Genomic DNA, 109987 nt, shown 5'->3' on the forward strand with positions numbered 1-109987 from the left:
GAACTTCCACTGGACGTTCCCAGGCAGAAAAAGGAGTCCCTCCTTTTGGACCCACCCCATATGATCTTCTTGAAAACCCTCCCTCTTAGCTTTAAGAGTCTCACCTTCAGTATATGAAGGAGTTTCTGGCAAATTATTCTGTGGAACTAGGGTGGCAACCCCTGTTAGGTCATGATTCTGTAATGCTGCTCTCTTAGCTGCCTGATCAGCTGCTTGGTTCCCTTGTGCCACTTCCGTGCTCCCTTTTTGGTGTCCTTTACAATGGGAGACTGGAACCTCAGTGGGCAGATGGACTGCCTCCAAGACTCTAAGGATTTGATCACCATACTTGATTGGGGACCCTCAGGTAGTCAAGTGGCCTCTTTCTTTCCAAATAGCAGCATGTGTGTGAGGCACCAGAAAGGCATGCTTGGAGTCAGTGTAAATGGCTACTCTTTTTCCTTTTTCCAGCTCTAAATCTCGAGTCAGGGCTATGAGCTCAGCTAATTGGGCTGACGTAGCTGGTGGCAAAGGTTTAGCCTCTATGGTCTCAAAATTGGAGACTACTGCATATCTTCCTCTCCTTTTTCCATCCAAGACAAAGCTGTTTCCATCAGTGTACCAAATTTCCTCAGGATTGGTCAGAGGATCTTCTGACAATCCCTCTCAGGGTTTTGTCCAATGGTCCAAAGTTTCTAGGCCAGAGTGAAAGGGGAGAGAGCTCTCAAATGTAGGCAGGAGGGCGATTGGGTTAAGAACCTCACAAGGGGGTATAGTCAAGCCTGGATTTTCCATCAACACTACTTGATATCTGAGGATCCTTTGATCAGACATCTATAAATGGCCTCTCCCATTCAGGAGTTGTTTCACTTGGTGGCTGGTAAAAATAGTTTGCAAAGAGTTGGACACGACTGAGAGACTGAACTGAACTGAAGAGAAACTTTTAAAGCATCTTCTATCAGGACTGCAGTAGCTGCAAGTTTTTGAAGGCAGGGAGGCCAGCCTTGGGTGGTTGGGTTGAGCCTCTCGAGTAAGGAAGCTACTGGTTGGGGCTCAGGCCCCAACCTTTGAGTAAACATTCCCAAGGCTATTCTTTCTTTTTCATGGCCATATAGATGGATTGCTTTCTCTGGGTCTGGCAGCATCAAGGCGGGTGCTTGGATTAAGGCCTGTTTTAGTATAGCCCCTGCCTCCTTTTGAGGAACCGTCTTGTCCCTTTAAGCATTCATATAAGGGTTGGACGATTAGGCCATAGTTGAGTATCCAGATTCTACAATGTTGGCTTCCCTGGTGGCCCAGAGGGTAAAGCGTCTGCCTGCAGTGTGGGAGACCCGGGTTCAATCCCTACATCAGGAAGATCCCCTGGAGAAGGAAATGGCAACCCACTCCAGTACTCTTGCCTGGAAAATTCCATGGACAGAGGAACCTGGTAGGATATAGTCCATGGGGTCGCGAAGAGTCAGACACGACTGAGCGACTTCACTTCACTTTTTTCTACAATACCTGGTTAGCACCAGGAAAGCTAGCAATTGCTTTCAAGTCGTGGGGGAGGGCAACTGGAGGATTCCTTGTACTCGATCGAAGGACAGCCTCCTGGACCCATGTGTAATCTGAACTCCCAGGTCTTTGACTGGACCATCTGTGTCTTAGCATGAGACTTTATATCCCCTCTCAGCCAAAAAGTTTAGAATCTGAGTCACATGTTGATGAGCATTTTCCTCATCTGAGAAGCAGATTAGTAGGTCATCTACATATTGCAATATTTTCCCATTAGGTCCCAGGTCCAGATCTAGAAGATTCCAACTAAAAGCCTGTCCAAAGAGGTGGGGGCTATCTCTGAACCCCTGAGGTAATACTGTCCAAGTCATTTGTTGGTGCTTTTCTCCTGGAGTTTTTAGTCCCTCCTTATTGGAGAGACCATCATGGGCTTCTCAGTAGTAACCAGGAGCTGTAGGGCGCTAGGGGCTGAGAAGCTTCCCATCACAAGGGTGGTCCCCAGCTTAGCGAGTATGTCTCTTTCCAATAAAGGAGTAGGACTCTCAGAGACCACCAGAAACTGGTGGGAAAATAGCTGTCCATCCCAGCGACAAAGAAGTGTTCAGGTGCTTTTTTTATAATTGCTTTTCCTGTAGCACCCAAAATGCTTCAGGCCTGAAGGAAGAAGTTTCCAGAGTAGGAGGTAAGGACAGAGTAGGAAGTCTCTGTGTCAACCAAGAGATTCTCAGAACTCCCTGCCGCATCCAGTTGCACCCTTGACTCCAGCCCTGTTACGGTTATCTGTGACAGGTGGGCTGGCTGGAGTGGGCCGCTTCAGTCCTGTGGAACCATCATGAGGGAAGGCTTGGCACTTGACCTTGAGGCTCTTGGGTCCTGAGGACAGAGAGCCACCCATGTCCCAAATGATGGCCTTTGTAGTAAGCCATTTTAGGAGACTTGCCATGATTTGGACATTCTTTGATGCAATGTCCCTTCTGTCTACAGATCAGGCATTTGTCTCATGCCTTGTCCTTCAAGGACTCAGGGTTTGCCACAGGGCTTCCCTGGAGGGCAGCCAGCACCTCGTCATGCCTTGTCTTTCCTTTTCTCCCTTTCCTGGCCCTTGGCCTCTCTCTCTTGTTCTCTGTTATAAAAGGTATTGGTGGCTGTCTGGACTATCTCATCTGGAGGCAGCAGGGTCCTGCTGCTGCAGCTATTGTAACTTTATCATTATGTCTGATGTACACTGGGACAGAAATTAGTCCTTTAAAATCACCTGTCCCCTTGTAAGAGTCTAAGTCCAGATTGGTAAACTTTTGGAGGGCCTCTCAGCCTTTTGAGAAAGGCAATGGGGTTCTTGTTGGACTCCTGAGTTACTGCTGAGACTGGGCACAGCACCACCACTAATAGGCTTCCTCCAATTTCCATGGGTGGACTTCCTTAGGGGTGAGTCTTTCTGAAGCTTATCCCACCCAGTACTATTGCAGCCTGAGAGCCAGGCGTCCCCAGGTCAGGGTGCAGATCCCCAGGCGGGTTGAGGCGTGACAGCCTCCTGGAGATGGAATCCCCAGGCAGGTCAAGGCTGGTTGCCTCCCTGGAATTGGGTCCCTGGGCAGGTTGAGGCATTTTGACCTCTTGGGACCCCCGGACTGGCTGATCCCCAAGCAGGCTGAGGCATGTCAGCCTCCCGAGGACCAGATCCCTGGACAGGTCGAGGCAGGTCAACCTCCAGGGATCCCCAGGCTGGAGTTGGGTGTCCCCAAGGTCTCCAGCATGACTAGTGCTGGGTAGGATTAAGGGGTTGTGATCATAACTCATTGCTGGTTTGCCCACCCCAGAAGGAAATAGATAGCATGATGTAAAGCAGTCCAAGCCTGTGCCCTGAAACTGTGAACCTGGTAAAATAGCCACACGCCTAATCCTCTTATTGGAGGGAATGTTAAGTCACTGACTTCCTGATTTCCTTCCCTAGTCTTCCATAAGAGCATTATAGGGTGCCTCCAGTGGTAGACGTTTCATTGTCACAGACCCATTCTAGGTAATAACGGAAGTAATGATAAAGGAGTAGGTTATCTGGTCCTGCTAAGAGTATTTAAACAATGGGCTGAGTGGAATGATGTTGCCTACACAGGGGGCTTCCCTGGTGGCTCAGAAGGCAGAGCGTCTGCCGGCAATGCGGGAGACCCGGGTTCAATCATTGGGTCAGGAGGATCCCCTGGAGAAGGAAATGGCAACCCACTCCAGTACTCTTGCCTGGAAAATCCCATGGACAGAAGAGCCAGGTAGGTTATGGTCCATGGGGTCGCAAAGACTCGGACAAGACTGAGTAACTTCACTTTCATTTTCACAGAGGGGGCAGGCTTGTGGTTGTAGGAGTTGAGGCAAAGTGGCTTAGGGACAAAAGGATAAGACACAACAGACCAGATGTTCCATGAAGTGGAGTGGAGATTTGATCCAGGGGATATGTTTGTAGCTTTAGGAGAAGGATGGTAAGGGTTTGAGCTCAAGTGGTCTGCAGGGCTAACCCCCAAAGTGGCAAACATTGTACCTGGAAACCCAATCACCCTTGAAGGTTTGCCACCAACTGATGGACTTCTAGCAGGCATTGTGTGCCTGTCACCCACCCTAGTGGGTCAACAGAAAGGTGCTGTTGTCACACATGTTGTAGGAAACATAGAAGATGAAGGCCTGAATCTCTAGAGGGATTGGGAACTATACAGTATTTCCTTCCCAAGGGCAAGCCATTTTCTAGTTTTCCCACCAGAAAATTGCAGAGGCAACGCTGTGTGCCCGGACAAGGCTCACGAAAAGAGCATCCTTTCTAGAAATAGAAAGCTGATGACCTACCCAATACTTTGCCAACAATGGCATAGATGGAGGGAGGAGCTAAAGGACAGGAGGAAAAACAACGGGAAGAACGTGCTGAGGAATCAATCCCCTTCATAAATGCCTGACCTGTGCCCACAGTTTTCATTGGCCTGATCCTGACACAAGGGAGATTAAGGACAGAACCCTCACCCACTTGGGCAACAGCTACCAAGACACAGTGGATAGTGGTGTAACCATCTGCAGTGATTTTGGAGCCCCCCAAAATAATGTCTGACACTGTTTCCACTGTTTCCCCATTTATTTCCCATGAAATGATGGGACCAGATGCCATGATCTTCGTTTTCTGAATGTTGAGGTTTAAGCCAATTTTTTCACTCTTCACTTTCACTTTCATCAAGAAGCTTTTTAGTTCCTCTTCACCTTCTGCCATAAGGGTGGTGTCATCTGCATATCTGAGGTTGTTGATATTTCTCCTGGCAATCTTGATTCCAGCTTGTGTTTCTTCCCATTCAGTGTTTCTCATGATGACTCTGCATATAAGTTAAATAAGCAGGGTGACAATATACAGCCTTGATGTACTCCTTTTCCTATTTGAAACCAGTCTGTTGTTCCATGTCTAGTTCTAACTGTTTCTTCCTGACCTGGATTTCTAGCGTATGACATTACCCAGCCCATAAAAATAACCAGGCCACATTTCATAGCCACTGCACTCACCCTTTGCAATAGCCCACACTCTGTGGAGTGTGCCTCTCTCTGAATCTGAACAAATCCACTTCTTACCTATCACTTTGTCTCTCATTGAATTCTCTTGGCAATGAGACATCAAGAACCTGAGTTTCACTAGATCCTGAAACCAGGTACCAAGGGTTTTGGCTGGGTTTGAGTCCCAGCCACGTGGGTTCAAGTCCCTGAAAGGTTGTTGCAGAGCCGTGAAAGATGCCAGGATTCTTGGCCTTCAGAGAAGAAGAATTCGATCTGGGGCCAGCGGTGAGGCTTGATCACTCAGAGCTTTTGCGTAATAAAGTTTTATTAAAGTATAGAAGAGATAGAGAAAGCTTCTGACATAGACATCAGAAGGGAGCAGAAAGAGTGCCCCCCTGCTAGCCTTTAGCCAGATGCTATATAGCTACTAGCAGTCCACTAATTAGAGAAAGGAAATGTTTCAGAATTCAAAGAATGGCACCAGGCCCCTCAACCACAACATGCCTGCTTACAGGTTGTTCAAGGAAACAAGAAAAGAGAGATTGTAAAGGAATTAACATTTTGTTAGCCATATGTCCTTCCAGCCGTAGGGGCAAAGACCTCCTACCTTAAATGGAAGTTTTCTGGATTCTGAGACTGAGCCGTGTAAGCTTTCTGCCGCGTTTGTTTTGCTGTGCCAGTTTCCAGCACGCTGGGCTTCTTGTCACTTCCATGCACTGGGTTTCTGTCGCATTCTCCTTCCACCTTGACAGATTTTGCCGAGTCGGGCTTCTGCTGTGCTTGGCCTCTGCCTCACTGGGGCCAAGCTGAGGTAGCTTCAGCCAAGTTAGACCTGAGTCACAGCACCAGCTATGTTGGGAGGGTGTGTAATTTCCTCGGTCCTGTCTCTCCACAACAAAGATTTGAAATGGTGGACCAGTGTTACAGCTGGTTACAGCTCAGAATTTTATTTGGTAAACAGAGGACAGTACACCCTCAAGGCATGAGGGTGGGCCAACCCCAAAGGAGAGGCCTCAACCCATCTTGTGTCCCTCTTTTTATACATTTTGTCTCCACACCAACTCCCCCCCCGCCCCCCCCCAACCCTGAGCCTGCCCTATGCAAATTAGGGCTAGCCAGGAAGGGGGCACGTTTGTTTCACCTGAGGTTCTTGCTTTGGTCCTCAGATATATCCTTTATTCCCTTTTTGTGGGCTTTCCCCTTTCTTTGTCTTTTAGCTACTGCCATTTTGGACTCTTTTCTCTATTCTAACTGCCTAATAAAAGGACTTTATGTCTTTAAAAAATGAAATCACAGTTAATGCAGATATTTGTTGCAGCATTTACTGGTGTTTGTAACTCAGGTTAGATGGTGCATTTAGTGAGGTCAAGGACTTCAGAATTATCTTAAGTAGGTCAGATAGTCACCAAGAAAATAATTTTTGCTCAAGGCCACAGTCTGTACTCGTACACTAGATGTCTATTTAGCAATGTATACTATCTATCACAAAAACACCAGACCAAGCAGAGTCACAAAATTACAGAATTGAAGAGTTGGGAAGGGTCACAGAAATTATAAAATCAAAATGCCCCCAATTCTCACAGCCTGCCATTGGACTTCTACATTCTTTCTTGCTAAACTGTAACCCCCATGAGGACAGAGACTGTCTTTTTCACCATCATAGCCCCCTGAATAATATGTGGTCAGTAAATATTTTTGAGCAAGTAAATGGGTGTTCTTGTGGGGGAAATTGTGCCAGCTATATCCAGTAGTGGCGCTAGTAGAAAAGAATCTGCCTGGCAATGCAGAAGACATAAGAGACATGAGTTCCACCCCTGGGTTGGGAAGAACCCTGGAGAAGGGAATGGCAACCACTTTAGCATTTTTGCCTGGAGAATCTCATGGACAGAGGAACCTGGTAGGCTATACTCCATAGGATCTCAAAGAGATGGACACTACTGAAGCAATTTAGCAAGCCTGCAAACTGTCATTAGAAGTGGGAAGCCCAGAGTCTTCCCATGGCAGTGAATTGGAGCCACTGTAGCTGAGTATGAAAGGAGATATGGTAATTTAGTCCCATGAAATGGAAATGCATTTTAATTACCCCAGGCATTTTCTTTTTGCAAACGAATTGCTTCTGTTTTATGACAATATGAGATCATGAACCCATTCGCCTTAACGGGGGTTAATAAGGCCTAGAAAGCAAGTCGTAAAAATGCTTTGTTTGCAGTCCTGTTTTTACAAACTCCTACCTTATGGAAAAATCATCTCATTATTGAAAGCTTTTTAGTTATTTAAGAATCCTGGAAATGAAAGGATTCCCATGAACTTAAGAACATCCTTCATACCTTAATTAAGGAATCAAAGTATTTGAAGACAGTGATAAGAATTATTTATAAATTTACTCCAAATCTATATTAACTATACATTTTTTTGTTGGTACCATAAAGTAGAATTTAATTTGGAAATGGCTGAAAATAGCCTGAAAAAAGACACTGTATGTACAATGAGGTAACAGTCTGAGACAATAGACCAATAATAATTTCAAGGAAAAATATTTTCTATTGAATATTTCTTCCATCAAATATATATATACATGAAGTCACTCAGTCATGTCTGACTCTTTGCAACCCCATGGACTGTAGCCTACCAGGCTCCTCAGTCCATGGAATCTTTCAGGCAAGAGTACTGGAGTGGGTTGCCATTTCCTTCTCCAGGGGATCTTCCCAACCCAGAGGTTGAACCTGGGTCTCCCGCATTGCAGACAGACGCTTTACCGTCTGAGCCACCAGGGAAGCCCATTAAATACATATATATGATTTTTTAAAAACTCACCTTAGAAAATGAAAAGGTAAAATTTAAGAATAGTGAATGCAAATTAAGGGAAGACTAATAACTTAGTTTTACAATTAGATTAGAACAAAATTTAAAGGCAATGCTTTTGCATTTAAAGGCAATGCAATAGCTAGTGAGGCTAAGTATGAGTTGCTACAAGTTGAGAAAAATAATCTGGAAATATGTATTAAAATTTAAAGTATATACACTTCTGAACTAGCAGTACTACTTTTTGGGACTCTGTCCTCCTGTAATAAAAAATACATGTATTGGAAATTCTCTGGCAGTCCAGTGGTTAGACCTTGGAGCTTTCACTGTGGGAAAGCAAGTTCAATCCCTGGTACCCTGGTTGAGAAACTAAGATCCCACAAAGTGAAAAATGTCAGTTGCTCAGTGGTGTCCCACTCTTTGTGACCCCCGTGGACTGTAGCCAGCCAGGCTCCTCTGTCCATGGAATTCCTGACCCAAGAATTGAACCCAGCTATCCCACACTGCAGACAGATTTTCTTTTTTTACCATTTGAGCCACCTGCAAGCTGAGGGCCAAAATACAAACAAAACAACAACAAAAAAATACATGTACCTAAGATAAATGGATAAAGGTGTATGTTACATTGTTATAGCATTGTTTGATGCTGCAAAAGAAAAGAAAAAAGGAAAAAAAACTAGAAATAAATTGAATGTCTATAATTATAGTTAATCAAAAAAAATTTGACTATAAAAAATTATGTTAAGTTTTGACTTAATACTGGAGGGGTGCTTTGATTTAATAATTAAAAGTTATGGAGTAATATGAAGAATATAGTCTCTTTTCTATGAAACCAATTTTTAAATAAAAACCATATGTGCATATTTGTGTGTTTATAAAAGCATGGAGCTTTTAATATTGATTGCCCGAGGTAGTGGCAGTACTAAGAGGTGATTTAAAAGGGAGCTTTAGAGCTCCATAATCTACATTACTTCCTCAAAAGCCACTCTACATACATCTAAAAAGAAGGAAAGTGCTTCCCTGTTAGTTCAGTGGTAAATAATCTGCCTGCCAATGTAGGAGACATGGGCTCCAACCCTGACTCAGGAAGATCCCACGTGCTGAGGAGCAGCTAAGCCTGGGCACCACAACTGCGTAGCCACGGGCTGCAGCTACTGAAACCCAGCGCCCAGGAAGCCAAGCTCTTCAATAGAGAAGCCACTGCAAGGAGGACCCCACGCTCAGCATGCAGAGGGCAGCCTGTGGGGCAATGAAGACCCAGCACGGTCAAAAATTTAAAAAAAAATTAATGTATTTTAAAAAGAAAAAGAACTAAAAAGAGTGTTCCTGGTATTTGCACACAGCTCCAAGGAAAGTCACCTGTTCCTTTCTGCTGCTGCTGTTAAGTCACTTCAGTCGTGTCCGACTCTTAGCAACCCCATGGACTGTAGCCTACCAGGCTCCTCCATCTATGGGATTTTCCAGGCAAGAGTACTGGAGTGGGGTGCCACTGCCTTCTCCAAATCTGTGTGACTTGAAGAAAATCAGTCCTTTTGTTATGTAATTTCTGAACCTAATGAAATCACTACACCTAAACAATGCTGCATGGAAATTCTGAAGTCTTCTTAGCTTCGACAAAGTGAAATCGAAAAGAGACAGTTTTTTCATATACACCTTGAAAAAAAAAATTAAGTTACCATGTAATATTTTCAAAACTTAAAATGATACTCTAAAAATGTTGTGGTGAAACTAATTAGGAATTTATACCACGGTGTGTTGAGCAGGGGAAGTAGGGAAGGAGTGTTCAGGAGGAAACTGTTCAGTGTTCAGGAGGAGTATTCAGTTGTTAACTACCAAAAGTAATAGAAATGTTAGTGGTCTTTTAATTGGTTTGTTCATGTTCCTTCGTTTTTTTCCCCAGTATTTTTTTTCCTTCTCTCTGAACTGTACCCAAAGTCTCGACATTCTTAGCTGTCAGGACTAGAAAAGGTCAAAGTTCTTCCTCAAATCATTCTATAGTCAATTGTTTTTCACGTTCTCTTTGAAGTTTATCCTCCAGCATTGGTTTCCAAATTCACATACTATACTTCTTCATATAAAGTACCTGTTGCTAATATAGTGGCAAACTAGATTTAGGATTAGCTTCCAGAAATTATGACTTTGCCCAAGCTATTGGTCCTTCATTTCCATGACCATTTCTCCTTACAACCAAAGTGCCCACCATGGAACAAAGTTTTCTCTGTGCCTATTATCTAAGAAAAGTTACAAAATTTAAGCTTCAACTCTCATGCAAGCAAATTGGGAAGATTATGCATACATCGTATCTTGTGAATAACCCCAGTATATCTATTATATCATGTGTGTGTGCATGTGACTGTATCCCCATAAATGTAAGCTTCAATAAGTCAGGGATCATGGATTTTATTTCATCTTTTTCCAGTGTCTAGCACAGTGCTTGACGTAAGTACTAATAAATGTTCATTGGATACATAAAAGTATAAACAAATGAACATTTAATGACTGCCTACTTAGTCTAAGAATACTGATAGCTCAGTTGGTAAAGAATCTGCCTGCAAAGCAGGAGACCCCAGTTCAGTTGCTTGGTTGGGCAGATCTGCTGGAGAAGGGATAAGCTACCCATTCCAGTATTCTTGGGCTTCCTTTGTGGATCAGCTGGTAAAGAATCCACCTGCAATGTGGGAGACCTGGATTCGATCCCTGGGTTGGGAAGATCCCCTGGAGAAGGGAAAGGCTACCCACTCCATTATTGTGGCCTGGAGAATTCCATGGACTGTATAGTCCATGGAGTTGCAAAGAGTCGGACACAACTGAGTGACTGAACTGAACTGAACTGAATCAGACACTTATAAGACACGTCTTCAGTGGATCTCAACTTTTAAAATATTCAAAACCAAATACTTTAGAAGTCTTTCAGTTCTGTTCAGTTGCTCAGCTGTGTCCAACTCTTTGAGATCCCATGGACTGCAGCACTCCAGGCCTCCCTGTCCATCACCAACTCCAGGAGTTCACCCAAACTCATGTCCATTTAGTCAGTGATGCCATCCAACCTTCTCATCCTCTGTCATCCTCTTCTCCTCCCACCTTCAATCTTTCCCAGCATCAGGGTCTTTTCAAAAGAGTCAGTTCTTTGTATCAGGTGGCCAAAGTATTGGAGTTTCAGCTTTCACATCACTCCTTCCAATGAATGTTCAGGACTGATTTCTTTCAGGATGGACTGGTTGGATCTCCCTGCAGTTCAAGGAACTCTTCAAGAGTCTTCTCCAACACCACAGTTCAAAAACATCAATTCTAAAGCACTCAGCTTTCTTTATAGTCCAACTCTCACATCGATACATGACCACAGGAAAAACCAGAGCTTTGACTAGACGGACCTTTCTGGGCAAAGTAATGTCTCTGCTTTTTAATAAGCTGTTTAGGTTATTCATAACTTTTCTTCCAAGGAGCAAGTGTTTTTTAATTTCATGGCTGCAATCACCATCTGCAGTGATTTTGGACCCCACAAAAATAAAGTCTGACACTGTTTCCACTGTTTCCCCATCTATTTGTCATGAAGTGATGGGACCAGATGCCATGATCTTCGTTTTCTGAATGTTGAGCTTTAAGCCAACTTTTTCACTCTCCTCTTTCACTTTTATCAAGAGGCTTTTTAGTTCCTCTTCACTTTCTGCCATAAGGGTGGTATTATCTGCATATCTGAGGTTATTGATATTCCTCCTGGCAATCTTGATTCCAGCTTGTGCTTCTTCCAGCCCAGCATTTCTCATGATGTACTCTGCATACAAGTTAAATAAGCAGGGTGACAATATACAGCCTTGACGTACTCCTTTTCCTATTTGGAACCAGTCTGTTGTTCCATATCCAGTTCTAACTGTTGTTTTTGACCTGCATACAGTCTGTAAGTAAATAATAAATCATCATTTATTATATTAAAATACATAACATGTTCAGTTAGATTTTTTTCCCCCAATTCTCATGGTAACTTCCAAAAATGTTTGAAAATTTCTTTAACAGAACTTGCTTGGCATAGCAAAAAGGAGAGGTGTGTGTTCCAGCCACTGAGCAGGGCCTTGGCTCTTTAGCTCACCTAGGTATGGTTTCTATTTCTTTAGTTTGCTAAGTCTTTCTACACCCAAAGGAGGTAAACCACAGTATCTCTAAAGATCACTTCCTTCTCTTTACATTTTATGATTTTATAGTTTAAATTCTGTCACTTTTCAATTATAATTCTACTTCAAGTTGAAAAAAAAAATCATCCTACTTTCTCATGTTGGCAAGGCTTGTTTATATAAACGATCAGATGGTGATTACAGCCATGAAATTAAAAGATGCTTACTCCTTGGAAGTAAAGTTATGACCAACTTAGATAGCATATTGAAAAGCAGAGACATTACTTTGCCAACAAAGTCCATCTAGTCAAGGCTATGGTTTTTCCAGTAGTCATGTATGGATGTGAGAGTTGGACTGTGAAGAAAGCTGAGCGCCAAAGAATTGATGCTTTTGAATTGTGGTGTTGGAGAAGACTCTTGAGAGTCCCTTGGACTGCAAGGAGATCCAACCAGTCCATTCTAAAGATCAGTCCTGGGTGTTCTTTGGAAGGACTGATGCTAAAGCTGAAACTCCAGTACTTTGGCTACCTTATTCGAAGAGTTGACTCATTGGAAAAGACTCTGATGCTGGGAGGGATTGGGGGCAGGAGGAGAAGGGGGTGACAGAGGATGAGATGGCTGGATGGCATCACTGACTCAATGGACATGAGTTTGAGTGAACTCCAGGAGTTGGTGATGGACAGGGAGGCCTGGCGTGCTGCGATTCATGGGTCGCAAGGAGTCGGACACTACTGAGCGACTGAACTGAACTGAACTGAACCTAACTGAACAAATACTCATGTGATGGTCCTCAACAAGCACAAAATAGAGTAGCTATTGATACCAATAGCTCATTGCATATGTTCATCACATTAATCTAATATTTGCTAAACTTTCACCTGACTTTGTTCAAACAAATACTCAAATGTCTTAGAGAAATCACACACACACAGAGGCACACGCACAATATAAGCATCCGTTATGTGGTTCTACCCTTCATTAACTTTCCTTTTCCATCTGCAAATCAAAACCTCTTCACCCGCGATATTTCACTATACTCTTCAGAAATAAGATCCCTTTCGGATATGAGAATGTGGAAGGAAATGAGTGTTTCCCGCAACCTGTCTCTAAGCGAAGGATTTCCCACCACCTGCTGCTTTCTGCACTTCACAACTAGTGCTCCAGCTCGCTTTCCTGGGAGGAGAGGAGGAGACGGGAAGGGCGGGGTGGAAGGTTGCGGCGAGCAAGAGGCGGGATTGAGGGATGGGAGGCAGGGGCAGGCGTGGCCCGGCCCGACTGCGAGATAAATACGGAGAGCGGGAGCCCCTGCGCAGAGAGGACTCCCGGGGACGCCTGAGCCGAGCAGCACCGAGGACAGCGACTGCGCCCTGCGTTTCCTTCTCCTGCAGCCCGGGATTTCTTCTTACACACACACACAGACGTCCACACTCGCGCACGTGCACAGACACACGCGCACCTATACCCTGCGGTTCTCACCCCACTTCAGCGCTGACACGCGCATACTCCACGCAGACCACCCACTCCGCTCTACGATGGCAGAATCCCACCTGCAATCATCTCTGATCACAGCCTCACAGTTTTTTGAGATCTGGCTTCATTTCGACGCTGACGGTGATTATCTTTTATCTTTTTAACTGCTTGAAGAGCCTTGTCCCACCCTTTTCCCTTCCTTGAGCCTCCAGATTATCCTTCATTTCTTTTCTTTGCTTCTTCCCGCATCTCCCTAATCTCTCTCCAGTTGGCTGCCAACCATGAACTTTAAAGTTTATGTGTTGTTTCTATGTTATCCCAAAACCTTGAAATGTTTTTTTTTCTCTCTCTCTCTCCAAGGATGATACAAATAGAAGGTGGGGGGTTGGGGTGGAGGGTAGCGACAGCGAGAGAGACCCTACCCTGCAAAGTTTCTATGGCTACACTCATCAACCCAACCATCCTCCTTTGCCCTTAGTGGGTCTCTCCCAGGAGGGGACCACTGCCCTGTCGTGTATCTTTTGCGGGTTAATCAATAATCGATATTAAGGCCAACATGGGACCTCTCCAGTGGCCGGAAAATAGCCATTGTGGAAATTGAACGGGGAAGAAACTTGAGTGAAATGTCTGACAACTGGGTGCTTCTTTGTCTTTACAGGAAGTGGTTACCTGGAAGGAAGGGAGCTTCAGAACTTGATTCAGGAGCTCCAGCAGGCGCGCAAGAAGGCTGGTTTGGTAGGTTGAAGTTTGCAAGGGAGGAAAGAGACCTTTGTCTTTGAATAACTATTCTAGCGTTCTCATAAAGAGCTAGTGAAATCAAATGGTTTCCGGGAACGTAAACATTTATTTATTGAGAAGGGAAGAAAGAGTGCCTTTTGAAATTGCATAGGGATAAAGAGAGGGAGAAGGAGGGGGAGACGCAGAGACAAAGGAGAGAGAGAAAGAGAAATTCCTTAAAGGGAAAAAGCCTTACAATATGAAATCAGAGCTTTTAAAAGATTGTATACTTGTATTTTAATAGTACTTAAAAGGAAAGTGTGGGTGAGACCTGTTAGCAGATCACCACCTCTTCTATTGAGTTCAGTTAGGTAATTTTTAACCTCTCTTTAATAGCCTGAAAAGTAAACGAGTAGAAATACATTTCTACCCCTTGGAGGTCAGGAAACCAATCTGTAGATTATGGATCTCTCATTATTATTCTTGTAATGTTGATGTGGTTGGAGTGAGGAGAAAATGTCCTTCCTCACTGGGGGAAATTTGTACAACTTTACCACATAATAATGAGCAGGAAATTTAGCAAAAAGGTGGTTCATTTCTGTTGTGAGGAAGAAAATCAAAAGTTAGAGATGTAAAAAGTAATTTTAAGAACTTCACACATTTTAAACAAGCAAAGTGATTCTCTAATGGGAAGCAATTAGTGGTACTTTGAAAATTAGCTATATTTGTAATTTAAGCTATCAGTTAATTTTTACTAATTATGAATAGCTTCCTTTTGGCATAAATTAGCCTGTTAAGAATATATATTGTTAGCATAGAGATTTTACATTGTATATGTATACATATATATATGAAGATACAAAGATATATCTTTAGAGGAAAATATAATTGTGTGAGCTTTTAGCAAATCACCACCTCCAGCACTGAGTTATATACATAGTAGTATACATAAATGGGCTTCTCTGGTGGCTCAGATGGTAAAGAATCTGCGTGCAATGCAGGAGACCTGGTTTCGATACCTGGGTCAGAAAAATCCCCTGGAGAAGGGGATGGCAACCCACTCCAGTATTCTTGCCTGGAGAAACCCTTGGACAGAGGAGCCTGGCGGGCTGTGGTCCACAGGATCACAAAAAATTGGACAAGCCTGAGAAGTATGGCCATACATATATATATATATACATATAATTCACTAATAATCACTTTTTGTTCTATCTAAATTGAAAATTGTGTGGCACACATCTCTGTACAACATATCAAAAGAACGCCTAGCCCTCCAGGCTCTGCAGTCAGATTCTTTACCATCTGAGCCACCAGGGAAGCCCAAGAATACTGGAGTGGATCGCCTATCCCTTCTCCAGGGGATCTTCCCAACCCAGGAATTGAACAGGGGTCTTCTGCATTGCTGCAGGTGGATTCTTTACCAGCTGAGCTATCAGGGAAGCTCCAAAAGAACACCAGAGGACACTAAAATGATTTATAATGCATTAAAAGCTATCAGTTGCTAAAATCCAATGATTTAAATCAAATTGATTCAAAACCAGAGAGCACTCTGGGACCCTGGGTCAGGATTATACCCTGGAGAAGGAAATAGCAACCCACTCCAGTATTCTTGCCTGGAGAATCCCACAGACAGAGGAGCCTGGCGGGCTACAGTCCATAGGGTCTCAAACAGTCAGACACAACTGAGCATGCACACGACACTCTGGAAATTGGTTTATCCAGATTTGATATTACGTAAATTTGAAAGTGTAATAGGACGGGATCAAATAAAATTGAAAATGTTTTATATAATCTCTCCATACCATCTTATACATTACCATGTATATAAATTCATGCAATACTATCATTATAGATCTATGTATCTTTGACTAATAATACAAAACATTTTCTTCTACAGTTAAAATATATATATTTAAAATATCTGGTTGGGAAATCTTACTTACCATAAAACTTCTAATTAAAACCTTTAAAGATGTTTCCAGCAGCTAAATGATTATATTTTAATTCTCTTAGAGGTAATTTAAATATTTATTTTCAGCTTAGAAATTCAGATATTTAGAAACTCTGTACATGTTTTCAGATATTTCTTTTCCTCTTCTCATTTTAATATATATACTTTTTGTAAACAATGACTTCATCTTAGTCTTTTTAAAAGTTTAGATCTTAATTATTTTTTTCTACTGCTATGTTTCCAATCTTAGAATATTGGAAGATGTTATTGTTGGATTATAATCCAATAATACCAAATCTGAGCACAGGTTCAGGATTATATCAAGTTGCTTAACAGCTTGATTATTGTAATATAGGTTTAAATAGTTAAAATCTAAATCAAGATATGAATTGAAACATTCATGTACTAGACAAATATTTCACTACTGGCCTCACTGTATTAAATCAATTTTTATCTTTTTTTTCTTCTCTTTTTTTTTAGAACTTAAAGGTTGAACTTATAAACCAGGTTTCTTTGCATTTCTAGCAATAGGATAACAGATTTTACTGTATTAATGGAAAAATTATTTGGCTTAGCATATTAATAATGTGAAATTTCAAAAATTTCACTAATATTAACTTTAGGTGAATATGACATTAATGAAATATCATAACTTAATATGCTTTCAGAACTAGCATTTTTCACTAGTCTCTAAATTTACATTTATTTTTTATAAAGCTTTAACTTATTATCATTATCATTGTAATTATGTTTTGCACTGTTTAAGGTAATAAAAGTTGAAATTAATCCATATTGGAAGAGGTTTTTTAAGCCTGCTTAATTACTATTTGTTACCTTCTATTAAAGAAATTTACCTTTAGCCAAAGTAGGATTTTTTAACACCAGTAATAATATTCAGCCTCAGTACAGTCCTCAAACTCTATTAAGCTATTTATCCCTAGAGAAAATGTGTGTGATAGATAACTATCACCATCTTCTTAGTTATGATAAAAACTGAAACCTTAATTTACTTTTCCAAGGACACAGAATAGGACATTCATAAAGGCTGACCTATTTTACATCAGCTTCAGTTAATGCAATAGGGCTATTTTAAATGGGCTATGTTGAAGACCCAAGGGTATAAAATCCAACTTCCTGAATACTAGTTCTATCTATGTTCAGGTCATTAGTTTACAGTTCAGAGCTATCTATTCTGTCAATATGTGAAGAGGTTATGTAAGCAATAAAATAGATTGAAAAAGATAAGTCAAACGAGATGAAAGCTTTCACTTTGTCCCTCTTCAATATATCTTCTGTACGTAACTAAATGGAAATGAGAACATCCTCTTGGTAGAAAATGGAAACAAGGAAACACTGGAGAACTACTCCCTAAATTACTCTTGGAGACAAAGATCTTCAGCACATACAATCAGTAATCCAAACTGAGGTCATCAGTATTGCGTATTTTTAATGAAAGTACAAATTGGTCAAGTCATTTTTGTTAATTTGACACAAATTTTTGTTGACACAAATTTTTCTGACTTTTAATTTGTAAAAACATTTCCAGCTTCATCCACGCTGGAAACTTTTTTTGTTTAGAAATGAGTTGCTTTTGAACATTCACATTTGCTTGTCCAAATTGAAAACACAATATTAACTTCCATGGATAAAGCATGTTATAATAAGGAAAATGTTATAGGATAATTAGTGCAGCAATATAAAATAATCTTCCCTGAAGCAAGTAATGTTAAGGTGCATTCGTGAGGATCACTATATTTAAATTCACTAAAGGTTATGAACAGAATAATTCTGACTACATTTTTAAAGGATAACATATTCTCAAAACTAATAATAGAAGATAAATCATAGTGACTGGTTCAGAAATTATGTCTTTCATTTCAAACCAGTAAAACTGGTACATCAGTTATATCCTAATTTTCATGAAAAAGTTAATCAATATGCATAATTCTAAATGGTTCTAATTCCAGTTTTTCTTTGTAACAAGTTATTAACATGATAACAAGCATACTGTTTGTTTGTTTTTTAAAAAAACCTTCTTCTTACCTGGCTTGTTATAATTTTAGGAGTTATCACCTGAGATGAAAACTTTTGTGGATCAGTATGGACAAAGAGACGATGGAAAAATAGGCATTGTAGAGGTAAGGAATTTATGCATTGTTCTCATATGGTTTTAATAAGTGAGCTTTTTGGAGTTGTATTCAACTCAAACATGATAGGCAAAACCTGTTCTAAGAGGCTTATTTTACTTAAGTAACAGGCTATCTTTTGTTCAGAGATATAAAATCAAAAACTGCTCAGAAGTGCAACAGACCTAAGAATTTTCATAATCCGAGCCAAAATTTAATATATTATGAAACTAAGACCTAAAGAAGTCAAAGGATTTGTCTCTGGCTATGCAACTGTCTGCTGGCCTTGGTGCAGTTAGAGACTCAAGTTAGCAACTTCTGGATGAGTACTCATCCCATTACCTTACCAGCCTCAGTTCAATAAAATGCCAACTAAGAACACGGTTCACTGGTATTTCTTATTAATAGTGTAGACTTTTCTGTTAGAAAATAAAATGAACTATTTGCAGGCCCTAAAGATGATATCATGGCAAAAAGTTGCATCTTGTTTTCTGAAGTTCCATTTTAAATTGCCAGTTGGCAGAACTTAAAGTGAGTATTTTACGATGTGTAGGTGTTTCTTTTGACTCTTTAAAAGCTGAAACTTCAGTGTCAAATCTTATCTTTTCCTAGTGAGGACAACTTTTTTGTCTGTGAATCAAGGAAGCAAAACTTTGACTATACATTAACTCTTTTGCATTCTTCAGATATGTGAAACAGTACTTTTACTTTTATAAAATCTAATGTCTTAGCTACTTTCTTTATCTCTGCAACCAATTAGAGAAATTGAGTGGATAACTTTGTCCAGAAAAATTAATAAGGTCATAGTTTAAAATATATCAAATAATAGACATAATTATGTTCTTTATATAATGTTCTTAGTGTATTAGATTGTGAAGTATTCTTAGTCATAATTTACCTTTGATTCAGAGAACTAACCTGGTTTTCAAAAATTGATGTTATAGGACACCAGTGATGTCAATGTGAAATATACTTATTTTTAAACAGCTACTACAAATAGAGTTAAAGAAGGACATACTATTATTATCTTTGTAATTAAAATATTTCCCTGGAGTATACACTTTTCCCTTTTCCTATGCATAACTCATTACTATATAAATAGATAAATTAATAGTAATGGGACTTATAGATTGAAATAGAAGCAAACTAATCAAAATGTGAATCATCAAGGATAAAAAAATAACATTGAAATGAACATAAATGACATGACATAAATCTAATTATTCAAAACTAGTCAGAAATTCTGAAATCAGTGAAATTATAGATGTGGCTATTTGGGAGTTTGGCATACTTTATAATTCTAGTACAGGAAAGACTGTCATCTTGTATTTAATGTATTTAACCTTAAGGACTCCAATGGGCCCTAGGTTGTTAACAATAGCACAAAAAGCATGGATCTGATTCACATAGATTCTATATTTTTAAAAGGATAAGATGAAAAAAGCTATTTTGAATCTATATTTTACTGTATATTATATGGGATGATCATTTATGAAGTATTATTTGAGGTCTAATTTGAATGAGAAGCTAGGAGTTATTACCAGATACATTTTCCTAGAGATTTGATGTAAGGAATTTCCACAGAAGTTTGGGAAAGAAACTGTTACATGAAAGAAAAGGATTTCTGTGTGAGGAAAGATAGAAATAGTTAACAGAAGAGAATGAAGAGGTTAATGAAGACTGAAATGAAGACTTGAGGAACTTTTATAGCAATAACAGTAAGAAAGAGAATTTTCATTTATTTGTATGACATTACACAATCATGGAACCCACTCCAGTATTCTTGCCTGGAGAATCCCATGGACAGAGGACCCTGGAGGGCTATAGTCCAGGGCTAAGGGTTGGACGCGACTGAGGGGACTGAGCACGCACACAATTATGGAGTGTTTTCAAACACGTGATCTCATTTGATCCTCATAATAACAAAATAAAATAAATTTATAGTTGAGGAAAGCTGTAGCTTAAGTAGAATTTCAGCCACTTTCTTATAAACGACTCAGGCTTTTTTTTTTTTTTGCAATTAATAATCCACATGTTTTCTGCATTAAAAGAAAATATTTTCAAGCTTCAGTTCATTGGTTACTTATGGCAAGGCTTACATTTAGCCTGGTTGAACAAGGATGCACAAAGTATAGAGAAGTTATTTGACCCAGTCACTAGAAACATAATTTGGGAAGAACTTTCAATCAGTGAAAGGACTTCCCTGGTGGCTTAGAGGGTAAAGCATCTGCCTGCAATGCAGGAGACTTGGGTTCGATCCCTGGGTTGGGAAGATCCCCTGGAGAAGGAATGGCAACCCACTCCAGTTCTCTTGCCTGGAAAATCCCGTGGATGGAGGATCCTGGTAGGCTACATTCCAGGAGGCCACAAAGAGTCAGACACGACTGAGAGACTTCACTCACTCACTCATTCAATCAGTGAAAGCAGAAAGAGTTTAAAAGAAGAGAAGTGAAACACATAAGACTTAATTAGAAAATTTAATTATTCCAGGACATGGAACTTTTTGTTGCATGGGACCCAGAGGAAAAGCTAGCCAAGATTCCTCACTTTAAGGGTAAAGAAATTAAAGCTCAGAAAGGTTGAATGATGTGTCTAAGGTCCCACTGGCAAGGAGTGACAGAACATTTATACAGGTCTAGATCTGACTCTGATTCTAGAATTCTTTTTGTTAATCAGAGTTATCAGCCAAGACACAGAAGGAAGTGAGGAGGGTCTGTACTTGGAGAAACGAGGAAAGAATGGGGGGACAGGGAAGAGATTGCTGCTGTCGTTCGCATGCAGGTTGATTGTACTTAACCTGGTTAAGGAGGAGGGATAAGAAAAAAGGAGAGATTCCGAAAAACCATTGGAAAAAAAGGAACTGAAAGCTACAGATCACATGTACAAAGTGGAGGAGAGTGGGGAGCGCCTGAATTTACAATGTGCCCTCTAGTGTCACCAGTAAGTTGTATTAAATCAAGTTCATCCTTTCTGTTTTCCAATCTGACATGTATCGCTTGCTAAGAAATCCTATGTATAACATGGAACATAAATACATGAATTTCAGCCAGCTTTGAAGGAATTAAAAAAAAAAAAACAGGTTTTCCAAAATTTATAATAGTTTTCAGACTCCCATCAGCTCACATCAAGTAGACATAACTTTCATGTTCAAAGGGAAAAGAGATTTGATTTGCTTATGTATTGCCCCTTAGTAGGTGTATTCAGGGGCTGCTCAACATCTCATCAAAGTAAACCAAATGGTATTTATATGGTAGTCTGCTTTCCAGGTCAAATTGACTTGGCTCTAATTGAAATGTGTTGTTCAAAAAGTCAGAAAATATAGTGGGTAACTTTCAAACTTCTGTTTTAACGAAGTTGGCTGACACTTTGCAACAACATGCTGTTACTACCTAGACATGTGAAAACATGTAAAAAGAAGGGTAATGTACAAATATGCTTTCTTGTGAAATTTTAGGTTTCATGTCTTTTAAATAGATTTTCAAATTCACACAAATACAGCCTGATAATAAAGAGATTGTTGATACAAACTCAAAACAGGAACTCTGAAATTCTGAGATAATTTAACAAATACCATGACAGTCAAATGTTCTAAATTTATTCAGACTAATAGCTCTATTTCAGAGAAGATTGATTAAAATAGTCAAAGAGGGAGACTGAATGATTTAGCAGATAATAGAAATTCCTTCTCTGGTGCTCACATTAAGTATAGATGTTTCCCTTAGCTGGATGTCAAATCTGCAAACTTTTCACCTGATTGCTTGGGCACTCTGTGAGAAAATAGCGTCCTCTCGAGTTTTACTGTGTCTATTTGTCCAGGTCAGTGCATCCACTGGAAAAAATAGATCTGAAAGCTATTTCAGTTGTAAAATTGTAATAACTCTCCCAGGGAAGCAGGCATTTTTCTAGACTTTCCTTCTTTTCTTGATAGTGGGATTTGAGCATATAAATTTAACCACAATAAATGTAATTTTTTAGATAGTAAACTAGTTTTCTACCTCAGGCTTTCCTGGTGATTCAGTGGTAAAAAATTCACCTGCAATGCAGGAGGCTTGCCGGAGATGAGGGTTCAATCCCTGGGTCAGGAATATACCCTGGAGGAGGAAATGGCAACCCACTCCAGTATTCTTGCCTGGAAAATTCCAAGGACAGAGGAGCCTGGAGGGCTACAGTCCATGGAGTTGTGAAGAATTGGACATGCCTGAGCGACTAAGCATACACAGTTTCCTACCTCAGAGTTTGGGGAAATGACTGACAATAAAATCTGATTTATAATTTCATTCTTGATAGATTTTTAAAATAGTTTATTAAGACTGAAGATTTTAATGGAGGGTGATATTTAAAGGACAAGTGTCTCAAAATCAAAAAGTCAGACTGATTTCAAATCTGGCTCCATCTGTAAGCTATGTGATAGCAGGTCATTTCCCGTCTTTAAGCCTCTGTTTCCTTGGTTGTGAACACAGATGACATATGAACATCAACATCAGATAACACATGTCAAAAATAGATAAGACCTGGTACACTATAAAAACTAAGTAAATGTACTTGCTATTATTATTAAAAATAAAAATATTTCATTAGAAAATCTATGCCATTTTTCTTAATGTCAATCTTTTTCCCATTCTTATAACTTGTCAAATTCAAATTATTAAATTCAACTAGCCTTTAATTTGTGTGAAAAGATTATTTGCCTTTTAAATTTCCTAATTTCCTGGACTCACCTCTCATTGGCTAGAAAAATATTTCTTTGGCTTCCAAACCAAGAAAGTGAATGTTTTACTAATACGTGTTGAAAGAATCTAACATGCACCAAGATTGTCTTCAAAAACTGAGCTTTGTGTGTGTGGTTTAAAAGATATACCTCAGTCATTTATATTTCTTGTAAAGTTGTCCTTCACGTGTCCTCTCCTGGCACCTAGCATGTAGCTTTACCACTGTAGTTATCTCTTGCTTTGAAATTGTCTGAAACAAAATTTTTAATTATCTGCCTCCCTGTAAAGTTCTTACTGTCAGTGACTATGAATCCCCAGCATGCAGTCCAGTGCCTCATAGGTTCTGAATCACGGCCACGTGAGCCACAGCAAGGGATTTCAACCTGATCCAAAACATAATCAAGAGCTCCATATTATGGCTAGTAATAGAAGAGAGGTGGTAAAGATCCCTGTCCTGGGATAGGTTGGTTCCTTTGGGGACCATATCTGAGTTGAAGAGAAGCAATGAGGAAATTTATTAGGAAGTGCTCTTGGAGTCAGTGCCTGTCCGAGGGAAATAAAAGAACAAAGCTGGGCAGAGCAAGATGTGGGGCTGTGAAAGTCTCAACTGTGGCTGACCCTACAGTGAGCTCTGAACTGGGACAACCCTTGGGAGATGCCCCAAGTTTTGAGTGAGAGAGCTAGGTTTTATATCCCTATGTGCATCTTGGGAACATAGCTCTCGTCAGCCCAGGTAATCTCCCGAAGAGACCTGACGTTTGAGACCACGACAACGCTCCTAGCACCTAAAGAGAACTCAGGATGGCAGTCACAGCGGCCACTCCAACCCCTGTCCACAGCTTAGTAGCAAGCTATTTGAATTCTCGCAGCCTGCGCTGACCCTGGATAGTCAACTGCCTCCATTCATTGGTTGAGTAAAATATCTATGGAAGTTCTTGCAGGTGCCAGGCAAAGAAACATTAATTAAGTCACAGACCCTTTCCTCAAGATGTGCAGAGGCTGAAACAGAAGGCAGGCAAGTAGAGAGAAATTTTTGCCTCCCCACTCTCAGGGACAAGCAAGCGATTTTCATAAATGAAGCTTTGAAAGATTCTCCTAGTAGCCACAGTTATCTGCCTTCCATTCATTTCTCTGCTTTTCTTAACTCTCTTCTCCAACTCATAATAAAGTTTTGAGAGTTTATAAAAAAGCAGGCTGGTGGACTGAAAATTAAGAAATCACCAATAATCTTGGAACAAGTAATACAGGCTACTACTGTTGACAAGAGTGACTTAGCAAAAGAGAGGCAACAACAGCCCTACTTAACAGCTTCTATAAAAGACCTCAGTCACATTGTAGATATGGTCTTAGAGTCAACAGCTGGAGAGTTTCAGCACCCAGCTCTGAAATTTGAATATTGATTCATATGCTTTCCCTAGTGGTCCATTGATTAGGACTAGGTGCTTTCACTGCCAAGGGTCTGGGTTCAGTCCCTGGTCCAGGAACTAAGAACCCACAAACCACATGACGTGGCAAAAAATATGTAAAAAAAAAAAAGATGATTTGTTATGTTATTTGTTTGTTGTGAAGGGGCTTCCCTCATAGCTCAGTCAGTAAAGAGTCTGCCTGCAATGTGGGAGACCAGGGTTCAATCCCTGGGTTGGGAAGATCCCCTGAAGAAGGAAATGGCAACCCACTCCAGTATTCTTGCCTGGAGACTCCCATGAGGAGCCGGGCGGGCAACAGTCCATGGGATTGCAGAGCGTCAGACACAACGTAGCAACTGACCACATAGCCACATCCTATCCACACATACTTACTTCTTTCTTAGTGGCTGGTTTGTCTTATGACAATGTTTTACGTGTTTAAGACTCATTGCTAATGTCTATAAAATATGATGGTACTGTATTGAATTTAATATTAACAGTTCAATTAAATTAAAAGATTGACTATGTTGCATGTAGATATAATATGTATTTTATTATAATTAAACCAAGTAGGATCAAAATAGCAGGGGTGAATAAATATACATTTATACTAAACATGAAGAGCAATTTTACCATCTCTGTATTTGACATTCTTAGAGACCTGTGAACTTCATGCAAGTTATGTAAAGTTTAATTTTTGAAACAAAAGAGATTAAAATTTCCCTAATTTTACATGTGGTCATTGCTTGCTAGTTCAGTATTTTAGTTTTTCTGTTTTTATCTATTTGGTGGGTTTTGATAAGTAGATTTTTAAGGAAAAATTATTATTTTGTTCAAAACAATGTACAGTAATTTTGAAAATCCAAGCAATATAGAAAATCACAATGAAGATAAAAAATATGCTCATTACAAATCATGTTAAGTAGGAACTTTTAATGAAGTAAAATTATTAACCAAATCCAAACATTTATGTCAAGCACCTAACATGTTGAGTACCACACTAAGTATTCAGGAGATGCAGACAAAGAATAGTCTTTGCCTCCTGAAATGGGTGGGCTATGGGGAGGTCTACCAAAAGCTTACAAAGGGGTAACTGACAATTTACACACCAATAAAGAAAGAGTTGGCATTGGCTATTTCCTGTTTCCTAAATTAATGCTTGCATTAATGCATAACCATACTATTGACCTTTGGAAAGAAGAAAATGTTTTCTGATAGTCATACTAAACATCCTAATAAGATATCTGGCTCTGCCCCTTCGTTTCATCCCATTATTAGTGCCTGAATGATTCTAATTTGAAATATTATTTCAAAGATCTAAAAACAAGATAAATTAAAGGACATATATAGCATAAAGAAGCTGAGGTTACTTGCATATAAGATAGAATGATACATTTTATATTTAAAATTTTTTAATGGACCTAAAAGGACAATATTTTTTTTTTAAGTGTGAGAGTCTATTCTATAATTTGGTAGACTTTTGGCATTTATGCTGACCTAGAGGTTAATCTAGACCATGGGTTTTTAGTTTAAAATTCACAGATGAGGGTCCATGCCTGTACTTCAGGGGATTCATCAACTTCTGGAAATTAGGTGAAATATAGTATTGTAGGTTCATTCTTTAATGGTGAAGATGCAGTAATTCTAACAGATTCTCAAAGTCATTTTGAACCCAATACATTTAAGAGACACTGGTTTCTATTTCCACTCCTCATTTTAAGTGATGAGCATGCTAAGTTCCAGAAACGGCTGAGGGAGTTGCTGGGGACCACAGCTAATTAGCAGCTGCCCAGGAATAGAGCACACACCTTCATTAGGCCATCAGTCCAGCTCCCGCCCTCCCTGCACACAATAGATAGATTGTATTCGTCATAAAATGGGATCTGGAGTCCTTCTTTCCACCAAAAAAAAAAAAAAAAAGGAGCATTGAAGTTACAAAATGAGATCTTAGGAGAAATGTCATCGGGTCACTCAAGGGAGATCATCAAATAAAATTTAAGCTCTGGACTCAAGCACCAGATGTCCTTTTAGCAGACACCAAACATTTGAGAACTGATATTCCCTATTACCATTCAGTTTCCACTGTTCGCTGTAAAGTGTCTTTTTCCATCTCTCTTTCTCTTGCTTTACAATTGTCCTGAGTTTATATTCCATTGCATCTCTTAATAAGCTTTCTCCTCCGACTTTCAGAATTCATTTTTTGCCTTCTGTCCTCTCTGCTACATTCATATCTCTCAGCTTCTTCTTTTATGAAATGCATGGCCCCACGTGTGCCATCTTCTGGGCCCTCACAGGAAAGATGCCGGGGTCGAGCCACCGGCGTGAGTCTGCCTGTGTGTCTAGCAGACGAGAAGTGTCAGTCACCCTTCCCTGCGCTCCCTAGGCATGCTTGCTGCAGCCTCCTCCCTGACCTGAGAACCGGTCCCTCAAAGGGCAGCAAGCGCTGCAAAACACGATGGCACTTTGTAGGGACAAAGTATCCGAAAGGGAAAATCGATTGCCACGTTTCTCCTCTCCTAGTTTTCTGGGTAATAAAATCATGGCCAAGCACAACTAAGAGCAGGAAACGAGAGAGACTTGCTTTCAAGCTCCTCACACCAGCTTCTTCGATCTTTTCCAGCTGGCTCATGTGTTACCCACGGAAGAGAACTTCCTGCTGCTTTTCCGATGCCAGCAGCTAAAGTCCTGTGAGGAATTCATGAAGGTATAGGAAACCTCTGTCACCGAGTGATATTCTTCAGATATCTAACAGTAGGGGAATTATGACCTTTTCTAACGTGTTTGGTCTTCCTTATCCAAAATTATTTACAGACATGGAGAAAATATGATACTGATCACAGTGGCTTCATAGAAACTGAGGAGCTTAAGGTAAGCAAAGAAAAATGTGTACATTTTCCCCTTTCAAATACAACTATGAATTTTGTGTGTGTTTCTTTTTAAAAACTTCCCACAAAAGAAACTAACGTTAAGCAATGGCACATTTTCAACCACTCTTCCACATGGTTAATAAAGTACCCCATCAAAAAAGAGACTTCAAGTACCTTTTGAAATTCTGTTCAGCAGTTGACATTTTCTGTGGTGTGTACGAATTGTTAATAACGGATAGATAGATGATAAAGAGATAGATTTATAATGGTATACTAAGCCAAATAAGTCAGATTATTTTCATTAAAATTTGACATTTTATCTTATAAATTAAACAACTATATAGATTTCCCTTTAAAGATAAAAAAGCAACTGCTGGACACCAGTTGTATGCCAGGCACTTTATCCACGTCTTATTTAATCTTTATGTGAGTTCTGTGGGATTAATGTTACTGCAGTAAGGAAAAAAGAGAAGAGAAGTTAAGTGATGAACTGAAGTCTACACAGAAAAAGGACATAGAGCTGTGATCTCTGAACTAGTTTGCTTCCACGGCCCCGGGCTTACAAAGTCCTAATATAATCAAACTTCTGAAAAACTATAACTTTGGAAATGAATTTATCAATTCGTATCTCAGAAACGTACATAGGAGCTGGTAGGAGAGGAGGAAGATAGGAAGGAAAAGGTAAAGAGATCTGAAATCAAGTCTTGTCTCTGGACAAATGTCTTTATCATTCTGCCTCACTTTTTCATCCTTTATATGAGGGTAATAACACTTACCTTTCAATTTATTGTGAGGCTCAAGTAAGATGTTGCATCTGAGAGGTTTTGTGAAATACAGGTACAATATAAATTATATTATTCATGAACTCAATAATTTACTAGCCTTTCAGAAATACAAAACCATCTTTCCCTCATTTTTTTAAATTGACCTCAACACTTCTCAGTCTGAAAGACTCTATTTTCTCTGTCTTTAGGATATAGAGTAACTAGAAGGGAAACAAATTAATAATTATTGAGCACCTGCTATGTGGCAGGCATAATACTAGGTTTAACGTGTATTTTAACATTTAATCCTCAAAGAAAATTTGCAGAGGAGGTATTATAATTCCCATTATACAAACAAACAAACTGAAATTCAGAGAAATTAGATAATTTTTCAAGAGTACTCAGCTGCTTGGGAAAAGAACCTGGCTTTGGCCACAGAATATCTGATAATAGCAATAATTTTCTTTCCCACAATATCAAGTTTTCAGCTTTAGTCACCAAGAGTTACCTCTTCTGCTCTTCTGTAGGGAAACAGGAATATCAAACATGGTTTCCCGGTCATAGCTGAACATTGTTTGAGTTACACGTATTTGTATAATCGAGGGCTTCCCAGGTGGCACTAGTGGTAAGAAACCTGCCTGCCAATGCAGGAGATTCAGATGTGGGTTCAATCCCTGGGTCGGGAAGACCCCTGGAGGAGGCCACCGCAACCCACTCCAGTATTCTTGCCTGGAGAATCCCATGGACGGAGGAGCCTGGCAGGTGACAGCCCACAGGGTCACAAAGATTGAAGCTACTTAGCACACATGTGTAACTGCAAAATCGTTAAAGCACGTGGACTAACAACACTTAGAAATGTAAACAGTTTTCACGTGAAATCACCAAAAACTATATTTTTCACAAATTTGTAATTCAGCAACCCACAAGGTGACAGTTAAGTTATTGTGTTTTTATTCTACTGGACCCAAAATTTCTTTTAAAAATCATTTCAAGTTTATAAAGAAACTTTAGCTCATTTCCAATACTGACCTTCTTTGTTCTAAATTTTATTCTCAGAAGAGATTCTAAATAGAAGTACTTCTCTCTGGGGAATTTTGAAGATAAGTTGGCATTCTTTTTTAATGGATCTTTCAAGAAAGCTAATTTTAAGATTCCATAATGGAGTAAAACATTGCTTGCTCTCAGACATGACTTTGAATCTCAGCGTCCTGAAGTTTCTCCCAGGCTATTTTTGTGACCACCATTTTAGTCTCTGATGAGGATTTTTAACCCAATTAGTCTCTGACAAAAACCTCATATGGTTCAAAAATAAAATTCATCCCCAACAGATAACTTTGAATTTTCCATGCTTCACTTTGAATTTTAAGTGGAATGTTTGAAGTGAAAATAAAATTATGAAACCAAGAAAAAAGTCTCCTTCATTGAAAACAATGAAGTTAAATCATCCCAGCAGAATTAGAAAATTTGGGAGGGAGATATATGACAGCAAAGCTGAAGAAAGCCGATCCTTCGGTATTGTCTTAACATATCAGCTCAGTTTTCCCTAATTGCGGTAATTCATTTTTCTGAACAAATAAAGAAATAACAAATGAACAGCACTAGACAAAGTGAAAAACTATTATATTCTTAAGTACTTACATTGTCATTTATATGGCAAGCTTTTGAAAGCTTTTATTTGATTTATTTCTCTGGTAAAAAAATTAAAATCACTCCTAAACGTCAACTGTCAAATTAATAATCATCTTTTTTTTCATCCTTCCCATATTAATTTCTACTTTGGTGTGATTCATATCCTTCAAGAATTAGGTAACGCCTGCAGCCAACTATTTTAGTTTGAACAGTCAGGTGAAACATTCTAACCAAGGTGCTTTGGACTGCGTCAAACCTAAAAGCTAATCCAGCCTCTAGTGAAATGTGTTTCATCCTGGCTGTACACTGATAGGGAAATACAGATTGCAAGGGCAGAAAATGCACTTGAGATTAAGGGTAGATCTCCACCTTGTATACTAAGAATCATTCACATACTTCAAAAAGGTCTAAGGGGGTCCATTCTGTTTCTTGGGCTTCCCAAGTGGCTCATAAGCAAAGAACCTGCCTGCCAATGCGGGAGACATGAGAGACGCAGGATCAACCCCTGGAGGAGGGCATGGCAACCCACTCCAGTATTCTTGCCTGGAGAATCAATCCCATGGACAGAGGAGCCTGGCGGGCTACAGTCCATGGGCTTGCAAAAGAGTCGGACACGACTGAAATGACTTAGCACGCACACACGCACAGTGTTTCTTATTTCTTGGAGAAGAATCGCATGAGTATCTGTGAAGATACCATTAGGAAGAAATGCATCCATTGGGCTGGCTGGCTTTATAAGTTTTTACTCTGATTCCTACATGGTGCACAATCTAACTTCTCTTTTAATTGAAATCATAAAAGCATAGCATACCATAGCATGGTCTGACAGATCAGTTCTCAGTAAAAGGCAGATATCACGCCTGTCAAAGGCAGCATCCCTGCTGGAAAACCAAGAGGACCTCTCTTCTAATGTCCTCCTTTTATCCAGTCCTAGTCTCAAAAAGAGACTTTCTTTGTATTCCCGGTGTGTTCCATTTCAAGGCAGGCTGTAAAGAAAGCAGATTGTTATTGATGAAATTTATCTGTTTTTTTGTCTTAACAGAACTTTCTAAAGGACTTGCTGGAAAAAGCAAACAAGACTGTTGATGATACAAAACTAGCTGAATATACAGACCTAATGGTAGGACTGATCTTGAAAAGATTATAGCCAAGAGCCTATGAAATATTACTGTGTTCTGGCTAATTCCCAAGACTACACAGGATGAAATGAATAAACCATGGTGTGGGCATCATATGCACACATGTATCATTTCACTTGAAAAGTGAAATACCTACAAAGCTTCTGCCTTGTAAGGCTAGCTTCAAGGCTCCATGTATGAGCATTTCCTTTTTTGTGGAGTTAGGTAATTTTCAGCTATCAAAAGATCACTTACTCAAAAATTTATTCTGTAAGGATTTATCCATATTATCTGCTTTACTCTTTGATGCTCTAAAAGAGGAAAACAAATTAAATATTTATTTTCCTACTATTATTTGGAAAGTTTCAGGATGTGTACTGCCAGACACCATATCTCCCACATCTTGATCATATAAACATACATATTTGCAGGTTTATATGCAAATATAAACATATACATATTTGCAAGATATTGCAAATACAATACATACATATATTGCAAGAAAAATAAACAATGATGTTCCAGAAGTCTAGGGTAAGATCACTCTTACTCTATTGTATATTGTTGTGATAAACTTTGGTAATTGACAAGTCACAGAATTGAAAATTTTCACCGAAAGTTTAATAAATGCTAGTTTCTAGAATTTTACCATCTATATAGGTAATTGATTACTCAAACTTCTTTATTTTGAATTTCCTTCTCTATGCAATAGGTATTTTTTCAATACAAAATAATGCCTTCTGTATTTCAGCTGAAATTGTTTGATTCAAATAATGATGGAAAGCTGGAATTAACTGAGATGGCCAGGTGAGTTTAGGAGCTATGCAAATATAACCATTATAAGCTGACCTTTGTAGAAAATCTAATGCAGTTATATAATGTTTTTCTCTCAAAAGATTACTACCCGTGCAGGAGAACTTTCTTCTTAAATTTCAGGTATTTCTCTTTTTCTCTACCATACATAATATTTCTCAAAAGGTTAAATTGTGAGATATCTGCCAAGGGAAGCACAATGAAATGTAATTGTAGCATTTTAATCTTTGCCCTCTTCTCTATCATCTAGGGAGTCAAAATGTGTGGGAAAGAGTTCAATAAAGCTTTTGAGTTATACGATCAGGTAAAAAAAAAAAAGTGTTTCTTATCTGTAATTTGATTTTTTAGAAAAATTTGGAAAATGCTCAGAAAGGGAAAAACAGCCTCAAACTCAAGGTTATATTTAAAGAAACATGAGCTATTAAAATTACTCAGCCAATTTATTCTTGTCATAGGAAATGAATTACGTTATATCCCAAATTAGACGAATTTTATTCAAATCCCATGCTACAATTTATCTCCTGTGAACTGTGAATAAGATACCAAACTCCTCTGACCCTTAATTTCCTCATTTGTAACCAAGAGATAATAATAGTCACTCTGCAGGGTGGCTAGATGAAAATATCCAGCGGGGATTCTCCCACGTAGGGGATAGTGAGATCACGTGTGTGAGGAAAGGTTGTGTATGACGTCAGTAGTTAACATGCTCTGTCTCTTCTCATTTCTTTCCTCCTGGATCAAGCCAGTCCTCTGGAGGCCCTAGTACAGCTCTCCCATTGCGTGATGTGATAACAGCCCGCCTCTATTACAGGCCGGGAATATACTTCCCCCATGCCTATGTCCTCTCTCCAGCAAAACATTTGTGATTAATTTCTTACTTCAACGAGAGGTAGTGATATTGTTAACATATAGGGAAATAGTAAATGTAAAATCGCTTTGAAAATTTCGAAGCATTTTACAAATGTAAGGTGCTGAATGAGAGGAAGTTCGTATCTGTTTTGGAACTTTGGAGCAGTTCAAAATTTGAGGGTCTGACCTACAGGGTTAGTTTATATCTGCCAAATTTGCAGTAGGTAGATTTTCTGAGGATTTCAATTATTTCCATTTTACTACCTTTGCCTTTTTGGTGGATGAGGTTGCTTATATATTGTTTTATTACCCCTCTCGTAGGATGGCAATGGATACATAGATGAAAATGAACTGGATGCTTTACTGAAGGATCTGTGTGAGAAAAATAAACAGGTAATCTAGTTACCTCACCATTTCCTTCTTCAGCAGACTTGATGGATTCATCCAGATGCAACCACACATCTACTTTGGAGAATCTACTTTAAAACTTTATAGAGGAGAAGTAGATTTCAGTTCTTAACTTGATTTCATACTGGTCTGAATCAGTGTTTAACTGTGATAAATAGATTTAAAAACAACCTTGTGATTTATTCACATTTGTATAAGAATTTAATCCAACTCTTCTTAATGGATTGGTATAACAAGCAGTTTTGTCTCATATTTTATTACTTGACAGTGGTTAATTCACTTCCATGTTTAACTGGATTGTAATACCATCTATGTCCTATTTAGGATCTGGATATTAATAATATTCCAACATACAAGAAAAGTATAATGGCTTTATCGGATGGAGGGAAGCTATACCGAACGGATCTCGCTCTCATTCTCTCTGCTGGTGACAACTAGGGTTGATGACCATGATACTTATTAGTGATACATTGTATCTAAAAAGTAATTGTGCACCATAAGGATGTAGGCTGTATTTTCTTTTCTATCTGTAAATTTAACTGCATATAGGTAATTATCCAAGATCTGTGGCACACTCTTTTCAGTTTGTTTCTATACTCTTTGTAATGTACAGTTTTTGTAACCATATGACTGAAAAGGAGGATGTCTATGCTTAGGCCAGTCAATACACCCAATTAAAAGAAAAAAATAACCTAACAAATTCTTCCTTCCATACATGTCATTGGACAAGATTTCCCTCAAAAATCCACCAGGATTAGTCTCTAAAATCCTAGTCTCTGATGTTTGTCACTATTGAATAGAAGGATTATACGTAACAAGCTAAGCATTCTTATTTCAGACAATCTGAAGTCTGCCCAACAAAATAGTTCTAAGCTGTATTTCCAATTAGAAGAAATGTGCTTTTGCATCTAAAATACCAAACTATCAATCCATAGTTAATCGCAGCTCTGTGAGGTTAATAGTCTCACTTCACTGGGCAAGATATAGTGAATCAGCAATACATCTACTGCTTGAATTCTTATCAGTCTACTGGTTCACGTTGATTTGATGACAAGGAAAAGCAGACAGTGCATAGATCTACCTAATTCTACATTTGTATTTATAAGTCTACTGTCAAAGAGTAGGACCTCAACCCGTTTTCTAACTGGTTTCATGTCTTGCAGCCTATAATTATTCTAGGAAACTGCTGTTTTATGTCATAGTCTATGTACTATCTGATTAAATTATATATATCAAGTATCCTGGTGTTTACTTTGCATACTTCTTGGATTTTCTTTCTATGTAGAACTGTTCTTTTCCACCCAGGGTAACTGCTGTCTCTGAAAATAATTTTTTCTAGCTACGACAGCTCTATTTTTACTACATAAGTGAATTTTAATGTAAAATTCATAGCACCCTGATTATTGAATGCTACATCAACAGTTTTGTCTATTCTGTGACTTCTGTATTTCATATTGAGATCAGCATTCAAACTAGTTCTATTTCTATCTGCAGATAGTTCCAAAGGAGTTAAAAAGAACATCTGAAAAGAAATGCTAATGCAGCCATTTATCTTATTTAGAAGGGTAATTCTAAAACATTGTCTTGACACACATTCAAGCCACAGTTTCATATATTTGTAGCTAGAATATACTATACTGGTTATAGTTGACATGTACTGCTTTGTGATTTCTCAGTTTTTGATTGTGAAGCAGGGAACTATAAGAGATGTGTCTCTGAAATTTATAGTTACTACCAAAGAGTTAATGGTTCTGGGTCACTTTGAATGTTGCCATTCTATAAATTCAGCACTGATCTCCTCAATTCATATAAATAACAAAAAGTGAGGTATTTCTTTCCCTCAAGAATGAACAGAAAAGAGATTGCCAAAAAATAAAATTTATCATGTGATTTCAGTGGTAGACTGGCTTTGCTTTTAGTGTGTAAATGGAAGCACTGGTCTTAGGCTGAATTTAACTACTATGAATAAATAAAAACAGAAATAACTTTAATAATTTCTTGTATTTTTCTTTTCTTCCTCGAGTCAGTGAACACGTGACCCATGATCAATCCATGGGAAATGTAGGTTACCAAAATTATTACGCCCTAAGACATCTAATGGGCTTCCCTGGTGGCTCAGATGGTAAAAAATCTGCCTGCAGTGGGGGAGACCTGAGTTTGATCCCTGGGTTGGGAAGATCCCTTGGAGAAGAATGGCAACCCACTCCAGTATTCTTGCCTGGAGAATCCCCATGGACAGAGGAGCCTGGTGGGATACAGTCCATGGGGTTGCAAAGAGTTGGACACGACTGAGCGACTAAGCACAGCACAAGACATTTAAATAAATGTAAACCTGTTTAACTCATTATTGTCGAATTATGGGATGCCTCATTGAATTAATAGGTGTCTCTGACATTAAGATTTACAAAGAAATCTCAGCAAACATAATCAAATATTTCTTTATGAAAGATGTTCTCCAGAGGCATAGGAATAATATACAGAATTTCCCTACATTTCATCTGTGGGTGAACAGCTGTTTATAACAAAGTATACACCATAACTAGACCAGGTTTGGTACTCTTACAATAATAGCAAGGAAAAAGAAAGAAAAGCAACAGCAAAAATTCTGATGGGAGGATATCTGAGGGAACTTCCTAGAGTGCTGACAGTAATAAGGGCCACAAACTGAGCACCTGTGCAATCAGGGTGGACTTTAACTCCTAAAGACTCCCAGGGAAAATTCTTACAACTCAGCTAAATCAGTCACAATTACATATAGGTGCAAGGCCAGCCTCCTGGAGCAGAGAACAGAATGAAGAATGGAAAATGAATCTGAAAGAATAAATGTAAGATAGCTCGTATAACACCTTCCTCATATCACAAAATCCATTCCAAGTATGTTACCAGTCTGAAGTGTATGCAGACAGCAAGAGAATATCTCTAATACTTCAAGCATGGAAAAATTCCTTAACCAATTATGAAAAAGCAGACTGAAAATTGGACTCTATTAAAATTAAGAACTCTGTTCCCAAAAATATGCTATTAAGAGAACAAAGTTGCTTGTAGCCTGAAAACCAAACACCAGCGTGTGAAAAGGTATTTGTGTTGACTCAAAATCTTGAGAGTTTCCCAGGTGAAACTGAAACTGACCCCAGTACACAGAGGGCGTGGAGAGACCTAGGAAAGAGGCAGGCCACTCCAGACTGGTAGGTGGCAGTTTTAGTAAGTAAGGAAATTTGCATACAAGGTTTGGCTTGGATGTTAAGTGAGTAGACCTCCACACTCACCCACCTGAATCTGAGAGTTTCTATAGAGCCTTGACCCTGGGTTCAGTCATACATTCAATCCAGGTGGTCTCACAGTACCTTACCTACTCATGGCTGAAATAGCTCTCTCTGGTTGTAGGAAGGGTAGGTCAAATGGACATTCTAGGAAGGAGAGAGTGAGGAGCCTGGACTCAACTCTTGGGTCAACCTGTACTCAAGTCCACTTGATGACCTCCTTCAACGATTTATAACACTGACAAAAGTACAAATATATAAACATTGTTTCTGAAAACAATGTTTATATTTAACACAACATAAAAATGTGTAAGAAGGCTGAACAGGCATTTCACAAATAAAAGGATATCTAACTATCCAAAATAAAAATAACATAATCAGTGTTATTAGTAATCAGGAGAAATCAAATTAAAATAAGTGGAATACTATCATGCACTCACCAGAGAGGCTAAAGTTAAAGAGATTTTTGAATGCCAAGTATTGGTGATGTTGTGGCACAGTGAACATGTTTACACACTGCTTGGTGGGAAGTTAAGTTGTGAAGACCTTGAAAAGCCATTTGGCAGTATCTACTGAATTTGAATGCATGTACAGTTCATGGGCTTCCCAGGTGGCTCAGTGGTAAAGAATTTGCCTGATGATGCAAGAGATCCATCAGGAAGATCCCCTGGAGTAGGAAATGGCAACAGGCTCCAGCTCCAGTATTCTTGCCTGGAAAATTCCATGAACAGAGCCTGGCAGGTTAGAGTTTATTGGGTTGCAAAGAGACACGACTGAGTGACAAAGCACACGCACACAACGCTTCACAATCCAGAAATTTCATTTTTAGGCTTAGCAACCTAACAGAGGAAGGTCTATGTATCTTCAAAAAAAAAAAAAAAAAAAGGATGCTTAAAGCAAGCAGCATTGTATTTGACATAACCCAAACTAGAAATAATCCAACGTATACCAACAGCAGGGCAAATAAACTGGTATATTTGTACAGTGAAATGTTACATAACTATGAGAATGAACACAGGAGACAAGCCTACACACGGTCACCACCAGATGGTCAATAACAAAATCAAACTGATCATACTATTTGCAGACAAAGATGGAGAAGCTCTATAGAGTCAGCAAAAATAAGACCGAGAACTGACGGTGGCTCCACCATCAGCTCATTATTGCAAAATTCAGGCTCAAATTGAAGAAAGTAGGGAAAAACACTAGGCCATTCAGGTATGACCTAAATCAAATCCCTCATGACTATATAGTGGAAGTGAGATATAGATTCAAGGGATTAGATATGACAGACAGAACGCCTGAAGAACTGTGGACAGAGGTTCACAACATTATACGGGAGGTGGTGTCCAAAACCATTCTCAAGAAAAGGAAATATAAGAAGCCAAAGTGATTGTCTGAGGAGGCCTTACAAAGAGCTGAGAAAAGACAAGAAATGAAAGGCAAAGAAGAAAAGGAAAGATATAGCCATATGAATGCAGTGTTCTAGATAATAGCAAAGAGAGATAAGGAAGCCTTCCTCAGTGATCAGTACAAAGAAATAGAGGAAAACAATAGAATTGGAAAGACTAGAGATCTCTTCAAGAAAATTAGAGATACCAAGGGAACATTTCATGCAAAGATGGGCTCAATAAAGGACAGAAACGGTATGGACTTAACAGAAACAAAAGATATTAAGAAAAGGTGGCAAGAATACACAGAACTATACAAAAAAGATCTTCATGACCCAGATAACCATGATGGTTCAATCACTCACTAGTCAGACATCCTGGGGTGCGAAGTCAAGTGGGCCTTAGGAAGCATCACTAGGAACAAAGCTAGTGGAGGGGATGGAATCCAGCTGAGCTGTTTCTAATCCTAAAAGATGATGCTATTGAAGTGCAGCACTCAATATGTCAGCAAATTTGGAAAACTCAGCAGTGGCCACAAGACTGGAAAAGTCAGTTTCCTTCCCAAAGAAAGGCAATGCCACAGAATGTTCAAACCACTGCACAATTGCACTCATCTCACATGCTAGTAAAGTAATGCTTAAAATTCTCCAAGTGAGGTTTCAACAGTGCATGCACCAAGAACCTCTAGATGCTCAAGCTGGCTTTAGAAAAGGCAGAGGAACCAGAGATCAAATTGTCAACATCCATTGGATTATAGAAAAAGCAAGAGAGTTCCAGAAAAACATCTATTTCTGCTTCATTGGCTATGCCAAATCTTTTGACTGTGTGGATCACAACAAACTGTGGAAAATTCTTAAAAGAGATAGGAATATCAGACCACCTTACCTGACTCATGAGAAATTTGTTTGCAGGTCAGGAAGCAACAGTTAGAACTGGACATGGAACAACAGACTGGTTTCAAATTAGGAAAAGAATATCAAGGCTGTATATTGTCACCCTGGTTATTTAACTTTTATGCAGAGTACATCATGAGAAATGCTGGGCTGGATGAAGCACAAGTTAGAATCAAGATTGCTGGGAGAAATATCAATAACCTCAGACATGCAGATGACACCACCCTTATGGCAGAAAGGAAGAAGAACTGAAGAGCCTCTTGAGGAAAGTGAAAGAGGAGAGTGAAAAAGCTGGCTTAAAACTCAACATTCAAAAAATGAAGATCATGGCATCCAATCCCATCACTTCATGGCAAAGAGATGGGGAAACAGTGGAAACAGTGACAGACTTTATTTTCTTGTGCTCCAAAGTCACTTCAGATGGTGACTGCAGCTGTGAAATTAAAAGGCACTTGCTCCTTGGAAGAAAAGTTATGACAAACCTAGAGAGCATATTAAAAAGCAGAGACATTACTTTACCAACAAAATCCATCTAGTCAAAGCTATGGTTTTTCCAGTAGTCATGTATGGATGTGGGAGTTGGACTATAAAGAAAGCTGAGCACTGAAGAATTGATGCTTTTGAACTGTGTGGTGTAGGAGAAGACTCTTGAGAGTCCCTTGGACTGCAAGGAGATCCAACCAGTCCATCCTAAAGGAAATCAGTCCTGAATATTCACTGGAAAGACTAATGCTGAAGCTGAAGCTCCAATACTTTGGCCACCTGATGGGAAGAACTGACTCATTGGAAAAGACTCTGATGCTGGGAAAGACTGAGGGCAAGATAAGAAAAGGGTGACAGAGGATGAGACGGTTGGATGGCATCACTGACTCAATGGACATGAGTTTGAGCAAACTCAGGGAGATGGTGAAAGGTAGGGGAAACTGGCGTGCTATAGTTGATGGGGTTGCAGAGAATTGGGCACAACTTGGCAACTGAACAATGACAAAGCAATTGCTATGTAGATAAAATCCAAAAATATAAGAATACGTGTTTTATAATTCTAAATAGAAACTTCAAAAGCAGCTTAACTTAGATGTTAGAAGTCGAAATATCGGTTAGTTTTAGGGAGAAAAATGGAGTCACAGCAGGGAACACAAGCAAGGCTTCTGAACGCCTGGTGATATTTTGTTTCTTACCTGCTTAGTTGTTATACAACCAAATTCTCTTTGTGAAAATTCATGATTTGAGTATTTTTAGCAATCATAGATCAATTAAAATTATTTTTGAAAAATTAATGGTGTCCAAAGCATCCCTGAAAAAGCCAGCTATATAAAGATAAGGAAAAGCACATTCATAGGATGAATAAACTGCTAGTGCAAAGGCCCTAGGCTGAATAATTCTGAGGAATAGAAAGAAAGCTGCTGTGAGCCTGGGTGAGGGGAGAGGGTGTGTAAGATAGAGCAGGCAAGATCACCTCTACCAGCGTAAGGAGTTGAGATTTTGTATTAAGCACCATGTTTTCTGTCTCCAGACCCAAGGGTTATATTACTGTACATTTGAGAACTGCAAGACCTTGGAAGGAAATTGAAGTTAAAGGGATTGAGGCTGTGCATGAATTTATGAAAATACAACAAATATTTTATGTACAGTTACAACAAAATAAAATTGATCAAGAGACAATCCCCCCATGCCGAAAAATTAATGGGCCTTTTTCTTTTCAGGCTTTTGTAATAGAACTGTATCTCTTAAAGACCTTATTGTTGTCTCTTGGTTTAAATGATGATCCCAAGAAACTGGTCCAATTGAGCAGGAAACATAAGCTTAGCTTAATCATGAGACCTTGGTCAAGTCCTAACTTCCTTGAGCATCAGCTCTCTTTATGAAATGAAGGGGTGGAAGGGGTGGAGTCCGGATGGAGGAGACGGAGCACATGGAATCCACATCTCTGCACAGCCAAGACACGGCCAGATGCCTGTGGGGACTTCAACACCCAGGTGGATGGGAGAAATCCCTGAGCAACAGGACAGGACTTTGGGGGAGGGAGGGGGAAGAAGGGGAGGCCGCAGGTGGTCAGGGCCCCTGGGGGAAGCTGGAGGAGGGGAAGTATCCATACACCTGAAGAGGCACACTTACATTGAGGGGCCGGTGGGGGCAGGAAGGGACCTGGGGGTTGGAGGATCAGAGGGGAATGTGGCTCACATCCCCGCACCAACTCGGCCTGGGGGACCTGCTGAGGCCCTGCACCTGATCCACCACCTTCCAAGTCTCCCTCTGCTCACAGAGGAGGAAGAGACAAGCTGGATGGGGAGGGACCCTCAGGGAATAGATATCAGGAGAAGTTACTGGCAGTCCCCCAAGCATTCAGCCCAGGGCAGCCTGTGGAGACCCCAAGCCTGATACTCAAAGGACAGAAGCACTTTTTTGTTTTTGTTATTGGGGTTCTGTTTTACCTTCCAGTTGCTTCATATATATATTCTCTAATATTTGTTAATATTCTCAACTTATTTGGTATTCTTTGTTACTCTTATTTATTTATTATTTATTTTCTTTTTGCCACACTGCACAACCTGCAGGATCTTGGTTCTTGGGCCAGAGGTCAGGCCTGAGTTCCTGTACTGGGAGTGCCAAGTCCAAACTACTGGACTAACAGAAAAACATCAGAACCCAGGGGATATTAATCAAAGTAAGGTCTCCTGGAGGTCCACGTCTCACACTAAGACCCAGCTCCACCCAACTGCCTGCAATTTCCAGTGCTAGAAACTTCAGGCCAAACAACCAGAAGACAGGAATCTATTAAAAAAAAAAAAAAGGAAATGACAAAAAAATATGTTACAGATGAAAGACCAAGGTAAAAATCTATATGACTAAATACATGAAGAGGAAATAGGCAACCCGCCTGAAAAGGAATTTAGACTGATAATAGTAATGATTGAAAATCTTAGAAATAGAATGGAGGCATAGATTGAGAAAATACAACAAATGTTTAACAAAGACCTAGAAGAACTAAAGAACAAACAGAGATGAATATCAAATGAAATGAAAAATACAGTAGAAGTGTTGGGGTCCTTTAATGGATTGGAACCTGGTGGTCCAGAGTCGATGATAAGAAAGTGAGAGAGAGCCAGAGGGTGGGAGAGAGAGAGAGAAAAAAAGAAAGACATGGGGACCCAAGCTCTGATGGAGCAAAGGTGCTTTAATGATCTTTCTGTGAGTATATATAGGCTGTGGTACAAGAAATTTCTTTCGACAATGATAAAGATCAGAAAACCAAACGTACAGCAACTGTTACCAAGGGAACAAGGGATCAATAACGGCCACAAGGTCAGGAGACAATCCACATCTCAAGAAAGGATCGAGACTAAGCAGTTTTGTCATAAGGAGAATGTTTACTGAAGGAGATTCAAGCCTGTCTCATCCTATGATTTCAGTCCTGGGAGCGGCTTGCTGTTCTACTAGTTTCCGACAACAGAAACTGATAAGAAACAGAGGATTTATGAGAAACAGCACATAGGAATCCTCCTGTTAAACATTCCCTGACATAGAAGGAATTAATAGCAGAATAAATGAGACAGAGGAAGAGATAAATGAGTTGGAAAATAGAATGGTGGAAATAACTGCCAAGGAGTGGAATTTAAAAAAAAAAATAGAGGGAAAAAAATCGAAGACTGTCTTAGAGAATTCTGGGGCAACACTAAACACAGTAACATTCGAATTAGAGGAATCCCGGAAGAAGAGAAAAGGAAAGGGTATGAGAAACTATTTGAAGATGTCATAGAAAAAAATTTCCTAGCATGGGAAAGAAAATAGCAACCCAAGTCCAGGAAGACCAATGAGTCCCATAAAGGATAAACATCAAGACATATATTAATCAAACTAACAAAAATTAATTCAAAATTAAATTCAAAGAAAAAATGCAGCAAGGGAAAAGCAAAAATAATATACAAGGAAATCCCCATAAGCTTTTGCAGAAGCTCTGCAGGAGAGAAGGGGGTAGCAGGCTATATTAAAAGCGATGAAAAGGAAAAACATACAACCAAGATTACTCTACCCAGCAAGGATCTCATTCCGATTTGATAGGGAAATTGAAAGCTTTACAGATAAGCAAAAGCTAAGAGAATTCAACCCAAGCAAACCAGCCTGAAAAAACAATGCTAAAGGAACTTCCTTAGGTAGGAAACACAAAAGAAAAAGAATCACATAAACAAAACAATTAACAAAACGGAAGTAAGTACATATTAATAATTACCTTATATGTAAACAGATTAAATGCTCCAACCAAAAGAGACACACTCACTGAATGGATTAAGAAACAAGATCTGTGTATAGGCTGCCTACAAAAGACCTGCTTCAGATCTAGGGACACATACAGACTGAAAGTATAGTGATGGAAAACGCTGTTCCATGCAAGTGGAAATCAAAAGAAAGCTGGAGTTGTTGTTCAGTTGCTAAGTTGTGTCCAAGTCCTTGTGACCCCGTGGACGGCAGGACACAAGGCTTCTCTGTCTTCTACTGTCTCCCGTAGTTTGTTCAGATTCACGTCCATCGAGTTGATGATGCTATCTAACTATCTCATCCTCTGCCCCCGCTTCTCCTTTTGCCTTCTATCTTTCCCAGCATCGGGGTCTTTTCCAGTGAGTCAGCTCTTTGCATCAGGTGCCCAAAGTATTGGAGCTTCAGCTTCAGTATCAGTCCTTCCAATGAAAACTCAGGATTGATTTCCTTTAGGATTGTTTTACTGGTTTGATCTCTTTGCTGTCCAAGGGACTGCAATCCAGAAGACGTTCCAGCACCATAATTTGAAAGTATCAATTCATCTGCACTCAGCCTTCTTTATGGTCCCACTCTCACATCCATACATGACTAGTGGGAAAACCATAGCTTTGACTATGCAGACTGTTGTTGGCAAATTGATGTGTCTGCTTTTTAATACACAGTCTATGTTTGTCATAGCCTTCCTTCCAAGGAGCAAGCATCTTTCGGTTTCATGGCTCCAGTCCCTGTCCACAGTGATTTTGGAGTCCAAGACAATAAAATCTGTCACTGTTCCCACTCTTTTCCCTTCTATTTTCCATTTTTTTTTTGAATGTAGAGTTTCAAGCCAGCTTTTTTACTCTCCTCTTTCACCTTCACAAGAGGTGATGTTCCTCTTCCCTTTCTGCCATTAAAGTGGTATCATCTGCATATCTGAGGTTGTTGATATTTCTCCTGAGAATCGTGATTCCAGCTTGTCTTCATCTAGTCTAGCATTTTGCATGATGTACTCTGTGTATAAGTTAAAAAGACTGACAATATACAGCCTTGACATACTCCTTTCCCAATGTGGAACCAGTCTGTTGTCCTACGGCCAGTTCTAACTGTTGCTTCTTGACCTGCACACAGGTTTCTCAGCAGGCATGTAAGGTGGTCTGGTATTCCCATCTCTTGAAGAATTTTCCAGTTTGTGATCCCCACATTGAAAGGCTTTAGCATAGTCAAGGAAGCAGAAGTGAAATTCGCTCAGTCATGTCCAACTCTTTGTGTCCCCATGGACTATACAATCCATGGAATTCTCCAGGCCAGAATACTGGAGTGGGTAGCCTTTCCCTTCTCCAGGAGATCTTCCCAAACCAGGAATTGAACTGGGGTCTCCTGCATTGCAGGTGGATTCTTTACCAGCTCAGCCACAAGGGAAGCCCAAAACATGTTAGCCATTCAGTCATGTCCAACCCTTTGCAAGCTCATGTAATTCCAGAAAAAAAAAATTAAAAGAACTGAAGATAATTACATAGGAAGACAGCTCTGGAGTGGGGATTTCAGTGAACTCTTTCCTATATAAATTATATAAACAAATTACTTTCATAAAAAATAAAGATTAAATGAAAAAAGGCAAAAAGTTGAAAATAAATATACCAAAATGTTAACAGAAGTTTGCTTTAGGAAGTTAACTTTCAAATTTTTTATTCTTTTGTATTCTCACATTTTCTATGATAATAATTTCTTAAAAATCAAAGAGTAGAAAAACAGAAGGGCCTTTTCTTTCATTTGTGTGCTTGATGCTTAACATGGTGTTTTTAGTTCTCTCACTTAATCCTCATAACAACCCTGTGAAGCAGATATTGCAATTTTGAATTTTATCATGAAGAAAATAAGAGTGATGAAACTTATAAAAGTCATTTATGTAACTACTGTCACTTTTTTTCCCTACACCATAATAAGTATTGATAATTTAAAAATAAAGAAGAAAGATGTGGACAGAAGAGAGGAAATGGTTATTTTTAAAGGTAAATGGAGATAGGTATGGGGCCCCAATAAAAGGCAAAATTATCATACATGTAAAGGATACAAATTCTAAACCATTTATGTACACAATTTAATGTAATTAATGCATATAATTAACATCAATGTAATAAGGATTTGTATATCAGGTTTAAAGTATATGAGTTCAAACAGAAAAACTAGATTCTTTTGCAGGAGGTAAGATGGAAGCTGCTGGTGCCCTCTCTTAGTAACTTAGGCAATGGGGAAAGTCAGTCTGCTGAGCATATAATGAATGATTCCTAAATGGCAAGCCACTCCAATATTCTTGCCTGGGAAATCTCGTGGACAGGGAGCCTGGAGAGCTATACAGTCCATGGAGTCATGAAAGAGTCAGTCATGACTTAATGACTGAACAACAATAATGAAAGCAAAATACTTTTTAAAAATATAAACCCAAAATTATATCTATATCAACTTGAAACTGTGGATTTTTTGTTATTTGATTCTTAGGATGACAAATTAGTCAAATTAAATATGGAATAAAATGAAATTATACACGAAAAGTTTTTATAAGCTTTGTTCATCTTTTCTACACAGAGAATACACACTTAATTTTTTTAGCATTTCCTATTCTAGTAATTTTATTTTTTTCAAAACAAGCATTTTATTTAAAAAGGTTTTTTCTCTATTCTTTTCCAAATTCTTTTCCCATTTAGGTTATTATAGAATATTGAGCAGAGTTCCCTGTGCTATCCATCCTAAATATTGCAGTATACATGTCAATCCCAAACTCCCCGTCTATTCCTCCCCACCCCATCCTTTCCTTCTGATAATTGTAAGTCATAGAGAACATATACTTTAAATGCTGAGATGAAATGCTACTAGGTGTCACTTTCTTTAAACTCTAGAAACAGAATGAATTACTTCCCCCTCCATAACCCTGCTGGACTATTTATCACAATGAATCATAAATAATTATTTACAAGTTCATCTATCCTGTTAGATAATGAGTTTTAAGAGTACAAATGCTGTATACTCTTCATGTTTTATTCTTACTGCCAAATAAAACTTCTAGTTACAAAATAGGTCCTGGCAAAAACTTGTTTGAATTAATACTAAGTTAACTGAGTTAATACCGAGTTAAAACTGAATTATTATCCCTATCAAGCTTCCAGAGATATTTTTCACAGAACCAGAACAAATAATTTCAAGATTTGTATGGAAATACAAAAAACCACGAATAGCCAAAGCAATCTTGAGAAAGAAGAATGGAACTGGAGGAATCAACCTGCCTGACTTCAGGCTCTACTACAAAGCCACAGTCATCAAGACAGTATGGTATTGGCACAAAGACAGAAATATAGATCAATGGAACAAAATAGAAAGCCCAGAGATAAATCCACACACATATGGACACCTTATCTTTGACAAAGGAGGCAAGAATATACAATGGAGTAAAGACAATCTCTTTAACAAGTGGTGCTGGGAAAACTGGTCAACCACTTGTAAAAGAATGAAACTAGATCACTTTCTAACACCGCACACAAAGATAAACTCAAAATGGATTAAAGATCTAAATGTAAGACCAGAAACTATAAAACTCCTAGAGGAAAACATAGGCAAAACACTCTCCGACATAAACCACAGCAGGATCCTCTATGATCCACCTCCCAGAATTCTGGAAATAAAAGCAAAAATAAACCAATGGGACCTAATTAAAATTAAAAGCTTCTGCACAACAAAGGAAAATATAAGCAAAGTGAAAAGACAGCCTTCCGAATGGGAGAAAATAATAGCAAATGAAGCAACTGACAAACAACTAATCTCAAAAATATACAAGCAACTCCTGCAGCTCAATTCCAGAAAAATAAACGACCCAATCAAAAAATGGGCCAAAGAACTAAATAGACATTTCTCCAAAGAAGACATACGGATGGCTAACAAACACATGAAAAGATGCTCAACATCACGCATTATTAGAGAAATGCAAATCAAAACCACGATGAGGTACCACTTCACACCAGTCAGAATGTCTGCGATCCAAAAATCTGCAAGCAATAAATGCTGGAGAGGGTGTGGAGAGAAGGGAACCCTCCTACACTGTTGGTGGGAATGCAAACTAGTACAGCTACTATGGAGAACAGTGTGGAGATTCCTTAAAAAATTGCAAATAGAACTACATTATGACCCAGCAATCCCACTACTGGGCATACACACAGAGGAAACCAGAATTGAAAGAGACACATGTACCTCAATGTTCATCGCAGCATTGTTTATAATAGCCAGGACATGGAAACAACCTAGATGTCCATCAGCAGATGAATGGATAAGAAAGCTGTGGTACATATACACAATGGAGTATTACTCAGTCGTTAAAAAGAATACATTTGAATCAGTTCTGATGAGATGGATGAAACTGGAGCCGATTATACAGAGTGAAGTAAGCCAGAAAGAAAAACACCAATACAGTATACTAACACATATATATGGAATTTAGAAAGATGGCAATGATGACCCTGTATGCAGGACAACAAAAAAGACACAGATGTGTATAACGGACTTTTGGACTCAGTGGGAGAGGGAGAGGGTGAGATGACTTGGAAGAATGGTATTGAAACATGTATAATATCATGTAAGAATTGAATTGCCAGTCTATGTCCGATGCAGGATATGGCACGCTTGGGGCTGGTACGCGGGGATGACCCAGAGAGATGTTGTGGGGAGGGGGGGTGGGAGGGGGGTTCAGGTTTGGGAATGCATGTACACCCGTGGTGGATTCATGTCAATGTATGGCAAAACCAATACAGAATTGTAAAGTAAAATAAATAATAAATAAATTTAAAAGAAAAAAAAACAATTATTACTGAGTTAAAGAAGACAATTCATAAGTACAATGAAAAGGAAATACACTGAAAAGACAGAGTCCATTATTAGATTTATTGTAAATCCTCTGTTTTCTTTTAGACACCATCACCAAAGACATAGTTTTAACATGTAACTTAAATGCTACTTCCACCATTAAGTTTCTCCTGATTTTCTCCAGTTACAAATATCTGTCCCTTTCTCTGCATTTCTAAGCACCTTTTAGTTCTGTTAATAGCCTTTCACTTTCCTGTTTTTATTGTTTAAAAATTCTTTGAAGAGACAATATCCCATCTTATTCATCTTTTAATGTACAAGATCTACCTACCATTGGCCTAGCATATAATACACATTCCAGGAATGCGTGCTAATTAACAATTTATTAGACCTGAAAATATTCAAATCACTATAGATAGTCTGCATAATTTCCATTATAACCAAGATGAGACCAGAGTAGTTTTAGGAGCCTTTGGTCTTCCTGATAAGTCCTTCTATTATGTCCCACTGATCCTTGGTGACCTACCACAAAAAGAAAAAAGTCAATTTAATGAGGTTCTTGAGTGTTTTTAAAGCTTAGTATCCTCACTGTTAATATTGTATTATATTCACAAAATGGCATTACCTTCCTCAGACTGTTGAATTCCCCTGAAATAAGTACTTCCTCTCCACCATCAAATCTAATTACCTAAAAAATGATAATAAAAGCTGTGAAATTAACTTCTTTTAAAAAGTTTTCTGAGCCATTAGCCACTTCTCCCTCCTAACTGATCAGAATATCTCTGACACTTTCAATCCAAGCACAAGTTTTAAAGAAAAAACTGACAATTAAACCTAAATTGATTTACTCTCTTAAAAATCCTCTTTCCATCATTTCTATGATTTCAAATTCTACCCAATCTTAAAGATCAGCTTAAAGGCATGTCTACCAGAGTTACTTGCATTTAATAAAATTAATTTATTAATGAATCAACTCCGTAAGCTTAAACTATATTAGTATTTCTATATTATAAATAACATACTAAATACAGCTAATTAAATAATTTAAATCATATTTACATTCAACATCATCAGGGTTGGTTCTACAATCCACCTCCACACCCCAAATCCACCTCCCCACCCCAAATCTACCTCCCAAAAGTGTTGAGAGAGAAAACTATGCTTACAGCTCCATTAATCCAAGAAGCATAATCACTACAAAGGAAAGCAGCAAGATTTGCAAGTTCTTCCACAGTTCCCAGACGACCACAGGGAATTCTGTCAATCATTTCTTTTTCAAATGCTCCGGTTGGGTCAAGACGGCTAAAGGCACCCTTAGAAGTTAAGAAAATAGTTAGGTTGCTTTTAAAAAACAAAAACAAAAACAAACATCCTATTTAAGAAATAAATTTGCAATAAATGGAATGTTACTAAGGCAGCCTGTTCATATCTTACTCCCTATAAGCAAAAGTTTTGCCAAATTCTTCCACATTCATTTTGCCTAATATTGACCCTTAAAAAACCACTAGAACATATAACCTTTCTACATTAGTTTCTTCATAAGTAAAATGAGGGTGTCTGTCTGAGCTATCTCACAAAATTGTTGCCTGAGAAATGAGAAAATGTATACAAAAATACTCTGAAATATGTACAAGTTTAGTGTGATGGAAGTAAGGGGGCTACTGTCATTTGATTTAACACAGAAAAATGACCCAAGTAGAAAATATTTAAGAGGAAAGTCCTTTTCCTTCTCCTTTTTTTCTCAAAATCATAGGAAAGGAAGAAAACCAGTATGTAGTAATATCAAATTCAAGTAGGTCCCAGAGAGAGAAAAACCATAACCATCTGTGAAACAATTTCTGCCTTCTGTTAATGATGAAAAGGAGCAGACCAAGATAAAGTATGCACGCGTGTGCTCATGAGTGTGGGACAGTTTGCTCATTCGTGTCTGACTCTCTGTGACCCCATGGACTGTAGCCTGCCTGGCTCCTCTGTCCATGAGGATTCTCCAGGAAAGAATGCTGGAGTGGGGTACCATGTCTCTTCCAGGGGATCTTGCCAACCTAGGGATCGAACCCTCACCTCTTATGTGTCCTGCATTGGCAGGTGGGTTTTTTTTTTTTTTAACCAGTGGTGCCAGCTGGGAAGCCCAAAGTATGCATGCACATTGATTAATAAAAATCATTGACTTTTCCTCTACTAGTGCCTGGAAGTCTGGGTGACAATTCTTTTCAGTAACACAAACATGAGAGAACAAGCACACATAGGCTCCTTGTGAGTCCTTCAGCTTTTCCTAGACAGGTATAAAGAAAATCATAGACAAAGGTCTCAAACCTGGTTCTATCAGTGCTGGCTACAGAGTTTCCATACTTTAATTTTCTTTTAATTTCTTTAAAATTATATGCTTGTCATTTGCATAAAACTCATACCTAGATTGCTAGACTAAAGCTCCTTGATGGCAAGCATTTTGTCATAACTGTTTTTATATTTTTCTCAGCACCTTTGCACACAGAAGGCACTCAGTAAATATATGTTAAATAAATAATAAAATGCAGGTGACCTTTCCTAGATATTGAGGTCCTAGAATGAAGTTTTGATGACTGTTTAGTCCTTTTCAGACAGTGCTTAACACAGTGATACTCTGAATCAAGTATTTTAATATGTGGATTTGAATCCTTTTTCCATTAATTTTATCATATTTTATAATTTAAGTGCCAAACAAATAAGATATTCAGTCAAGTTTCACTTAGGCAGTTTTTCTGTTTTCCACCCTTCAAACTACTTAATTAATACAACCATCTTCATGTTAATATTTAACAACCCAGAACCACCATAAGGCAAATGTTCCTTAGCATTATTTTCCATTTATATAACAATACTGGAGTGGGTAACCACTCCATTCTCCAGGGGATCTTCCTGATCCAGGGACCAAACCCAGGTGTCCTGCATCGCAGGTGGATCCTTTACCATTTGAGGCACCAAGGAAGCCCCCTCAGTTTATTAAGTTAAAGTTAGCAAATTTCACCTGGGCCTTCAAAGCAACATTCCAAGTGGGATTAAAAATTCCTGCTTTACATGAAAACAAAAAGATATGAGAATGAAGTTATTTGGGATAATGTGAGAGAACAGAGAACCTGTGAACTTTTTGAGCAATGTCTGTAATAGCATAAGTGATAATATGAATTGCAATGAATATCTGAACAGGTAAAATGCATGTCATCAGAAGAATTTTTAATCCCAGAGACATGGGAATTAGATGACATGCATAACTGAGTGTTTAAAGTGAAAAGGCACAGATATGACTCAAAGAAAATGCTACCTATTTTCTACATATAAGACCAAGCTTATATAATAAATTTAGAAAGCATCTCTTAAATTTAAAATATAGTTAAATTTCCATGATTTAAAAAAAAAAGGACGTCAAAGTAAGAACCTGTAAAATATAGTAAAAAATAAGAAATATAATAACAGATCATTAAAGCAAATCAGACAAAATGCCAAAATTCAAGGCATAGAAGATCCCAAAAATATTATATTAAGACACTGAAATAGACCTTATGAAGGAGTTGTGTAACTACTATTTTCTTTCCCAGCTCCTTCTTTCTTTCTTTTTTTTTAAAATTCTTATTTATTTATTTATTTATTTTACTTTACAATTCTGTATTGGTTTTGCCATACATTGACATGAATCCATCACAGGTGTACATGAGTTCCCAAACATGAACCCCCCTCTCACCCCACTCCCCACAACATCTCTCTGGGTCATCCCCGTGTACCAGCCCCAAGCGTGCCGTATCCTGCATCAGACATAGACTGGCAATTCGATTCTTACATGATTTTATACATGTTTCAATGCCATTCTCCCAAATCATCTCACCCTCTCCCTCTTCCTGAGTCCAAAAGTCCGCTATACACATCTGTGTCTTTTTTGCTGTCCTGCATACAGGGTCATCATTGCCATCTTTCTAAATTCCATATATATGTGTTAGTATACTGTATTGGTGTTTTTCTTTCTGGCTTACTTCACTCTGTATAATCGGCTCCAGTTTCATCCATCTCATCAGAACTGATTCAAATGTATTCTTTTTAACGGCTGAGTAATATGTTACTGCTACTGCTGCTACTGCTAAGTTGCTTCAGTCTTGTCTGACTCTGTGCGACCCAAGAGATGGCAGCCCACCAGGCTCCCCCGTCCCTGGGATTCTCCAGGCAAGAACACTGGAGTGCGTTGCCATTTCCTTTTCCAATGCATGAAAGTGAACAGTGAAAGTGAAGTCACTCAGTCGTGTCCGACTCTTCACCACCCCATGGCACCCACCAGGCTCCTCCATTCATGGGATTTTCCAGGTAAGAGTACTAGAGTGGGGTGCCATCACCTTCTCCGATTTCTTATGTTGGATAATACCAAAACCCTCTTCCCTTCTACCAGGGCTCCAAACTCCGGTATCCTTGGAAAATGCTGCATATTTCAGAATATATCTGTTAATCGTCCACTTCTTAATCACTCAAAATGTGATCATAAGCAAACCAAAACTTACTTTGGTTTTTATAGGCCCTGGTTGAATCACATTGAATCTCATTCCATATTTACCCCATTCAGCTGCAAGAGACCTAAAAATTAAAACAAACAGTAGATTTCTAAAATACTATACTATGAATTACAAATACTATTAACCAAGACTTACGACATGCTTACTACATGCCAGAGACTACAACTCCAGTAGGTAAGTACTGCTATTATTCCCTATGTTACAGACAAGGAAACTGAGGCACAGAGAAAATAAATCATTTGCTCTGGGTCATATGGCTAGTGAGTCAACTTCTAGCAGACTAGCACAAGAGTTTGTGCCCTTAATCACACTCTTCTGTACTATATAATATTTACATTTTAGTGACCTAAGCACTATGCTAGACTACCTACCATTCACATTTTAGTATGAAGACCAATATCAGTATACATATTTAAAGAGGCTATCATTATTTAGCATAAAGAACTGAGAGAATCATGTCTCTTCCTCGCATTTTCTGGAGTTCAGTCCTGCACTTATAAAGTTCAATGCAACTTTACTTATAGTACATTAGATCACAGTGTCTGCAACATTACAAGTGCCTTCATCGAGTAAAAGATGGAAACTGTGTAATACGTGCCAATATTACTCAGAGGAAGAAGTACCCGTCTCTACCAGGAGTAAGAGGGAAGGCTTCCTTCAGGAGGTGATAAGTGAGCTGACACTTGAAGAAGGATTAGGAGGTTTTTTGTGGGAGTAAGGGGGAAAGAGAAGAGGATGAAAGATATTGGAAGTGAGGGTGGAGAAGAGAAGACTGTCCAGGAACGTGGGTCAGTGGGTATAAAGGACAAAGGCATAACAACACGCAGTCTCCAGGACCTAAAAGACCTCATGTGGTATGACTGTGTGCTACAAGGTACAGAAGAGGGCTGATGGGAACTCAGGCTGGGGAAGAACATACACAGTTACTGAGCAGCTACTATGTGCAATTCACCGTGTAGTAATATAATATCAAAAAAGCAGCACAGGATCATGGCCCTTAGAGAACATGAAATTGAAATATCTAATAAGATCTCGACAAAACAAATATAGATATTGTACAAATGGTGTCAAAATAGTCACACTCTAAGCTCTTATTTCCAATATCATTTGACCTTAAAAATGGTAATTATCTCTATTCAGACTAAGTTTAAACTGCTGAGTAAAGTACAATTTTGTCTCCCAAAGAAATGTGTATTATTAGTTTACATGTTAAAAAGTACCTTAAAACTACTCAAAAGAGAGAATTGTGTAGTTCAGTAGGAACTGAGCATTGGTTATGTACCAGATCTTGCTGAGCAATGAGCAAGATGAATAAGATCTGCTTTCTTCTCTCACAGTACCCAGATCCTAGTGGGGAAGTTATATAACTTTATTAAAAATGGTCTACCATGCCCTTCTCTGTGCACCTTCATTTTAGAATCTACAACACAAGATGGCATTTATTAATGTGTTACTCTTCTCATTAGATTCGAATAAACAAAATTTTAAAGCTGCAAAGGGTTATTGTTCAGTCACTAAGTCCTGTCTGACTCCTTGTGACCCCATGGACTGCAGAACGCCAGGCTTTCCTGTCCTTCACTATCTCTCAGAGTTTGCTCAAATTTATGTCCATTGAGTTGGTGATGCCATCCAACCATCTCATCCTCTGCCACCCTCTTCTCCTTTTTTGCCTTCAATCTTCCCCAGCATCAGAGTCTCTTCCAATGAGTCAGCTCTTCCCATCAGGTGGCCAAAGTATTGGAGTTTCAGCTTCAAAATTAGTCCTCCCAATGAATAGGTGATTATCTTCAGGACTTACTGGTTTGATCTCCACACAATCCAAGGGACTCTCATGAGTCTTCTTCAGCACCACAGTTTGAAAGCAACAATTCTTTAGTGCTCAGCCTTCTTTATGGTCCAACTCTCCCATCTGTACATGACTACTGGAAAAACCATAGCTTTTCTATATGGACCTAAGTCAGCAAAGTGATGTCTTTGCTTTTTAATACACTGTCTAGGTCTGTCATAGCTTTCCTTTCAAGGAGCAAGTGTCTTTTAATTTTGTGCCTGCAGTCACTGTCTGCAATGATTTTGGAGCCCAAGAAAATAAAGTCTGTCACAGCTTCCAATTTTCCCTATTTGTCATGAAGTGATGGGACCGGATGCCATGATCTTTGTTTACTGAATGTTGAATTTCAAGACGGCTTTTTAATTTTCCTCTTTCACCCTCATCAAGAGGTTCCTTAGTTCCTTTTCACTTTCTACCATTAGAGTGGGATCATCTGCATATCCGAGGCTGTTGTTATTTCTTCCAGCAATCTTGATTCCAGCTTCTGATTCATCCAGTCTGGCATTTTGCAGATGAGTACTCTGCATCGAAGTTAAATAAACAGGGTGACAATATATAGCCTTGTCGTACTCCTTTTCCAACTGTAAACCAGTTACTTGTTCCATGTAAGATTCTAACTGTTGGTTCTTGATCCTCATACAGGTTTCTCAGGAGACGAGTAAGGCGGTCTGGTATCCCCACCTCTTTAAGAATTTTCCACAGTTTGTTGTGATCCATAGTCAAAGGCTTTAACACAGACAATGAAGCAGAAGTAGATGTTTTTCTGGAATTCCCTTGCTTTCTCTATGATCCATCAAATGCTGTCAATTCGATCTCTGGTTGCTCTGCCTTTTCTAAACCCAGCTTTACCTCTGGAAGTTCTCAGTTCATGCACTGCTGAAGCCTAGCTTGGAGAATTTTGAGCATCACTTACTACCACGTGAAATGAGTGCAACTGTGCAGTAGTTTGAGCATTCATTGGTATCACCCTTCTTTGGGTTTGGAGTGAAAACTGACATTTTCCAGTCCTGTGGCCACTGCGAAGTTTTCCATATTTGCTGATATATTGAGCGCGGTACTTTAACAACATCAACTTCAAGGATTTGAAATAGTTCAGCTGGAATTCCATTGCTTCCACCAGCTTCGTTCGTAGGAATACTTCCTAAGGCCCATTTGACTTCACACTGCAGGATGTCGAGCTCTGCATGAGTGACACCATCATGGTTATCCCGGCCATTAAGATTTTTTTGTATAGTTCTTCTGTGTATTCTTTCTCCCTCTTCTTAATCTCTCCTGCTACTGTTAGGTCCTTACTGTTTCCATCATTTGTCATGCCCAACCTAACATGAATGTTCCCTTGATACTCCAATTTTCTTGAAGAGATCTCTAGTCACTTCCATTCTATTGTTTTCCTCATCTACTTCTTTGCATTGTTCATTTAAGAAGACCTTCTTATCTCTCCTTGCTCTTCTCTAAAACTCTGTATTCAGTTGGGTGTATCCTTCCCCTTCTCACTTGCTTTTTGCTTCTCTTCTTTCCTCAGCTATTTATAAGCCCTCCTCAGACAACCATTTTGCCTTCTTGCATTTCTTTTCTTGGGGGATGGTTTTGGTCACTTCATCATGTACAATGTTACAAACCTCTGTCCATAGTTCTTCAGACACTCTGTCTACCAGATCTAGTCCCTCGAATCCATTTGTCACCTCCACTGTATAATCATAAATGATTTGATTTAGGTCATACCTGAATGGCCTAGTGGTTTTCCCAACTTTCTTCAATATAAGTTTGAATTTTGCAATAAGGAGCTGATGATCTGAGCCACAGTCAGCTCCAGATCTTGTTTTTGCTAACTGCATAGAGCTTCTCCATCTTTGGCTGCAAAGGATATAATCAATCTGATTTTGGTATTGACCATTTGGTGGCATCCATGTGTAGAGTGGTCTCTTGTGTTGTTGGAAGAGGGTGTTTGCTGTGACCAGTGTGTTCTCTTGACAAAAATTATGTTAGCCTTTGCCCTGCTTCCTTTTGTACTCCAAGGCCAAGCTTGCCTGTTACTCCAAGAAATGAGAAAAAATATCTCAGAAGAGGTGATATGAGAGCCCTGAAGGGAGGTGAAATCTATTATAACAAATTCTAACAGGAGCACAATCTAGGCATAGATATATGAAAGTGCATGATGTGTTTAAGTAAGCATAGAGCACAGAAATAACAGTGAGTAAAGCAGAGGAAAAATGGTAAAAGAATACAAGCTCAGCTGAGAATGAGGATTGTTCTATTTCCATTACTACCATATCCCTCTACCTTGTAGAAGTGCCACATACACAAAAGGTACACAATAAATATTGATCTAACAAGCCAATGAGTACAGAAAGGCCAAAGGCAAGTCCATTTAGAATATTATACTGAGTTTTGGCTTTTATTCCAAAGATGAATAGAAAATGATATAAGGTTTTTTACCTAGGGAATTATAATAAGCAGGCATATATTGTTAGAAAGATGAGTCTGGTGGGAACATGAAAAAAAAATTGGCAGCAGAGAAGCATATTATGGGGCTATTGTAATAAGAAAGAAAAGCAATAAGAACTTACATTAAAACAAAGTCATTGGGGAAGTCCAATGGGGAATAAACTCAAAAAGCAATCATATACTGCTGAGAAAAAGCCAGAAGACCTGATAAGTGGTCACTGTCTATGCTAGTTCTATTAATCCTGTATAATAGTGTAGCAAGTACAATAAAAGGATGAAAGTATATTTAAGGGAGGTCAGAGGAGGTACTGGTAGAGATACATGGACACTCCAGTCTAAGTTCCTATCAGCCCTTTCCTCAAACTTTATAATACAGTCGTACTGGATAAGTGATTAAAATTAAGTAATAATTAGTTTCTCAGTCGCAGTAACCACAATGCAAGGGTTCAATGGCCGCTTGTAGCTCCTGGATAGTACAGATCTGCAGAATAGTTTAATCACTACAGAGAATTCTAATGGACAGTGCAGCTATAGAAAAATAAGACCTATTCACGAGACACGATGTCTCCCGGCAAATCCAAATTAGTCATTGTTTTAGTTTTCTCTGGAAAGAAACAAGAAAGCAGGAACTTAGTTACACAGGCTGTCCAAGCACATCATCTTCAGGGACAAGATTAACCTGAGAGTACTTATTAGATTACTATATACACAGTAATATAAGATTAACAAGATAGTACTCACTTGTTCAAGGCCTCCACTCCTGCCTTGGCAGAAGCACTTGGTACCACAAAACCTGATCCAGTCTCAGCATAGATGGTTGTAATAGCAAGAAATGATGCTCCTAATATTTTAAAATGATACAGTAATTAACAATAGAGCTAAACCGATTCACATCAGGAAAACATTTAAAATAACGGGATCTGATTCAAAAGGGTATAACAAAAACTGAAGAATTTTTTAAAACTTTACTAAGGCTAAATTAATGAAACAGTAATCTAATAAAAGTGCCTCATCTTTCTTTGCTAGTAATCTTGCTGTCATTCAGGATGGCCCAATCTTAATCAAAATTCTATAACAGGTGAGTCAATACCTAGGCTCAAATCTCAGAGGCCCTGCATAATCAGCTGGATAGAATTTCCATTAGCTATCCACCCATTTAAACAAGAATAAATCAGAACTAAAACTAAATTAGCAGGGACTTCTGCCTTCAGCACCATGGACTTGCCTTCCTCCTATAAACATAAAGAAACTGCAGAAATATATGATACAACTATTTTCAGATACTGTTTAGCAGGGAGGGAAGACAGCAATTTCTGAGAGAAGAAAAACAAATGAAATGAGCCCTAAGATCACATTTTACATAAAGGTACTATACATATACTACAGTATGTACTCCATATATATATATATACATATTATAGTGTATATTACAGTCTATATAGTATATATCCTATATACATATGTCATATAGACTGTGGCATGCTGCTGTTGCTTAGTCACTTCAGTCGTGTCCGACTCTGTGCGACCCCATAGACAGCAGCCCACCAGGCTCCCCCGTCCCTGGGATTCTCCAGGCAAGAACACTGGAGTGGGTTGCCATTTCCTTCTCCAGTGCATGAAAGTGAAAAGTGAAAGTGAAGTCTCTTAGTTGTGTCCGACTCTTCCTGACCCCATGGACAGCAGCCCACCAGACTCCTCCATCCATGGGCTTAGCCAGGCAAGAGTACTGGAGTGAGGTGCCATTGCCTTCTCCAGACTGTGGCATACGGAGTGGGAAAACAGTAAAATATAGCATTATCACTGTGTTTAGGAGACAGAATGGGATTTGGGGAGAATAAGGAAGTTTGAATTTGTGAGGAGATTTATGTCAAAGAGAAAAGTATGTAAAGATAGAGCCTCATAAATCTGCATAGTCTATCTTTGAGTCTGGTCAGACACCAAAATGTACTTGTTAGGATAAGAGTCCATAAAGCCAGGCAAAGAGTAGCTTCCTGGGAGTCATAAGCTGAACAATTCCCATAGTACACATAGGGCTGGGAGATAAGTCTGTTCAAGTAGGCTTGTTGAGTATCGGGCCTTTCAGTGGAAAGTTCAGAAGGGCTGTGCATCAGTAGGAGGGTGTTTGTCGTTCAGCTGCTAAGTTGTGTCCAACTCTTTGCAACCCCATGGACTACAGCACTCCAGGCTTCCCTGTCCTTTACAAACTCCTACAGTCTGCTCAAATTCATGTCCATTGAGTCAGTGACACCATCCAACCATCTCATTCTCTGTTGCCCTCTTCTCCTCCTGCCTGCAATTCTTCCCACCATCAGGATCTTTTCCAATGAGTTGCCTCTTCATATCAGGTGGCCAAAGTAGGAGGATTTAATTAACCCAAAATAAAGTCCACTCTAGACTCACCCAAATAAAGCTTAAAAGTGAACCTAAACTAATGGACCTGATCCACAAGCTTTTAATTCAAATGGAAATGAAAATGCATACACATATGGGGACATACCACATACATACCCACACAGGCATACACCTCAATGACATAAAATTTATAGCAGGCAACCAAAAATTACTACTCATGAAAAGATACAGAAACAACCAGGGAAAAAATTAGATAATAGAAAGTCTCTCAGAAATGACACAAAAGATAGAATCAGCAGATGAAGACCTTTCAGATGATATTGTACACTGGACAGCTACATGCAAGAAAAGATTAGAACATATCCTCATAAAAATAAACCAAAAATGAACTAAAGGCCTAAATGTAAGACCTAAAACTATAACAATCCTAGAAGAGAATAAGGCAGAACACTCTCTGACATAAATCATAGCAATATTTTTGTAGATCTGTTTCCTTAGACAAAAGAATAAAGGCAAAAATTAGCAAATGGGACATAATTAAACTTAAAAGCTTTTGTACAACAAAGAAAACCATGAACAAATTGAAAAAAAGAAAAAGCCTACTAAATGGGAAAAAATACTGACAAATAAGATAAGCAATAAGGGGCTAATAACAAAAATATATAAATAACACATACAACTCATATAAAATAAACCAAACAGCTCAATTAAAGAATGAGCAAAAGACCTGAATAATCTATCTCCAAAGAAGATATACAGACATCCAGCAGACATAAGAAAAATGCTCAACATTACTAATCATCAGTTCAGTTCAGTTCAGTCGCTCAGTCGTGTCCGACTCTTTGCAACCCCATGAATCGCAGCACGCCAGGCCTCCCTGTCCAGCACCATCTCCCGGAGTTCACTCAGACTCACGTCCATCGAGTCCATGATGCCATCCAGCCATCTCATCCTGGGTCGTCCCCTTCTCCTCCTGCCCCCAATCCCTCCCAACATCAGAGTCTTTTCCAATGAGTCAACTCTTCGCATGAGGTGGCCAAAGTATTGGATTTTCAGCTTTAGCATCATTCCTTCCAAAGAAATCCCAGGGTTGATCTCCTTCAGAATGGACTGGTTGGATCTGCTTGCAGTCCAAGGGACTCTCAAGAGTCTTCTCCAACACCACAGTTCAAAAGCATCAATTCTTCGGCACTCAACCTTCTTCACAGTCCAACTCTCACATCTATACATGACCACAGGAAAAACCATAGCCTTGACTAGACGGACCTTAGTCAGCAAAGTAATGTCTCTACTTTTGAATATACTATCTAGGTTGGTCATAACTTTTCTTCCAAGGAGTAAGCGTCTTTAATTTCATGGCTGCAGTCACCAAAAAATAAAGTCTGACACTGTTTCCACTGTTTCCCCATCTATTTCCTGCTGGGGGCCAGTGTGAGGAATCCCGCCCATGACAAAGTCATGCAGAAGGAAGCCTGACAAAATACAAGGACGTGATCAGGCTTCAGGGGTTCCCCCTGGAATTTCCTGAGCATCCACCTGTCAAGACCAGAGTCTGCCTGCTTTACTGTGTTATGCTTTCCACCTACTCTTCTGTCATTAACAGGGGGCTGTCCCCCCACCACCTTTTTCTGGAAAAAATTAGAGCTTTTAGATAATAAATCTCCTGGGCATAATATGAGTGTTTCAATCCAAAAACCCCTCTGATGGCTTTCTAGCCTGCCTGCAGGACTTGTACAGCTGTGCATGTGATTGTTTGAGGCCTCCTGACCACGGGAGGCACAGGAAGCTTAAAACATCCTAAGAATGTAGGGGCTTCCGAGGAGTCAAAATCATTAGAATAGGACTGATTAAAGGTTTCATTTGTTGAGCCAATACTGCTGCCAAATTTTCATATCTTTTATTTGTAGAGATAGTTGGTATATAGAAAAACAGGTAGTAGACCTGGTATTAGCAACATTAGATCTTTGAATTAAGTACTTTCTTTGTTATAACCCACTGCACCTTTGTTCTACAGGAATGTAACTTTATTTAGTACATTGAGGGTGATGCAGAGTAAAGAAAAAACACTTCTAGGGAAAAGGAGTTTTCTTGTTGATAGACAATTATCCAGGAAGAGAGCCATAAAAATGTTAACAGGCCTCTTGGCCAGAAGATAATGTAAACCACCTGAGACCTTTTGTATACGAGACGGTATGCAAAAAGCAAGCCTGGTCTCAATGAGGGTCAGGACTGCTGCCCCTGCATAACTCTGCATATTCCACTATTTCTTTATGTACAACTTGGGGTATATAACCTGATTTTGAAAAATAGTTTTTGAAGTCTTGCACCAATGCTGGGCTTCCCCATGTCGTTCTTTTCTTCCCTTTTTCGGCTGAATTCCCATCTGGAGCGTGGAGGCTCACCACATCTACTTACTTGCCCTGGCTGCTAAGATCCACGCGAAAGGGAGCCTAAGGTGGGGCACCCTTCGATATTCAAGTGGACGCTCGTGGCCTAACGTAGATGGTGCAAACCTCTTATCTCGACGTTTTATTGGTTTTCCCTGTAAACCAAGTTATTCAGCCTCTTTTTCTCCACCTAAATTCCCTACTATACAATTTCTTCCTAATCTAATCTTATATCTCTAAATAAATAAGTTTTCCTCGCCTATCCATCTCCCCCTTGAATCACCCTGGATCCACCGGGGCTGGACCCTGGCAATTTCCCATGAAGTGATGGGACCGGATGCCATGATCTTCGTTTTCTGAATGTTGAGCTTTAAGCCAACTTTTTCACTCTCCTCTTTCACTTTCATCAAGAGGCTTTTTAGTTCCTCTTCACTTTCTGCCATAAGGGTGGTGTCATCTGCATATCTGAGGTTACTGATATTTCTCCCAGCAATCTTGATTCCAGCTTGTGCTTCTTCCAGCCCAGCGTTTCTCATGATGTACTCTGCATAGAAGTTAAATAAGCAGGGTGACAATATACAGCCTTGATGTACTCCTTTTCCTATTTGGAACCAGTCTGTAGTTCCATGTCCAGTTCTAACTGTTGCTTCCTGACCTGCATATAGGTTTCTCAAGAGGCAGGTCAGGTGGTCCGGTATCCCCATCTCTCTCAGAATTTTCCACAGCTTATTGTGATCTACACAGTCAAAGGCTTTGGCATAGTCAATAAAGCAGAAATAGATGTTTTTCTGGAACTCTCTTGCTTTTTTGATGATTCAGCAGATGTTGGTAATTTGATCTCTGGTTCCTCTGCCTTTTCTAAAACCAGCTTGAATGTCTGGAAGTTCACGGTTCACGTATTGCTGAAGCCTGGCTTGGAGAATTTTGAGCATTACTTTTCTAGCATTTGAGATGAGTGCAATTGTGTGGTAGTTTGAGCATTCTTTGGCATTGCCTTTCTTTGGGATTGGAATGAAAACTGACCTTTTCCAGTCCTGTGGCCACTGCTGAGTTTTCCAAATTTGCTGGCATGTTGAATGCAGCACTTTCACAGCATCATCTTTCAGGATTTGAAATAGTTCAACTGGAATGCCATCACCTCCACTAGCTTTGTTCGTAGTGATGCTTTCTAAGGCCCACTTGACTTCACATCCCAGGATGTCTGGGTCTAGGTGAGTGATCACACCATCGTGATTATCTTGGTCTTGAAGATGGAGAAAAGGAAAGATATAAGCATCTGAATGCAGAGTTCCAAAGAATAGCGAGAAGAGATAAGAAAGCCTTCCTCAGCAATCAATGCAAAGAAATAGAGGAAAACAACAGACTGGGAAAGACTCAAGATCTCTTCAAGAAAATTAGAGATACCAAGGGAACATTTCATGCAAAGATGGGCTCAAAAAAGGACAGAAATGGTATGGACCTAACAGATACCAAGGGAACATTTCACACAAAGATGGGCTCAAAAAAGGACAGAAATGGTATGGACCTAACAGAAGCAGAAGATATTAAGAAGAGGTGGCAAGAATACACAGAAGAACTGTACAAAAAAGATCTTCAAGACCAAAAAAAGAGACCTTAGGACAACATTAAGCACATCAACATTCGCATTACAGGAGTCCCAGAAGACGAGAGAGAGAAAGGATCTAAGAAAATATTTGAAGAGCTAATAGCTGAAAACTTCTCTAACATGGGAAAAGAAATAGCCAACCAAGTCCAGGAAGCACAGAAAATCCCAGGCGGGATAAACCCCAGGAGAAACACACCAAGACACATAGTAATCAAACTGACAAAAATTAAAAGACAGATAAAATGTTAAAAGCAACAAGGGGGAAATGACAAGTAACTTACAAGGGAACTCCCATTAGGCTATCAGCTGATTTCTTAACTAAACTTGTAAATCAGAAGAGAGTGGCATGATATATTTAAAGTGATGAAAGGGAAGCAACTACAATCACGAATACTCTACCAAGCAAAACTCTCTTTGGGTTTGACGGAGAAATCAAAAGCTTTCCAGACAAGCAAAAGTTAAGAGAACTCAGCATCACCAAATCAACTTTACAACAAACGCTAAAGGAACTTGTCTAGGCAGAAAACAAGAGAAAGAAAATATCTACTTATAGAAAATAACCGCCAAACAAGAAAACAGTAATAGGATCATATATATTGATAATTACTTAAATGTAAATGGATTAAATGTATCAACCAAAAGACTGGCTGAGCAGATGAAAACACCTGCATGTTTGCACTTCCACTTATCACATCACCCGGCTTGATCCCCCAAACTGTATGTAATTATTTTCTATTGTGAGGTTAATCACGTTCCCATTATGGCTTGCAACAGTAATTATCTTTCATTTTTTGTCTGGCTATTGATTGTGAAAACTGATCAACATCTTTTACTGTTGTGACTATGTAACCATTACTCACTTAGTACCATGGTATCATGACTGGTCAACAGAAAATAGAAATCTGTATCACCAAAAGTAGCATTTAATAGAAAAACCTGTAATCATTTTTAAAAATCCAGATGCATATCAGTATTACCTTGGAATTCTTTGAAAAATACAAATGTCCAGGTGGTGTTTTTTTTTTTTTGTCAGAGTTTCAGATACGTTCCTAATGAGCAGCCATGTTTAAAAACACTGGACTCTGTGAGGGTCTCTTACTTTCATCTAGCTTGTTTCACATTTTCTATTTTACCTTCAGTGCTCCCATCTCATTTAGTTTATGTTTTCCAATTTCTCCACCTTCTCTTTTTTTTTTCCTAATGTTCTTTCTCAAGCCTTTAACAAGCATAGTAGAAAATCTTTTGTATACATATATATAAATCATATAGGGCTTCCCTGATAGCTCAGTTGGTAAAGAATCCACCTGCAATGCAGGAGACCCTGGTTCAATTCCTGGGTCAGGAAGATCCCCTGGAGAAGGGAAAGGCTACCCACTCCAGTATTCTGACCTGGAGAATTCCATGGATTATATAGTCCATGGGGTAGCAGAGTCAGACACAACTGAGTGACTTTCACTTTCACATATAAATAATATGTATAATATATATATTTGAAGATTTACCAATTTTTGCCTAACTAAAAAATTTATGACATTTTGATTTCACCTGATTGACTTAGTATGAATAGAACGCTAGATTTCTAACTTTAAAAATAGATATGCAACAAGCAATAAAGGTTTACTATGTAGCACAGGGAACAAAGTCAATATCTTATTATAACCTATAACAGAAAATAATTTCCAAAATAATATATGTGTATATGTATAACTGAACCACACAAGAAAAGAATTCTACTTCTTGAAATTTAGTAATGTTTAGTAATGTTTTTGTCAGTTTTCCTAAATGTCCTATGGAAACCAAATAACAAATGAGATACAAAATTTTAAATATAGTTCTGTAGGATATAAGATTAATATAAATATAAAACTATTATATTTAAATTATTAATGACATCATTCAAGACACATCTATTCTTATTTTTTCTGCAATTGAAAAAATATTCTTAGAGAAGTACTAATATGTCTCACTATGATTATATATTTTTTCCTTTTCCCTTACATTTCTTCTCATCTTTGCTTTATGTATCTTTGTTTCTCTGCTCTTAGGTGTGTAATGGTTTATGATGTCTATCTCCTTTGTGAATTGTACCTTTTATCACTAAAAATATCATCTTTGTTTATAAAAACAAAAGATGGAAGAAAAAAGATATTGTAAGTATTCTAAAATATTTCAAGGAAAACATGAGTATAATTAGAAATACAAAAGTAAAACCAAATAGAACTTCTAATGCTAAAAAAACATCTGAAATGAAAAATCAAAAGAAATGGTCTTAGTTGCAGAAGAAAAGATCCACACTCTTGAAGACATCACAAATATCAAGCATGGAAAATAAAGGACAAAGAAGGGATAAAAATTGAGGGGGAAAAAAAGGCAGAAAGTCAATAAGCTGTGGAAGTATCTAGCATGTTAACATATATATAATTGAAGTCCCAGAATAAAGGAACAGAAAAATCATTTGGAGAAATAAAGACTGCAAATGTACTATATTTGATAAAAACTACAACCTCTAGAGACCAAACAGAGAAGGCAATGGCATCCCACTCCAGTACTCTTGCCTGGAAAATCCCATGGACGGGGGAGCCTGGTGGGCTGCAGCCCATGGGGTCGCAAAGAGTCGGACACGACTGAGCGACTTCACTTTCACTTTTCACTTTCATGCATTGGAGAAGGAAATGGCAACCCACTCCAGTGTTCTTGCCTGGAGAATCCCAGGGACGGGGGAGCCTGGTGGGCTGCTGTCTATGGGGTCGCACAGAGTCGGACATGACTGAAGCAACTTAGCAGCGGCAGCAGCAGCAGCTAGAGACCAGATAACCTACTCCTTTATCGTTACTTCTGTTATTACCTAGAAAGGGTCTATAATCCTCTGGATCATAGAAAAAGCCAGAAAATTCCAAAAAACATCTACTTCTGCTTCACTGACTATGCTAACACCTGTGACTGTGGATCATGACAAACTGGAAAATTCTGAAATTCTGAAAGAGATAGAAATACCAGACCATCTTAACTGTCTCCTGAGAAACCTGTATGCGGGGCCAGAAGCAGCAGTTAGAACAAGACATGGAACAATGGACTGGCTTGAAATTGAGAACGGAGTACATCAAGACCATATATTGTCACCCTGCTTATTTAACCTCTATGCTGGGTTCATCATGCCAAATGCTGGGCTGTATACTCACAAGCTGGAATCAAGATTGCTGGGCCAAATAGCAACAACCTCAGATAAGAAGATGATACCACTTTAATGGTAGAAAGTGAAGAGGAACTAAAGTGTTTCTTCATGAAGGTGAAACAGGAGAGTGATAAAGCTGGCTTAAAAACTCAACTTTTAAAAAATGAAGACCATGGCATCTGGTCCCATCACATCATGGCAAATAGATGGGGGAAAATTGGAAACAGTGAAATATTTTATTTTCTTGAGCTTCAAAATCACCGTGGACAGTGACTGCAGCCACAAAATCAAAAGATGCTTGCTGCTTGGAATAAAACCTATTAAAAAAACCTAGACAGCATATTAAAAAGCAGAGACACTACTTTGCCAACAAAGGTCGCTATTGTCAAAGCTATGGTTTTTCCAGTAGTCATGTACAAATATAAGAGGTGGACCATAAAGAAGGCTGAGAGCCACAGAACTGATGTTTTTGAACTGGTGTTGGAGAAGACTCTTGAGAGTCCCTTGGACTGCAAGGAGATCAAACCAATCAATCCTAAAGGAGATCAACCTTGAATATTCATTGGAAGGACTGATGCTGAAGCTGAAGCTCCAGTACTTTGGTCACCTAATGTGAAGAGTGACTCATTGGAAAAGACCCTGATGCAGAGAAAGATTGAGGGCAAAAGGAGAAGGGGGTGACAGAGGATGAGACGGTTGGACGGTATCACTGACTCAATGGACATGACTTTGAGAAAACTCCAGGAGATAGTGAAGGACAGGGAAGCCTGGCATTCTGCTGTTCATGGGGTTGCAAAGTGTGAGACACAATTCAGTGACTGAACGACAGCAGACTAGGAGGAGATATTCTAAATACACACTATATCTCACAAAGCACTCAGCTCAGAGTCTATGAAAAATCTCTATAAATCAACAATAAAAACGTAGAGCAAAATGGAACAACAGACTGGTTCCAAATAGGAAAAGGAGCATGTCAAGGCTGTATATTGTCACCCTGCTTATTTAACTTCTATGCAGAGTACATCATGAGAAACGCTGGGCTGGAGGAAGCACAAGCTGGAATCAAGATTGCCAGGAGAAATATCAATAACCTCAGATATGCAGATGACACCACCCTTATGGCAGAAAGTGAAGAAGAACTAAAGAGCCTCTGGATGAAAGTGAAAGAGGAGAGTGAAAAAGTTGGCTTAAAGCTCAACATTCAGAAAACGAAGATCATGGCATCCAGTCCCATCAGTTCAATTCAGTTCAGTTGCTCAGTCGTGTCTGACTCTTTGCAACCCCATGAATCGCAGCACACCAGGCCTCCCTGTCCATCATCAACTCCCAGAGTTCACTCAAACTCACATCCATCAAGTCAGTGATGCCATCCAGCCATCTCATCCTCTGTCGTCCCCTTCTCCTCTTGCCCCCAACCCCTCCCAACTTTTCCAATGAGTCAACTCTTTGCATGAGGTGGCCAAAGTACTGGAGTTTCAGCTTTAGCATCATTCCTTCCAAAGAACACCCAGGGCTGATCTCCTTTAGAATAGACCAGTTGGATCTCCTTGCAGTCCAAGGGACTCTCAAGAGTCTTCTCCAACACCACAGTTCAAAAGCATCAATCCTTTGGCGCTCAGCTTCCTTTATAGTGCAACTCTCACATCCATACTTGACCACTGGAAAAACCATAGCCTTGACTAGACGGACCGGTCCCGTCACTTCATGGCAAATAGATGGGGAAACAGTGGAAACAGTGTCACACTTTATTATTTTGGGCTCCAAAATCACTGCAGATGGTGACTGCAGCCATGAAATTAAAAGATGCTTACTCCTTGGAAGGAAAGTTATGACCAACCTAGACAGCAGGATTGGGAACACGTGTACACCCATGGAGGATTCATGGTGATGTATGGCAAAACCAATACAGTATTGTAAAGTAAAATAAAGTAAAAAAAAAAAAAAAAACAGCAGACATTACTTTGTCAACAAAGGTCCATCTAGTCAAGGCTATGGTTCTTCCAGTAGTCATGTATGGATGTGAGAGTTGGACTATAAAGAAAGCTGAGTGCAGAAGAATTGATGCTTTTGAACTGTGGTATTGGAGAAGACTCTTGAGAGTCCCTTGGACTACAAGGAGATCCAACCAATCCATCCTAAAGGAGATCAGTCCTGGATGTTCATTGGAAGGACTGAAGCTGAAGCTGAAACTCCAATACTTTGGCCACCTCATCAGTGTACAGTTAGTCACTTAACACTTACTGATGACTTTTGAACTGTGGTGTTGACTCATTGGAAAAGACTCTGATGCTGGGAAAGATTGAGGGCAGGAGGAGAATGGGGTGACAGAGGATGAGATGGTTGGATGGCATCACTGACTCGATGGACATGAGTTTGAGTGAACTCCGGGAGTTGGTGATGGACAGGGAGGCCTGGCGTGCTGCAGTCCATGGGGTCACAAAGAGTAGGACACGACTGAGCGACTGAACTGAACTGAACTGAAAACTGTCAGGTTACAGCATCTATAACTGACAGGAATTTTGGCAGAAAAAAAAACTGGCTCCATCTTTTAAGAAGCCTGAGCTAATATAATTTTAATGAAGTCCATAGAATTTTAATTTTAATCCAATGTGATGAGTAAAAATAGATCAAAGTCTATATTACAGTGAAAGACAATAATGAGAAAAGGAAGGAGAGTCAGATAGAAATCAAGAATAACAAAGACGGGCAGGGGATGAAATAAAACAGACAAGACAGGGAAATACCAAGTGATGAGAGAGACCAAGATGAAGAAATAAACAGAGAAACAAAAGTGAAGAGTTGATAGAGAGTGAGAGTGAGACAGACATACGGAGAGCAACAGAGAAATGAGTAAGAGGTGTGGAGAGAGAAAATCAGACACAGTGTGGATAATTCTCAAATACACTTGAAAAAGGATATAGTAAGAAGAGATACAGAAGAGATACAAGGATCCTGGGAGAGAGAACAGAGAGAAGTCAGCCCACATGCGAAGAGTTGACTCATTGGAAAAGACTCCAAAGCTGGGAAAGATTGAAGGCAGGAGGAGAATTGGGTGACAGAGGATGAGATGATTGGATGGCATCACTGACTCGATGGACATGAGTTTGAGTGAACTCCGGGAGTTGGTGATGCACAGGGAGGCAACTCTTCTCTATCTCCCCACTCATTCATCCCTCTTAAAAACTTTTTTAAAAAAAGCAAATTCCCTATCTCAATCATATTCGCTTTGCTATAATAGGAATTGAAACATAGGATTTCAACTTCAATAAGAGAATGGGGAAAAGATGGAAATTGTTAGCACATGTGTAGAAAAAAGCTAATGCCCCTCTAGAATCCTTCTGTCTGTCCCTATATCCTTTCTCAAGCTGATTTGAGAATTATCCACACTGTACAGAAGAAGAAATTGAGTCTAATGAGACCAAAGCTTTGAACCAATGGAAGGAAACTGATCAGCTCCATGCCACTCCCCTCAAGCCCCATACCACTCCCCTCAAGCCCCATGCCACTCCCCTCAAGCCCCAAAGGACATCCTTCAAGTAACACAAGGCTACTTCCTCCTTGTCCTGGTTCAGAATACTCTATCACCTCTCTGAGAAAATACCTGCACCCTTCAAGTCCCAACCACAGCCTGATCAGGGACAGTGTCTTATTCACCTCTGTCATTCGGGCATGCAGCACACAGTATGGTACACAAGTCATCAGTAAGTGTTAAGTGAGTAACTGTACACTGATCCTAGACATACTGGTTTTTCCTGTAGTCATGTATGGATGTGAGAGGTGGACTATAAAGAAAGCTGAGCGCTGAAGAATTGATGCTTTTGAACTGTGGTGTTGGAGAAGAATCTTGAGAGTCCCTTGGACTGCAAGGAGATCCAACCAGTTCGTCAAGGAAATCAGTCCTGAATGTTCATTGGAAGGACTGATGCTTAAGCTGAAACTCCAATACTCTGGCCACCTGAGGCAAAGAACTGACTCATTGGAAAAGACTCTGATGCTGGGAGGGATTGGAGGCAGGAGGAGAAGGGGACGACAGAGGATGAGATGGCATCACCAACTCGATGGACATGAGTTTGAGTGAACTCCGGGAGTTGGTGATGGACAGGGAGGCCTGGTGTGCTGCGATTCACGGGGTCAGACATGACTGGACTGAACTGAACTGACTCACTTGGTAACACTGTATCATGACTGGTCAACAGAAAATAGAAATCTATATCACCAAAAGTAGCATTTAATAGAAAAACCTGTAATCAGGTTTTTCTGAGTGACTGAACTGACTATTCCTTGGACTGCAAGGAGATCCAACCAGTCCATTCTGAAGGAGATCAACCCTGGGATTTCTTTGGAAGGAATGGTGCTAAAGCTGAAACTCCAGTACTTTGGCCACCTCATGAGAAGAGTTGACTCATTGGAAAAAACTCTGATGCTGGGAGGGATTGGGGGCAGGAGGAGAAGGGGACGACTGAGGATGAGATGGCTGGATGGCATCACGGACTCGATGGACGTGAGTCTGAGTGAACTCTGGGAGTTGCTGATGAACAGGGAGGCCTGGCGTGCTGCGATTCATGGGGTTGCAAAGAGTTGGACACGACTGAGCGACTGAACTGAACTGAACTGAACTGACTGTACAAGTACAGACATTGCATCATTAAGTATCCCAGGGCTTAGCACAGAACCTGCACACAGTAGGGATCCAATTAATATGTGAAGAATAAATACACATACCTTTCTGTGCTTTGATTAGTTCCTTCCCAATTGCTAGAGTCACAAAGGCTGTGCCGTTCAGAACTATGTCAGTTATCGTCTTCCAAGCATTAGGAGAGAGTCTTTCAGAGGGAGAAATAAAATTCCCTGCTGCATTGTTTATCACAATCTAATAAGTGAATAGGCAAGTTATAGAAACTTAGATGAGGAAGAATATTTTTCCTAAAGGGCTTTTATTTCTGAAACTTATCCAAATAATATAGTAAAACTAAAGTTCATAGTCTGTTATGAAACAATACCATGAGATTTGGTTCAGTTTTACCTTCTGTGAGCCTTTGAAAATTTCCTATTATTGTTTACCAAATTTTGGAATTCTAATCCCTGTCTCAAAATTAGGGTAGAGTCTATTACTAAATTATACATATAGATTAAGCATGTCTAGGATGTGATTATTAATTTCAAGGAATCTCAATTAAAGTACCTTTAATTTCTGGTATCATTTTGGCTTAATTTAGCTAATGAAATTCTTGGTTGATGACCTGCTTCTTCAATAACAATAAAAATTCCACTTAGTTCTCTAGTAGATACTGATTTGTCCAAAAATATCTTTAACATAGAAAAGTGCTATCTTTGAGACTACTGGAGAAATGGCTTCTTTCCAATATGTGAACCAAACAAAAGCAAAACATCCATGTATATCTCAAGTCTTACAAGGAGAAATGTGGAGCTATTTTGTAGGTTTCCTTGTTTGTATTATTTTCCTCCATGGACAGAGATAATCCAAAATTATAAAGAAAAGCAAAGAGCATGAATCATTTAAACTAAATATTGTGCTCTTGGATAGCTTACTCTTATTTATTTATTCTTATTAAATAAAGTGAAATAAAGTTTGTTCTATATGATTATAAATGTATTTTTAAATTATTCCTGAAAGGAAATAGTATAGCAGTCTACCTACTCTACTCCCTGGCAAAAAGAGCTGGCTTTTTGCTAGCAGAGGAAAATAGGGGCTTCTTAACACAGCGCTTGCTCAGCATCAATATTTTATTTCATTAATACACCTTGGTAGGTGCTATCAACATCAAACCCCTCATACTGTCGCCTGATCACCATCACACTTACATCAGGATGTCCGAGGACTTTGATCGTTTCTGACACAGCGTTTTGCACCATGTCAGGGTCCCTCACATCACACTGAATTGCATGGACCTGCAAAACAACAAAAAGAAAAAAAGAATTCTACATTTTTTCAGACTTCTTAATCTTAATGAGTTACTTAAGCATGTTATAATTCCTAAATCTGATTTAAATAACTTTTTAATGTACCTTATTTCCAGTTTGAGAAGATATCTGCTCTGCAGTTGCTTTCAAAACATCAATTTTTCTAGAAATAAACACATGGTACTTTGCATGAGTTCTGAAATAACTTCATGTTGTATTTTTCTTTTTAATTTCATAAATTAAGAAAGAATTTACAGCTTAAAAACATGTATTTTGAGGACAATAGAAAAGCTAAATCTATAAACAAGTTAGTTTGAGTATATTTATTTTCCAGAAGTTAAATTTAAGCAATTTTCATATATCTGACATTACTTGATAGAATTACTTTTAAGCCAGTTAAATTTTAAATTATTTCCTTAATTATATTCTTTTCTATGTGTTTGCTTGCCCAGGCATGCTTTAGAAGGAAAATACATTCCTGGAATGATGTAAACTTAGGTTAAACTATTTTTTTAAAATCTATGTTATATATAAAATCTATGTTACCAGATTTTATACCAAATTGATGGGTTTGGACAACCTAGATGTATTCAGAATCTTACACTCTTCAGAAAAAACACACACACAAAAAAATCAATGTAAATCACATAGTATTACAAAGAAAATAATATATTAACACACTTAAAAACATTGCAACATAAAAAAAATGTTCTGGCCAATTTGCATTAAAAGAAACATCTGAAAGAAATTCCTTTGGGCCCTTATAAATTACATAGTGACTTATCATTCAGACTATTACTTATCCTATCTAAAAATTTTACAGTATTCCAAACTGAAAGAAGGGATAGATTTTTTTGGCCAGTCTCTACAGCTCTAACTTGAATAGCTATAAGATACCAGGACATGCCTAAATAAATTCTTTCCACAAAGCCTCCCCCTTCCTATATTCATCACAATAGATGTTTTGAAATATTTGCCCATCTTATAGGAAATGGAAGCATTCTATCCATTATCCTGGTGCAAGGTTAACTATCTACTGAATCAGTAATTATAATCACTCTCACTGAAAACAAAGGAGCCTCAATATAGTACTTTATCACTTCATACACAGAAAAACTTTTGTTACTGAATTTGTGTATGTTATTGAATTTAAGTATATTATCAGTTCCATCATCAATCATTACTTCTATCATCACAAATAATAACTGACTTTTTTCAAGGAAAAGTTATTATTATTATTTTTAAATAATCTAAAGACTATTTCATAGAGATTAAGATGCAAATCAAACAAATCTGGCAAAAAGTGTTTTCAACATTGTAGCACAGACTTATTCCATCAATAGACTCTTGCCAGGCAACTTACGAAGACTCACTTACCGGCTGGCTATCACACACTGTGCACCCAGGCTGGACAGATAAGTTGTCATTCCTTTTCCAAGGCCAGTGCCTCCCCCGGTAATAAATGCTACTTTTCCTTGAAAACTATTGGGTGGTAGCATCACTTTTGGAAAAGGTGGAAAGAATTTAGACTGCAAAGCTTCATTGTTTTGATATAATATTTTTGTTCCATAACTGAAAAACTAATAGAAGAAAAATGAATTGAAATATGCATACTTGTATTCCCACAAAAGATATGAGTTTTTAAACTTATTCTTTAATATTAAGTCAAATTCTTGGATTAACACAAACACTGTAAACAGGTTAGTACTATATTTTATCAATTTTTATACTTTTTCTGTTGGAATGTTAAGTAACACAGTAGAATGGTTTAAAGCATTGGCTTTGGAGCTAGACTACACAGGAGAGAACTTTCTCCCTAGTCATACAATGAATTACTTAATCTCTATTTGCCTCAATTTCTTCTGTAGTTGGAAATAATGACAGAACCTTCCTCACAGGTCATTATAAGGGTTTCATGAGACAATATAAACAATAAACTTAGAAAATTGGATAGCACTTTGAAAACATTCTATAAATGCTGGCATTGTTAGTTTATGTGTTTAGCTTAAATTTAACTTTAAAAAAGCTTAAAGCATGTTTCTCTTTTAACAAGAACAACTTGGAAGAAAATCACATTCCATCTTTTGAATCACTTAAGAACATTATAAAAGTCCTTTATAAGGTTTATCAAATCAAATGCCTCTTCTCATGTTGTCTTTGAATAATAAATTTAGAACCGGGAAAAACTCAGTTCAGTTCAGTCGCTCAGTCGTGTCCGACTCTTTGCGACCCCATGAATCGCAGGATGCCAGGCCTCCCTGTACATCACCAACTCCCGGAGTTCACTCAGACTCACATCCATCGAGTCCGTGATGCCATCCAGCCATCTCATCCTGGGTCGTCCCCTTCTCCTCCTGCCCCCAATCTCTCCGAGCATCAGAGTCTTTTCCAATGAGTCAACTCTTCGCATGAGGTGGCCAAAGTACTGGAGCTTCAGCTTCAGCATCATTCCTTCCAAGGAAATCCCAGGGTTGATCTCCTTCAGAATGGACTGGTTGGATCTCCTTGCAGTCCAAGGGACCTTCAAGAGTCTTCTCCAACACCACAGTTCAAACGCATCAATTCTTCGGCGCTCAGCCTTCTTCACAGTCCAATTCTCACATCCATACGTGACCACAGGAGAAACCATAGCCTTGACTAGGCGTACCTTAGTCGGCAAAGTAATGTCTCTGCTTTTGATTATACTGTCTAGGTTGGTCATAACTTTCCTTCCAAGGAGTAAGCGTCTTTTAATTTCATGGCTGCAGTCAACATCTGCAGTGATTTTGGAGCCCCCCAAAAATAAAGTCTGACACTGTTTCTACTGTTTCCCCATCTATTTCCCATGAAGTGATGGGACCAAATGCCATGATCTTCGTTTTCTGAATGTTGAGCTTTAAGCCAACTTTTTCACTCTCCTCTTTTACTTTCATCAAGAGGCTTTTTAGCTCCTCTTAATTTTCTGCCATAAGGGTGGTGTCATCTGCATATCTGAGGTTATTGATATTTCTCCCAGCAATCTTGATTCCAGCTTGGGTTTCTTCCAGTCCAGCATTTCTCATGATGTACTCTGCATAGAAGTTAAATAAGCAGGCTGACAATATACAGCCTTGATGTACTCCTTTTCCTATTTGGAACCAGTCTGTTGTTCCATGTCCAGGTCTAACTGTTGCTTCCTGACCTGCATACAGATTTCTCAAGAGGCAGGTTAGGTGGTCTGGTATTCCCATCTCTTTCAGAATTTTCCACAGTTTCTTGTGATCCACACAGTCAAAGGCTTTGGCATAGGCAATAAAGCAGAAATAGATGTTTTTCTGGAACTCTCTTGCTTTTTCAATGATCCAGCAAATGTTGGCAATTTGATCTCTGGCTCCTCTGCCTTTTCTAAAACCAGCTTGAACATCAGGGAGTTCACGGTTCACGTATTGCTGAAGCCTGGCTTGGAGAATTTTGAGCATTACTTTACTAGCATGTGAGATGAGTGCAATTGTGCGGTAGTTTGAGCATTCTTTTGCATTGCCTTTCTTTGGGATTAGAATGAAAACTGACCTTTTCCACTCCTGTGGCCACTGCTGAGTTTTCCAAACTTGCTAGCATATTGAGTGCAGCACTTTCACAGCATCATCTTTCAGGATTTGAAACAGCTCAACTGGAATGCCATCACCTCCACTAGCTTTGTTCGTAGTGATGCTTTCTAAGGCCCACTTCACTTCACATTCCAAGATGTCTGGCTCTAGATCAGTGATCACATCATCATGATTATCTGGGTCGTGAAGATCTTTTTTGTACAGTTCTTCTGTGTATTCTTGCCACCTCTTCTTAATATCTTCTGCTTCTGTTAGATCCAGACCATTTCTGTCCTTTATCGAGCCCATCTTTGCATGAAATGTTCCCTTGGTATCTCTAATTTTCTTGAAGAGATCTCTAGTCTTTCCCACTCTGTTGACAGAATGTGGTCCACTGGAGAAGGGAATGGCAACCACTTCAGTATTCTTGCCTTGAGAACCCCATGAACAGTAGGAAAAGGCAAAATGATAGGATACCAAAAGAGAAACTCCCCAGGTCATTAGGTGCCCAATATGCTACTGGAGATCAGTGGAGAAATAACTCCAGAAAGAATGAAGGGATGGAGCCAAAGCAAAAACAATACCCAGTTGTGGATGTGACGGGTGATAGAAGCAAAATCCAATGGTGTAAAGAGCAATATTGCATAGGAACTTGGAATGTCAGGTCCATGAATCAAGGCAAATTGGAAGTGGTCAAACAAGAGATGGCAAGGGTGAACGTCGACATTCTAGGAATCAGCGAACTAAAATGGACTGGAATGGGTGAATTTAACTCAGATGACCATTATATCTACTACTGCGGGCAGGAATCCCTCAGAAGAAATGGAGTAGCTATCACGGTCAAAAAACAGTCTGAAATGCAGTACTTGGATGCAATCTCAAAAACAACAGAATGATTTCCGTTCATCTCCAAGGCAAACCATTCAATATCACAGTTATCCAAGTCTATGCCCCAAACAGTAACGCTGAAGAAGCTGAAGCTGAACGGTTTTATGAAGACCTACAAGACCTTTTAGAACTAACACCCAAAAAAGATGTCCTTTTCATTATAGGGGACTGGAATGCAAAAGTAGGAAGTCAAGAAACATCTGGAGTAACAGGCAAATTTGGCCTTGGAATGCGGAATGAAGCAGGGCAAAGACTAATAGAGTTTTGCCAAGAAAATGCACTGGTCATAGCAAACACCCTCTTCCAACAACACAAGAGAAGACTCTACACATGGACATCACCAGATGGTCAACACCAAAATCAGATTGATTATATTCTTTGCAGCCAAAGATGGAGAAACTCTATACAGTCAACAAAAACAAGACCAGGAGCTGACTGTGGCTCAGATTATGAACTCCTTATTGCCAAATTCAGACTTAAATTGAAGAAAGTAGGGAAAACCACTAGACCATTCAGGTATGACCTAAATCAAACCCCTTATGATTATACAGTGGAAGTGAGAAATAGATTTAAGGGACTAGATCTGATAGATAGAGTGCCTGATGAACTAGGGACTGAGGTTCGTGACATTGTACAAGAGACAGGGATCAAGACCATCCCCATGGAAAAGAAATGCAAAAAAGCAAAATGGCTGTCTGAGGAGGCCTTACAAATAACTGTGAAAAGAAGAGAGGTGAAAAGCAAAGGAGAAAAGGAAAGATATAAGCATCTGAATGCAGAGTTCCAAAGAATAGCAAGAAGAGATAAGAAAGCCTTCTTCAGTGATCAATGCAAAGAAATAGAGGAAAATAACAGAATGGGGAAAAAATACTTGTTATAATTAAAATGGGGGAAACTATAAAACCATTTTCAACTAAAAAAGTATTTGGACTGCCCTATCTTGTACTTTACAGCTTACCCTCATATTACTTATCTAAAACACTGCCATTCTCTCATTTTTAATTATGAAAACAAACTTTTAAGTGTTAAACACAGTAACAAATAAAGAGCTAACAATATTCATTAAGTGTTTACCACGTATCAGGATTAAAAACTAATTGTCACCACCCCATGAAATAGGTACTAATTTTACCCCATTGTACAGGAGGGGCCCAGAGAAGTTAAATATGTTGCCCAGGTTCCAAAACCAAGATAATAAAACCTTGCATGTTGTCTCTCTATCTTCACTGAGATCCTACTGAGCTAATGATCATACTATTTGGGTATCTGATATTCCCCATCAGGTCATGGCTGTAAGATTAAAACTTCAGAATATATAATTTCCCACTAGAGCATTCTTATACATTAAATGGGCTGTCATTATTTGTCTTGAGATATCTAGAAATTTACTGTAAGGAAATAGAAATGTAGTCAATAACTTAGGATAAGGCTATTCACAAGTAGAAATTGAACAAGAAAATGCTTATAATATGATGTAAAAAAAAAAGAGAGAGAGAAATATACAGGATGGCCTGAACTATAAATAAAAATACATGTTTAGAAAAATGACTAGAAGGAAATAACAACAGTAAGTAGTGGATTTGATATTTGCCAAGTGCCAGGTCTACTCAGGACTTTCTACAACCCTATAAGGTAAACTGTATTGTTACAATAGAGTGGGAACGACTAGAGATCTCTTCAAGAAAATTGCAGATATTAAAGGTACATTTCATGCGTGGATGATCACGATAAAGGACAGAAACAGCAAGGACCTAACAGAAGCAGAAGAGATTAAGAAGTGGGAAGAATACAGAAAAAAGAATTATACTAAAAAGGTCTTAATGACCCAGATAACCATGATGGTGTGGTCATTCACCTAGAGTCATACATCCTAGAATGTGAAGTCAAGTTGGCCTCAGGAAGCATTACTATGAACAAAGCTAGTGGAGGTAATGGAATTCCAGCTGAGCGATTTCAAATCCTAAAAGATGATGCAGTTAAAGTGCTGCATTCAGTATGTCAGCGAACTTGGAAAACTCAGCACTAGCCACACAGCTGGAAAAGGTCAGTTCTCATTGCAATCGCAAAGAAGGGCAATGCCAAAGAATGTTCAAACTATTGTACAATTTCACATGTTAGTAAGGTTAAGGTCAAAATCCTTCAAGCTAGGCGTCAGCAGTACATGAACCAAGAACTTCCAGATGTACAAGCTGGTTTAGAAAGGCAGAAGAACCAGAGATCAAATTGACAATATTTGCTGGATTATGGAGAAAGCAAGGGAATTCCAGAAAAACATCTACTTCTGCTTCATTGACTATGCCAAAGGACGGACTGGATCACAACAAACTGTAGAAAATTCTTAAAGAGATGGGAGTACCAACTACCTTACCTGACCCCTGAGAAAACTGTATGTGGGTCAAGAAGCTATGGTTAGAACTGGGCATGAAACAACTGACTAGTTCATGGAGTTCTCCACTGGTTCAATGCAGAAAGGAGTATGACAAGGCTGTATATTGTCACTCTACTTATTTAAATCTATGCAGAGTACATCATGAGAAATGCCAGGCTGGATGAATCACAAGCTGGAATCAAGATCTCCAGGAGAAATTACAACAACCTGAGATATGCAGACCATAACACTCTAAAAAGAGGAACTAAAGAGCCTCTTGATAAGGGTGAAAGAGGAGTGAAAAAGCTGGCTTGAAACTCAACATTCAAAAAACTAAGATCATGGCATCCAGTCCCACCACTTCACGGCAAATACAAGGAGAAAAAGTGGACGCAATTACAGATTTTATTTTCTTGGGCTCCAAATCACCAGAGATAGTGACTGCAACCATGAAATTAAAAGACACTTGCTCCTTGGAATGGAAGTTATGCCAAACCTAGACAGTGTATTAAAAAGCAGAGACATTACTTTGCTGACAAAGGTTCATATAGTCAAAGCTACGGTTTTTCCAGTAGTCATTTATGAATGTGACAGTTGGACCATAAAGAAAGCTGAGAGTCAAAGAACTGATGCTTTTGAATTGTGGTCCTAGAGAAGGCTCTTGAGAATCTTTTGGACTGCAAGGAGATCAAATTAGTCAATCCTAAAGGAGATCAACCATGAATATTTGTTGGAAGGACTGATACTTAAGCTGAAGCTCCAATACTTTGGCCACCTGATGTAAAGAGATTGGAAAAGATCTTGATCCTGGGAAAGGACTGAAGGCAAAAGGAGATGTGGGCAACCGAGGATGAGATGGTTAGATAGCATCACCAACTCAATGGCCATGAATTTGAGCAAATTCCAAGGGATAGTTGAGGACAGAGAACCTTGGCATGCTGCAGTCCATGGGGTCACAAAGAGTTGGAGACCACTTAGGGGCCAAAAACAACAACAACACTGTTACTCCAATTTTATAGATGAGAAAACTGAAGGACACAGGTAGGTCAAGTAACTAACTTTTAGAGGCAAATAATGAAAGTAGTAAAGATTCAAATCTAAGATCTGACTTCATTCATTACCTTTCAAAGTCATTATGTATGACTAGGTGAAGGGATAATAGAAGATTATTTGTTCTTTTTGTTAGGTTGGTTGATTTAGAGTAATTTCAAATTTTATTCAATACATATTAATATGATTTGATTTTTAAACCCGGGGGGAAAAGTTACTTAAGTATAAAATTTGAAAATGTGTATAAATGATAAAGAAAAATTTGCAGATCTGGCCATCTTCCAAGCTGGTCATTATATTCCCTTTAGTCTCATGTTGACAAAGCCTTGAAGGACTTCTTATCTCTCCTTGTTATTCTCTGGAACTCTGCATTCACTTCGATATATATTTCCCTTTCTCCTTTGCCTCTCGCTTCTCTTTTTCTCTCAGCTATTTGTTAAGGCCTCCTCAGACAACCACTTTGCCTTCTTGTATTTCTTTTTCTTGGGGATGGTTTTGGTCATCACCTCCTGTACAATGTTACAAACCTCTGTCCATAGTTCTTCAGCCACTCTGTCTACCAGATCTAGTCCCCTGAATCTATTCGTCACCTCCACTGTATAATCATAAGGAATTTGAATGTCCTGATGGCTTTCCCTACTTTCTTCAAATTGAGTCTGAATTTTACAATAAGGAGCTGATGACCTGAGCCACAGTCAGCTCCAGGTCTTGTTTTGCTGACTCTATAGAGCTTCTCCATCTTTGGCTATAAAGAATATAATCAATCTGATTTTGGTATTGACCATCTGGTGATGTCTATGTGAAGAGTCATCTCTTGTGTCATTGGAAAAGGGTGTTTACTATGACAAACATGTTTTCTTGGTAAAACTCTGTTAGCCTATGCCCTGCTTCATTTTGTACTCCAAGGCCAAACTTGCCTGTTATTCCAGGTATCTCTTAACTTTTTTCTATCTTTTTCTACTTTTGTATCCCAGTCCCCTATGATGAAAAGGACTTTTTTGTTTGTTTGTTTGGTGTTAGTTCTAGGAGATCTTGTAGGTCGTCAAAGAACCATTCAACTTCAGCTTCTTCAGCATTAGTGGTTGGGGCATAGACTTGGATTACCGTGATGTTGAATGGTTTGCCCTGGAAACAAACTGAGATCATTCTGTCATTTTTGAGATTGCATCCAAGTACTGCATTTTGAACTCTTTTGTTGACTATGATGGCTACTCCATTCCTACTAAGATTCTTGCCCATAGTAGTAGATATAATGGTCACCTGAATTAAATTCTCCCATTCCTGTCCATTTTGTTCACTGATTTCCTAAAATACTGATGTTCACTCTTGCCATCTCCTATTTGACCACATCCAGTTTATTTTGATTAGCATGCATGCAAACAAAAGGTGGAGTAAGGTAACACCTGAGTCTGAGTTGACTCAACACTGCCCACAACAGGTCCAAAGGCCTTGCTACAAATATTGGATGACTTTCTGAGCAGGCAGATAGACTGAAGCAAACTGTGTGGAGAGGAAAATGGAGGAATCACAAGGATATTCTTCATACTGCCACTGTCTCTATATTTTTCTCTTTTTTCTCATATGTTCTTATGTTGTCCTTTCTTTACTATTCCCTTAACTTTCACTTTTTGACCTACTTTTTCCAGTTTTAAAACATCTTATTTTTTAAGAAGTTCATTTCCGTTTTTCCCTGTTTTTAGGGTACTATGTAGTTATATTGCATTTTCCCCGATGCTTTCATTTTGCATTTTTGCTAGTCATGTTTTTACTATACATTTTCACTTAGGCGCTTGTTTATTGGCTTGAGTGCTCTCTTCTGTTTTGACTCTAGTTTTTATCCTTTTCTCTGTTTTCTCTCTTCTTTTTATAAGTGTGTGTGAGTTTTTTTGGGTGTTATTGGCTACTGAGTGTTGCTTTCACCATTAGTCTTGGAGTTTTGTCTTTGTCTGGAGAAGGAAATGGCAATGCACTCCAGTATTCTTGCCTGGAAAATCCCATGGACGGTGGAACCTGGTAGGCTATAGTCCATGGGGTCACAAAGAGTCAGACACGACTGGGCAACTTCACTTTTACTTTTTCACTTTGTCTTTTGTGCTGCATGGCCTATGAAGTCTTGCTGCTACAGTTAGGGGTCAAGTCTGAGCCCCCTAGATGGGAGACCCAAGTCTAGGACTTGGGACCACCAAAGAACTCCCAGCTTCATGGAACATTAATTGATGAGAGCTCTCCCAAAGGCCTCCCATCTCAACACCAAGACCAAGCCCACCGAAAAGCCAGCAAGTTCCAGTGTCATGCCAGCACTTCAGCAAAACAGAAACACAACTTTTTTCATTAGCAGAAAGGCTGCCCAAAGCCTCACCAAGGCACAGACACCCAAAAACACATGACTGGAAATGGCACTACCCTTCAGAGAGACAAGATCCAGCTCCATGCACCAGAACACAGACACACATTCCCCCAACCAACAGACTTTCACAAGGTACTGCTCCAACTCCACCCACGAGGGGCAGACTTCACAACTGAGATGAACTATGACCTACCACCAGGCAGAAAGGAGACTCCAAACTCAGTAAGTTAAATAAAATGACAGAGAAACATGCAGCAAATTTAAGGGCCATGGTAAAAACAACAACAACAACAACAAAAAAGAAAAACAAGGCCAAACAAATGAGGAGGAAATAAACAGCTTACCTGAAAAAGAATTCAGAGTAGTGAAAGTAAAGATGATCCAAAATCTTGGAAATAAAATGAAAGCACAGATAAATAGACTGGAGGCATGGATCAAGCAGATACAAGAAAAAGTTAACGAGGACCTAGAAAAATTAAAGAATAGACAATCAGCAATGAACAACACAATAACTGAGATTAAAAATACACTAGCAGGAACCAACAGCAGAATAACAGTCAGAGGCAGAAGAACAGACAAGTGAATCAGAAAGCAGAATGGTAAAAATAGGTGAAGCGAAGCAGAATAAAGGGAAAAGAATAAAAAGAAATGAAGAAGTGTCAGAGATACTGAGACAACATTAAGTGGACCAACATTCGAATTATAGGGGTCCTAGAAGAAGAAGAAGAAAGAAAAGGAAAGGCATGAAAAAAATATTTGAGATTAGAGTTGAAAACTTCCCTAACATTGGAAAGGAACTAGCCTACCAAGACCAGGAAGCCCAGGCAGTCCACACAGGTTAAACCCAAGACACATATTAATTGAACTAACGAAAATTAAATACAAAGAACAAGTATTAAAAGCAGCAAGGGAGAAGCAACAAATAACGTACAAGGGGATCCTCCTAAGGCTAACAGTTGATTTTTCAACAGAAACTCTGCAGGCTAGTAGGGAATGGGAGGCTATACTTAAAGTGATAAAAGGGAAAAAACCCTGCAACCTAGACTACTCTTTTTAGCAAAGATCTCATTCAGATTTGAAGGAAAAGCTTTACAGCCAAGCCAAAGTTAAGAAAATACAGCACCACCAAACCAACGTTACAACAAATGCTCAAGGAACTTTTCTAGACAGGAAATACAAGAGAAAGAAAAGGTCTACAAAAGCAAATAATACAATACAGTAAGTGTATGTAATAGGATCACGGATGTGCATGCCCAGTCACTTCAGTCATGTCTGACTCTTTGCAACCCTGTGGACTGTAGCCCGCCAGGCTTCTCTATCTGTGGGATTTTCCAGGCAAGAATACTGGAGTGGGTACCCCATGCCCTCCTACAGGGGATCCTCCCGACCCAGGGACCAAACCCATGTCTCCTGCATCTCTTGCTCTGCAGGCAGATTCTTTACTGCTCATTCACCAGGGGAGCACAGACATAACAATAATTATCTTAAATGTAAATGGACTAAATGCTCCAACCAAAAGACACAGACTGGCTAAATGGATACAAAAAACAAGACCCCTATATATGCTATCTACAAGAGATCCACATTAGACCTAAGCACAAATACAGACTGAAAGCAAAGGGCTAGAGAAAGATATTTCATGCAAACAGAAATCAAAAGAAAGCAGGTGCAGCAACACTCATATCATAAAATAGATTCATGTTGATGTATGGCAGAAACCAACACAATACAGTAGAGCAATTATCCTCCAATTAAAAATAAATAATTCTTTAAATGTCAATTTGGTGAAGACGAAACAATCTTATTTTTCAAGCAACTTTGAAAAGTTCACACTTTTGCATCTCTAAAGGAATTCATATAGCGCATGAACAGAGTAAGCCTGCAATAACTACTTTGGAATTTATTTTATCCAGTTGCTAGAAGGCATAAGTCTGTGACATGCATGGATTCTTTTCAGTGCCCAGACCCTACTGTCACTTCCACAGAACTGACATGGTTCATAGTGTCTGGAAATATAAGGAGCAGACAGGACATTATTCCCTGCAGAATAAAAAGATCATCTCACCTGCTAATGCCAATAGTGTCAGTATACTACAAACTTTAACAAAATTGAAGAGCCCAAATTCTACCCATTCCATTCTTGCCACTGCTGCTGCTGCTAAGTCACTTCAGTCGTGTTCGACTCTGTGTGACCCCATAGACGGTAGCCCAGCAGGCTCCCCCGTCCCTGGGATTCTCCAGGCAAGAACACTGGAGTGGGTCGCCATTTCCTTCTCCAGTGCATGAAAATGAAAAGTGAAAGTGAAGTTGCTCAGTCGTGTCCGACTCTTTGCGACCCCATGGACTGCAGCCTACCAGGCTCCCCCGTCCATGGGATTTTCCAGGCAAGAGTACTGGAGTGGGGTGCCATCGCCTTCTCCGATTCTTGCCACAGGCTTTATTAAACTCAAACTCCACACCTGTGTGGTTTGCTTGAGCACCTCTACCTGCTCCTTCACTTAAAGCAGGCACTGCACAGAGGACTCTGATATTCTAAGCTTCTGCAGAACACAGATCTCATTGTCACAGCAACATGAAGGTAAGGCTAAGCAAATATAAAAAAGTTAGCTGACTCCAAGCTTCAGAGGCTAGGCTGAATTATGTGGTTGTTACCAGTAACAAAACAAAAATTACACTTTTGAGTGATGATACGTTTCACAGCAATGAACATCAGTCCTTGAAAAAGTAGTTGCTCTGTGTTACAGGGTGTACTTGCTAATTTTTATTACAGTTCTTATCTGTATGCAATTAGATGTAGACTAAATAGATGCTTCACCAAAACTACGCAATCAAGGAAGATGAAATCAAAGAGATAAATTAATAGGCAATTTGAAATTTTCAAGTGGAGTTTTCACTCCTGCTTGCCTCTCATTCAAGCCATCTCCTCTTGGTCCCTATCACATTAGCCAAAACTAATATGACTAACTTTTTTGAACCAAGAAATAGAAACCCTGTGCTTGAAAGAGATTTGATTTGGGAATTTGCTTCTGTGAAAAAGTACTAGAGACAAATATGATATTATAATTAGGTATACTGTTAACTCATTTTATTTTTAGCAAGTTTTTACTGAGCATATGCTATGCCCAAGACACTCTTCCAACCAATGGCAATATAGTGGTGAGCAAAACAGATACGATATTCCACCCACAGAGAGATTATCTTTGGGATGAGGGCAGATAAATTAAGTGAAATATATAGTACAGTAAAAGCTAATGTGTTGCTGTGAGGGAAAATAAGGCATAGAATATGGGTAGAGTGTTGCTATTTTAAATAGAGTGGTCAGCAAAGGTCTCACTGAGGTGACATCTGAACAAAAACCCAAGGGGAGTGAGGGGATGAGTTACGTGGTTCTTTCAGGCAGAGGAAAAGCTAAAAGCAAAGCCCCTGAGAAGGAAGCCTACCGAGCACATGAAGGGTCAGAGGGCCAGCATGGCTGAAGAAGACGGAGGAAGCAGAAAGAAGGACGGAGGAAGCGGAAAGAAGGACGGAGGAAGCGGAAAGAAGGACGGAGGAAGCAGAAAGAAGGACGGAGGCGAAGTCAGTGAGGCTTAGAGGCCGGGATCGCAAAGGCTGAGTCAGCCACGACATGGACTGACATTCTTACTCAAGTTGTGTGGGAAACTCTCCAAAGTTTTGAGCACAGGAGTGTCATGATCTGCCTTAGGTTTGTAGAGACTTGTTCTGGTTACTAAATTGAGAAGAAAATGTAGCAGGCAAAATTGACAGCAGGGAGAGTAGGTATAATGTTTTGTAGCAGGCCAGGCAAGAGCTGATGACCTTGACTGAACGCCATCATAGAAGGAGTGTGAAGTTGGCAAATTACTTGCAGGTGAGAAGGCCCCAGAAAAAGATGCAGTGAATTACTATTTCCTCTTGCCTTAAAGTCCAACCTCAGCACACCTTGACCTATATCACTAAAAGAAGACAAAGAGGTCTCTCTCTTTAATCAAGGCTGTTTGGGAGACCGAAACTTTTCACTTCTCTCACCTTCGTCTCAGCATCTGAAGCTACTCTGTGCAGTGCCTTCGTGTTTTAGAAAGAATAAGATTTAACGGTGAACTAGAAGGAAATGGAGATGAGTCAGACAAAAGTCATTAGTCTGGGTGAGAAATAATGAGGACAGCAGAAATCAAGGCAAGACAATACTTTCCACACGTTTAACACGTTGGTTAGCCTGAACTCAGAAGCCAGCCAACTGGAAATGGTAAGCAAGAAGGGGAGAGCTGAGGATGACAGTTTAAATAGTATAAATAGCAGTAACTAAATGACTCGGTTGATCTGAGAAAACTCAAGTTGGAGAATTGAAAATAACCAGTTCTGTATCAGAAATGTTTCACCTGGAATGCCTGTGGAATATTCAGCTGGAGATATCTAATCTGGAGTTAAAAATATAATTTTAAGGCATAAGCAAAATAAATCAGGGCTAAAGGTGAATGGCAACATCATTTCACAAATTGTGAAATCCTACAGTTCTATCACAGGTTTCGATGCAAGATAGCATGGGAGTTTTCCCATTCTGGAAGGGATCCCAGTATAGTTGTCCCCTTACTCTTAACTTACTTAACTTACCCAGGCATTTCTACTGTCAAAGTAAGTTATCATTTTAGGAAGAGAATATAGGACAGTTAAGTTTGCTGATTATTTTCCACCTGGAATTTTCTTTATAAACTAAGGGCTGGGTTTCCCTGGTGGCTCAGTGGTAAAGAGTCTGCCTGCCAATGCAGGAGACACAGCTTCGATCCCTGGCCCAGGAAGATCCCACATGCCAGGGAGCAGCTGAACCCATGTGCCACGACTATTGAGCCTGTGCTCTGGAGCCCAGGAGCCACGAGTCCTGAGTCCATGTGCCGCAGCTACTGGCTCCCATGCACCCTAGAACTGGTGCTCTGTAACAAGAGAAGCCACTGCAAGGAGAAGCCTGAGCACCTTAACAAGGAGTAGCCTCTGCTCTCTGCAACTAGAGAAAGCCTGCATTCAGCAATGAAGATTCAGTGCAGCCAAAAGCAAATAAATAAAACTAAAAGAAAACAAAAAAAAACTAAGGGTTGCCAAGTATTAATGAAATGCCTTCTAATATGGGCACCTAATATATTCCATCCCTGTCCAAACTGCCCGTATTCTCTACCTGCCTAGTCAGTATCTTTCCTCTGTGCCTACTGTCCGACTTCAAAGATTCCCATCTTCCACCATTCGCAAATACTGCGGGTCTGGGCTACCTCGTCTCTTACGTGGTCTCTGTCCTCCAGTCTCCCTTTACCCCAGCACATCTGCAATACTGCTCTCCAGAGTACTGCAAACCTGCCTGTAGCACTTCTCTCTTTGACCTCCTTCAGGGATTCCTGCATAAAGTTCAAATTCCTTAGCTTCACCCAGCACAGCCAGTCCTCATGATCTGGCTCTTCTCCATCTATCCAGCCTTATCTCCCTTTGCTTTCCCGTTCTTAAAATTTATACTCAGATAAACAAAACATTCAGGGTTCCCCAAATACCAACTGTGTCCACCTCCCTATCTTTATACAAATGGATCTCCACCAACACTCAACATGCACCATTCAAAGGCTAAGGTCTTCGTTAACACTCCCGACAGACTTATCGTTCTCCCCACCACCTCTACAACTTAGGCAAATCACCTGTATACCAGTTTATACGTCCTAGAGGCCACCCTTAGAGCAGAAAGTGAAGAAGAACTAAAAAGCCTCTTCATGAAAGTGAAAGAGGAGAGTGAAAAAGTTGGCTTAAAGCTCAACATTCAGAAAACTAAGACCATGGCATCCGGTCCCATCACTTCATGGGAAATAGATGGGGAAACAATGGAAACAGTGGCAGACTTTACTTTTTTAGGCTCCAAAATCACTGCAGATGGTGATTGCAGCCATGAAATTAAAAGACGCTTCTCCTTGGAAGGAAAGTTATGATCAAACTAGACAGCATATTAAAAAGCAGAGACATTACTTTGCCAACAAAGGTCCGTCTAGTCAAGGCTATGGCTTTTCCAGTAGTCATGTATGGATGTGGACTATAAAGAAAGCTGAGCACCGAAGAATTGATGCTTTTGAACTGTGGTGTTGGAGAAGACTCTTGAGAGTCCCTGGGACTGCAAGGAGATCCAACCAGTCCATCCAAAAAGAGATCAGTCCTGGTTGTTCATTGGAAGGACTGATGCTGAAGCTGACACTCCAATACTCTGGCCACCTGATGCAAAGCGCTGACTCATTTGAAAAGACCCTGATGATGGGAAAGATTGAGGGTGGGAGGAGAAGGGGACGACAGAAGATGAGATGGTTGAATGGCATCACCGACTCAGTGGACATGGGTTTGGGTGAACTCCTGGAGTTGGTGATGGACAGGGAGGCCTGGCGTGCTGTGGTTCATGGGGTCGTAAAGAGTCAAACACCACTGAGCAACTGAAATGAACTGAGAGGTCATTTAACATTTTCAAGATACATCATTTACCCCCCTCTCTTCTCTCTGGCTCCCTCTTGTAAATTCTCTCAGAGAGGAACATTTTCCTTAGCTCAGGGGCCAACGATAGAAATCTGGACTTCATCTCACACCATGTACCCAATCCACTAAGTTCATTTTAGTCCTAAATAGCTACAAAAACTGCCCTTAGCTCAGGCCCCGTCACTTTTACTTACACTCTAGGATCCCTATCTCAAGTCCCACCTGATGGCATTACTTTCCTGCTTCCACTTCTGATGATGCCATTTGCCTCCTCAGCCTGGCCCAGTCTTCCTTTCTCACCTCCTACCATGGACCAAGCAGCAAGGACTCTCCATTCACCACTTGAATATCACCAGACTTCAAGCCTCTCACGTACGGCCATTCCCCGCCTGAGGCCACCATGGTCTCTTATCCAGAGAGAGTCTTGCCCAAGTTGCCTCCATTCTCACCCTGCTCTCAGGCCTTCAGGACAACGCTCTGACTCCTTCCTGGGGCTCACAGGCCTCCCCAGCCTGTCTCTCACAACCCGCCTCCTTACTTGGGACCTATAACTCTAGTCTGGGCCTTCACTAAGGTCACTCTGCTGCCCAGAACTTTCTTACTCTTACTCCTCCCCCTGGCTAACTTCCACTGATCCTTCAGGTCCTAGTGTAAATGTAAAACCCCAAAATGATACTCCTTAAAATTGTACACTTCTCCCACTGTGAGTGGGAACATCTTCTTCCCTAGTCCTGATGCTTCACTTCCCCCCAGGAGGGAAGATGTCTTAGTTTAACTCCAAGCTTCTTTTGCCCCTTTAGTCACCCTGTCCCCCTACAAATCGTTTATCTGACCAGAAAATTTTGAGAGAATAATTGGGCATGAGTAGTTCTTCTTAAACCTTCTCCCTCTTGAAACCAGAATTGAAAGAGACAGGTTCGGAATTGAAAGAGATACCTCAATGTTCATTGCAGCACTGTTTACAATAGCCAGGACATGGAAGCAACCTAGATGTCCATCGGCAAACCAATGGATAAGAAAGTTCTAATCAGTTCTAATGAGGTGGATGAAACTGGAACCTATTATACAGAGTGAAGTAAGTCAGAAAGAAAAACACCAATACAGTATATTAATGCATATATATGGAATTTAGAAAGATGGTGATGATGACCCTATATGCTAGACAGCAAAAGAGACACAGATGTAAAGGACGGACTTTGGACTCTGTGGGAGAAGGCGAGGGTGGGATGATTTGAGAGAATAGCATTGAAACATGTATATTACCATATGTGAAACAGATGGCCAGTCCAGGTTCGATGCATGAGACAGGGTGCTCAGGGCTGGTGCACTGGGATGACCCTGAGGGATGGGATGGGGAGGGAGGTGGGAGGGGGGTTCAGGATGGGGAACACATGTACACCCGTGGCGGATTCATGTCAATATATGACAAAACCACTACAATATTGTAAAGTAATTAGCCTCCAATTAAAATAAATAAATTAATCTAAAAAACCAAAAACCTTCTCCCTCTTGGGAGCTAGCTGCCCTCAGAAAGCAAATGTTCCTCCTAAGGTGATTGTTGTTCACTTGCTAAGTCCTACAAGATGCTTTGCAACCTCGTGGACTGTAGCACCCCAGGCTCCTCTGTCCTCCACCATCTCCCAGTTTGCTCAGATTCATGTCCATTGAGTCAGTGATACAACCTAACCATCTCATCCTCTGCTGCCCACTTTTTCTTTTGCCTTCAACCTTTCCCAGCATCAGAGTATTTTCCAATGAGTAGCTCTTCACATCAGGAGGCCAAAGTATTGGAGCTTCAGCTTCAGTCCTTCCAATGAATGTTCAGGACCGATTTCCTTGAGGATGGACTGGTTTGATCTCCTTGTAGTCCAAGGGACTCTCAAGAATATTCTCCAGCACAATTTGAAAACATCAGTTCTTTGGGGCTCAGCCTTTTTTGTGGCCCACATCTCACATCAGTACATGACTACTGGAAATGACCATAGCTTGGGCTACATGGTCTTCTGTCAGCAAAGTGACGTCTCTGCTTTGTGATACACCGTCTACATCTGTCACTGACTTCTTCCAAGGAGCAAGCATCTGTTAATTTCATGGCTACAGTCGCTGTCCCCAGTAATTTTGGAGCCCAAGAAAATAAATTCTGTCACTGCTTCCATGTTCCCCCTTTCTTTGTGCCATATTATATCACAACTGTTAAGCTTCGTGAGCAAGAATCCATTCTTTCTCATGCTTGGATGGCTTAGTATAGTGCCTAATATATAGCAGATGTTCAATCTACCACATAAATAAGTGAAGCCCAGCATGCCTTGGGCCCTCGGCAACCTGTTCAGCCTCATCTCCACGCACTTCTCTCTGACTCCAAAACTTCGCAAACTCCACAGTGCCAAACCACTTGGCTTTTTAAAAACAGGCCCTGCTCCTTCACTTCTTGAAACATGCAATTCCTTGTATTAATATCTAGATTGTCTTTGGGGCTCCACATAACGCAATTCCAAAAGTGAGCTCAGAGCCGCCTCCTTCATGAAGCCCTCCCTGTCTCCTTCAGCAACACACTGTTTTGTTCATACGTGCATTCTAATAACACATCTGCATTTTCACAGTCTATTGATGTCTCACGATGACCAACTGGAATATAGTATTTCAGACAGATTCTGAACGAGGACCTAGTAAGAAATATGCCTTACACACAGCATACTACATGTATTCCATCGTGTAACAGATGTTAGTTATTTACTCTGTGCTATACGGCAACTCACTCCACTATTGTTGCCTGGAGAATTCCATGGACAGAGGAGCCTGGCAGGCTACAGTCCATGGGGTCGAAAAGAGTCAGACATGACTAAGCTATTATCACTTCACTGGGCACTATTCTAGGGCTGGAGATACAGCAGTGAACAAATCAGATGAAAATATTTGCCTCCAAGAAACCTATATTCTGAAATTTTGAGTTGGGTAAAGAAAGATTTCTTAGGCTTTCTGGATAGAAAAAAATAAAGAAAACTCGAAACATAAACAAGGAGGGAAAAATCCAGCTGGCTTTATACTTCTCCCTGACAATATTTACCATCAGAATAAAATGAAACAATATTGATTAAATTCAATGTGAAAAACAAATGTGATACAGCCAAGCAAAAACATGGCTAGTCAGCCATCTCTTTGCCAGTACAAACAGATGCCTGGGATGAAGTTGGCCAAACATTAACCCTGGTTATTTCTGATTGGCCAGTTTGCAGACATGTATTATTTTGTTTAATTTAACTATTAATATATTACTTGAATTCATATTGGCCTGGTATCATTTTTATAAAAATTACTAATACTCTTTATTTTTTTAAAAAAAGTGAAAGTCCCTCAGTTGTGTCCAACTCTTTGTGACTATACAGTCCATGGAATTCTCCAGGTCAGAATATTGGAGTGGGTAACAGTTCCCCCCAGAAGATCTCCAGGGGATCTTCCCAACCCAGGGATCAAATCCAGGTCTCCTGCATTGCAGGTGGATTCTTTACCAGCTGAGCCCCAAGAGAAGCCCCCCAAAATAGGGAGGAGGCAAAGGATGGCAATGTGCATCGGAGATATCAAAGAACTGTAAATTTTTAAAAAGTTCCACAAATTGTATGTTTAACCTTACTATACAAGATGAATTCTTGTATTTTCTATTCTATTCCATTTTGCTTTTCTTAAACTCATTTTGTTCCACTAAATTATTTGAAGGTCCAATCATGAGTTATTATTCATAACTTGAAAAATATACGAGGCTATTAATTCAAGGATGGTAGTGATAGTTTCCAAGTAAAGACTGTCAAAGAATGCCCAACACTTTGTAGGCACTTAATTAGCATTTCCAGATAGACTACTGAATGAGTGAATGTTTTCCTCAGTAAAACTGAAAGCAACTTGAGAGCAAGTTTTGTATTTTTTTAACCTTTGCATTCCCATAGCCAAGCAAAGAGCTAGTTCTCATTAAATGCTGTACTGGACTGAGCCCTAGTAGCCCATAGCACAATATTAGTTAGTTAGTTAGTTCAGTCGCTCAGTCATGTCTGACTCTTTGCAACCTCATGAATCGCAGCACGCCAGGCCTCCCTGTCCATCACCAACTCCTGGAGTTCACTCAGACTCACATCTGGAAAAACCATAGCCTTGACTAGACGGACCTTTGTCGGCAAAGTAATGTCTCTGCTTTTGAATATGCTATCTAGGTTGGTCATAACTTTCCTTCCGAGGAGTAAGCGTCTTTTAATTTCATGGCTGCAATCACCATCTTCATAAATAGTGAAAGTCACTCAGTCATGTCCGTCTCTTTGGAACCCCATAGACTGTGACGTGCCACGCTCCTCTGTCCACGGAATTCTCCAGGCCAGGATAGTGGAGGGGGTAGCCAGTTCCTTCTCCAGGGGATCTTCCCAACCCAGGGATCGAACCCAGGCCTGCTTGCATTGCAGGTGGATTCTTTACCATCTGAGCCACCAAGGAAGTTCACTTCATAAATAGATATATGAGGGATGAAACATTTCTCAGTTCTTGATAACTAAAATATTTAAATTGGGGGCTTTAATTGTAACAACTTGTATTTGCCCACAAAAACATGTTTCCCGGAACAACCTGCCATTTCACAGATGTGAAAACTTTTGTAAGCCCAGGAATTCACACCCAAGCTTATGTGGGCCAGGAAAGGGAGACACACCACTTACAAGGAACTCTCTTGCCTTCAAACCTCCATCCTCAAAATTTCCATTTTTCTTAAGCAAAGGAACTTGAAAACTGTCAGGTTACAATTAATTTTCAAACGAGTTCATTTTCTCCCTCTCATGCTATATTGCATAACAACATCAGATCGGGGACACGGTCTGTGTGACCTTATTACTACAATTCTAACAATTTGTGTTTTTTAAAAAATTTCTGAAGACTTCTCTACTTTACAGAGCCACTATAGGATTCAAATGGAGAGTTCTTTAAGAAGGATCAGTAGCCTTTTTTTACAACCTACAACCCAAAGCTTTGTAAGAAAAAATACTATCAACACCACCCTGGCCTTGAACAAATCTCACTTTTTAAAAGGAAGTTCTCTCTTACGTCAGAGACTCATAGTATTTCCTTGGGTTCACAACTGGAATTTGAAATTTGTCCATGTTTTTCAAAAAATAAAAACATGGCTACTCATTCTATCTAACTGAAAAAAGTTTTTTTTCACAATTGGCACATTAATTTTTCTACTTGGCTAAGGAAATTGTGAATTCAGGTTTAGTTTAGTTTAGCTCACTAAGATTTCTTTTCATTTGATTGAGGAAAGGGGTTGTCTTGGATATCATTAATCTTTTTTTTCCTTTCTCTTTCTTCCCCTCTCCAGCTGTTTCCTCTTGCCCACGTTAGTCTAGTGGAGAGATGTTGACAAAACAAAACAAAATTATGAGAGAAAAAGCTGTGGAAGCCAGCCTGAGATGCAGCTCTCCCAGCACTAACTCCAGGCAGGGAAATTTAAACAGCTCGATTTGCTTTCTATTTTTCTTTTTTATGTGAATTTGTTCGTATGGCTTCCCAGGTGTAGTGCAGAGGTAAAGAATCTACCTGCCTATGCAGGAGGCAAAGACGCAAAAAGAGGCGAGTTCTGCTCCGCAGATGGGGAAGACCCCCTGGAGTAGGAAATGGCAACCCACTCAGGGAAGAGCCTGGAAAATTCCCTGGACAGAGGCGCCTGGAAGGCCACGGTCCATGGGGGCCCGCAACGAGTCCAACGTGACTCAGCACTCACGCGCGCCAGGTTGGTATTAATCTTTGAACAACAAACAGGTGAACGAATTTCTTCATTTAAAAAAAGGACTCCAGCTAAGGCCAGTGTTTCCTCTGGGCCCCGCTCCCCACCCCTCCCTCTCCCCCTCGTCACCAGGCACGCAGGTGTGTGTGTGCAGGGTCCTTCTCTCTATTTACATACAACTTGGACTCTTTGCGACCTCATGGACTATATAGTCCATGGAATTCTCCAGGCCAGAATACTGGAGTGGGTAGCCTTTCCCTTCTCCAGGGGATCTCCCCAAGCTAGGGATCGAAACCAGGTCTCCCGCGTTGCAGGCGGATTCTTCACCAGCTGAGCCACAGGGAAGCCCAACTTTCACTGGAAACTCACAAGACTGTGCAACTTGTGAGAACCACGCAGGCGCTCCACGTGCCCCTCCACAGGGGCACAAACGTACCCCAGGGCTTCTCCCGAGGGCAGCTTGGACGTGACCGCCCCGCTTCATCCCAGTCCCGGGAAGCCGCAGCCCCCCGCCCCGACCCCGCGTCTGCAGGACCTCCGCGCCTCGCTCCCGGCTCGGGGACCGCGGGGCCCCACGGCGCTCCTCCCCGTGCCCGGGACGCCGGGTCTGCGCTCCGCGTGCCCCCTGGACCGGGCACTTGCAGGAGACACGCAGGGCCCCCAGCCCTTTCGAAGCTGCCTTACCCGCCGGGGACCGCGGCCCCAAGAAAAGAGAAGCTGGCTTAGCACCGCCATGCCTGGCCTCCCCAGCTCTGGCCGGAAATGCGAGCGAAGGGAGGCGGGTCAGAGAGCCCCAAGTTAGCAGGACTGGACTGCCCAGGGAGCCGACCCGCCTGGGCGGCTGGGGCTCCCCGCCCCCCCGGGTCAGAGCCCAGGCCTCTCCTGTGCTTTTTCGTGCTCTAATTACCTTTGTTTTCCCCATTGTTGTTGTTGTTTTAATAGGGTTTTTAATGGAGGTTCATCTGTCCCTCTGAGTGCACGACTTACTGTGCCAGAAAAGTCTGAAGATTGCAGAAATGCATGACATGGATACACGTGTAATTTAGCTACTAAGTCCTCTCTGACTCTTTGGCATCCCCATGGTCTGTGGTGGTAGGGTAAGGGAGTTAGAGAAGGCTAGGTTCGGAAAAAAGAACCAGACCGGCACTTTACAGGAACAGATCACCTTTAATGAGGTGAGAAGGGGCAACTTGGTTGCAATTTCAAAAAGGAAAGAATGGTCTCAGTTCATTTCTAAGGCAAATCATTCAATATCACAGTAAATCAAGTCTATACCCCAACCACTAAGGCCACAGAAGCTAAAATATAATTATTCTTAACAGAGTTTATCTAAAAACTTTTATCTCATTTACATTTTCTTTCCTTAAACATTTCTTCACATCGAAAGTTTCCTTGCTGACAAATGTGTAACAGATATAACAAGATTTTATTTAGCTTGTATTAAACCTTCAGTTCAGTTCAGTTCAGTCGCTCAGTTGTGTCCAACTCTTTGCGACCCCATGAATCGCAGCACCCCAGGCCTCCCTGTCCATCACCAACTCGCCAGAATGAAAATATTATGCTTAATATTAATGACTCTTAGACATGTCTATAATAATTAGATCAACAAACATTAATACCAGGTATTAATTTAATACTGAACACTTCTCAGTTCATGTGAACCTGAAAATCATTAATTATGACTTCAGTAATTCATAATTGCTTAATTTCTCTTGTATTTATAATTGTTTTATTTGTAAGTGCTTACTTTTTTTTTAGGCCAATTAGATTAAAGCTCATTTACAAATTAACCCCCAGCAACATTATCCAAAGACAAAGACACATACTGAGGCATACATATATCCAAACAGACAAAGGGAGAGATCTAGCTTCATTTTCTAAACTTAGTCATGAATCAGATATCACAATATTAAACTCACTAATTTGTAAATTAGTGAGCCTCTTGATGAAAGTGAAAGTGGAGAGTGAAAAAGTTGGCTTAAAGCTCAACATTTAGAAAACTATTTTCATAGCATCCGGTCCTATCATTTCATGGCAAAGAGGTGGGGAAACAATAGAAATGGTTACAGAATGTGGTTCACTGGAGAAGGGAATGGCAACCACTTCAGTATTCTTGCCTTGAGAACCCCATGAACAGTATGAAAAGGCAAAAGGATAGGATACTGAAAGGGGAAGTCCCTGGGTTGGTAGGTGCCCAATATGCTACTGGAGATCAGTAGAGAAATAACTCCAGAAAGAATGAAGGGATGGAGCCAAAGCAAAAACAATACCCAGCTGTGGATGTGACTGGTGATAGAAGCAAGATCCAATGCTGTAAAGAGCAATATTGCATAGGAACCTGGAATGTCAGGTCCATGAATCAAGGCAAATTGGAAGTGGTCTAACAGGAGATGGCAAGAGTGAACGTCAACATTCTAGGAATCAGCGAATGAAAATGGACTGGAATGGGTAAATTTACCTCAGATGACCATTATATCTACTACTGTGGGCAGGAATCCCTTAGAAATGGAGTAGCCATCATGGTCAACAAAAGAGTACAAAATGCAGTACTTGGATGCAATCACAAAAATGACAGAATGATCTCTGTTTGTTTCCAAGGCAAACGATTCAATGTCACAGTAATCCAAGCCTATGCCCCAACCAGTAATGCTGAAGAAGCTGAAGTTGAATGGTTCTATGAAGACCTACAAGACCTTTCAGAATTAACAACCAAGCAAGATGTCCTTTTCATTATAGAAGACTGGAATGCAAAAGTAGGAAGTCAAGAAACATCTGGAGTAACAGGCAAATTTGGCCTTGGAGTCTGGAATGAAGCAAGGCAAAGGCTATTATAGTTTTGTCAAGAGAACACACTGGTCATAACAAACACTCTCTTCCAACAAGAGAAGATTCTACACACGGACATCACCAGATGGTCAACACCAAAATCAGATTGATTATATTCTTTGCAGACAAAGATGAAGAAGCTCTATACAGTCAGTGAAAATAAGACTGGGAGCTGACTGTGGCTCAGATCATGAACTCCTTATTGCCAAATTCAGACTTAAATTGAAGAAAGTAGGAAAACCACTAGACCGTTCAGGTATGACCTAGATCAAATCCTTTATGATTATACAGTGGAAGTGAGAAATATATTTAAGGGACTAGATCTGATAGACAGAATGCCTGATAAACTATGGAGAGAGGTTCGTGACATTATACAGGAGATAGAGATCAAGACCATCCCCACAGAAAAGAAACGCAAAAAAAGCACAATGGCTGTCTGAGGAGGCCTTACAAATAGCTGTGAAAAGAAGAGAAGTGAAAAGCAAAGGAGAAAAGAAAAAATATAAGCATCTGAATGCAGAGTTCCAAAGAATACCAAGGAGAGATAAGAAAGCCTTCCTCAGCGATCAATGCAAAGAAATAGAGGAAAACAACAGAATGGGAAAGACTTGAGATCTCTTCAAGAAAATTAGAGATACCAAGGGAACATTCATGCAAAGCTGGGCTCGATAAAAGGCAGAAAAGGTATGGACCTAACAGAAGCAGAAGATATTAAGACGAGGTGGCAAGAATACACAGAAGAACTGTACAAAAAAGAGCTTCATGACCCAGATAATCACGATGGTGTGATCACTCACCTAGAGCCAGACATCCTGGGATGTGAAGTCAAGTGGGCCTTAGAAAGCATCACTACGAACAAAGCTAGTGGAGGTGATGGCATTCCAGTTGAACTATTTCAAATCCTGAAAGATGATGCTGTGAAAGTGCTGCACTCAATATGCCAGCAAGTTTGGAAAACTCAGCAGTGGCCACAGGACTGGAAAAGGTCAGTTTTCATTCCAATCCCAAAGAAAGGCAATGCAAAAGAATGCTCAAGCAACCACACAGTTGTGCTCATTTCACATGCTAGTAAAGTAATGCTCAAAATTCTCCAAGCCAGGCTTCAGCAATACGTGAACCATGAACTTCCAGATGTTCAAACTGGTTTTAGAAAAAGCAGAGGAACCAGAGATCAAATTGCCAACATCCGCTGGATCATGGAAAAAGCAAGAGAGTTCCAGAAAAATATCTATTTCTGCTTTATTGACTATGCCAAAGCCTTTGACTGTGTGGATCACATAAACTGTGGAAAATTCTGAAAGAGATGGAAATACCAGACCACCTGACCTGCCTCTTGAGAAATCTGTATGCAGGTCAGGAAGCAACAGTTAGAACTGGACATGGAACAACAGACTGGTTCCAAATAGGAAAAGGAGTACGTCAAGGTTGTATATTGTCGCCCTGCTTATTTAACTTCTATGCAGAGTACATACTGAGAAACGCTGGGCTGGAAGAAGCACAAGCTGGATTCAAGATTGCCGAGAGAAATATCAATAACCTCAGATATGCAGATGATACCACCCTTATGGCAGAAAGTGAAGAGGAGCTAAAAAGCCTCTTGATGAAAGTGAAAGTAGAGAGTAAAAAAGTTGGCTTAAAGCTCAACATTCAGAAAACGAAGATCATGGCATCTGGTCCCATTACTTCATGGGAAATAGATGGGTAATCAGCAGAAACAGTGTCAGACTTTATGTTTCTGGGCTCCAAAATCACTGCAGATGGTGATTGCAGCCATGAAATTAAAAGATACTTACTCCTTGAAGGAAAGTTATGAGCAACCTAGATAGTATATTGAAAAAGCAGAGATATTACTTTGCCAACAAAGGTCTATCTAGTCAAGGCTATGATTTTTCCAGTAGTCATGCATGGATGTGAGAGTTGGACTGTGAAGAAAGCTGAGCACCGAAGAATTGATGTTTTTGAACTGTGGTGTTGGAGAAGACTCTTGAGAGTCCCTTGGACTGCAAGGAGATCCAGCCAGTCCATCCTAAAGGAGACCAGTCCTGGATGTTCATTGGAAGGACTGATGCTGAAGCTGAAACTCCAATACTTTTTCCACCTGACATGAACAGACTCAATGGAAAAGACCCTGATGCTGGGAAAGATTGAAGGCAGGAGGAGAAGGGGACGACAGAGGATGAGATGGTTGGATGGCATCACTAACTCGATGGACATGAGTTTGAGCAAGCTCTGGGAGTTGGTGATAGACAGGGAAGCCTGGCATGTTGCAGTCCACGGGACACAAAGAGTTGGACACGACTGAGCGACTGAACTGAACTGAACTGAATTCTAAATAAAACTAAAATAAGATAATTTTAAGAGTTTGTTCCTCCCCTCACCGCCTCATTTTCAGGAATTAGATATGGTCTAGATAAGGTAATTAGATCTATAAAAGTGATTTATACAGTGGAGACACAAAAATGATTTAGACACAGCCCCTACACTTAGAAACTAGAAAGGATGGGGAAAAAAGGAAACTAATATTTGTTCAACACCTACCATACATAGTATGGTATCTCATTTAATGCTAACAGTAATACCTCAAGATAGTTATTATTTAAACCCTATTATATGTCAGAGGAGACTGGGCTATCTTTGTTAGTGTGTGATCTGGAGACAGTTAAATCCTAACTCTATTAAACCTATGTTCTAGCTTAACATTAGTTAGAAAATAATGGCAGACTAATGGAATTTTTGGAGAAGACAAAATGGTCTCTTAAATACTTAAGGTAAGGTGAAGGAAACAAAGAAAGAAATTGAAGATAGATTGGAGAAAGAGGTAATTCATAAAGCAAAACCTTAGTGGGAATGAGAGGAGATGGGCTTGAGAACAAATGTAGGATTTGATTCCAAACCGAAATGTCAAATCATACCATGAAACCAAATATAAGAAGGCTAGAATAAGGAACTTCCTTAGTGGTCCAGTGCTTAAGACTCTACCCTTTCAGTGCAGGGTTTGATCCCTGGTTAGGAAACTAAGATTCTACATGCCACACAGCACAGCCCAAAATTTTTAAAAGAAGACAAAAGTGAGGTATAGGTATAGATTTTAAAAGAAAAGAAATGTGTCTTATGATATGGATAGATGTAGAGTAGGATCAGAAATTGAAAGGAAGTCCTTGTATCAATTTCCTCAGTAAGATATGATGCCGTGTTCTTAGAAGGAAGTTTGGAGATGACTAGATCCGAGGAGATGGGCAAAGGTGTGGAATAACTCTTTTGTTTTATAGAGAATGATTATTTTTTTAAAAAAAGAGGAAATTAGGTTGATGAATAGTGCTCTGTAGTTCAACTGATACTAGAATTTATGAGCTTGCATTCATTTTATATTTTCAAAGATAGGCAGATTTTATCCAGAAGCCTCAGTATAGAAGGTAGTCATGACACTCATGACTGAAGGGTTGTTTGGGCTCATAGAAAAGTGAGCAATAGAGCTAAAAATGAGAGCTGAAAGCTCTGAAAATAAAATTTATTCTGAGAGCTATTCTTAGCCCTGAGAGATGAGCTAAAAGTAAAAGTCGTTCAAGCTACAGATCCTGATGCCTATTCTGCACACAATGAGGATAGAAGGATACTGATAACCTGCCTAAAGTGGAGGACTCAAGTGGCTGGATATCCAGAAGAAGCTAAACAGCAGGTGTAGTAGGAATAAGTTCAGTCAGAAAGGAAGATATTAAGGTTCTGGTGATGTAAAGAACTAAACTGTGACCATCAAACAGGTAGCATGTGTGAAACAGAAATGAAAGTAACAGGAGTTGAAAGTCAAAGAAATGTGAGCCCAGCTGGTACATGTCCAGGTGTTTCTTACAATTACTTGAGAATGACAGCAGGAATTGGGACGAAGAAGAAAATCCTCACATAGATGGTCCTCAGTTGTTGTTCAGTCACTAAGTCATGTCCAACTTTTTGGTAACCCCACAGACTGCAGCCCTCCAGCCTTTCCTGTCCTTCACCATCTCCTGGAGTTTGCACAAACTCATGTCCATTGAGTCGGTGATGCCATCCAACCATCTCATCCTCTGTCGCCATGTTCTATTCCTACCCTCAATCTTTCTGAGTATCAGGGTCTTTTCCAATGAGTTGGCTCTTTGCATCAGATGGCCAAAGTATTGGAGCTTCAGGATCAGGGTTGCTTTCCCTTAGGATTGACTGGTTTGATCTCCTTGGCATCCAAGGGACTCTCAAGAGTCTTTTTCTCCAGCACTACAGTTGACAGTATGCTGGCGACAGAATGAAACACCAACACTGCAGAGTGGTTTGAATCTTTATATTTTAACCCTTGCTTCTTACAGCTGCTTTATTTTATATCCCTTGCACAACAACCTACAGGGCAAGTTGCCAAGCACTATGATTCAGAGACTATACAGTGCGCAGGCGCAGGGCGAGATAACCTTTACCTTGACTTATTTACTGCAGCTAAGACTTTGTTTTGGGGAACTTCCTTATCAACTTAGAATCCGTTTTGTCCCTGGGTCTGTTCCTTTTGAGGAATCAGAGAAACATCCTTGTGTGCAAGAAATGTTCTTTTCCCACGGGAACAAACAGAGGATTCTTGACTGAACATCTCGTTTGCAAGAATGTTCAGCCCTGGTTGAGAGTCTCGTTTGCAAGCACTTCTCAACCTTCCTTATACCTTGTTCCTTACAACAGTAACTACAACTTTATAATACATCTTGATAGTTGCTAGTTGTAAGTACTCCAGCTTTATTCTTCAAAATTTCCTTGGCTATTCTCAGCCTTTGAATTTCCATATAGATTTTAGAAACTGCTTTTTGATTTCCACTCAAAAATTACCTGGGACACTGTATTAAATTTCATTGAATCTAAAGATCAGTTTGGGGAGAAATGGCATCTTAGTGTCAGGGGAGTGTGTAATTTCCTTGGTTCTGTCTCATCACAACAAAAATTTGAAGCAATGGACGTTAATCCCCTTGGCGTGTCACAGCTCTCAGGCAGACCATGTTATAGCTCTCGGACAGATTAGTGTTACAGCTCAGTTTTATTTAGAAAATAAAAGGAAAATACAGGCGTGAGGGCATGCCGACCCAAAAGACACGAAGAGAAGAGAGAGAAAGAGCATGCACACGCAGGAGAGAGAGACCCCAGGCCCTTTGGCTCCTCTTTTTATATGTTTTTTCCTCCCCCTGGGCCTGCCCTATATAAATTGGGCTAGCCAGGAGTGTTATTTGTTCTACCTGAGGTCCTCACTCTGGTCCTCGGACCTTCCTTTGTTCTATTTTCGTGGGCTTTTCCCCTCCTTGTCTTTTAGCCACCACCATTCTGGACTCCATTTTCCTATTCTAACTACTTAACATTAGCAATCCATGAACATGGTATATTAACTGGCATTTATTTAGAACTTATTTTAATTTGTCAGTAATTTTTTTGTAGTCAATGTTTTGTATCATCTTTTGATTGGTTTCTTATGAGGTATTTGATGACTGTTGGTGCTATCATAATTATCTATTTAAATGTCATTTTCTATTTGTTTTCTGGAATAAAGGTATACAACTGAATTTTTTAGACATTGTGTTCAGTGACCTTATTACACATACTTTCCAATTCTTTTAGGTTTTCAATATACATGAGTATGCCATTTGTGAATAATGACTGTCATTTCTTCCTTCCCAATTCATATGCCTTTTCTTTTCCCCTTTTACTGTGTTGGTTAGAGCATCCAAAGCCACATTTAAAACAAGTGGTATCAGCAAATATGTCCTTATTTCATTCTTGATGTCAGGGGGAAACATTAAATAATTTACCTTAAGTATAAATGTAAGTGGCAGGTTTTTTTGGTGGTAAAGTAGCTTAGGCAACTACTGGAGTATTAAGGGAGCTTCCCAAGTGGTCCTAGTGAGAGAGTTAAAACTTAGGCAGTCCAGGGGCCTTTAAGGAGTAGGTGAAATTTCTCACTCAAGCTTTCCCTAAGCCTTGTGCAAAAATGTATCTTGCCCAAGAACTGGCCTTTCTTTAGGAGCTAATGATGACACAGTCTTACTCAAGGAAATGATTTTCTTAGACACTATATTAATGATTATAATTGTAAAAAATCTTGCTTGGGAGCCTGTTCCTCTGCAACAATATATCTCCCCCAGAAACATGTTGCATAGAGCATGTTCCTTCTAGCTAATCTTGTACTGAAGTTATTTCAGGATGTGTGGCTTGGGAAAGGGTCCAGTGGAATTTGTAGTCTTGAAGTGTTCTTTTTATCTATTCTCTGCAGCCAGTTGAAAAGTATATAATGCCCTGGCTGCTTCCAGGGCCTTTTGCTGGAGGATTTTTCTATCTTTACACTTTAATAAAACTTTGCTGCACAAAAGACTGAGACTGTGTCTTTGCCTCCGGAGTGAAATTTTCTCCTTCAGAGACCACAAACTCGATGCCAACCACTGTAAACTATCACTAGTGTTTAAAAAAAAGTCCTGCCAATGCAAAAGACACAAGAGATGTGGGTTCTATCCCAGAGTCAGGAAGATCTCCTGGAGGTGGGCATGGTAAGCCACTCCAGTATTCTTGCTTGGAGACACCTATGGATAGAAGAGCCTGTGAGAGAGTTAGGAAGAAAGGCCAGGGGTCTCCAAACGGAGGATATAGGCTGCAAGTGTTAGACATTTTTAATCTCTCTTAAGAGGCAGGAGGAAACAAACTAGTGTTATATTTTTCCCCTTCTCTCAGTTCAGTTCAGTTTAGTCGCTCAGTCGTGTCCAACTCTTTGCCACCCCATGAACCACAGCACACGAGGCCTCCCTGTCCATCACCAACTCCTGGAGTTTACCCATACTCAAGTCCATACAAATTTAAAAAGAGTTTCTCTTAAAATTCTGTATTGCCATAATGACACCTGGTTCTACCTGAACTTAACTTTTCTCAAGCCTTGAACTAACCAATGTATTTTTCTTATGGAAATGTTTGTCTTAGGCTATGTTAATGTATTATGCATTTACCCTAGACTCTGTCTTCAAGTAGGTTCGCCTAAAGGCTCAGAACCAACTTGACAAACCAGTGTGTTATACATTGTTCTCTTAATCTATGTTAATGAAACTATATATTTGTATGGAAATCTGCCTCTTCAAGATTTATGTCAATTGTGTTATGGCCTGGGATGACTCACCTGATGCCAATGTTATCTCAAAATGCATGTTGTGGGTGAGGGGCCTGGTGCCATTCTCTGAGTTTTGACACATTTCCTTTCTCTAATTAGCAGACTGCTAGGCAACCCACTCTAGTACTCTTGCCTGGCAAATCCCATGGATGGAGGAGCCTGGTTGGCTGCAGTCTATGGGGTCGCTAGGAGTCGGACATGACTGAGTGACTTCATTTTCACTTTTCACTTTCACGCATTGGAGAAGGAAATGGCAACCCACTCCAGTGTTCTTGTCTGGAGAATCCCAGGGACGCAGGAGCCTGGTGGGCTGCCATCTCTCGGGCCTCACAGGGTCGGACATGACTGAAGTGACTTAGCAGCAGCAGCAATAGCTATATAACATCTGGCTAAAGACTAGTAGGGGGGCACTCTTTCTGCCCCCTTCTGATGCCTATGTCAGAGCTTTTCTATCTCTTTTATACTTCAATATAACTTTATTACACAAAAGCCCTGCACAATCAAGCCTCGTCTCTGGCTCCGGCTTAAATTCTTCTCCTCCGGAGGCCAAGAATCCCAGAGTCTTTCGTGGCTCAGCAATAACCTTTCACCTGGAGGGCTACAGTCCATAGAGTTGCAAAGAGTTGGACATGACTGAAGCAACTTAGCAGGCACACAAAGAGTATTAAGAAAAGAGCTTGTACTTGCTGGTACAAGTAGAACTGGACAGGATGCATGGACTCCCCAGTATTTAACTCCTGATTAGATGACAGTGCTTCCCAGGTGGAGCAGCGGTAAATAATCTGGCTGCCAGTGCAGGAGGAAACAGACAGAACAGGCTCCATCTTGAAAGCAGGACTCCATCTTGGGCCAGACTGTGGACTTTGAGCTATATGCCCACCATCTATGGAAACGACACACCAACTGGAAAACCAGACCCCCCAGAAGGAAAGCCCCAGGGCTCGTACCTAGGCTCTCCTAGTCGCTTAAAAGAATATCCTAATTATCTATGTAACTGAATAGAATCATAAATCCTATTATGCTTATTGGGGTATGACCACAGGCCTATGGATAATTGTCCACTGTCAACTACCTAGGCTTAAGGCATATGAATCACAGGTTAACTTTGATGGTATCTTTCTTTTTCTTTGTTCCTTTGTGTAAAGTTTTCACAAAAACTGGTCAGAGTCCTTGGCTTAGAGGAGACTCTGCCTTGGGTAATAAACTGCACTCCACTATCTGCATTGTCCTTCTGAGTGAGTTTGTTTCCCAGAATGCGTGGCTACAAAATTTGCTGCATTGGCTGGGAAACTCCTCACTTTGAGGAGACAAGTCCCTTTTGGGGCTACTCCAAGGCCTTGTGGCTTCAATCTTCTAGAGGGGGTAAAGCGCCTCTCCCTTCTGGAAAGATTCTGTTTCTCAACGCCCGGACCTTTCACAATAGCAGGTGGTGGATGGCGGCAGGGGAACTGAGCGCTCAGGTGAGGAGGAACCCACCCGGCAGGGTGGAAGAGGGGGCCTGATCACCTCCCTGGGAGGGACTAGAAGGAGCGGGACCCACAGGAGCCTGGAATAGGCCGGCGGCGATTGCTTGGTACACAGGTCGATGAGTGTGTTAGGGCTTACGAAGGAAATTTGAGAAGGTCATAGGAGGTGGTGTCCACGCCTTTGTGGGGAAAATTATCACCAAGCAATTGCCAGGGGATTGTTAGAAGAAGAAACTTGGTCTTTGTGTGCTCGTATTCTGCCCTCCCCAAGGAGGTGTCCCATCTGCTGTGAAATTCTTGACCCCCTCGGAATTGTCAGGCTAGAAGGAGGGGGGTACGTAAGTGAGTACAAATTGGCTTTTCTGGAGACAGCCTGGGACTTGGGATATTTAACACATCTGTGTTTTCATCTGTACCTGATAAAGCCTACTAAGGCAGATGGACTTTAAAAGTTAAGGAAGAAACAGTCTTGGACCATGTGGTGTTCTGGTTCAGCCATGCCAACTGGCAGGTGAAGACACGCCAATCCCCCTTCTCCTTCTGGCATCTGGGAGGTAAGGGCTCTTCTTACCCCAATTAGGAAGGAGGTGGAATGGCAATTTAAGTGGAAATTAAATTTCCACTCCTTTCATTGAGTGGAAATATCAGAAGCACATAGCGTACCAAGAACTTCGTAGACAGAACGAAAAGGAAAAGTAGAAGAAGATCCAAGAAGGTAAGAAAGATGGGAGAAAATTAATCTAAGGCAACTGCATTGGAGTGCATGATTAAAAATTTAAGGAAGAGACTTGGAGGAGACTATGGGGTGACGATGATGCCTAACCACCTCCACATACTCTGCGAGGTCAAATGGCCCCCTGTGGAAGTAGGGTGGCCACCAGAGGACACCATGAACTTAAAGATAGTGGAAGCAGTCTATACAGTAGTCACAGGGGAGCTGGGACACCTGGGTCAAGATCCATATATTGGCTCATGGCTAGGGTTAGCTCAAGACCCTCCTCCTTGGACAAGGGAAGGGAAAGAGAAAAATATTAATGGCATGGAAATTAAAAGATGATAAAAAAGAAGTTCTACAGGATTTGGACGAGGATGACTTGCCCTCTCCCCCATACTGGATGATGACACGCCCGCCGCCCAGTGCTCCATCAGGACCAGAGGCCACCTTAATGCCCGATCCAGGGCCAGGTGAAGCTCCTGCAGCGGCTGCTGCTCTGCTGCCAGCTCTCCTGGAGATCGTAGAGCCGCCGTTTCAGTAGGCTCCGATCCCAGCGATGGAGACCTCTGGTCAACGCCCCCGGGATTCCACCTCAGCTGGACCTCCTAGACTGTATCCACCTCTCCCGTAAGTACTGATGAGAAGGGGGAAGAAAACACAGGAATTAGATGGAGGCTGCGCTCCACCAAGGAGCAGGGGGAAAGAACCCCACTACAGATGCCCCTCAGAGAGCTACGACAGCCTCCGGTTCCGGACGCGTGTGGGCACTACCAGCAGCCCCCTGTAGCCTAGTATTACCAGCCATTTGTCTCCACAGATATATTAAACTGGCAGAGACACGCTCCACTGTACTCAGGAGAGCCACAAGCCACGATTAGGCTAATAGAGACTCTTTTTTGAACCCACTGCCCTACATGGGATGACATAATCCAACTACTAGTCTCCTTTTTCAGCACTGAGGAAAGACACAGGATCCTAACTGAGGCCAGAAAATGGTGAAGAGAAACAGCACCTAAAGGTAGTGCAAACCCACAGCAGTGGACAGAACTAGCCACCCCCATGAGAGGCCCAATTGGGACTGTAACACAGAGGAAGTGGGGGCCACCTGGAGAGATATAGCGGCTATTTTACAAGGCCTCAGGAGTGGCCCGGAAACCTATGAGTATGGCAAAACCCTCCGAAGGGATTCAAAGGGAAACTGGATCACCCTCTGAGTTCTATGACTATGCGAGGCCTATAGCCTTTATACGCCAATAGATCCAGAGGCTGCTGGGTCTCAGTTGCTGATAAATGCAGACTTTGTGCCTCAAGCCTGCCCCGAAAATGTCAGATGGGGGGCATCAAGTGACTCATGAATTTTTATACACCCCTGAATGCCCAGTACCTTTGTTGGGAAGAGACTTACTGTCTTAATTGGGGGCACAAGTGACCTTCCCCCCCATGAAAGACTCACTCTTTGAATGGGCTCAACCACCTATTTACTCTCCCTCTCAGTCACCCCTCAAGATGAATGGAGGTTGCACCACCTCCTGGAAGGGAAACCGGACTGGCTAAACAGTCGAGAGAGAGAGAGAGAGAAAGAGAGAGACAGAGAGAGACAGAGAGAAAGAGAGAGAGTTAACTCCAATTCCCTGAGGTCTAGGTGGAGGACAACCCCCCTAGGCTTGCAAAACAACAAGTCCCAGTGGTAATAGAACTCAAACCTGACACAATTACATCAGCACTCACCTTGGGCCTGCCAGATCTTGCTAAGCCGTTTACTCTTCACGTGACTGAAAAGGATAAGGTGGCTATGGGAGTGTTGACCCAGACTATGGGGGCATGGGACAGACCAGTGGCTTATCTCCCGAAACGGCTGGACAATGCTGCCACTGGGTGGCTGGGATGCTTACGGGCAGTTGCTGTGGTTGCCTTACTGGTCCGGGAGGCAACCAAGCTGACTTTGGGCCAAGATTCGATCGTAAAAGTCCCACGTGAGGTCCACACTCTCCTGCGAGGGGACCCCCATCAATGGCTGTTGACATCCTGGATTACTCAGTACCAGGGACGATTACCCCATGTTACTATTGAGCCTTGTCAGGCTCTGAATCCGGCCACTCTCCTTCCTGTGGGAGAAGGTGGGGCTTCACATGATTGCAAGGGAATCCTAGAAGAAGTTTATGCTAGCAGACCTTTCTTGAGAGACCAGCCAATCCCGGACCCAGCTTGGGTCCTGTACACCCACGGCGCCAGCCTGGTGAGACAAGGACAAGGACTGGTGGGCTAGGCAGTAGGCGTGGAAGAGACCATCGTGGAGGCTGGCTCTCTGCCATCACACTGGTCTGCTCGACGGGCCGAACTATATGCTCCAATCCGGGCCCTCCAGCTGTCAAAAGGTAAGAAGACAAACGTTTACACAGACTCCAGGCATGCTTTTGCCACACGTGTACAGGGGGCTCTGTATAAGGAGAGAGGCCTTTTGACAGCTAGTGTAAAAGATATTAAAAATAAGGAAGAAATTCTGACCCTATCAGATGCTGTCTGGGAACCAGGAAGGGTCACAGTCATACACTGCTGAGGACATCAAAAAGAGGATGCCTCCCAGGCTCGGGGAAACAGACTGGCAGATAAGACCACTAAACAAGCAGCTGAGGGCTTGGGGGTGACAAGTGAAGCCCCTATTAGCGCTCTCATATTGGCAGAGCTGCCTGAGCTAACACCGGACTCTCCAAAATACGCTGAAGCCCAAAACCCAACTAGCCAAAGCAGAAGGGGCCATTGAGACTGAAAAGGAACGGTCGGAGTTGCCAAGTGGCAAATTATTGGCACCGGAGGAGCTGGCACCCACTTTGTAAACCAAACACACCACACGACCCACCTAGGCCATGATAAACTGGAAGAGCTAATTTGAAAATATTTCTTGGTTCCCCGCCTCTCTTCCCTATGCAGGACAGAATCTCAGAACTGCACTGCCTGCTCACAGGTCAATGCTACCTCTTGGCATGGACGGAAACCTCCAGGGATTCAGCTAAAAGGCACGCTACCCTTTGAACACCTGGAAGTGGACTTCATTGAAATGAAACCTCACCGAAACTACCGTTACCCGCTGGTCACGGCATGTACATTCTCAGGATGGGTAGAAGCTTTTCCTACCTGGACTGAAAGAGCATTAGAAGTAGCCTGGTGCCTGCTTAGAGAGATAGTTCCCAGATTTGGATTTCCTACCAGCATTGAATTGGACAAGGGCCTGGTTTTTGTAGCTGATTTAGTACATGTAAGCACAACTTTAAACATCAAATGGAAACCACACACTGCATATAGGCCCCAGAGTTCTGGGATGGTGGAACGAACCAACTGGACACTTAAAGAGACAGTCTCCAAGTGGATCATAGAAACTCACTGCTCCTGGGTGGACTTGCTTCCGATGGCTCTGCTCAGACTCAGGATGGCCCCATGGTCCCATGGCTATTCTCCATACGAAATTGTGTATGGAAGGCCCCCTCCCATAATAAAACAGGTGTCAACAAATTTGCCTCAGGTAAGGGGAGATGAGATTTCACAGCAGATGGAACAACTGGGTAAGGTAATAAATCAGGTAACTAAATTTGTACAAGAAAGGGTGCAGTTCCCCCTTGGGGAACAGATTCACAAATTTGTGCCCAGTGATCAGGTGTGGGTCAAAGAATGGAAACAGGACTCCTTGGCCCCACGTTGGGAGGGTCCATATACTGTTGTTCTAACCATCCCTACGACAGTTAAAAGTTGCAGGTGTCACTCCCTGGATCCACTACATGAGGGTGAAGAAAGCATAACACGCAGATCTGGAGGACGCCAAACGGACTA

The 109987-nt window shown here is 40.2% G+C and overlaps 2 protein-coding genes across 3 annotated transcripts; one reads left to right on the top strand and one right to left on the bottom strand.

Annotated features, from left to right (window-relative positions):
* Nucleotides 1–13210: 13210 nt before the first annotated feature.
* CALB1 (calbindin 1) lies at nucleotides 13211–34712 on the top strand. Its single transcript, XM_040261109.1, has 11 exons — nucleotides 13211–13505; nucleotides 14023–14099; nucleotides 18096–18170; nucleotides 26894–26977; nucleotides 27085–27141; nucleotides 30576–30653; nucleotides 31403–31458; nucleotides 31548–31587; nucleotides 31715–31768; nucleotides 32635–32706; nucleotides 33046–34712. Exons 1-11 carry the CDS (start codon nucleotides 13427–13429, stop codon nucleotides 33157–33159), a joined length of 786 nt encoding a protein of 261 aa, XP_040117043.1. The 5' UTR covers nucleotides 13211–13426; the 3' UTR covers nucleotides 33160–34712.
* Nucleotides 34713–47402: 12690 nt separating this feature from the next.
* On the bottom strand, nucleotides 47403–94782 carry DECR1 (2,4-dienoyl-CoA reductase 1). Of its 2 annotated transcripts, none has more exons than XM_040261110.1 (10): nucleotides 94702–94782; nucleotides 72962–73164; nucleotides 71690–71747; nucleotides 71486–71572; nucleotides 70385–70532; nucleotides 56887–56986; nucleotides 51861–51933; nucleotides 48510–48656; nucleotides 47969–48031; nucleotides 47403–47865 (listed from the first exon to the last, which is right to left on the bottom strand). In XM_040261110.1, the coding sequence occupies exons 1-10, from the start codon at nucleotides 94750–94752 to the stop codon at nucleotides 47806–47808; spliced, it is 990 nt and encodes a 329-aa protein (XP_040117044.1). In that variant the 5' UTR covers nucleotides 94753–94782; the 3' UTR covers nucleotides 47403–47805. The 2 variants fall into 2 exon arrangements, with proteins under 2 accessions (XP_040117044.1, XP_040117045.1); XM_040261111.1 differs by lacking the exon at nucleotides 94702–94782 and adding an exon at nucleotides 82127–82234.
* Between the last annotated feature and the right edge of the window lie 15205 nt (nucleotides 94783–109987).

This window comes from Oryx dammah, unplaced genomic scaffold, assembly GCF_014754425.2.
Source record: "Oryx dammah isolate SB20612 unplaced genomic scaffold, SCBI_Odam_1.1 HiC_scaffold_19, whole genome shotgun sequence".
NCBI classification, from domain to species: Eukaryota; Metazoa; Chordata; class Mammalia; order Artiodactyla; family Bovidae; genus Oryx; species Oryx dammah.

Bases quoted from the DNA above. Each gene is read 5' to 3' on its own strand.
- CALB1 (XM_040261109.1), top strand. From the start codon at position 13,427: ATGGCAGAATCCCACCTGCAATCATCTCTGATCACAGCCTCACAGTTT. The intron at 26,978-27,084 runs GTATAGGAAACC...AATTATTTACAG, and splicing joins CCTGTGAGGAATTCATGAAG to ACATGGAGAAAATATGATAC. The intron at 30,654-31,402 runs GTAGGACTGATC...TCTGTATTTCAG, and splicing joins CTGAATATACAGACCTAATG to CTGAAATTGTTTGATTCAAA.
- DECR1 (XM_040261110.1), bottom strand. From the start codon at position 94,752: ATGGCGGTGCTAAGCCAGCTTCTCTTTTCTTGGGGCCGCGGTCCCCGG. The intron at 70,533-71,485 runs GTAAGTGTGATG...TTCACTTATTAG, and splicing joins AAGTCCTCGGACATCCTGAT to ATTGTGATAAACAATGCAGC. The intron at 48,032-48,509 runs GTAAGCATAGTT...ATCATTTTTTAG, and splicing joins CTTCTTGGATTAATGGAGCT to GTAATTAGATTTGATGGTGG.